The sequence below is a fragment of the Podarcis pityusensis genome, assembly GCF_964106645.2.
Source record: "Podarcis pityusensis genome assembly, chromosome: 8".
Classification (NCBI taxonomy): Eukaryota; Metazoa; Chordata; class Lepidosauria; order Squamata; family Lacertidae; genus Podarcis; species Podarcis pityusensis.
In genome coordinates this window covers 87,386,948-87,492,018 of record NC_138033.1, presented here as the reverse complement: position 1 = coordinate 87,492,018, position 105,071 = coordinate 87,386,948, and the positions used below count along the sequence as shown (strand labels likewise).

The 105,071-nt window shown below is 44.1% G+C and overlaps 4 long non-coding RNA genes across 4 annotated transcripts; 3 read left to right on the top strand and 1 right to left on the bottom strand.

The window, feature by feature from the left end:
- The first annotated feature begins 13,599 nt into the window (after positions 1-13,599).
- LOC308483575 lies at positions 13,600-63,617 on the top strand. The gene is made up of 3 exons (XR_013989691.1): positions 13,600-13,617; positions 14,533-14,626; positions 63,535-63,617. It is a non-coding gene; the product is annotated as an uncharacterized lncRNA (long non-coding RNA).
- A 7,647-nt stretch (positions 63,618-71,264) lies between these two features.
- On the top strand, positions 71,265-77,814 carry LOC308483572. The gene is made up of 5 exons (XR_013989683.1): positions 71,265-71,407; positions 71,630-71,795; positions 73,013-73,106; positions 75,461-75,590; positions 77,080-77,814. It is a non-coding gene; the product is annotated as an uncharacterized lncRNA (long non-coding RNA).
- Positions 77,815-90,295: 12,481 nt separating this feature from the next.
- On the top strand, positions 90,296-103,716 carry LOC308483003. The gene is made up of 4 exons (XR_013989539.1): positions 90,296-90,433; positions 93,309-93,405; positions 95,647-95,779; positions 103,698-103,716. It is a non-coding gene; the product is annotated as an uncharacterized lncRNA (long non-coding RNA).
- LOC308483004 lies at positions 96,351-103,439 on the bottom strand. Its single transcript, XR_013989540.1, has 2 exons — positions 103,390-103,439; positions 96,351-96,553 (listed from the first exon to the last, which is right to left on the bottom strand). It is a non-coding gene; the product is annotated as an uncharacterized lncRNA (long non-coding RNA).
- Positions 103,717-105,071: the final 1,355 nt, after the last annotated feature.

Below are 105,071 nucleotides of genomic sequence, written 5' to 3'. Positions count from 1 at the left end.
TGACCTGACAAAGTTGGCCTATGCTCTAGGGGGTGGAAAGAAAATAAACGAAAAATGTTCCCTGTTCCTGCTGTAACTCCTCTCCCTGCGCACTGCATGGGATCATCATTCTTGGCTCATTCCTAGAGGTGGTTGTTGATTCCCCTGGGTCAGAGAAGGAACCACCTGATCCCTGTCAAAAAACACTCTTCAGGGGAGTGAATCCAGGAGATGCAAAATCTGGACACTTCACTTGGTAAGGGGTCTGCATTTTGGAATGCTGTGAAATTCCAGGAGAAATTGCCAATCTGTGTGTCCTGTTTTGAAGGGCTGACCTATCCAAGTTGTGTTTAAATATAAAAACCACAAAAATCAATAAAATTATCAATAAAATTAAAATTGAAGACAAATGGATTCAAGAACCGAAGGAAATTAGTAAAAACTTTGCTAGTTTTTTCGGAAAACTATATAAAGAAGGCCCAGAGACTCTAGAAAAAATAATTGATTATTTGGGCAAAAATAAACTACCAATAATACCTAAGGAAAAAACTGAAATCTTGAACTCACCAATAACAGCTATGGAGGTGCAACAAGCTATACAGAGATCAAAATTAGGAAAGACACCGGGCCCAGATGGTCTTCCAGCTAATTACTATAAAAAGTTAGAACAAGCATTATTTCTTCCCATGAAAGACCTAATGAATAATATTCTTGCAAATGGAATGCTTCCGAAAACCTGGAAGGACAGCTTTATTACTCTTATCCATAAACAGGGAACAGATGCCTCAAACATGGCCAATTACAGACCCATTGCACTGCTAAATAACGATTACAAGATATTCGCAGACATTCTTGCAAATAGATTAAAAATGGTGCTGAAAGAGATAATTCATAAAGATCAAACAGGATTTCTTCCCGGACGATTTATGCAATCCAATATTAGATGTGTGATTAATGTATTAGAATATTTGGATATTAAAATTGATAAACCAGCAGCTATTATGTTGGTAGACGCTGAAAAAGCTTTTGATAACGTGTCCTGGAAGTTTATGAAAAAATTAATGGAAGAAATCGGACTGGGAGAAAATATTTGTAAAGGAATAAATGCCATCTATTCGGAACAATATGCAAAATTGATCATCAACGGAAGAATTACTGAGGAGTGCAAAATAAACAAGGGAACAAGACAGGGCTGCCCACTGTCACCACTGATATTTATCTTGGTGATGGAAGTCTTGAACAATCAGATAAGAAAGGATGAGCTTGTTAAAGGCATCACTCTGGGAAACAAAACATATAAAATCAAAGCTTTTGCGGACGATTTATTTGTTATGACTGAAAACCCTAAAGAAAGTCTGAAAAGAGTGCTGGAATTGATTAAAGAATTTGGAGATGTGGCAGGCTTTAAACTGAATATAACAAAAACAAAAATGCTTGTTAAAAATGTAACCACAGAAGAAAAGGACGACTTAGAAAAAATATTGGGCCTGAAAATCTCTTCAAAAGCGAAATACTTGGGTATTTGGATCACCCCCAAGAACATAAACTTATTTCAGGATAATTACACCAAAACTTGGTTAGAGATTAGAAAAAACTTGGTAATCTGGAGTAAACTAAAATTAACATTTCTGGGTAGGATTTCCATTATAAAGTTGAATGTGCTTCCAAAATTAATTTTTTTATTTCAAATGATTCCGATACTGGGTGAAGCAGGTTGTCTCAAGATATGGCAAAGAGAAATTTCCAAATTCTTGTGGGAAGGGAAGAAACCTAGGATTAAACACCTGATCTTAATAGACATAAAAGAGAGAGGAGGCTTTTCCCTACCCGATCTAAAACTTTACTACGAGGCTGCCTGTTTCACCTGGCTAAAAGATTGGTGCACGTTGCAGGATCCGGACCTCCTGGACCTGGAAGGTTTTGACAACCGTTGGGGATGGCACGCCTACCTAATATATGGAAAAGCGAAAATTCATAAAAATTTTACCAACCATATAATAAGAAAGTCACTCTTTGCTGTATGGGAAAAATATAAAGACCTGATGGAGCCTAAAGTCCCGTGGTGGACTTCTCCAGTAGAAGCCATAGCAGTAAAACGGAAAAATACTCAGGAAAGCTGGCCAACATATAAAATACTTCTAAAAAATGAGGATAACCAAATAAAATTAAAAAACTTTGAGGAGATAAGAGAACACATTTCAGACGGGTTCCAATACCATCAGTTATTTGAAAAATTTAAATCTGACAAACAAAAGGGGTTCTCAGCAGAAATTTCCCGATTCGAATCTGATCTTGTAAACTCTAAAAGAAAAACTCTTTCCAAAACTTACCGACTCCTACTTGAGTGGACAGTCAAGGAGGAGGAGGTAACAGTGGCAATGGTGAGGTGGTCCCAGGATTTTGGCCATCCAATAACCATGGCCCAATGGGAATATTTATGGAAGATCAATTGGAAATTCACAAACTGTTACACAATTAGAGAGAACTTTCAAAAAATGCAACATCGATGGTATCTAACACCATGGAAACTTTCAAAAATGTATAAAAATGTGTCAAGTAATTGTTGGAGTTCCGGAGACTCAGGAACATTCTACCATATGTGGTGGATATGTAGGAAAATACAGGTATTCTGGGAGAGTATACATACAGAACTGCAAAAAATGCTAAAGATCTCTTTCAATAAAAAACCAGAGGCCTACCTCCTGGGAATAACAGATCTGGATATTCCACAAAAGAGGAAGGGTATCTTTTTATATGCGACAGCGGCAGCAAGAGTTTTGATCGCAGCAAAATGGAAGAGTAATGAAATCCCCTCTATACAAGATTGGATCCAAAAGCTGACAGAATATGCCAAATTAGATGGTTTATCAGAAAAAATAAAGAATAAATCAAAACAGGAATTTGTTTCTAAATGGGAGGTTTTCAAAGAATATCTGAAAAATAAATATAGTAGTTTAAATTCTGTTGCAGCATTCGAGGAACTTCAGTGATAGTTGCAAGGTAGATGTAAGAAATTAGATTTATTGAGAATAAGTTTAATTATGAAAAAAAATGTGTGTATTGGCAATACATAATATGAATTTGAAATATGGAATAGACGGGAAGTTGGGTCTTTAGTGTTAAGACCAATAGATGTTTTATTGTTTGCCAAGAAAATTATGTGTCTATGGTTATTTTTGTAATTTGTGTGTAATTTGGTATTTGTGTTTTTTTGTATGTGTTTTTTTTTCTTGTTGTATGTATGTATGTATGTATGTATGTATAAATAAATAAATAAATATAAAAACCACAAGAAGAGAGATGGGTAGGGAGTGGAAGTTATCCCCCTACAGTTCGCAGCTCACTCAGTCAGTCTTCCCCACCATGGTGAGCCACACTGCGTTCCAAGTTAAATTGTAGCTGCCACAATCTCTAAATCTGCACGTATACATACATGTAAGCATACACATATTTTGCTGCTCTGGGCTCTTTTGAGAGGAAGGATGGGGAATATATTTAATGGGTCAAATATATTGTTTTTAAAATGCAAATCTCCATCCACTTTTGTCCTCTTTTGGGGACAAATGTATCCCTTCGCTTCAGGCAATGTGAAAGTGGCCAACTGAGGACAATCAAATTGCACAAACCATGAATGATCTTGTGTTCAAGCTGTTTTCCAGTTTCTTTTTACCATCCTGAATTACAGGACAGCGCATAAGTACTTGCTGTGCCAAATCACTCCAAAGCCTCATCTGGTCCCATGTTCTGTTCTCAAAAGTAGCCATGAAGTTCCTTCAAGAAAACTCACAGGCAGCGTGTGATGGGGATGACCTGGCCCAGCTGTTGATTGTCCTCAGCGTTCTTAGCAACTGGTACCCAGAGATAGGGTGCCTTTGTGCATGGAAGTTTGATTTACATTTTCATGCCCAATATCCATTGGTTGACCTCTCCCATGAATGTGTCCATTTCCCCCCAAAAGCCCCTAAGCCAGTGGCTATCGTGATATCATGTACTGTGTCCAGTTCTGGGCACCACAGTTCAAGAAGGACACTGACAAACTGGAAAGTGTCCAGAGGTGGGCAACCAAAATGGTCTAAGGCCTGGAAACGATGCCTTATGAGGAACGGCTAAGGGAGCTGGGCATGTTTAGCCTGGAGAAGAGGAGGTTAAGGGGTGATATGATAGCCATGTTCAAATATATAAAAGGAAGCGGACACGGAGCAATGGATCCAAACTACAAGAAAGAAGATTCCACCTAAACATTAGGAAGAACTTCCTGACAGTGAGAGCTGTTCGACAGTGGAATTTGCTGCCAAGGAGTGTGGTGGAGTCTCCTTCTTTGGAGGTCTTTAAGCAGAGGCTTGACAACCATATGTCAGGAGTGCTCTGATGGTGTTTCCTGCTTGGCAGGGGGTTGGACTCGATGGCCCTTGTGGTCTCTTCCAACTCTATGATTCTATGATTCTATGTGGCCTCATATTGTCACAGGTATTAACCAATAGGCACCTTCACACAGGAACTTAACTCTTTCCATAGAAAGCTGCCTTACACTGAGTGAGACAATTGATCTTGTGGGAGTGAATTCTGTAGTTTAATTATGTACTGTTTAAAGCAGCACCTCCTTTTGCCCATCCAGAATCTTTCAATATTCAGCTGCACTAGATGCCCCCTAGTATTATGAAGGAGAAAAACCTCTCTTGCCACAGCATGCAGAATCTCATACACCTCCATCATATGTCCCTTTGCCTGTTTTCTAAACTTAGAAACCCCAAATGTTGTACTTGTCCCTCATAAGATCATTTCTCCAGCCCCTGTACACTGTCCAAAGTATTCCAAGTGTGGTTGCACCACATCTCCTTTTGAGAATCAGGGATGCAAGTCCAGTCTTGGTATCCTCACACCCAGAAGGCCGGCAGACCTGGAGATACACCTGGAGCTGCAGGTGGACCGGACCCCATGCTCTGTCAAGGTAAAAGGAAGGATGGAAACGACCCATTTCCTTGCTCAGAAGTTACTTTTAGTCTTTCCTTTGGCGATCCTGAGAAGAAGAATGAAGCTGCTGGTCTTGTCCAGAGCTTTCTTTGAGAAGTTTGTCTTCTATTTGGGGCGGCTAAAATGCCTTTTAATCCAGCTCAGTGTCCAGGCTGTGGGTGTGAATATGCAGACCAAAGTACAGCATGTTCAGCCTCATCTCTCCCCCCCCCCATTTAGAACCGCAGTTTCACTTCATCTCACCCACCAGTGCATCAGGACATGCAAATGACCGCCTGTGAACCACATCTTTTTCTTTAATCCACTAAAGGGAGGCTTTGGGAGTAAAGAAGTCATATAAACCCATAACAGCTGGAGGAAGATGGTGCAGCTTTCTGATATGGAACAAGCTGTGCCCCACCCCCCCAGCCTTGGGAAAGATAAATGGGAAGAAAAGGTAGGTGGTACTTTATGGCCATCAAAGCCAGGCATTTGACTCCTGCTCCTTAGTGGGGAGGGAGAGAAAACTTCCATTGAAGCTTTACCGTGCTTAGAAGGCAGGCAAACCAAAGGACAAAAGTTGCCCAAGGAAGAAGAGATGAGGAGGGAATAAAAGCAAGCTCAGAGACCAGCTCTTTAAATTACAGTTCTTACAATGGCCAGCTGGGAGGGAAGCCTTTCGCCTGGTGGAATGGCTGCTGCTATCTGACAGCTGAGGGAGGGCCAAAGACCGTAGGTCTCTCAGCAGAGCCGATGGAGAAGCCCTGCTTCCCTTCTCTCGTTGCTGGTCTGCCGCCTGATGGATATGATGGAAGAGATGTGGCTGGTGCAACTGCCAAGTGGAGATGAGGGAGAAAGGAGGAAACACATCCCTAAAAGATGCCATTTCAAGAGAGGAGACAATACAATCTATATACAAAAAAGGGGAGTGAGTGGGTGGTGGGGCTCATCAACCTAGGAAGGAAGCTCATATAGGAGAATCATGGAATTGTAGAGTTGGAAGGGACTTGGGGGTCATCTAGTCCAACCCCCTGTGATGCAGGAATCTCTGATTCTAAACCTCCACTGCCTTGCTGGACTAAACCCTGCACAAATCTGGAGTGGAGGGTTGGATGGCGCTTTGTACACCTCCTTCCAGCACCTCCTGCAGCCAAGCTGGTGCCAAACATCTTGCTCTGTTTTCCTTTGGACCACATCAGAGAGGCTGAGAGAGGGGTTTTCTTGTCTGGGCAGCCCAGGCCCTCCAGACACACGGCCCAGGCTGCTAATACAGCAGTCTGACTTCACCCCCAGAGGCACACTCCATTGTCTCTTGAGACAGATGGATTCCAACTACACTCACACTGTGGCTCTGTCAATTCCAATTGTGAGTCAAGGACCCGCCACCCGCATAGGATTATAATAAGACACAAAGACACATTATTTTTGGTTAATGGGCAAAATTAGGCCACAACTTTATTGGTTACAGCATGTGAGTAGTATTGGCTTAGGCACTGGATAAAACAGCAATACATGACTCCACCCCGCTCAGCAGGGAGTCATTTCAGGGTTAACAACCAGTGGGAGGAGCTTGTTGATGCAGATACAACTGGAAGCTTCCCCATGACGTCACCAGGGGTCGTGCCATGGCCCTTGCCACCAGCAGGGCATCAGACAGGATCCACGACCGCCGGATTCCTTTAACGGAATACCCAAAAGAGAAGGGGTAGATGATGGCGCATACCCAATCCTCCAACACAGCATACATATTCCAATGCCTTACTGCCAATACCAGAAAGTTGTGACGAATAGCTACGAGGTAGGCGGAAAAACCAAGAGGCTGGTGCCAATTTGCCAAATGGATAAAAAAGTCCTACCAGGCCCCTTGGGCAACCAAGGCAACCAACCGAAGTCCATAGCAAGGTCAATACGCAAAAGAAGCTGACCTAAGAGGGAGGGAAGGCGGGAGATCCAAAGAAAGCAGGAACAGACTGGGGACAGAGCGCTGCCGTGGCTGCTTAAATGCAGCTAACCCCGCCCACCAGCCAGCCCTATTGGCTGGCTGAAGGGCTTGGTCGCGGCAGCGGGGCAAATCAGAAACAGGGAGCCGAATACGCCTCCCTGCTGCTGCGGGAAGCTGCTCCCACTCACGACCCATCCCCTCCGGGAAGAGGAGAGGCCTTGTTCCACTGCTGAGACAGAACGGAGGGGCAGAGTGTTGCTGCAACAGCAGAAGCCCCCTGCTGATCTCATTACATTATGTTCCTGGAGGAGTTACTTTTAATTGCCTTAGTTGTTGCTAGTCTATGCCTCAAAATGACTCAGTTTCAACTGAAACAAAAGCCTGCTTGTCTTGAAACCAGAGCTCGAGATGTTCCAGGAAATTGCCCTGATTTTCATCTCCAGGGATTTCATGGATTAGGTTTAAAAAGAGAGAGAGAGAGAGAAGAAAATAATATTTAGCTCCCATTCATTCATGGATGTGACTGCGTGACCTTCCCCAAGGGGTGAGCAACAGAACAGAGCAGAGGTGATTTGCAAGTGTGTTTGGCAGCTTTTTGAAATCCTCAGAACCTCTTTCCTGAGTACATACGTCCACGGAAGCTGAATTCCTTCTAGGACCATTTTTTCAAGTCATATTTTTCATTGTCTATCCCCATATGAATATACATATGTCTTAAAACTGAACAACGGTAGTTAAAACACCACCAGCAATTAATAAAAAGCAAGCTGGTTTCCCCCCCAAAAAACAACAACAACACATTTAGATTGTTTCTCAAATGCTTCCAGTGGTGGGGCCACAGGAACAACTGAGACCGCCATATCCTGAGTCAGACTATGGCCCACTAAAATTCAGTGTTGTCTTCACCAGGCGTAGGGAATCTTTTTGGGGCTGAGAGCTGCATGAGGGCTGTATGTGGTCCTTGGCCTACAGGCTAGCCAGTGCTGGTCTGCACTGACTGGCAGCTGCTCTTCAGGGTTTCAAACACAGAACCTTTCCCAGCCCTAAGTGGACATGTTGGGGAAATTGAACTTGGGGGAGGGCTGGCCCAAGACATTTAGGCACTTGAGGCAAGCTCCAAAATGGCGCCCCCTTCCCACCAGGGAAGAATGTGTGAGGGAAGATCTACATTAGGAAAAAGGGAGGAAGAAAGATTGACATCAGAATTTGCTGGCCCAGTAGATCCTGCTGCTTGAGGCAGTCACCACACCTCGTCTGTTGGGTGAGCCGGCCCTGGCTTGGGGCTTTTTGCATGTGAAGCAAATGCTCTGTCACTGAACCAGTGACTTCCACATATATGGGGCCACTGCTGAAAAAACCCATTCCCTGATATTGGTTTGTTTCATATCTCTCATAGATGGGCCAGAGACCTGAACGGGCAGCAGTACAGCCTGCATAGTTAGTACTGGTGTAAGCTGCAGTGGGGAACTTCTGGCCCACAGGCCAAATTGGTACAGCATGGGTCCCACTTTGGCCCCCGAGGCTGCATTCCCCAAACCATGCCCAGCTGCCCTTTATCTGTGGCAGCAGGTGTCAAGGCAGCTGGATCAGCTGAATCTTAGCTGCACAGCCAGTTCCTGCAGAAAGCAGCTTTACCAGCCTGATGATTGGCGTTTATGAAGGAGCAAGCGCAGGGCTTGCAAAATGCTTTGCGCAGCATTTCTCAAGTGCCTGATGAGGTGGCAAAGCTTGGGAGGCACCATGCAAGGGTTTGGGTAGCCGCATTGACCCACAGATATCTGGCACATGGGGCTACTGGTTCCACAACTCCCAGTGTAGGTGCTCCTTCTGAGATCCTGGTCCCAAACTGCTAAGGCAAGGATGGGGAACCTGTGGCCCTCCAGATGCCATTGGACTCCAATTCCCATCAGTTCCAGCCAGCATGACCAATGGTCATAGATGATGGGGACTGCACTCCAACAACTTCTGCTTCCATGGCTTCCCCACAACTGCATTAATGACCAGACATAAAACTTTAAATCGGGCCTGGGAGTGATCAAGCAGTTAGCATAAGTGGCAGAACTGGTATAATCTGTTCTGAAGATTCTTGATTAGCACCAGCCTTCTTGATGCCATATTTTGCACCCACTGAAGTTTCTGAACAGTCCCAGTGGCACCCTGCCCAGATGTATGCCTCATGGTGGCAAGGTCATTACTCTTTAGATAGGGTCACAGCTGGTGAAACAGTCAAAACCAGTAAGTCACTCCTGGCCACTGATGTGACTTGTGCCTCCACTGAGAGGGCCAATGCAGGAGCAGACTATGCAACTGGCTCTTCCGAAGGAGTCTACCCCATCAACACTTTAACCATAGCTCAACCCAGAAATGATCATATTTCACTGATGGATGAAATAGCATTTCATGTCACTGATGATGAATCTGGGATTCCAGATGGAGCAGCAGAAATGCCAACTCATCAGTCATTGAACTGTCAGTGTTCCTGGTACTGCGGCCCACAGCTGACACATCTGTTTTGGACTCAGCCCTATCCTGCTAGTTTATGAGAATATCCTGCTTGGACTTTGGCCTATCCTTATCAGCAAATGAAGGTAGTATGACTCTGCCAGGGACCACAAGTATCTTTGCACAAAATAAACACCAGATTAGTCAGAAAGAAGTATATAATTAGCATGAACAGGTTTTGTTTGCATTATCCACAACAGTAGAACCAAATGGTTGTTCAGTTTATCTCACCAGCTTCTGAGCTGGGTGGCCAAGACCTGCTGCAGAAGTGTCTCTATGCACTACAGCACAGTACTGTGTGTTGAAAGTACTTTAGAAATAAGTAATCAAAGTAGGCACCTACAACAAAATGTTGCAGTGTATCCCCAGCCTCTGAGAGCATGACTTCTGTTTGGGGGGACAGCCAGCTTGCAACAGCTGGTTGTATCATTGATTGGGCAACAGGAGGTTTTCAGGAGGAGACCCCTGCACCCTGCCACCCTTTCCTACTCATTTACAATTTCCCCTGTGGTATATTCTGCTAAAATGCTGTTTGGGTCTGGCTGTCAGTCTTAGAGCCTGCTTTTTTGTGACAAAGTGAGGAAGAGGGGAAGGAAAAAGATATTGTCATGGGCACTCCCATCTTTGAGTGGTGGCAGGTTTCGAGGATCCCAACTCATACCCAAGGTTAGGGTCCTTAGGGTCACTGGAGACTGATGACATTTGTGCTGGCAAGGGTTTTGGGGGCAGTTTGAGGGGGAGCTCAGGTGTGCCATCTCATGGTGTGCATAGGTCCAAGAGACATGAATGGCGAGGGAGTTGCTGCCGTGACTTGCAACACCTGTGCCATGTTTGCCTTCCTTTCTGGGAATGTGCAAAACTACATCTGTAGCAAATGGTAAAGGTAAAGGACCCCTGGATGGTTAAGTCCAGTCAAAGGTGACTATGGGTTGTAGCGAACATCTTGCTTTTCAGGCTGAGGAGCCGGTGTTTGTCCACAGACAGCTTTCTGACACACAGAGGACCATGACAAGTGCTAGAGCACATGGAAATGCCGTTTACCTTCCTGCCAGAGCAGTACCTGTTTATCTACTCGCATTGGTACGGTTTTGGGCTGCTAGGTTGGCAGAAGCTGGAACACAGCAATGGGAGTTCACCCCATTGTGCAGATTCAAACTGCTGACCTTCCAATCGGCAAGCCCAAGAGGCTCAGAGGGACGCGGGTGGCACTGTGGTCTAAACCACTCAGCCTCTTGGGCTTGCTGATTGGAACGTTGGCGGTTCAAATTTGCACGACAGTGAGCACCTGTTGCTCTGTCTCAGCTCCTGCCAACCTAGCAGTTTGAAAGCATACCAGTGCAAGTAGATAAATAGGTACTGCTGCGGTTGGAAGGAAAACAGCATTTCTATGCATTCAAGCCCTTGTCACAGTCCTCAGTGCGCCGGTAGCAGTTTAGTCATGCTGGCCACATGACCCAGAAAGCTGTCTGTGGACAAATGCCAGCTCCCTTGGCCTGAAAAGCGAGATGAGCACCACACCCCATAGTCGCCTTTGACTGGACTTAACCATCCAGTGGTCCTTTACCTTTTTACCTGCAGCAAATGCAAACTGGTTGTCTTGCTGGAAGCGAATGTACAACAACTTGAGGCCCACTATGCACACTTTGAGTTATCAGGCAAGATGAAGAATTTATTGAGAGGGCAGAGCAGGCTGTCCTGGAACAGTGAAACAAGGAGGTGGGGTACCCCGGGGGGTGGGGGGAGGAAGATTGCCCAATGCAGGAAACATGCCACAGAGAATCAGGACTAGCTGGAACCATGCCGTGTCCCTGGAGTTGCAAAATCGATTCCATGACCTCACCTCAGACACTGCTTCTGGAAGAGAAGCTGCAGATCTCCGAACACACTGAGGTGGCTGTGGAAGGTACGGGGCCCTGAATGAATCCTGCCACTCCTCAGAGGAGGAGGAGACGAGTGGTGGTGATAGGTGACTCCCTACTGAGGGAAACAGAGGCAGCTGTGTGTGGAGGTAACAGGTTGTCCCAGGGGCTGTGCTGTCTTCCAGGTGCCAAGATTCAAGATGCGACAGAGAAATTGCCAAGTCTTAACAAGCCCTCTGACCAAAACCCCTTCCTTCTGATTCCTGTGGGTACAAACGATCCAATCAGACACTGCTTTCAACAGACAGCAAGCGACCATGAAACTCTGGGCAGGAAGCTGCAGGGCCTTGGGGCAGAGGGGTGGGGAGCCATGAGGTTCAGGCGAGAGAGGGAATGAGGAAAGAGAAAGAGGGGGAGTGAGAAGCCATACAATTGCATTCAGTAAAATGGATCCTCTTGAATCAATCTGATTTGAAAAGATTTGACTTGATCCTCCTGAAACTGCGTGTTTTGTTCATTCCTCTCCACCCCATCCCCCACCCCCAGTCAAATCAAACATCACCATCTGTTTCCAATGGCTGAACTGTAAAAATCAAGGATTGGGTAAGTTTCCAGTGTTGCAATGGTAGAAAAACATAGACAAAAGTCATGGATTTCTATGGATCCACATTTTTTTTTACAAGTGATATGTTGGTTATGATTGGCTTAAAGAAGAACCCCCTGGATCCCTAGATCCAGATGCGCGGCAAACATTCTCTGATAAGAGAGCCCCAGCAGTGGTTTAAATCACAAAACATGCAACTTAGTAAAGCATGGAAATAGAGGCTGTTAGACCTTTAGAATATCCCATTTCTAATTCACTTTCAAAGCTTCCCCTTTAGCATAGAAAAGACCACAAAGTTGATTTTATTTCTATTTATTTAGATCTCAGGGCAGTTCACAGCATAGAAATACAAAATAAAAAGACATAATAAAAAGAAGAACAAGAACAAAACAAGCCCATAACTGCCCTCCCACAATTTAATGATAAGTATACAGTACATTTAATCTCAAACTTGTTAAAAGTCAGATTTATGTGCTTTTCCATACAGCAGCAAGAAAAACACTCGTAGAAAAACATAATTACAGAACTTGGAAAAGGGTTTCTAAGCACGTGGTCTGGGCTTTGGAGCAATTAGCCCACTGTCTTCTCTGGTTGGAGTCACATGATGGAAGAAAGTGGACAGCAAGAATTTGTTGACCCTTCGCCACTCAGTGAGAGGGGGTATGACCTAGCTCTGGCAAAACAGTTTACTCTGTGCTTTTAACCCTTTCATGCATTAACTAGAGCTAAGCATGTGGGTTATATGAGGCTAAATTTCCCACAGGATCTCCTCAAAACCACCCTCAAATCATAGGTCACATGTCCACAGATGTTTTGTTAGCACCTTTATTGTTAATCAATCTAAAACTCTGTGAGCAAAGGTGGATTTAGGGCAGTGCGAGTGGTGGGGTTGCACCAGGCGCACAGGCGAGGAGCGTGCCTTCTCAAAGCCCAGTAAGATGGCAAACGCTTGCCCGGCTTCAGCGTGAGGCCTCTGACAGGGTCCTAGAGTCCTCCCACCTCCTTCTCAAAGCTGCAAGGGCTGGTGGGGGGAGGGTGACAAATGGTCCTGCACAAGCTGGCAAAATACCAAGGTTCGCCCCTGCTGTGATCACATGACTCAAAGTCATATTTTTGGTTTGTCACTTTTCAATAAAGTCAATGAGCAATATTCCAATCTGGACACAACCACTTGGCAGTTGCAATCAGCTGAGCGGCACCCTGTCAAGAACATAGAGGGATAATATGCTTCCTGTTCCTCCCATTGCCATTACAATGTGACACATTTGGACACATTCACAACTCAATCCAGAAATTACTGAATTTCACAGATGGGATAAATTATATTCTGAGTCACTCATCAGTGAGGCCAGTCCAATCTCTAAGCCTGCCTCCCTTGTCCCATCTGGCTTTATCATGCCTGACCAGCTCACCACCACCACATTCCCTGGATTATTTACAATCCACACCTTGCCTGGGTATGTTTTTCTCAAGTATTTGTGAAGGAACTCAAAGCCTCCCATTTATGCAGATATTTCTCCATCCAGAAAACAAACTTCAAGTGAGTCAGGTGCCAACATTTTCTTCCAGTCAGTGCTCTTTAAAAAAAGGTGTGTTTGCTTTGGCACATTAGTTTACCCAAACAGCCATGCAAGGGAGGCGTTTCCATGTTTCCCTTCTCCCATGTCTGCATAAATTTGGGGATGTGAGTCCACTCCAGGCATTGGAAGGGAACACAGCTGTAGGTGTCATTTCCCACCAAGAAGAGTTTCCCACCAGCTGAGGACAGAGAAGCCAGGATGGTAAGTCACACTCTATTTTTTTGTCCCACTGTTGCTCTGATGTGGATTGGATGATAAGGTGTGAAAGGATTTACTAGAGAGGCAGATTTATGCAAAGAGCAGTCAGAATTACAAGGATGAGTTTTTGAAAAGTTCCTTGCCTTCTCTGACACCTGATCCATCTAGAATGCACCTCTTTCTCCTTCTTGACCCATTAGCAGTCACTGCAGCTTCCTCTGGAAACCACAAAAAGGGACAGAGCAAAGTAAACTACCATATTTTTCGCCCTATAGGACGCACCGGCCCATAGGACGCACCTAGGTTTTTTTGGGGGGGGAATAAAGAAAAAAAATTTATCCCCCCCCAGCCGCGGCTTCAGCGGGCTCCCCAGGCTTGCTGATAGCTTCCTGAAGCCTGGAGAGCGAGAGGGGTCTGTGCGCACCCACCCCTCTCGCTCTCCAAGCTTCAGCGAAAGCCTGCATTCGCCCTATAGGACGCACACAGATTTCCCCTTCATTTTTGGAGGGGAAAAAGTGCGTCCTATACGGCGAAAAATACGGTATATTCAAAACAAATTAAAACAATTCTTTAAAAAGATAGTTAAAAAGACTCTTCTTAAAAACCTAAAAACGCCCTTAAAAGAATCAAGTCTTCAAAAAAGTTATATGATCTAAGAAAGTCTTTAAAAGAATCCTTCCAAAAGAATTTAAAAATTAAAATGTAGCACCTTAGAGACCAACTGAGTAGTTTTAGGTATAAGCTTTTGTCTGCATGCACACTTCTTCAGGTATCTTAAAGGTAAAGGACACATTAATTTCAGTAGCTCTGCTCTGACTCAGATTTAGTCAGATACAATCCATTTTAAACAGAAAAGGAAGCTCTAAATATAAATATTTGATAACACCCTCTTGAACTATTTGTGTGTCTGTTTTGCAGAAAATCCTCTTGAGCCTGACTGCCTTGTCTTTGACACTTGCCTTGTGTCAGGGATACTGCATGCTTAGCCAGCACAAAGTAGAGATTAAAGATGGTAAGTAAACAGCAACGCAATGTTGATAAGTGGGACGCGGGTGGCGCTGTGGGTAAAACCTCAGTGCCTAGGACTTGCTGATCGTAAGGTCGGCGGTTCGAATCCCCGTGGCGGGGTGAGCTCCCATCGTTCGGTCCCAGCTCCTGCCCACCTAGCAGTTCGAAAGTACTCTTAAGTGCAAGTAGATAAATAGGTACCGCTTTATAGCGGGAAGGTAAATGGTGTTTCCGTGTGCGGCACTGGTGCTGACTCGCCAGCTGCAGCTTCGTCACGCTGGCCATGTGACCCGGAAGTGTTTTCGGATGGCGCCGGCTCCCTGCCGCTTGAGCAAGAGGAGCGAGCAACCCTAGAGTCGGTCACGACTGGCCCGTTGGGGGAAGGGGTACCTTTACCTTTAACTTTACTGTTGATAGGCAATCTATTTATGGCCAAATTATTATTTAATGTTTGGGAAATGTGTTCCTGACTAGAGATTTTTTAGCATACACCTACCAAATCTGCTCTTGCAGAACCAGAACACAGACCAAAATGCAGCTACCTTCAAAATCTACACTTCTCCGGATATTGTGATGCTGCTCAGTCTAAAATGACCTAACGCTGCTCCCGTCTCATCTTCTCATTGATGAGTTCCTGCTTAAGCTCTTACTTTTATTATGTATTTTGTGTTTCTTATATTGTATTTTTAGGTTGTGAACTGCCCTGAGTATGGTATATAAATAGTAATAATAATAACTGGTAGAAATTGAAACGGCCAGATTCCCCATCCCCAGGGCACCCCATTCACTCCCACCCTGTTTTAAGCTTGGAACCACCGTCTGCAGATGCAAGCAGGAGACTGCATGGCCGCAGTATAAGCAAGACAGACGTCCAGGGTCACTACCTTTCTTGTCAGCAACCAGGACATGCAAGAATAAAGGTGGCAAAGCTTCCCACTCCACTCCATGTCAGGAAACACTTTACCTACTACATTTTCACGTATCAGGCTGCTGTCAGAAGCACAGGAGGATCTGGACAAGTGGACAAGTTGCAGCCACTGTGCTTCTCTTGAGCAGTCTCTGCATTGTGCTGAGCAGCAGCTTCTGATTGCATTGATGTTAAATGTATAGGATTTCTCTCCCTAGGTCAGCCGGTGCTGCCCACTGAGTGTACCGATCTCCATGATGGCAGCAAGCATCCATTCGGCTCTAAGTGGAATACAGCGCAGTGCATGGAATGCACATGTAGTGAAAGGGGACTGGGATGCTGTTCCAGGTAGGCCAAATAACCAGAATAGCACTGGGTCTATTAATCTCTTTCAAATTATTTTGCTCCGTTCTCTCTGAAAGACCTTCTGCTCAATAAACATTCATGGACGGAATTAGCTGAAGACGGGTGATCCAATTAATCTATACACCTGAAGATAGGTTGCATAAAATTTTTGCCTACATTTCCTTGAACCAAACAGTGAATTGATTGATTAATTAAGATATTTATAGACTTTATAGAAAGCAGAGTCATGAAATTTGATCTGGTAACAAGCACTGAGCATGTCCAGAGTGCCTTTCCAATCATCTGATGACCAGGCATTCGCTGTGTGGAAGCTTGGACTTTGGGATCTCCCTGAGTCCCAGATCCTCTCATCCAGAGACCACCTAGGAGCTGGTGCTGGGGAGAGGGACCCCGATGCGCCCAATGGAACAGGACCCCTCCTCTTTCCTGCACCTTCCTGTCTCCTTCTGTCTCCCTCCTGGCTGGCCTCTTGGTTTCGCACCAATATTTTGCTTCACCCTTTTTTGTGCATGGGTGCTGCCCTCAACCAACGCAAACATATGGGGGGGGGGGGAAAGAATCATCGTACAGCAACATGCAATGGCATATTGTGCAAGACATTCAGCTTGGATTCCCCAGGAGAATTTGGCCTCAGAGGAAATGTTTTCCAAGGGCTTGGTTTTCCCTGGATGGAGCAAACATCTTGCAAAACTGTTTTTCTGCCAGGCAGTTCCAATCATTCTTGGCATGTCCTAAGTGAGCAGGAGGAAGGAGCGCTCCTCTACAAGATCTCCATAAGCTCAGGGAAACCTTAGTTTACACATTGTTCTTCTTCTTTTTAGGTACGGTGGTATTGTTGGTGTTCCAGGATGTAAAGCAGTGGTAAATCCAAACACATGTGAATATGAGTTCTATAAACTGGATGATCCCTCCAAACCCTGTTTCTGAGCTTTACAAATCCCACCCAAATTCCTTCCATGTAAGAGAATCTGAATAAATCAGTCATATATGCATTTTGGTGTGTATCTGTTGTCTTTACTTGATATCACTACTTGCAGAATTTGGTACATATCATAATGATAGTGATGGACATGCCTATCTCAGCTATCAGCAGCTTTTTAGATTCTAATGGGTGGCGCTGTGGTCTAAAAAACAGAGCCTAGGGCTTGCCGATCAGAAGGTCGGCGGTTTGAATCCCCACGACGGGGTGAGCTCCCATTGGTCAGTCCCTGCTCCTGCCCACCTAGCAGTTTGAAAGCACGTCAAGTGCAAGTAGATAAATAGGTACCACTCCGGCGGGAAGGTAAACGGCGTTTCTGTGCGCTGCTCTGGTTTCGCCAGAAACGGCTTAGTCATGCTGGCCACATGACCCGGAAGCTGTCTGTGGACAAAAGCCGGCTCCCTTGGCCTATAGAGCGAGATGAGCACCGCAACCCCAGAGTCGTCCACAACTGGACATAACGGTCAGGGGTACCTTTACCTTTACTTTTTAACTCCTAGGTAAGTGCAGGTGTGGATTTATAGTTATTTGTGGCCCTCTTCCTTCACATAAACAAATATGATTATGTCGACATGGGGGGGGGTGAGTCGACAACAATAATATTTCTGGGTTTGCACTGTGATTCCCCTCCCCAAACAACTTGGGAACAATTCCTGCTGGAGGAAAAGGTGGTGCTACGTTTCTGAAATACATGCCCTCCCCCCCAAAAAAAATTTGGGGGAAATATGATGACAAAGCTGCTGCTGCTGATCTTGATGATACTTTTGTACTGCCTCCCAAGACAACTTGTGAATCATCTGGAGCAAGTTTATAACAATGCTGATGCCTCCACACTGGGAACCCCCTTCCCCACAAAAGGGGGGGGGGCTTGGAAGATTTAGGGAAAAGATCAATATGATTTAAATTCTGATAATGATTATAATAAGGCATCTGCACTGCCCCCAACAACAATAGCTTGAGAAAAATTAGGTAAAATTAGATCATGGGGCCAGGGCCGGATTTAGAGAGGCCCTATGCTATTCCACTTGTGAGGCCCCTCCCCTACCTCCCCCCTCATGACGAGAATAAAATGGAAGAGTGTTGTAAACAAAACTGAGTGAAGCCATGGATGATGCCGGGTACTTAAAATTCTGCAATTCACAATTTCTCCTTCTAAAGGACATAAGATGTTATTGTTAAATACCATGGTGATTTTAGAAATGCATAATATTAACCCTGAAAAACTTTTGCAATAAGTGAACTTTGTAAACCTTTTGTGGAATAGGCATTATTTTTTTAGGAAAATGAAGTTGCAATGTTATTCCTCAAAAAAACACCTTGAGTTTACAAATTATATTGCCGTGGAAGCATAAATAATATTATATGATTACCTGACAGTGTGGCACTTTTAGAATCCACTTTATGTTGTCATTAGAAAGTCATTTTTAAAATAGATATTAAGAAGTAAACTACAACCATCAAATACAGTAAGGCTAAAATGTTTTTTTCCTAACTTCCTCATAGCAAAATCATCCAAAACTTCATCAAAATTTGTTTGTCTAAGTTTGTCACTTTCAAAGTATGGTCTTCCTGTTATATACCTGCTGAGATTGATAAGGCATCTGGCCCTCATCTGAATCTCATAGCTCTCCTGACAGGTGATTTGGTCTGCAGTCACAGTATGGAAATAAAGGAGGAGATTGCCCACAAGATACCAGGCACTCTACTATTCAAATTAGGCCCCAGTGTTTTTCTTACAATCCCCTTCTCAATGAATTAATCAATTTTAATCTAGCATGTAAAATCTCAAAACTTTCTTATTGTGAATTCGAGCAAGTAAACTACTGCTCTCACTTCATTACAAACAGTATTTCTACCTGCAACACACTTGAGCAAACATGCTCCTCTTCCTTTCACAGATATTTTGTTTCCATTTGTAACTGTAACTGCCTCTGATGAGTTATCATTTAACTCTCGGCGGGGGGGATTAGCATCAGACGTCATGTGCATGGAAGTTGCCAAATCAATTAACCAACTAGAAGGGTTACTGTTAATAGCACCAGTTTTCCTATAATTTGTTATTGCTGGACAGTTCGGATGAACTGCAAAAGCATTTTTAGTTTGCTTTCTGTTGCCACCCTGGAACTTTTCTTTATTAGTGCCACTTTGTTTTGTACGTTTCCTTGCAAATGAAGGAAAACAACTTTTCTGCTTGTATATGTTGATAATATAATTTAGGTTGCTGAGAACAAACAAGGTTGTACAAAAACAAGATTGTGAGCAGGCCTGGCCAGGACATAGGCATCCTGACTGTGACAAAGGTGACCTGTGTGCTTGCTTGCTTGATTAACAGCCGTTGGGAACTTCAAGGTTCCTGCTCTCCCTTCTTATGGTCTTTATACTGGACCTGGAGACTCCAATAGAGAGCATTCCATGTCAAGAAGTAGGGCAAGTGGGCACCCTCTCAAATGGCAGGGCAGGAGCTACACGGAGCCGGGCCTTTTCACTGGTGGTGCCCATTGTATGGCTTGCTCTTCCCAGACCTGCTCTCTTTTGGCCTGTATTTTGGAGCTTTATAATTTAGGAAGACTTTGGAGGAACTGGTTGACAAGTCTTATCAGTCGCTGACGTATGAGTGGATTTTATTTGCTGCTATTCTGGGCTTCTGGTGCACCAGGGTTTACACCAGCGTAATAGAGTTGGCCAGGATGGCAGAAGGGATACAATTTGCGAGCTTTCTCCATTATCTGCACAGCAGGGGGTGTTCAGTCAACAGTGCAAAGGCTGAGCTGAAGTGTTTCCTGCTGGTTACCTGCTTTCAGCAATAGGGGTCGTTGTTTGGTAGTACCTGATTGGTAGCTGTCAGATTCTAGAGCTCCCTATTGGTGGCTCTTAGGTAATTCCAAAAATACAGAGTCCATTAATAAAACACAGTGTTCATTCATAAAGCAGTAACATAAATCTCCATTGCTACATATTGGGTGTGTATTTCAGCGGTTGAACGTACACACTTATGGCCATGCTGTAGTGTAGTGCTTATGTGACTGTGAATAAAAGGTGGCTGAGCTCTGTCAGGAGTTCAGCCTACACTCGAGTAGGACCCTGGCAGAGACACATGCCCGACTGGCATGTTTTCTCCCTCCTAGTCGATCGTTCAGGAGCTTCATAAGCTTTCTTCAGCCCGAACATCACAGCGACCGATGCCAACCGACACGGCACACTTAGGGATCCGCAGAGTTTGCACAGCATTGCGTGACAGACCTCAGCAACTCAGCATGTTGGCTAATCTACTTTATTTACATATAAACACACAGAGAGCACTACAACATGGCTCCCTCTCTCTCTAGCATCAGACAGCAAAGAGAAAAAGAACAAAGGACAATAGTCCCACTTCACGGAACACAGTAACACAAACATCCTGTCTCCATCAGTTCCCACTCTGTGGAGTCAGAACATATACCGTCATGTGGGAGACAACAATCGTATGACTGCAATCATAGATCAGGAATTCTAACAGGCTCATCATCCCAGGTTTTTTTTTGGGGGGGTGACAAAACTGATTTCAAGTAAGTGCCCCCCCTTTATTTCCATAACAAGTCCTTGAGTCTGTACTCTGAATAGTGACACCAGGGACCTAGAAGGTGCAGGGCTTGTCAATCCAACCCATGCACAGTCTCATCGGGGCTGACCTTAAGGCAATTGGAGCAATTTGGCTAAATTGGGCCCCATGGGCTGCTCCTAAGGGTGCTCCTGCACCAGGGCAATCTAGATGGATTTTATTTATATGTATAAGATTTTGCAGACTTTGGCTGTGACCTGTGGCCCTACCAAAACAAAAAAACCTCAAGTTGTGCCCACCCCACTGCTTCTAACTGGGCCCCACTGGCTAGCCCTGAGTCTCATAGTTGCTGGGCCGGAGTTGCCCTGCTCTCGCATGAAGTCTTGGGTTTGCAATTTTGGGAGAGGGGAGACTGCGGCACTAGGGAGATGGCAGGCTGGCGAGGCCCTCTAGATTATGAGGCCCAAGTTGCCCTGCCCTCACATGAAGTCTTGGGTTTGCATTTTGGGAGAGGGGAGGTTGCATGCTGGGGAGCGGGCACACTGGCGAAGCGCCCTAGATTTAGAGGCCCTAGGCTTCAGTCTACTTAGCCTATACATAAATCCCGCACTGCATGGGGCTGATGAGGCCTCTGAACTAGGTGGCCTCCTGCAACCGCTTTGCAACAACCTCTGCTGTGCAGCAGGCAGCAGAAACAAAAAAGCATTCCCATCTCCTCCCCTCTCTCTCATATTGCACTGAGGCACCTCTCAAGTAGCTGCCTGCTTCATATGTCTGCAGGCAAGAAAAGAAACACGGCAGCCATGGGTTGACCCCCCTATTTCTGCCTCCAACCCACCCCGGCATTTTCAAAAATTCCCTCAAGGAGCAACACAAGGAACAGGCAATTCCTGCACTGCTCCGCATCCCAACACACACTTTTTAAATAAAAGAGTAGCTGCCTGCCTACTGCTCCATGTGGCTGGCAGGCAGCAAAGCAAAACTGGCAAGTGGGTGGATTCTGCCATTCTTCCTCCAGCACTACATAGGGTGAGGTGGGGCAGATTGATGCAGAAAAATTCAATATCATATTTTATGTAACAAAAATGAGTCAAATAATTTTTTTGCTTTATGCATAGCATAACTAATCAATATTATAATAGAACTATTATAAAAGAACTATTATAGTTAGAAGAACAAGAATATAATGACTTTAGTAAAAAAAATATGAATTTTGTATCATTCTGCTCCACCTACAGGGCACTTTGTTACATTGGATGGGGCACTTTGATACAAAGTGTAAATTTTATGGGAATGGTAACTATTTGCAAAAAATTAATGAAAAAAATTTTTTTTATTGTGAGAGATCATAATCAGCCATACAATTTATTACTTAAAATCTAAATAACATATCAAAACTAACAGTGTTTCACACATATCATAGACTTTATGGCAGGTTTTCTTAACAAAACATCAAAACTTATATTAATCTTTCATCAAACACCTATCCATTAAAAAAAACTTTGAAAAAACTTGTAAAAGTATAAGAACTCACATTAGATGGTTAAAAAATAGCAATTTAAACAAAATACTTATAAGAAATAAGATAATTACTTAATGTTTAGCTTCTATTGCACATTATGTCCACTGAAGTCAATAGAAAAAGTATAAAGAGATGATCGAGATGTGCCCTTTGAGAAATTTGGTTTTGGCAACTGCAAAACAACATCCTTGAAATCAATACTTGCCTTATCATCTAGAATGGGGAAGACAAACATACAAGATCCTGTTTTTCCCCTGAGACATGACACTTGAAATTCGGTCATATTATATTATTATATACGATGTAAAACAGCATTGGAACACTTTTACATTTCATGTAATTTTTTAGTTGGCCGCGCTAAAAACACACCTACTCTCATCAAATGATAACAGCTAACTGGTGGGCGGCGCGGTCTCAGCTGTTGTACTCACACATGTATACAAACATTTTAGTGATGTCACGACACGAATAATGTTTCTCAAAATTGAAATATTGTTGGTGTATCAATGTGCCCCTTGCATCAATGTGCCCTGCCTCACCCTATACACACTTTGAAACAAAAAACAAAAAACACTCCTCCGTGCCCGGAGCAGCTGCCTGGCAAAGCAAGGAGGAGGGAAGCAGACCCTGACATGTCTGCTCCCTCCTTTTCAAAAGGACCCCCCCCCCCCACAGACAATAAAATGTTTCCCTCCACATTTTCCATAAGCCCTTCCATGGGTGGCAAAGTAAAGGGAAGGCTGGCGGGTGTGACACTTTTGAGCTCTCATGCTTTTTCAAAGGCCCTTTCATGGGCAGCCAAAGCAGAGGTGGTGAACAGCACTTCCCGTACCCCTAACAGCACCCCCAACCCCAAGTCCCTCTCTGGTTTAGTCCCACCACATCTGCCAAGGCAAGGGCTTCCCTCCAGAAAGGAGTGGACGAAGGAACAGCAGAGCCAATTGTAGCTGGAAGTGCAGAACCAGAAGAATCACTAGACTCTCCCCTCTCTCTGCGTTGGGTTATCAGCCCTCAGCTTAGATGGTTGCCTGCACATTATTTGTTAAAATATTTTGTTTCTAGAAGGGCTAGAGACTTCCTTTTGTTAAAAAGAAAGCTCATCATACAGCCCAGGCTAGCATAGGTTCAGGTGCAATTACTCTAACTGCACCATTGGAAATTGGGCCCTGCTAGGAAGTAGGGACTCCTATTGCTTGGTGTCCAAACAACTCACCAATCACAATTCTGACTTGGCTGAAACCTCTGACAGACAGGAGTGGCCAGGCTGGCTCATTTAACCGAAGCTGCTTAGAAAATGCACATTGTGCTTCATAACTTTCTTCCTAGGAGGGTTAGAGACTCACCTTTTAAAAGGCACCTCTCTCTGGGGCAGGGGGGGGCAGTTCAGAGACCTGGAGTGGCAGCAGTGACTGCCCAGAGGACTCCCAAGGAGAGGGGAGAAGAGGAGGCTGAGGAACCCTCCACAAGGGAGGGGTGAGGGGCTGCCGGCTCTGCAGGCAAGAGGTGACACAACTGGGCTCCTGAGCCCCACAGTAGTCTACAGAAAGAATGTAGTTGGTCAAGGGAGCTGTGGACTCAAAAAGGCTGAAAACCTCTGCTCTAGCCAATGATCCCAAACTGTCTTTGATGCTGAAAAAAAGACACAACCACAGTATAGCTCAACTCTTGTTTCTTGGGTAGCTCATTGAGAGTGCCAGAATGAGGGTGGTGTAGGCGGTTCCCCCATCCAGGTATTAATAATAAAACCTATACTTCTACGGGTACCTACTCAAAGTTAAACCCTGAGTTATTGAGTCACCACAACTATGACATAATGCACTTGAGAGCATGCGCTGAATGGAAGGCGGGAGGCAGAAGGGTGCCAAATGAATCTTTGGGGCGCCAAATTTTGTCCTCGCTCAGGGCGCCATATTCCTAAAGTCTGCCCCTGCCATTGAGTGAGATGCCTTTTTGTGCATCTCAGCTGAGCTGAAGTTCCTCCTCCAGATGTCACTGGACTGCAACTCCCATCAGTTTCCCTGATTACAAAAGCAGATAAACAAGCCGGTTTTGTTTCTGACACAGTTCATTAAAATGGCAATCAGCTTAATCTTATGGCTTAATTTAAAAACACAGCTAAATGAGCAAGCAAATGATCTCAAGATCTTGATAGACCCAGAATTGTTATAGTCATCTGCTGATTTTCCTTCTCTTTTGCCTCTTTCAGAAAGTCATCCTACCACTGATTGTTTTGCCCCATGGGTTTTGCTTCCTTGGCCCCTTCAAAGCAGAGATAAAAAATGGCAACATTGTCAAGCAGCCTATTAATATGAGCAAAGGATGATTTGATGCTTTGAACACACACACACACACACACACACACACACACACACACGTAAAGGACCCCTGGACAATTAAGTCCAGCCAAAGGCGACTATCTCACTATATAAATTTGTTTTCCTACATTTTGTTATTTTCCATTTTGTTATTTTCCAATTCAACAAAAGTAGTGACTTCCCGCTCACCCAACATTGATGCTTATCACCCAATTATCCAATTTCATCCTCTTTAGCATGTTTCTTAATATGTTCTGCTATTTTCTTACACTTCAATCCCCACTATGGTCTTCTCGTATGGGAAATAACTTCTTAAATAGACTACAGTCTATTTAAGGCCGTCTTTAGCATATGCGCCACTGGGGTGCAAAGATCCGCCCAGCGCCCCCAAATTTACTTTAGCCCCCAAATTAACTTTTATTATGCCTGTGTCACTTTTATCATTTGATAAATAGCGCTCACACCTGCGCAGCTCCAAAAGGAGGGCTTTTTTGTGTTTTTTGTTTAAAACCAGCTTTTCTAAAGAAGACAAAGAACACTTGTAAAGTGTAAAGACTCCAGGCATGCGCTTACAGTCGTAGGGAGGTGTCTGGAAGATGAGACGGGCGGGCATTGTGCGCATGCGTGGGAGAGCCGTCTCGGGCAGCCTTTCATTGTGGGAGCAACCTTCTTTCTAGAAGAGCTGGGAGGGCCCTTGTGAGCACACATATACAAGTTCTTCTTGGGAAGGTTCCGGAGCCTGCGCACACTCCCGTCGCTGGATAGGCGCGTTCTCTTTCCTGTCACTCCCCCTCCTCCTGGCTTTGGTGAGCGGCAGGCATGCGGCGCAAGATCAGTCGTGTCGAAGGTGCTGCTGACCCCGCTGCCGCAGTGCAGCTCAATACAATATGCTTAGGTGGCTTCATCGGTGGGCGCCTGGTGCCCCCCAGAATTCGGCACCCGGTGCTCTGCACCCTTGCACCCCCGGGTAAAGACGGCCCTGGGTATGGACATTCCCTTTAAGCCAGGCATGGCCAAACTTGGCCCTCCAGATGTCTTGGGACTACAACGCCCACCATCCTTAGCTAACAGGACCAGTCGTCAGGGATGGTGGGAATTGTAGTCCCAAAACATCTGGAGGGCCAAGTGCTGCCATGCCTGCTTTAAGCAGTCCTCCTTAAAAGATTCTCAATTTGTGTCTCTAATCATTGCCTCGGGTTTGCCCTCTCTGCATATTCCAGGATTTCCACCAGCCATTCTTCCTTTGAGGGTATCCTCTTATCCTTCTATTTCTATACGTAGAGAATCCTTGCCACTGTATACATAAATACAGCTGAAGCTTTCTTTGGAATTTTGCTTTCTAACATCCCCAGCAGGAAGAATTCTGGCCTCTTGGGAAAGGTCACTTCATCTCCCCCCCCCCCCCAATTTTGTATCATGTCCCAAAAGGCCTTGGTCTTCCTGCAGATCCACCGCATGTGATAAAATGACCCCTCACAGTTCTTGCATTTGCAACATTTCTTTGATACATTCTTATACATTTGAGCTAGTTCTTTGTAGATAGAAACCATCTGCACAGAGGCCTCTTTAACTGTGTGTGTGTGTGTGTGTGTGTGTGGTGTGTAACTGGTCCTGAAAGCAACTGCCTCTCCCACTCTGGAGGGCACAGCTAAAGAATACCAGGCCATCTAGTCTCGGTTCTAAAACTTCCAAGGAAGGCCAGTCCCACCTTCCCTGGTAATCTGTTTCTGAAGAAATTTGTGTTTGTTCATGCTTCAGTCATAAGGCATCTTTAGCAACCTTATGGCCAGGGACTTCTAGCAAGAAAAGAAGATCTTGCCATGCTTCAGTCATAAGGCATCTTTAGCAACCTTGCGGTCGGGGGCTTTTTAGCAAGAAGGGAGAGGCACCAACGGCCACGCAGGGAGGAAAACATGGCCCCCCAGGACCAGACTACGGCTGCACTGAGGCAGAAAACGCCACTTCCCTGGAGCCCCAGGGAAGTGAATTCCTAAGCAATATTTTGGGAGATGTACGTGGGTAGCGCTGTGGTGTAAGCCAGTGAGCCTTGGGCTTGCCGATCAGAAGGTCAGTGGTTCGAATCCCCGCAACTGGGTGAGCTCCTGTTGCTTGGTGCCAGCTCCTGCCTACCTAGCAGTTCGAAAGCACGTCAACGTGCAAGTAAATAAATAGGTATCATTCCAGCGGGAATCTAAACGGCGTTTCCATGCGCTGCTCTGGTTTCGCCAGAAGTGGCTTAGTTATGCTGGCCATATGACCAGGAAAAACTGTTTGCGGACAAACGTCAGCTCCTTCGGCCAGCAAAGCCAGAGTCGTTCGCGACTGGACTTAACTGTCAGGGGTCCTTTACCTTTTTACAAGTAGTGTGAATTCCTCTCAGCGAGAGTAGTTTAACAATCAATCCCTCTTCCCAGGCAAGTTTATTAAAACTTCAGCTGTAGGGAGACCTTGGCTTAGGCATTGGGTGTTTATCCCTCCCAGTCCCTGGCCAGGGATCTGGGGAACATCAGGGTTATCCAGAATATGTGGGGATTAGTTTTGACTTCCGGGTTGGCGCCATCGCCGAATGGCGGACTCCCTCCGAGCTCCGGAGGGAGTCTGCTCGGCAGGGGCTGGGTCCTACCGCGCCGGCGACGCGGGGACCCTTAAAAACCACGGGCACAGAGCCCGTGGACATGGGGACTCGGCTGGCACCGCTAGCGCCCTCCCGACTCGTGAAGGAGCCTTTTTAAAGGCTTCGGATCGGGTGCCGGGGAGTGGCGTGGTGCTTTGAGTCCACTGCTTCCCCTGCCGAGCGCAGCCGCATGCCATTCGACGGAGAGCGCTGACTTCTTCCATTGGAAATTCGGACTATCAACAACAACCCGTGAGTAATTGGGAAACCGGGTACAAAAGGAGAAAAAAAGAATTTTTTTTCGGATTCGGCACGAGCGGGGGTGATCTAAAAAGGAAGTCAGTCCCCCCCCCAATTGTAAACATTCTAAAACAAGGACTGGGTAACCAAGATCGAAAGAGAAGTTTATTGCTGATAAAAATCATTAATTCCCCGATGGGAAATTACAAGAACTGTGCTGGAGGAGAAGAGTGGAGGGTGAGAGGGAAAATGCAACCCCCCCTGGGAACCGGGGCGATTCGTAGAGCCTGGCGAAGAGAGACGGAGACTTTGACAGCTGTCAAAGTAGCTGTCAAAGCTGGAGAATATAAAGAGGACTTTGTTACAAGGACTTTGCTGGCTAATTCTGTTACAATTTGACACAATATGGATATAAACTGTCGGAAAATAAGGAACAACAATTTGACTTTTGGAGTAGAGGATATAAAGTTACTACAATCCCCCTAGAGGGGTTTCGGGACATTACAAGTGGTCGTATGTGGAAAATTACTCTGAGATTCGCACAGGACTTATCTTCTGGGAAAGCAGCAAAACTGAAATAGTATTTTGTCTACAGAGGTGTTTACATTAAAAGGAGACAATAGAATTTTCTATTGAAGAAAGGAAGGGACTGGACGTAAGTTTTTGTTCCTGAACAACAAACCTCTGTAGAGATACCAGATTTCGGAATAAGAACGTTTTAGCAGGTGAACAAGACAAGAAACCTGAGAAAGTAAGGAATAAAAAGAATAAAGGACTAACTACGACACGGAAAGAACAATGGGAGGAGCAGCAAAGACCAAGGAAATTAAAGGCCTCTATTAGACTGGATTTTTGAAGTTAAACATCATTAAATAAATAAATTAAAAGAAAACCGGCAAGGTGGAATGGGAAAAAATCTGGCCATGGACTTGAGACCTCCAGGCTGACAACATATAGACTGATGGACATGGGGAATTCAAACCGGGGAAGGGAGGGGGGAGTTTTGGAATCCAAAGGCTATGTAACCATCTTTTTGAATCTTCTTATATTTTTTACCTTCTATTTTTTTATATAATTTTTGTATATCATGGTATTTTGATTTGACATGTTTAAAAAAAGGGAATTCGTGGAAGGAAATTGGGGTAGATCTTGGGGAAAAATCTTTTTTCTTTTTCTGTTAATGATGAGGGATGATGGTAAGATTGTATAATTTAAATTGGTTGATGGGTTAAACATATTAAGCTTTAAATTGGGAGTGAGAGCTTGTGGAATCAAATTAATGAAAGGGGAATATAGTCGGGAGGGGGAGGAGGGAGTCCTAGAAAGAAGATAACGAAAGTAAGGCTCTAAATATATTCTATCTTTTCTTTTCTGTTATATTTCTATATTATTGGAAACTAATAAATATGATTTAAAAAAAACAAAAAACAGAATATGTGGGGATTGGGCTGGCTCTGGAGAACGTCTGTTCTGCCCCCCATTTCGACACCGTCGCAGGAGGAGAGCAATGACAACCTAACAGCCTATGGCCAATGCCTCCCCTCAAAACAACCCCTTTAATGGGGAACCCTGGGATCGGCGCCGTGGGGGAGGGGTCACTGCTCCCCCCCCCCCATTTAGGGAAGACAGACTAAAGGATTCCGCCCAAGGCCTGAAACCGCCAAAGTTGTGACGTTTTGCTACGGGGAAGGCAAAATCTGCCAATGCAGAAAAATTCCTTTCCAGCCCTTCAACAGCGACCATAATGTAGCAGCGCCTGCGTACCTGTGGAGAAGAGGTTAACCTGCAAAAGAAGTCTTAACTGAGGGAGGGCAGGGTGGGAGAAGCTCTGGAGCCGACTGAGAACTCCCAGGCAAGTTCTGCCCACTGTTGTGTGGGCTGGTCAGTCCCTCCCCTTACCTGGCCAACTCTCTCCTGGTAACGCAGGAGATGTCCACAAGTTCTACTCTTCATAGAATAGAATCATAGAATCATAGAATCATAGAGTTGGAAGAGACCACAAGGGCCATCGAGTCCAACCCCCTGCCAAGCAGGAAACACCATCAGAGCACTCCTGACATATGGTTGTCAAGCCTCTGCTTAAAGACCTCCAAAGAAGGAGACTCCACCACACTCCTTGGCAGCAAATTCCACTGTTGAACAGCTCTTACTGTCAGGAAGTTCTTCCTAATGTTTAGGTGGAATCTTCTTTCTTGTAGTTTGGATCCATTGCTCCGTGTCCACTTCTCTGGAGCAGCAGAAAACAACCTTTCTCCCTCCTCTATGTGACATCCTTTTATATATTTGAACATGGCTATCATATCACCCCTTAACCTCCTCTTCTCCAGGCTAAACATGCCCAGCTCCCTTAGCCGTTCCTCATAAGGCATCGTTTCCAGGCCTTTGACCATTTTGGTTGCCCTCCTCTGGACACGTTCCAGTTGGTCAGTGTCCTTCTTGAACTGTGGTGCCCAGAACTGGACACAGTACTCCAGGTGAGGTCTGACCAGAGCAGAATACAGTGGCACTATTACTTCCCTTGATCTAGATGCTGTACTCCTATTGATGCAGCCCAGAATTCCATTGGCTTTTTTAGCTGCCGCGTCACACTGTTGGCTCATGTCAAGTTTGTGGTCAACCAAGACTCCTAGATCCTTTTCACATGTACTGCTCTCAAGCCAGGTGTCACCCATCTTGTATTTGTGCCTCTCATTTTTTTTGCCCAAGTGCAATACTTTACATTTCTCCCTGTTAAAATTCATCTTGTTTGTTTTGGCCCAGTTCTCTAATCTGTCAAGGTCGTTTTGAAGTGTGATCCTGTCCTCTGGGGTGTTGGCCACCCCTCCCAATTTGGTGTCATCTGCAAATTTGATCAGGACGCCCTTGAGTCCATCATCCAAGTCGTTGATAAAGATGTTGAATAAGACCGGGCCCAAGACAGAACCCTGTGGCACCCCACTAGTCACTCTTCTCCAGGATGAAGAGGAACCATTGATGAGCACCCTTTGGGTTCGGTCAGTCAGCCAGTTACAAATCCACTGAGTAGTAGCATAGTCAAGACCACATTTTACCAGCTTCTTTACAAGAATATCATGGGTCACCTTGTCAAATGCCTTGCTGAAATCAAGGTAGGCTACATCCACTGCGTTCCCTTCATCTACCAGGCTTGTAATTCTGTCAAAAAACGAGATCAGGTTAGTCTGACATGACTTATTTTTCAGAAATCCATGCTGACTATTGGTGATCACAGCATTCCTTTCTAGGTGCTCACAGACTGTTTGCTTAATGATCTGCTCCAGAATCTTCTCTGGTATTGATGTCAGACTGACTGGGCGATAATTATTTGGTCCTCTCTTTTCCCCTTTTTGAAAATAGGGACAACATTTGCCCTCCTCCAGTCTGCCGGGACTTCGCCTGTTCTCCAGGAATTCTCAAAGATGACTGCCAGTGGTTCTGAGATGACATCTGCCAGTTCTTTTAATACTCTTGGATGCAGTTCATCTGGCCCTGGAGACTTGAATACATCTAAACTAGCCAAGTATTCTTGTACTATCTCCTTAGTTATTCTGGGCTGTGTTTCCTTTGCTGAATCATTTGCTCCAAATTCTTCAGGTCGGGCATTGTTTTCTTTATCGGAGAAGACTGAGGCAAAGAAGGCATTGAGGAGTTCAGCCCTTTCTGTGTCCCCTGTTTGCATTTCACCATCTTCTCCTCTGAGTGACCCCACTGTTTCTTTGTTCTTCCTTTTGCTACGAACATACCCATAAAAACCTTTTTTGTTGCTTTTAACCTCTCTAGCAAGCCTGAGTTCATTCTGTGCTTTAGCTTTTCTGACTTTGTGTCTACACGTGCTGGCTATTTGTTTGAATTCCTCTTTGGTGGTTTCCCCCCTTTTCCATTTTTTGTACACATCCTTTTTTAATCTTAACTCAGTTAAAAGTTCTTTAGATAGCCACCCTGGCTTCTTTAGGCACCTTCCATGTTTCCGTACTCTTATGAGAGATAAAAACTTTACTTTCTCCACTTTGCTCCACCCCCTTGTTCATTTTGCTGGCCTTTTTTGACAGTATCCTTCTTGAGGTGAGGCTGTAAAGACAAATATCTAGAGCCATATCTCTTGCAGAACTCAACACTGTTGTTGTTGTTGTTTAGTCGTTTAGTCGTGTCCGACTGTTCGTGACCCCCTGGACCAGAGCACGCCAGGCACTTCTGTCTTTCACTGCCTCCCGCAGTTTAGTCAAACTGATGCTGGTAGCTTCGAGAACACTATCCAACCATCTCATCCTCAGTCGTCCCCTTCTCCTTGTGTCCTCCATCTTTCCCAACATCAGGGTCTTTTCCAGGGAGTCTTCTCTTCTCATGAGGTGGCCAAAGTATTGGAGTCTCAGCTTCAGGATCTGTCCTTCCAGTGAGCATTCAGGGCTGATTTCCTTCAGAATGCAGAGGTTGGATCTTCTTGCAGTCCATGGGACTCTCAAGAGTCTCCTCCAGCACCATAATTCAAAAGCATAAATTCTTCGGCGATCAGCCTTCTTTATGGTCCAGCTTTCACTTCCATACATCACTACTGGGAAAACCATAGCTTTTACTATACGGACCTTTGTTGGCAAGGTGATGTCTCTGCTTTTTAAGACGCTGTCTAGGTTTGCCATCGCCTTCCTCCCAAGAAGCAGGCGTCTTTTAATTTCGTGGCTGCTGCCACCATCTGCAGTGATCATGGAGCCCAAGAAAGTAAAATCTCTCACTGCCTCCATTTCTTCCCCTTCTATTTGCCATCTTTCTGCCATCAAGGTTGTGTCATCTGCATATCTGAGGTTGTTGATATTTCTTCCGGCAATCTTAATTCCGGCTAGGGATTCATCCAGCCCAGCCTTTCGCATGATGAATTCTGCATATAAGTTAAATAAGCAGGGAGACAATATACAGCCTTGTCGTACTCCTTTCCCTATGTTGAACCAATCAGTTGTTCCATATCCAGTTCTAACTGTAGCTTCTTGTCCCACATAGAGATTTCTCAGGAGACAGATGAGGTGATCAGGCACTCCCATTTCTTTAAGAACTTGCCATAGTTTGCTGTGGTCGACACAGTCAAAGGCTTTTGCATAGTCAATGAAGCAGAAGTAGATGTCTTTGTGGAACTCTCTAGCTTTCTCCATAATCCAGCGCATGTTTGCAATTTGGTCTCTGGTTCCTCTGCCCTTTCGAAATCAAGCTTGCACTTCTGGGAGTTCTCAATCCACATACTGCTTAAGCCTGTCTTGTAGAATTTTAAGCATAGCCTTGCTAGCGTGTGAAATGAGTGCAATTGTGGGGTAGTTGGAGCATTCTTTGGCACTGCCCTTCTTTGGGATTGGGATGTAGACTGATCTTCTCCAATCCTCTGGCCACTGCTGAGTTTTCCAAATTTGCTGGCATATTGAGTGTAGCACCTTAACAGCATCATCTTTTAACATTTTAAATAGTTCAGCTGGAGTATCATCACTTCCACTGGCCTTGTTATTTGCAGTGCTTTCTATGGCCCGTTTCACTTCACTCTCCAGAATGTCTGGCTCAAGGTCAGCAACCACACTACCTGGGGTGTACGAGCCATCCATATCTTTCTGGTATAATTCCTCTGTGTATTCTTGCCACCTCTTCTTGATGTCTTCTGCTTCTGTTCGGTCCTTACCACTTCTGTCCTTTATTATGGTAATCTTTGTACGAAATGTTCCTTTCATATCTCCAATTTTCTTGAACAGATCTCTGGTTCTTCCCATTCTGTTGTTTTCCTCTATTTCTTTGCATTGCTCGTTTAAGAAGGCCTTCTTGTCTCTCCTTGCTATTTTTTGGAAATCTGCATTCAATTTCCTGTATCTTTCACTATCTCCCTCACATTTTGCTTGCCTTCTCTCTCCCGCTATTTGTAAGGCCTCATTGGACAGCCACTTTGCTTTCTTGCATTTCTTTTTCATTGGGATGGTTTTCGTTGCTGCCTCCTGTATAATGTTGCGAGCCTCCATCCATAGTTCTTCAGGCACTCTGTCCACCAAATCTAAATCCTTAAACCTGTTTCTCACTTCCACTGCGTATTCATAAGGGATTTGGTTTAGATTGTATCTGTTAGATAATATTGATTTATCGCTCAGATAAGCCTGAGGTCCGGCACACTTCCCATCGCAGCTCTGCATTCCACTGTTGCTGAGCAGAATCCCGGACTGATTCCCTGACGGATACGCAAACCTCCACCCCTTGGTCCCTGGCTCATACCCACAAAAAATCATCTTTTGGGACCTGGGTTCACCTTTCTTGCGTTTGGCCTTTGGTATGGGGACCCAAGCCTCACAGCCAAAAACGCGGAAGTAGTGCACCTTCGGTTTCTTGCCATGAAGCAAGAAGTACGGTGTGTCACCTACCACTGAAATGAACGACCTGTTCAGAATAAAGTTGGCCGTTCGCCAAGCCTCCCCCCAAAAGCGCTGTGGGAGCCCGGCATCAAACAAAAGAGCTGCGGACATCTCCCCTAGAGTCCTATTCCTGCGTTCTGCGATCCCATTCTGTTGGGGACTGTGTGGAGAAGTCAACCTGTGTTGAATCCCCTTTTTGCGGAAGAAACTTTGCAGTGCAGACCCGGTGAACTCCCCACCGCGATCGCTCTGAAAGTTTTGCACCCGTGTGGAAAACTGCAGTTCCACAGCCGCATTCCAGTCTTTGATTAGCGGCGCAGCTTCATCTTTGCGTTGAAGCAAGAACGTCCAAGAATTCTGCGTATGGTCATCAATCAGAACCAGCGCAAATTTGGCTCCGCCCAAACTGCTCACAGAAAACGGTCCTGACAAATCTGCATGAATTAATTGAAAAGCCCTAGTGGTCACCCTCTCAGACCTAGGGTATGTGCACGTTTTCACCTTTGCGGACTTGCACGCTCTGCAATCTAGGAACTTAGCACATGATTTCATTTTGCACCCTTGCGTATACTCTGGGATCCTTTTCACTGACCCCCACGACACGTGTGCCATGCGTCTGTGCCAGAGATGTGCACACGCATCATGAACTGGAACATTGGCACACTGCGCTTGAGCCTCCTCCGTGTCATCCGTGTCATCTGGACCTGCAAAAGAAGCATTTATCACAAACAACCTGTCTTTACATTCAACACTGACTAGGTGCTGTCCATTCTTGGAAATAGAACACTTATTGTTCTCAAAACACACTCTGTAGTTCTCAGCAAGAAGTGCACTGACAGACAGCAACGTGCAGGACAGTCCTGGAACAACAAAAGCCTGGATTGAATCCTGCAAGAAAGAACAAAACAGTGAGCCAGTCTGCGTGAGTGGGTGTCGAGTCCCATCTGCTAAACAGACAGTCTTCCCAGTTCTCCAGGAATTCACTCGATGGCACGAGATTATGAGACGCTCCTGAGTCGATAACAAAAGCCAGCACAGCATCCTGTTGACAACTCTTGACTACAGCCATAGAGGCAGCCAAATGTTTACGTTCAGTGTCTCTGCCAGCTGCCTTCGGCTTGCCTTTCCCACGCTTTGAAGAAGAGCTCTTTATCTGGTTGCTACGGTAGACGGCCTTCGGCTGTTCCTGTGCCTCCACTGGACATTCTCTCACCAGATGGGAGGGGGAGCCACAGCGATAACAGTGGCGACGCGTAGCAACAGCTCTCACAGCTCCCTCTTCAGCCATTCCTTTGTTCCCTGCACCCCCACCTTTGGGTGCACAGCCTGGGCCTGCACGCTCCCCAGCACTCTGGTTGTAGGCCTCAACATCACACGGCCCCTCGGAGACAAAGCAGCTACTCCCAGCTGTAACTTCAGGAACATGGCCAGCAGCCCCCTCTGGGCTCTCAGCTTCCTCCCTGCTCTCGGCTTTCTCGCGGCCCTGGGCTCCTGCTGAGTTCTCACACAGACTCCTCAGCACCTGCCAGGCGGCCTGAGCTAACTCAACGCCCTCCAGGTGGGGCAACAGGATAGCGTCCACGCTTGCTCTCAACATGCAGAGCTCCCTTTGCATTCTCAGCTCTCTATCTTCCAGGAGTGCAGCCTCCAGTTCTGCTCCTCCTTCTTCAGCAGCAACTGGCATGGGTGGGGCCGGCTCCTTCTGGGCTATACTCCAGAACCCTGTGGCCAAAAACCACCCCCTGACTCTTCTAACCCAGATATCCCAGGACTGGGTTGTGAGCTTCTCAAACGGGACATCATAAAAGTCCTGGAGCTCAGCCATCTCCTCCCCCAGTGCTCCCATTGGGGCTTTGAAGTACTCACGCGTACCAGCCAGCTTCAAAGGAGAGGCCTCCAGTGGCTCTTTGCAGCACACAGCATTGCAGCCAGCTTTGCAGCACACAGCTTGCAGCCAGCTTCCCTGCTTTTCTCCCAGGCGAAGCCTCAAAACAGGACTTTTGCCTCCGGCAGCAAAAACAGCAGCTTCTCAGTTTTCAGCCTTTTAAGCACACAGCACATCAAAGCAGGCTTCCTCTAATTGCAATTACTGCCCCCATAACCTGTCAGATAATATTGATTTATTGCTCAGATAAGCCTGAGGTCCGGCACACTTCCCATCGCAGCTCTGCATTCCAATGTCCACATCTGAGCATAGCAGCGTTCGTCAGCGGCAAGAGGAAACTGCAAAAAAACTCCAGTGCATTCTTCAGTGTGCTTAAATAACGTCCACACAGGATCTTAGCAGCTAAATGCAGTTTTATTTACAGCAGACTATCCATTATCTATCACAGCGAACAGCATCGCGAAAACACGTCCTCTCTCCTCAAAAGCGAAAGTAGAGAGAGAAAGAACAAAGGCTTGAGTCTCTCGGAAATGACGTAGCATTTCCCCCCTCCTCTCAACAGTACGCAGAGCGTACACTCTGAGCTGTTTAACCCTGTAAGCTCAGGTTCTCCTCACAGTATCTTACCGGTCCAGTGGTTTTTCCTACTTTCTTCAGTTTGAGCTTGAATTTTGCTATAAGAAGCTGACGATCTGAGCCACAGTCAGCTCCAGGTCTTGTTTTTGCTGACTGTATAGAGCTTCTCCATCTTTGGCTGCAGAGAATATAATCAATCTGGAATGCTGGTGATGTCCATGTGTAGAGTCGTCTCCTGTGTTATTGGAAGAGTGTTTGTGATGACCAGCTTGTTCTCTTGGCAGAACTCTATTAGCCTTTGCCCTGCTTCATTTTGATCACCAAGGCCAAACTTGCCAGTTGTTCCTTTTATCTCTTGATTCCCTACTTTAGCATTCCAGTCCCCTATAATGAGAAGAACATCCTTCTTTGGTGTCACTTCTATAAGGTCTTGTAAGTCTTCATAAAATTGGTCAATTTCAGTTTCTTCAGCACCAGTAGTTGGTGCATAAACTTGGATTACTGTGATGTTAAAAGGTCTGCCTTGGATTTGTATCAAGATCATTCTATCATTTTTGAGATTGCATCCCAGTACAGCTTTCGCCACTCTTTTGTTGACTATGAGGGCCACTCCATTTCTTTTACGGGTTTCTTGCCCACAGTAGTAGATATGATAGTCATCTGAACTGAATTCGCCCATTCCTGTCCATTTTAGTTCACTGATGCCCAGGATGTCAGTATTTATTCTTGCCATCTCATTTTTGACCACATCCAACTTACCCAGGTTCATGGTTCTTACATTCCAGGTTCCTATGCAATATTTTTCTTTACATTTTTGGACTTTCCTTTCGCTTCCAGGCATATCCGCAACTGAGCGTCCTTTCGGCATTGGCCCAGCCGCTTCATCAGCTCTGGATCTACTTGTACTTGTCCTCCGCTCTTCCCCAGTAGCATGTTGGATGCCTTCCGACCTGAGGGGCTCATCTTCCAGCGTCATAACTTTTATATGCCTCTTGTCTTTGTCCATGGAGTTTTATTGGCAGGGATACTGGAGTGGCTTGCCAGTTCCTCCTCCAGGTGGATCACGTTTGGTCAAAACTCTCCACTATGACCTGTTCATCTTGGGTGCCCTGCTTGGCATAGTTCATAGGTTCTCTGAGTTATTCAAGCCCCTTCGCCACGGCAAGGCAGTGATCCATGAAGGAAGGAACTCAACAGTATCCTGGTCTAATAACATTTAACATGATTTTCCTGTTCCCAGTTCTGGTTCTGAACTGCACTTATCAATGAATATCTCCGGAAGACGTAGAACTCTCTCAGCTGTTCTTTTAAACATTTATGTCATCAGAAGCAAATGTTTCCTTCCTGGCAAGCATTTCCTTCCCCCGTTAGGACCTCCATCCCTCTCATTTTGCCCTTCCTCCTTCCCATTTGTATAAAAGGGGGCATGGGATACTCCACAGACTTACAGGAGGGACACCAGAGCTCTTTCCTGCACGCCCCAATAACAGTTTGCCAGCAACTCTTTGAAAAACCAAGATGGTAAGTGGAATGCTTTGGGGACGGTTGGTACACAATTTTTTCTTTATTCTAGATTAGGTTTAAATGGTGGAAAGGGGGATTTGAGGTGTGGAGAGGGGTGTGCAAAGGCATGCAGAATTATGAGGATTAAGTACCTCACCTGCTGAGGCTTTCTCAGACTCCAGGCTTATCTGGAGGCTTATCCACCCTTACTTTTCCTCTGCTTTTTCCAGGCACAGTCTGTGCTTTTTAGCAGGGGTAGGCAACCTAAGACTGGATGCGGCCCAATCACCTTCTCAATCCGACCCGCGGACGATCTGGGAATCAGTGTGTATTTACATGAGTAGAATGTTTCCTTTTATTTAAAATGCAACTCTGGGTTATTTGAGGGGCATAGGAATTCGTTCATATTTCCCCCCAAAATATAGTCCAGCCCACCACATGCTCTGAGGGACGGTGGGCTGACCCATGGCTGAAAAAGATTGCTGACCCTGCTTTATAGCTTTAGAGCTCACATTTGGGGATCAAATCCAAAGCCGGGATTGCTTTTGTAATTCTGGAACTGTCCCTGGAAAATCAGAGCATTTGGAGGTTATGCCCCCATTCAGACCAGTGCTCACAACATTATTTAGTTATCTTTAGCTGGGGTAGTGAAACTTTTTTTATATAAATTCCAGTGCAACCCCGCTGCTCAGGTTAATTACTTAGGACTCATTACAATGACCTACAGTTGGAACTCTCACAGCAACAACTCCAGGGTACAAACCACATAGCCTGAGCTTCCCTCTGACTGTTTTCTTTCCTGCATTTGTCAGGAAATTGGCCGGGGGAATTGGCCAAAGGCATTTTCTTGGCCAACCTGAGCATCACCCTGTGCTTTAATGTAAATAGTCATTTATCTCTGAACGCTCCTCTCTTTGCTGTGGCTCAGAATCCAAAACTGATGGACTTTGAGAACAGATATATACAGTGGTGCCTCGCAAGACGAAATTAATTCGTTCCGCGATTTTTTTCGTCTTGCGATTTTTTTCGTCTTGCGAAGCATGGTGTTGGGAAAAGCTTCAAAAATCACCAAAGTCTTCAAAAACCTCAAAAAAGGCTACCACACCACGTGCTATGAGTTGCTCCTCGAAGTCAAGTCGCAACTGTATTAAGGGTTTTAAGAAAAAGGAAACAAACTTGCAAGACATTTCCGTCTTGCGAAGCAAGCCCATAGGGAAAATCGTCTTGCGAAGCAACTCAAAAAACCAAAAACCCTTTCGTCTTGCGAGTTTTCTGTCTTGCGAGGCATTCGTCTTGCGAGGTACCACTGTAAACAAAATCGATGTTTCTGAGGTATTGAATGCTATGGGATTTGTGGGGGAGGGCAGTTTACTTTATAAAAAATCCCACTAAGTATAAAATGACCCAACTCAGCTACTGAAGTGTATAAGCTTAATGTAGAGGGAATTTTTCAAAGGCCTTGGGTTGAATCCAGTGCGAATCATACCCAGAGTAGATCCATTGAAATTGATGGACAAGACTAACTAAAAGGGTAAAGGGACCCCTGACCATTAGGTCCAGACATGACCGACTCTGGGGTTGCGGTGCTCATCTCGCTTTATTGGCCGAGGGAGCCGGCGTACAGCTTCCGGGCCAGCATGACTAAGCCACTTCAGGTGAACCAGAGCAGCGCACGGAAACGCCGTATACCTTCCCACCATTGCGGTACCTATTTATCTACTTGCACTTTGACATGCTTTCGAACTGCTAGGTTGGCAGGAGCAGGGACCAAGCAACAGGAGCTCACCCCGTCGCGGGGATTCGAACCACCAACCTTTTGATTGGCAAGCCCTAGGCTCTGTGCTTTAGACTAACTTAGGCACATTAATTCATTGGCTATGCTCTGACTAAAATTTAGTCACATACAATGCATTTTTTAACAGCAAGAGAGGCTATAAATATGATAACACCATCTTGAATGATTTGTGCATGTGTGTGCCTCTTTTGCAGAAAATCCTCTTGAGCCTGGCTGCCTTGTCTTTGACACTTGCCTTGTGTCAGGGATCCTGCATTTTTCGCGAGCCCAAAGCAGAGATTAAAGATGGTAAGTTAATAACAGCAGCAGCAACAACAACAGCAGCAACAACAACAAATGATGTTGTCAAGCAGCCTATTCATTTAGCCAAATCAGTATTTAATGTTTGGGAAATGTGTTCCTGACTAGAGATTTTTTAGCATAAACCTACCAAATCTGCTCTTGCAGAACCAGAACACAGACCAAAATGCAGCTACCTTTAAAATCTACACTTCTCTGGATGTTGTGATGCTGCTCAGAGTCTAAAATGACCTGACGCTGCTCCCGTCTCATCTTCTCATTGATGAGTCCCTGCTTAAGCTCTTACTTTAATTATGTATTTTGTGTTTCTTATATTGTATTTTTAGGTTGTGAACTGCCCTGAGGATGGCATATAAATAGTAATAATAATAACTGATAGAAATTGAAACGGCCAGATTCCCCATCCCCAGGGCACCCCATTCACTCCCACCCTGTTTTAAGCTTGGAACCACCGTCTGCAGACGCAAGCAGGAGACTGCATGGCCGCAGTATAAGCAAGACAGACGTCCAGGGTCACTACCTTTCTTGTCAGCAACCAGGACATGCAAGAATAAAGGTGGCAAAGCTTCCCACTCCACTCCATGTCAGGAAATGCTTTACCTACTACATTTTCACGTATCAGGCTGCTGTCAGAAGCACAGGAGGAGCTGGACAAGTGGACAAGTTGCAGCCACTGTGCTTCTCTTGCGCAGTCTCTGCATTGTGCTGAGCAGCAGCTTCTGATTTCACGAGCTGTTTGGGGGCTGATGTTAAATGTATAGGATTTCTCTCCCTAGGTCAGCCGGTGCTGCCCACTGAGTGTACTGATCCCATTAAAGGGAGCAAGCATCCATTCGGCTCCAAGTGGAATACACCGAATTGCATGGAATGCGTATGTAGTGAAAGGGGAATGCTGTGCTGTTCCAGGTAGGCCAAATACCCAGAATAGCACTGGGTCTATAAATCTCTTTCAAATTATTTTGCCCCGTTCTCTCTGAAAGACCTTCTGCTCAATAAACATTAATGGACGGAATGAGCTGAAGACGGGTGTCCCAATTAATCCTTACATCTGATAGGTTGCATGTCAAGAGTGCCTTTCCAATCATCTGATGACCAGGCATTCGCTGTGTGGAAGCTTGGACTTTGGGATCTCCCTGAGTCCCAGATCCTCTCATCCGGAGACCACCTAGGAGCTGGTGCTGGGGAGAGGGACCCCAATGCGCCCAATGGAACAGGACCCCTCCTCTTTCCTGCACCTTCCTGTCTCCTGCTGTCTCCCTCCTGGCTGGCCTCTTGGTTTCGCACCAACATTTTGCTACACCCTTTTTTGTGCATGGGTGCTGCCCTCAACCACCGCAAACATAGTGGAGGGGGGGAGGAGGTCATCGTACAGCAACATGCAATGGCATATTGTGCAAGACATGTCCTTTGTGCATTCAGCTTGGGTTCCCCAGGTGAATTTGGCCTCAGGCCAAATGTTTTCCAAGGGCTTGGTTTTCCCTGGATGGATCAAACATCTTGCAAAACTGCTTTTCTGCCAGGCAGTTCCAATCATTCTTGGCATGTCCTAAGTGAGCAGGAGAAAGGAGCGCTCCTCTACAAGATCTCCATAAGCTCAGGGAAACCTTAGTTTACACATTGTTCTTCTTCTTCTTCTTTTTAGGTACTTTGGTCATGTCGAACGTCAGGGATGTAAAGCACTGTTCAATCCAAACAAATGTGAATATGAGTTCTATAAACTGGATGATCTCTCCAAACCCTGTCCCTGAGCTTTACAAATCCCACCCAAATTCCTTTCATGTAAAAGAATCTGAATAAATCAGTCATATATGCATTTCAGTGTGTATCTGTTGTCTTTGCTTGATATCACTACTTGCAGAATTTGGTACATATCATAATGAAAGTGATGGACATGCCTATCTCAGCTATCAGCAGCTTTTTAGATTCTAATGGATTATTAAATATTGCTCAATTTGATATACACTGTTTATTTTAAAATTATTGTGACTTTTTTTTTTTGTATTGGATCCAATACAAGTCACTCACCAATCACAATTCTGACTTGGCTGAACCCCCTGACAGACAGGAGTGGCCAGGCTGGCTCATTTAACAGAGGTTGCTTAGAACATGCACATTGTGCTTCATAACCTTCTGCCTAGAAGGGTTAGAGACTCACCTTTTAACATTTATTTTTATTATATTTGAATACTGCCCTCCACCCAAAGATCTCAGGGTGGTTGGCAGCATAAAAATACGAAATAAAAACACAAAATACATACTAAAAACAGGAAGAGAAAAAGAAAAGAAAAAGGAAAACTACCTCTCAAGAAAGGAGGAGGAGTGGCGTTATATGTCAGGGATGTGTATACCTGTGAAGAGATCCAAGATTTAGAACCTCAAAGCCAAAGTGAGAGCATTTGGGTCAAAATTAAGGGCGAGAAGAATAACAGAGACCTCATTGTGGGAGTTTACTATAGATCCCCAAGCTAAACGGAGGACATAGATGATGCCTTCCTGAAACAGATGGCCAAGCATGCAAAAGGAAGGGAGATAGTAGTAATGGGGGACTTCAATTACCTGGATATTTGTTGGATGCCAAACTCAGCCAAGAGCATAAGGTCAAACAGATTCCTCACTGGCCTTGCAGACAACTTCATTGTCCAGAAAGTGGGAGAAGCAACAAGAGGAACAGCCATTTTAGATCTGGTCCTAACCAATGTTGATGACCTGGTTAGTGGGGTAGAAGTGGAAGGATCATTAGGCGCGAGTGATCATGCTCTTCTGAAGTTTACTATACAGCGGAAAGGAGCAGCCAAGCATACTAGGACTCAATTTCTTGACTTTAAGAAAGCTGACTTCATAAAACTTAGGGAAGTGCTGGGTGAGATCCCATGGGCAGTAATACTAAAAGGAAAGGGAGTTCATGATGGCTGGGAGTTTGTTAAGAGGGAGATACTAAAAGCACAACGTCAGGCAATACCAATGAGACGGAAACATGGAAGGTGCCTAAAGAAGCCAGGGTGGCTATCTAAAGAACTTTTAACTGAGTTAAGATTAAAAAAGGATGTGTACAAAAAATGGAAAAGGGAGGAAACCACCAAAGAGGAATTCAAACAAATAGCCAGCACGTGTAGACACAAAGTCAGAAAAGCTAAAGCACAGAATGAACTCAGGCTTGCTAGAGAGGTTAAAAGCAACAAAAAAGGCTTTTATGGGTATGTCCGTAGCAAAAGGAAGAACAAAGAGACAGTGGGGTCGCTCAGAGGAGAAGATGGTGAAATGCAAACAGGGGACACAGAAAGGGCTGAACTCCTCAATGCCTTCTTTGCCTCAGTCTTCTCCAATAAAGAAAACAATGCCCAACCTGAAGAATTTCGAGCAAATGATTCAGCAAAGGAAACACAGCCCAGAATAACTAAGGAGATAGTACAAGAATACTTGGCTAGTTTAGATGTATTCAAGTCTCCAGGGCCAGATGAACTGCATCCAAGAGTATTAAAAGAACTGGCAGATGTCATCTCAGAACCACTGGCAGTCGTCTTTGAGAATTCCTGGAGAACAGGCGAAATCCCGGCAGACTGGAGGAGGGCAAATGTTGTCCCTATTTACAAAAAGGGGAAAAGAGAGGACCCAAATAATTATCGCCCAGTCAGTCTGACATCAATACCAGGGAAGATTCTGGAGCAGATCATTAAGCAAACAGTCTGTGAGCACCTAGAAAGGAATGCTGTGATCACCAATAGTCAGCATGGATTTCTGAAAAATAAGTCATGTCAGACTAACCTGATCTCGTTTTTTGACAGAATTACAAGCCTGGTAGATGAAGGGAACGCAGTGGATGTAGCCTACCTTGATTTCAGCAAGGCATTTGACAAGGTGCCCCATGATATTCTTGTAAAGAAGCTGGTAAAATGTGGTCTTGACTATGCTACCACTCAGTGGATTTGTAACTGGCTGACTGACCGAACCCAAAGGGTGCTCATCAATGGTTCCTCTTCATCCTGGAGAAGAGTGACTAGTGGGGTGCCACAGGGTTCTGTCTTGGGCCTGGTCTTATTCAACATCTTTATCAACGACTTGGATGATGGACTCAAGGGCATCCTGATCAAATTTGCAGATGACACCAAACTGGGAGGGGTGGCTAACACCCCAGAGGACAGGATCACACTTCAAAACGACCTTGACAGATTAGAGCACTGGGCCAAAACAAACAAGATGAACTTTAACAGGGAGAAATGTAAAGTATTGCACTTGGGCAAAAAAAATGAGAGGCACAAATACAAGATGGGTGACACCTGGCTTGAGAGCAGTACATGTGAAAAGGATCTAGGAGTCTTGGTTGACCACAAACTTGACATGAGCCAACAGTGTGACGCGGCAGCTAAAAAAGCCAATGCAATTCTGGGCTGCATCAATAGGAGTATAGCATCTAGCTTAAGGGAAGTAATAGTGCCACTGTATTCTGCTCTGGTCAGACCTCACCTGGAGCACTGTGTCCAGTTCTGGGCACCACAGTTCAAGAAGGACACTGACAAACTGGAACGTGTCCAGAGGAGGGCAACCAGACTTCCGGTCAGCGCCATTAGCAAACGGAGAAAATTCCCTTCAGTTGGAGGGGATCGGCTCCTCGAAAATCGGGTCCTGTGCGCTGCGGCGAAGCGGGGACCCCTAGAAATCGCAGGCGCTGAAGCCTGCGAACGTGGAGACTCGGCAGGCACCATTGACCAACTCGCGAGGAAGCCTTTTTTTGAGGCTTCGGAACGGAGCGGGGGAGAAGCGCGGTGCTGTGAGTGGATCGCTGCTTTCGCGGAGCGAAGCCATGTTGCCGTTGCTGGAGAGCGCTGATTTATTCCTGGAACATTCGGACTAAAAATCGATCGTGAGTAGGAGAAATTGGATTTAAAGTTTTGGAACTGGACTAACATCTGAAAGGCTTTATTAACAAAACAACGATTAAAATTGGCTACCGCGGTGGGAAGTGTAAACAGGAAGTCCGCTTCCCTGCCTTGTAAATAGTGTAAAGCATAGAGACTTTGAGCTAAACGTGGGAAATTGATTTGAAAAGAGCTGTTTCCTGACCTGAGAACTTTTGGTGAATCTACCCTTCTGAGGGAGAAAAAAAAGGAAAAGGGTTTGCTTCTTCCGGACTGCATAAAGGCTTAAAGAGCGATCTGTCAGTGAGACGCCTCAGCTGTCAAAATCTGTTAAAGGTAACTGCTGACAGTAAGGTGGATATATTGTGGCCAGCCTCGTTGGAAAAATAACTGAAAAGTTACATTTTGGAACTGTATCCTGTTTTTTTTGCTTACACTTAGTTTCTCTTTCCTTTCTTGTTACTCAATAAGGAAAGTGACTAGTTTGGATGGTGGTAACAGTGTCCACCTAGTGGGACTCCCTGAAATTACAGCAAAGGAATTTTCCACTTGTAAACAGGAACAGCATATTTGGAAAAGGCTTTGACCTTCACATTGTTATGGCAGATGGCCGAGAGAAATTAGACCCGTCAGTTTTGAGATCTGGGAAACCTTGGGGGCATCGAAGGCAATCATCTGCCGGCTTGCCTACGACAACAACACAAGTTAAGTCTAGTGGAATGTCTGAGGAAATTCTAGCCAGTGCCCTGGCCAAGATTAATGAAACTTTACAACAACTTAGCACAAAGGTTGAGGAGACGAATAAAAAGGTTGAAGAGACGAACCAGAAAGTGGACATTGCAAATAAAAAAATTGACTTAAATACAGAAACATTAGACAATTTGGGGGAAAATGTAAATAGTAACACAGAATCTATTCAGAGACTATTGCAAGACTCAAAGTCCATACAGGAAAAAACTGCTGCTGTGGAATTTAAACTGGGGCAACTGGAAACTGAGAAGGTACCAGACCTACAGAAAGAGATTGCAGAACACAAGCTGACGTTGTCTATGATTGACCTTAGAGACAAACAATCTAATCTAAGAATTAGAGCTGTTCCTGAGCTGGAGAAGGGCACCTTGATAGACTTTCTGACACAAGAATTTGCGGAATTTTGGAAATCGGATTTGAAACAAGAGGATTTTAAGATTGTGAGGGCCTTCAGACTGGGGAAAGGAGGAAAAAAGATTAAAATAAGGGACTGTTTGATTACCCTCTGATCCAAAGAAGAGAGGGACAAAATTCTGGGCCTGCATTATGAGAAACCTTTGACAATTCTGCAATCAAAAGTGGAAATTTTCAAAGACATACCGAAACACCTTTTGGATTTAAGACAAGACTTTGGAGACTTGGTGGCCCTGCTGAAAAAAAACAAGATCCTTTTCAGGTGGGAATTTCCTCAAGGCCTATCCTTTAGCTTTAAAGGAAGAAAGACTAAGATAAGATCAGTGGAGGAAAAGAACAAGTTCTTGAGTGCATACGAAGAAGATCTACAGAAAGGACTGGGAAAAGACCCTGCTGTACCGGATAAGAGTCTGCAAAAAAAAGTGAAACCAACGCCATCGACAGATATAGACAAACTTCTGGGGGCTGTTGGGGGAGAAGGAGAGTAAGTACAAAATGACACTGCAAGTATTAAGTTGGAACATTAATGGCCTAAATTCTTCGGGAAAAAGGGGGAGAGTATTTCATACATTAAAAAAAGAACATTTGGACTTGATTTGCCTACAAGAGACTCATGTGACAAGGCTACACCGGAAAATTTTGATTAATAAAAGATTGGGAGAAGAATTTATCTCATCGGACAATGTGAAAAAAAGAGGAGTAGTACTCTACGCAAAGAAAAGCCTGTCACCAAAATTTTTGTTCAAAGATGATCAAGGAAGATATATAGCAATTGAAATCCAGCTTCACGGTCAGAAGTTTTTGATATTAGGAGTCTACGCGCCAAATGAGGGAAAATCAGAATTCTTTAAAAAACTGCATGAAACCCTATTGGATTATTTGGATTTCAATATAATTTTGATGGGAGACATGAACGGAGTAGTGTCTACAAATATGGATAAAGCCCAAAGACAAACGGTGACGAAAGATGGTAGACTACCAAAGACATTTTTTGAAATGACTGACAATATGGACCTTGTGGACATTTGGAGAATAAAGAACCCTTTGGAAAGAGAAGGAACCTTCTTCTCCGAAGCAAAAATGACATGGACAAGAATAGACCAAATTTGGATAACCAGGGGACTGGCCCCTAAGATAAAAAAAGCGGTAATTTGCCCGAAAATTTGCTCTGATCATAATCCAGTAAAGATGGAAATGATACTAACGCCAGTTGGAGCTTTCAGATGGAGGATGAATGACTCCTTGCTTAGGAACGAGGAAATAATTAAAAAGGCCCAGAAAAATCTGAGAGACTACTTTGAGATAAATATGAACACTACGACTGAGAAAAGAGTGATCTGGGATGCTAGCAAAGCGGTGATGAGAGGATTTTTGATACAACAAAACGCAATTAGGAAAAGACACCAAAATGAGAAGAGAGAAAAAATTTTGGAGAAAATTAAAGATGGAGAAAAAAGACTGAGGGTGAAACCGAACTCACAGGAGATTTTAAAAGAGATAAAGTTATACCAAGTACAATATATGAAACTGATGAATCAGGAAATAGAATGGAAGATCAAACAGATGAAACAAAAGACATTTGAATCGGCAAATAAGTGTGGGAAATTATTGGCCTGGCAAATGAAAAAAAGACAAAAGCTTAATACTATTACAAACTTGGTAGTAGAAGGGAAGAATATACAGAATCCTGGAGAGATTCGAAAGTGTTTCCAGAACTACTTTAAACAGTTATATACGCAGGAGACCCAGAAAGAATTAGACATTGATCGGTTTTTGAAAATTAATGGTTTACAAAAAGTATCTCAAGAGAGCAAATCAATACTAAACTCTATAATATCTGACCAAGAGGTGGAAGGAGCTATTCAGGATATGAAATTGGGCAAATCTCCAGGGCCAGATGGTCTAACTGCAAAGTATTATAAATCTTTGAAAGAATGGTTAATGCAACCTTTGAAAGAAGTTTGCAATGAAATACTAAGGGGAGGAAAAGCACCCGAGTCGTGGAAAGAAGCATACATTACACTCATACCGAAAACAGAAGTGGAAAAGACACAGTTGAAGAACTACCGTCCCATATCCCTACTTAATGTGGATTACAAAATTTTTGCGGAAATTATGGCTAAAAGATTAAAAAAGGTATTGGTGAAAGAAATTCATAAAGATCAAGCGGGCTTTCTCCCGGGGAGACATCTGTCAGATAATACGAGGAATATTATTAATATTTTAGAAAAATTGCAGGTCAATATTAATACCAAAGCGGTTTTAATATTTGTGGATGTGGAGAAAGCCTTTGACAATATTTCTTGGAATTTTATGAAGAAAAATCTGCAGGGGATGAGGGTAGGCCAAAGTTTTGAAAACGGTATAGGTGCAATTTATTCAGAACAAAAAGCTAAGCTGATTGTAAATAACGTAGTTACAGAAGAATTTAAGATAGAGAAAGGAACAAGACAGGGTTGCCCAATCTCCCCATTGCTTTTTATATCGGTCCTGGAGGTTTTGCTCAATATGATTAGGAAAGACCAATTGGTTAAAGGGATACAACTCGGAGCTAAACAGTACAAATTGAAAGCTTTTGCTGATGATTTAGTTTTGACACTACAGGAACCAGAATCCAGTACAAAAAGAGTATTGCAATTAATTCAAGAATTTGGTCAAGTAGCAGGTTTTAAATTGAACAAGATGAAAACTAAGGTATTAGAGAAAAACCTTACAGAGATTGAGAAAGAGAGGTTTCAGAAGGAGACAGGATTAACATTAGTTAATAAAGTGAAATATTTAGGGGTTCATATGACTGCTAAAAATGTGAATTTGTTTAAAGATAACTATGAAAAATGTTGGTTAGAAGTAAAGAAAGATTTGGAAATATGGTCAAAATTGAAGTTATCACTGTTGGGCCGAATTGCTGCAATAAAGATGAATGTATTGCCTAGAATGTTGTTTTTGTTTCAAACATTGCAAATTGTGGACAAAATGGACTGTTTCAAGAGGTGGCAAAGAGATATTTCTAAATTTGTCTGGCAGGGCAAGAAGCCTAGAATAAAACTTAAAATATTAACAGATGCAAAGGAAAGAGGTGGATTTGCCCTGCCAGACTTTAAACTTTATTATGAATCAGCCGCATTTTGCTGGCTGAAAGATTGGCTACTTCTTGAAAACACGGACATTTTGGACTTAGAAGGTTTTGATAATGTGTTTGGATGGCATGCATATTTATGGTATGACAAGGTTAAAGAGCGTAAGGCCTTCAAGAACCATATTGTCAGAAAAGCACTGTTTAATGTTTGGGTGAGATATAAGGATTTGTTGGAAAGCAAAACACCAAGGTGGCTGTCACCAATGGAGGCTAAGGCTTTGAAAAAAACTAATATGGAGACAAACTGGCCAAAATACTGTGAAATTTTAGAACAAGTTGGAGAGAAACTAAAGCTGCAGAGTTTCGACAAACTAAAAACTAAAGTTCGAGACTGGCTTCATTATTATCAAATAAGGGAGGCTTTTAACTTAGACAAAAAGATTGGTTTCCAGGAGGAAAAATCTAAATTGGAAACTGAATTGTTAGAGCCTAAAACTAAGAATCTGTCAAGAATGTATAATTTGCTGCTGAAATGGAATACACAGGATGAAACGGTTAAATCTGCTATGATTAAATGGGCACAAGATTTTGGACATAACATTATGTTTGCTGACTGGGAACGGTTATGGACTACAGGTATGAAATTTACGGCTTGTAATGCCTTAAGAGAAAATATAATGAAAATGATTTATAGGTGGTACTTAACCCCAGTCAAGCTAGCAAAAATTTACCATTTGCCCGATAATAAATGTTGGAAATGTAAAGAAAATGAAGGTACTTTCTTTCACCTTTGGTGGACGTGCCCAAAGATCAAGGCCTTCTGGGAAATGATATATAATGAATTAAAAAAGGTATTGAAATATACTTTTCTAAAGAAACCAGAGGCCTTCCTCTTGGGCATGGTTGGTCAATTGGTGCGAAGGGAAGATAGAACTTTTTTCATGTATGCGACAGCAGCAGCAAGAATACTCATTGGGAAATACTGGAAGACACAAGAATTGCCTACCCGAGAAGAATGGCAGATGAAAGTCATGGACTATATGGAATTGGCTGAGATGACCGGCAGAATTCGAGACCAGGGAGAAGGGTCGATGGAAGAAGACTGGAAAAAATTTAAAACATATCTTCAAAAATATTGCAACATAAAAGAATGTTAGAAAGAGGTTGGAAAAAGAATATTAGGTCGTTTTGGCAGATATGATATAATGGATTAAGTAAAAATGAAGTATAGAAATTGATGGGAAAGAGGAGGATTAATTATATTATTGAATGTTAAAATAAGTAAATGAAAAGAAGGTTAGAAGGATCTGCTGGAAATACGATTTAAACTAGAATACAAAGCTGGGAGGTGAGAGGAGGTCATGGAAATAAGTAAAAGGGAAAAGGGTTAGGTAAAGGTTTAATTTGTTTTTTGCTTTATTTTAATGTAATGTATTTTCATATTTTTTGTTAAGTTTTTTTTTTTACTATCTGTTTTTTGTTATATGTTTATTTTATTTTGTATGGCTTTTCTATTCTTTTTTGTAATTTTAAATTTGGAATAAATATCATTAAAAAAAAAAAAAAAAAAAAGAGGAGGGCAACCAAAATGGTCAAAGGTCTGGAAACGATGCCTTATGAGGAACGGCTAAGGGAGCTGGGCATGTTTAGCCTGGAGAAGAGGAGGTTAAGGGGTGCTATGGTAGCCATGTTCAAATATATAAAAGGATGTCATATAGAGGAGGGAGAAAGGTTGTTTTCTGCTGCTCCAGAGAAGCGGACACGGAGCAATGGATCCAAACTACAAGAAAGAAGATTCCACCTAAACATTAGGAAGAACTTCCTGACAGTAAGAGCTGTTCGACAGTGGAATTTGCTGCCAAGGAGTGTGGTGGAGTCTCCTTCTTTGGAGGTCTTTAAGCAGAGGCTTGACAGCCATATGTCAGGAGTGCTCTGATGGTGTTTCCTGCTTGGCAGGGGGTTGGACTCGATGGCCCTTGTGGTCTATTCCAACTCTATGATTCTATGATTCTATGACTCTCCCACCCACTGGACCTCTTGGGAAGGAGGCACATGAAGAAGGGCCTCAGAAGATGATTGTAGGGTCCGGGTAGTGTCAGGCTTTGGAGGATCAGATCCCTCCCACGGTGGCAGCCAAGAGGCAGAGAAAGGATTAAAGTTCTTACCAAGCAGTTTATTCAATAATTCACAAAGCGTGACAAAGGAATGCAGTCTTCCCTAAATAATGGCATTGCTCCAAGTAAAGTCCCCTCCCCTCCAGGTCTCCCCTATTCTACGTCACTCCTGCATCGGCTTATCTGAGCTGTCTGCCTCTGAGCTCTCTGTTCTGCTACCCTCGATGCCCACCTGGCCCTGGAAGGGGGGCTGGTCAGGAATCCTTACCTTTATTATGAATCAGCCGCATTTTGTTGGCTGAAAGGTTGGCTGCTTCTTGAAAACACAGACATTTTGGATTTAGAAGGTTTTAACAACGTCTTTGGATGGCATGCATACTTGTGGTACGACAAGGTCAAAGCACATAAAGCCTTTAAGAACCATATTGTTAGGAAAGCATTGTTTAATGTCTGGGTGAGATATAAGGACTTGCTGGAAAGTAAAACACCAAGGTGGCTGTCACCAATGGAGGCCAAGGCTCTGAAAAAAATTAATATGGAGACAAATTGGCCAAAATATTGTGAAATTTTAGAACAAGATGGAGATAGATTAAAGCTGCAGAGCTTTGACAATTTAAAAACTAAAGTACGAGACTGGCTTCATTATTATCAAATAAGGGAGGCTTATAACTTAGATAAGAAAATTGGTTTTCAGGTGGAAAAATCAAAATTGGAAACAGAATTGTTAGACCCTAAAACTAAGAATTTATCAAGAATGTATAACTTGCTGTTGAAATGGAATACACAAGATGAAATGGTTAAATCTGTTATGATTAAATGGGCACAAGACTTTGGATATAACATTATGATGGCCGACTGGGAAAAGTTATGGACCACAGGTATCAAGTTTATGGCTTGTAATGCCTTAAGAGAAAATATAATGAAAATGATCTACAAGTGGTACTTAACCCCAGTCAAGCTGGCAAAAATTTATCATTTGCCCGATAATAAATGTTGGAAATGTAAAGAGATTGAGGGTACATTTTTTCACCTTTGGTGGACATGCCCAAGGATCAAGGCCTTCTGGGAGATGATCTATAATGAAATGAAAAAGGTATTTAAATATACCTTCCAGAAGAAACCAGAGGCCTTCCTTCTGGGCATGGTCGGCCAATTGGTGCGAAGGGAGGATAGAACCTTCTTTATGTATGCTACAACAGCAGCAAGAATACTCATCGGAAAGTACTGGAAGACACAAGAATTACCCACCCGAGAAGAATGGCAGACGAAAGTGATGGACTATATGGAATTGGCTGAGATGACTGGCAGAATCCGAGACCAGGGAGAAGGGTCGGTGGAAGAAGACTGGAAAAAATTTAAAATATATCTTCAAAAATATTGTAATATTAAAGACTGTTAGAAAGATGTTGGAAAAAGAAAATTAGGCAGTTTTGGTAGATATGATATAAAGGATTAAGCAAAAATGAGTTGATGAAATTGATGAAACAGAGGATGTTTAATTATAATATTTTAAATTAAAATACGTAAATGAAAATAAGGTTGGAAGGATTTGCTGAAAAAAATGATCTGAACTGGAATACAAAATTGGGAGGTGAGAGGAGGTCAAGGAATTAAATATTTTTTTTTTTTTAAATAATATTTATTAAGATTTTCAAAAAAAAAAAAAAGAAAATACAGAAAGCAATAATTAAAATACGTTCATAGCCTTATTTTCATAAAACCACTTTCTGGGACTCCCCCCTTCCCCCACCCCTACCATATTCCTTTTTCATATTGTTGGCTCCACAAGCTCTCAGTTCTGAATAAAAACTTAATTTGTTTAAACCATTATTCGAATTTAAAATTTCTACACTCCACATCAATACCCTTAATAAAACACAAAAAATTACTTTCCCAGGGCCCACCCCATTTTCATTCCACAATTTCCCTTTTTTTTAGTAATAGAAACACCCCACATAATAAAAATATCAGAAATAAGAAGTAAAGAATATAAAAGATGAGACAAAGCCAGTTCAAAAAAAAGAAGTTGACAAGCCTTTGGATTTTAGTTCTCCCCCCCTGTCCCCGGTTTAATTTCCCCCTGACCACCAAACCATATTATCCGCCTGGAATTCTTACAATCCATGAATCACCTATTTCCCCCAACTCCTTGCTGGTTTTTTTTCCTTTTCTTTCCCTTTCATAATTATTTTTAGAACACTTAACTTCAGATCTTTGATAAAGCCCCCCCCATTGTTCTTTCCAAGTTATAGTCCAGTTTCCTCTTGTTCCGCTGCTGAAACGTTCTAATTCAGAAGCTTAGTAAGTCTGCAGGGATTATTGTTATTCAGGAACAAAAACTTGCGTTCAGTCCCTTCCTTTCTTCAATAGAAAATTCTATTGTCTCCTTTAGCTGAACACCCTGTAGACAAAATATTATTTCCGTTTTGCAGCTTTCCCAGAAGATAACCCGTCCTGTAAAATTCCAATGGTGTTTTTTTCACTTACGACCATCTTTGTAATGTCCCGAAACTCCTCTAGGGGGATTGTTATAACTTTGTCTTCTCTAGTCCAAAAGTCCGATTGTTATCCATATTTTCGCCATTTTGTATCCAAGTTTTAACGAGTTGTAGCAAATTGTAACAAATTTAGCCAGCAAAGTCCTCATAATAAAATCCTCTCTGCTTTCCGACTTTGACAGCTACTTTGACAGCTGTCAAAATCTCCGACTCTTTTCACCAGGCTCTCTCTTCAATCACCCCGGTTCCCAGGGGGGGGGTTACGTTTCTTCTCCCTCAATTCATCCTCCAGCACAGTTCTTATGATTCCCCATCGTGGAATTCTTAGTGATTATCAGCAATACAAATCTTTTTGGACCTTGGTTTCCCCGTCCTTGTCTTGAAAAGTTTACAATAGGGGGGGGACTGACTTCCTTTTTAGATCCCCCCCCGCTCGTATCCAATTCAAAAAGAAATTCTTTTTTTCCTCCTTTTAAACCCAGTTTCCAAATTACTCACGGGTTGTTGTCTAAAAGTCCGAATTTTCAATAGAAGAAGTCAGCGCTCTCCGCCGGATGGCATGCGGCTGCGCTCGGCAGGGATAGCAGAGGACTCAAAGCACCACGCTTCTCCCCGGCACCCGATCCTTAGCCTTTAAAAAGGCTCCTTCACGAGTCGGGAGGGCGCTAGCGGTGCCAGCCGAGTCTCCATGTCCACGACCCTCGTAGCCGTGGTTTTTAAGGGTCCCCGCATCGCCGGTGCGGTAGGACCCAGCCCCTGCCGAGCAGACTCCCTCCGGAGCTCGGAGGGAGTCCGCCATTCGGCGATGGCGCCAACCCGGAAGTCCGAGGTCAAGGAATTAAATAAAGGGAAAAAGTTATGTAAAGGTTTAATTTGTTTTTGTTTTATTTTAATTCAATGCATTTTTATATCTTTGTCTTGCTTATTCTTTATATATTTTATTTTATTGCTCTCTTTTTTCTTTTTACTTTGCTCTGTTATGGTTAAATTTTTCCTTGTATTTTGTACTTTTTTTTCTTTTTTTGTAATTTTAAACTTGGAATAAATATCATTTATAAATAAAAACAGAAGATGATTGTAGGGTCCGGGTAGTGTCAGGCTTTGGAGGATCAGACCCCTCCCACGGTGGCAGCCAAGAGGCAGAGAAAGGATGAAAGTTCTTACCAAGCAATTTATTCAGTAATTCACAAAGCGTGACAAAGGAATGCAGTCTTCCCTAAATAATGGCATTGCTCCAAGTAAAGTCCCCTCCCCTCCAGGTCTCCCCTATTCTACGTCACTCCTGCATCGGCTTATCTGAGCTGTCTGCCTCTGAGCTCTCTGTTCTGCTACCCTCGATGCCCACCTGGCCCTGGAAGGGGGGCTGATCAGGAATCCTTACCAAGGACACGGAGTCTGTCAGCTGTCTCTCCCCTGGTGCTGCTGCTTCTTCTGCTCTTCCTCTCCCAATATTTCCCAGCTTCTCCCCTCTGTAGCCTCTCGGTTATGCCCTTCTGCAAACCACTGTTCTAAATCTATACTGCCCTCCTGTTCTCAGGTTGGTTCAGGAGAAGGGGGGGGTCCCCACCATTCCTCCTTAGTCCAGCCCCTGACCGGTAGGAGAGAGTCAGTCCTTGGTATTGTGATCCTGAGCCCTTTAAGGCTGGCACACAGCAACACAAGCAACAGGCAATTCCTGCACTTTTCTCCATCCAAACAAACACTTTTTTTAAAAAAAGGAAAGTAGCCGCCTGTCACTCCCGCATGTGGCTGGCAGGCAGCAAAACTGAACAATTAGAGCAGCGAGCATGACATATACACCCCTTTCCAAAAACTCCTGTATGGCTAGAGCAGCTGCCTGGCCAGGGTGTGGCAAACCAGCCCTGGCACCCCTCCCTGCTTTTCAAAAGCCCCTGCCTACAAGAGAATGTCTCCTGCCCCTTTTGTTAAGCAGCAAAGCAAAGAGAAGGCAAATGGGAATGATACCTTTCAGGTCTCCCACTTTTTCAAAAGGCAGCCCAAGCAGGGGAAGTGAAATGGCCTCAACACTTCTCCCACCCTTTGGGATGACGCAGAAGGATGCCCAGGCTTCCAAGAGAGTTGCCACTGCTGCAAACCGTAGGAAGGAAAAACAAAGAAGCTGTGATCCTACTTCTGCTAATGGTAAGACATGCCGGACATTTTCTCCTCTCCCTGGAGAAATTCAATGAAATCCCACTTTCTCTGCCCATAAATAAGCTGGAGGAGTTTTAAAGACTGTTGCTCAAAGCTCTGTTTCAAATATTCCTGAAGATGCTTCTGTTGCCATTCTTCAAAATGAACACAAACTAAAGTCTGAAGCAAATATTTTCTTCTCGTTAACTTTTTTTTTTTTTGACACATTAGTACACCAGAACTGCAACATGAAGAGGGCATCTCCTCAGCTTAATCTCTGGCCCCATATCTGCATACATTTGGGAGGCAGATTCCCTGCAGTCACTTGCAAGGAACAGCCCTTGGAGAAGCAGCTGTGTCTTAGCCGGAAGGATTTGTGCATCGAAAAGCCAGGATGGTAAGCAGAATTGTAATAATAATAATAATAATAATAATAATAATAATAATAATATGCCACCCATCTGGATTGTCCCAGCCACTCTGAGTGCCTTTCAACAAATTATGGTTTTATGTGTTAGTGTATCCAACAGTTTCTTACAACTGGATCTTGTAAAATGCTGGAAAAGTTGCAGTGGAAAGGCAGATTTACACGGATCAGCAGCGAAAGGATAAGGTGCTTGAACGTTTCTCTGTCCTCTTTGACCTTTGGACCATCTACTGTCTGCCCTGCATTCATCCTGTGCCTGCAGACCTTTCATGGTTTCCTGATGGTTTCTTTGGAACTTTGCAGAGAATTGGTTTGGTTTTTTTTAATAAAAACTAGATTTTAGAAGTAGGCTTCTGAAAACCTTTACAAATCAAGTTAACTAGCATAACATTCTTGAGTGCAGAATTCATTTTTTCTTGGGAGGGGAGTCACAAACACATCCAACACAGATTCTGGGTATTTTGGAGTGGTAATTCTGTGCCATTTTAAAAAAATGCTCAGTCTCTCAGTATTAGCCTCAACACAAGTTTGCAGAGGCCCAGTTTTGGGGCCGGAGTGGGGACAGTTCAGAGACCTGGAGTGGCAGCAGTGACTGCCCAGAGGACTCCCAAGGAGAGGGGAGAAGAGGAGGCTGAGGAACCCTCCACAAGGGAGGGGTGAGGGGCTGCCGGCTCTGCAGGCAAGAGGTGACACAACTGGGCTCCTGAGCCCCACAGTAGTCTACAGAAAGAATGTAGTTGGTCAAGGGAGCCATGGACTCAAAAAGGTTGAAAACCTCTGCTCTAGCCAATGATCCCAAACTGTCTTTGACGCTGAAAAAAAGACACAACCACAGTATAGCTCAACTCTTGTTTCTTGGGTAGCTCATTGACAGTGCCAGAATGAGGGTGGTGTAGGCAGTTCCCCCATCCAGGTATTAATAATAAAACCTATACTTCTACGGGTACCTACTCAAAGTTAAACCCTGGGTTATTGAGTCACCACAACTATGACATAATGCACTTGAGAGCATGCGCTGAATGGAAGGTGGGAGGAGGAAGGGTGCCAAATGAATCTTTGGGGCGCCAAATTTTGTCCTCGCTCAGGGCGCCATATTCCTAAAGTCTGCCCCTGCCATTGAGTGAGATGCCTTTTTGTGCATCTCAGCTGAGCTGAAGTTCCTCCTCCAGATGTCACTGGACTGCAACTCCCATCAGTTTCCCTGATTACAAAAGCAGATAAAGAAGCCGGTTTTGTTTCTGACACAGTTCATTAAAATGGCAATCAGCTTAATCTTATGGCTTAATTTAAAAACACAGCTAAATGAGCAAACAAATGATCTCAAGATCTTGATAGACCCAGAATTGTTATAGTCATCTGCTGATTTTCCTTCTCTTTTGCCTCTTTCAGAAAGTCATCCTACCACTGATTGTTTTGCCCCATGGGTTTTGCTTCCTTGGCCCCTTCAAAGCAGAGATAAAAAATGGCAACATTGTCAAGCAGCCTATTAATATGAGCAAAGGATGATTTGATGCTTTGAACACACACACACACACACACACACACACACACGTAAAGGACCCCTGGACAATTAAGTCCAGTCAAAGGCGACTATCTCACTATATAAATTTGTTTTCCTACATTTTGTTAACAGTTATTTTCCAATTCAACAAAACTAGTGATTCCTGCTCACCCAACATTGATGCTTATTCACCCAATTATCCAATTTCATCCTCTTTAGCATGTTTCTTAATATGTTCTGCTCTTTTCTTACACTTCAACCCCTGCTATGGTCTTCTCGTATGGGAAAGAACCTCTTAAATTGACTACAGACTGAGCTATAAGGCCGTCTTTAGCATAAGCTCCACGGGGGTGCAAAGATCCGCCCAGCGCCCCCAAATTTAGTTTAGCTCCCAAATTAACTTTTATTATGCTTGTGTCACTATTATCATTTGATAAATAGTGCTCACACCTGCGCAGCTCCAAAAGGAGGGCTTTTTTGTGTTTTTTGTTTAAAACCAGCTTTTCTAAAGAAGACAAAGAACACGTGTAAAGTGTAAAGACTCCAGGCATGCGCTTACAGTCGTAGGGAGGTGTCTGGAAGATGAGACGGGCGGGCATTGTGCGCATGCGTGGGAGAGCCGTCTCGGGCAGCCTTTCATTGTGGGAGCAACCTTCTTTCTAGAAGAGCTGGGAGGGCCCTTGTGAGCACACATATACGAGTTCTTCTTGGGAAGGTTCTGGAGCCTGCGCACACTCCCGTCGCTAGATAGGCGCGTTCTCTTTCTGTCTCTCCCTCTTTCCTGTCACTCCCCCTCCTCCCAGCTTTGGTGAGCGGCAGGCATGCGGCGCAAGATCAGTCATGTGAAAGGTCATCCCTAGCTAACAGGACCAGTCGTCAGGGATGGTGGGAATTGTAGTCCCAAAACATCTGGAGGGCCAAGTGTGGCCATGTCTGCCTTAAACAGTCCTCCTTAAAAGATTCTCAATTTGTGTCTCTAATCATTGCCTCAGTTTTGCCCTCTCTGCATATTCCAGGATTTCCACCAGCCATTCTTCCTTTGAGGGTATCCTCTTATCCTTCCATTTCTATACGTAGAGAATCCTTGCCACTGTAGTTACATACATAAATACAGCTGAAGCTTTCTTTGGAATTTTGCTTTCTAACATCCCCAGCAGGAAGAATTCTGGCCTCTTGGGAAAGGTCACTTCATCCCCCCCCCCCCTTATGTATCATGTCCCAAAAGGCCTTGGTCTTCCTGCAGATCCACCGCATTTGATAAAATGATCCCTCACAGTTCTTGCATTTGCAACACTTGTTTGATACATTCTTATACATTTGAGCTAGTTCTTTGTAGATAGAAACCATCTGCACATCTTAGTTGCTCACTAAGTTTCAAATTTTGTTGAACTTTTTAAGCTTACATGCATTTTCCTGAAAGCTGAATAGATCTCTGTATAGAACCCATTTAGGCTGCATGTTTATTCTTTTATGCACAGAGGCCTCTTTAACTGTGTGTCTTTGTGTGTGTGTGTGTGTGTGTGTGTGTGGTGTGTGTAACTGGTCCTGAAAGCAACTGCCTCTCCCACTCTGGAGGACACAGCTAATGAATACCAGGCCATCTAGTCTCGGTTCTAAAACTTCCAAGGAAGGCCAGTCCCACCTTCCCAGGTAATCTGTTTCTGAAGAAATTTGTCTTTGTTCATGCTTCAGTCATAAGGCATCTTTAGCAACCTTGCGGTCAGGGGCTTTTTAGCAAGAAGGGAGAGGCACCAACGGCCACGCAGGGAGGAAAACATGACCCCCCAGGACCAGACTACGGCTGTGCCGAGGCAGAAATCACCACTTCCCTGGAGCCCCAGGGAAGTGAATTCCTCAGCAATATTTTGGGAGATGTACGTGGGTAGCGCTGTGGTGTAAGCCAGTGAGCCTTGGGCTTGCCAATCGGAAGGTCAGAGGTTCAAATCCCCGCAACGGGGTGAGCTCCTGTTGCTTGGTGCCAGCTCCTGCCCACCTAGCAGTTCGAAAGCACGTCAATGTGCAAGGAGATAAATAGGTATCATTCCAGCGGGAAGGTAAACGGCACTTCCATGCACTGCTCTGGTTTCGCCGGAAGTGGCTTAGTCATGCTGGCCACATGACCCGGAAAAACTGTTTGTGGACAAAGGTCAGCTCCTTCGGCCAGCAAAGCCAGAGTCGTTCGCGACTGGACTTAACTGTCAGGGGTCCTTTTACCTTTTTACAAGTAGCGAGCTACACTTCCAGAGTAGTTTAACAATCAATCCCTCTTCCCAGGCAAGTTTATTAAAACTTCAGCTGTAGGGAGACCTTGGCTTAGGAATTGGGTGTTTATCCCTCCCAGTCCCCGGCCAGGGATCTGGGGAACATCAGGGTTATCCAGAATATGTGGGGATTGGGCTGGCTCTGGAGAACGTCTGTTCTGCCCCCCATTTCGACACCGTCGCAGGAGGAGAGCAACGACAACCTAACAGCGTATGGCCAATGCCTCCCCTCAAAACAACCCCTTTAATGGGGAATCCTGGGATCGGCGCCGTGGGGGAGGGGTCACTGCTCCCCCCCCCCCCCCATTTAGGGAAGACAGACTAAAGGATTCCGCCCAAGGCCTGAAACCGCCAAAGTTGTGACGTTTTGCTACGGGGAAGGCAAAATCTGCCAATGCAGAAAAATTCCTTTCCAGCCCTTCAACAGCGACCATAACATAGCAGCGCCTGCGTACCTGTGGAGAAGAGGTTAACCTGCAAAAGAAGGCTTAACTGAGGGAGGGCAGGGTGGGAGAAGCTCTGGAGCCGACTGAGAACTCCCAGGCAAGTTCTGCCCACTGTTGTGTGGGCTGGTCAGTCCCTCCCCTTACCTGGCCAACTCTCTCCTGGCAACGCAGGAGATGTCCACAAGTTCTACTCTTATGAGAGATAAAAACTTTACTTTCTCCACTTTGCTCCACCCCCTTGTTCATTTTGCTGGCCTTTTTTGACAGTATCCTTCTTGAGGTGAGGCTGTAAAGACAAATATCTAGAGCCATATCTCTTGCAGAACTCAACCCTATCCTGGTCTAATAACATTTAACATGATTTTCCTGTTCCCGGTTCTGGTTCTGAACTGCACTTATCAATGAATATCTCCGGAAGACATAGAACTCTCTCAGCTGTTCTTTTAAACATTTATGTCATCAGAAGCAAATGTTTCCTTCCTGGCAAGCATTTCCTTCCCCCGTTAGGACCTCCATCCCTCTCATTTTGCCCTTCCTCCTTCCCATTTGTATAAAAGGGGGCATGGGATACTCCACAGACTTACAGGAGGGACACCAGAGCTCTTTCCTGCACGCCCCAATAACAGTTTGCCAGCAACTCTTTGAAAAACCAAGATGGTAAGTGGAATGCTTTGGGGACGGTTGGTACACAATTTTTTTCTTTATTCTAGATTAGGTTTAAATGGTGGAAAGGGGGATTTGAGGTGTGGAGAGGGGTGTGCAAAGGCATGCAGAATTATGAGGATTAAGTACCTCACTTGCTGAGGCTTTCTCAGACTCCAGGCTTATCTGGAGGCTTATCCACCCTTACTTTTCCTCTGCATTTTCCAGGCACAGTCTGTGCTTTTTAGCAGGGGTAGGCAACCTAAGACTGGATGCGGCCCAATCACCTTCTCAATCCGACCCGCGGACGATCTGGGAATCAGTGTGTATTTACATGAGTAGAATGTTTCCTTTTATTTAAAATGCAACTCTGGGTTATTTGAGGGGCATAGGAATTCGTTCATATTTCCCCCCAAAATATAGTCCAGCCCACCACATGCTCTGAGGGACGGTGGGCTGACCCATGGCTGAAAAAGATTGCTGACCCTGCTTTATAGCTTTAGAGCTCACATTTGGGGATCAAATCCAAAGCCGGGATTGCTTTTGTAATTCTGGAACTGTCCCTGGAAAATCAGAGCATTTGGAGGTTATGCCTTCTCTCTATCCAGACCCCCATTCAGACCAGTGCTCACAACATTATTTAGTTATCTTTAGCTGGGGTAGTGAAACTTTTTTTATATAAATTCCAGTGCAACCCCGCTGCTCAGGTTAATTACTTAGGACTCATTACAATGACCTACAGTTGGAACTCTCACAGCAACAACTCCAGGGTACAAACCACATAGCCTGAGCTTCCCTCTGACTGTTTTCTTTCCTGCATTTGTCAGGAAATTGGCCGGGGGAATTGGCCAAAGGCATTTTCTTGGCCAACCTGAGCATCACCCTGTGCTTTAATGTAAATAGTCATTTATCTCTGAACGCTCCTCTCTTTGCTGTGGCTCAGAATCCAAAACTGATGGACTTTGAGAACAGATATATACAGTGGTGCCTCGCAAGACGAAATTAATTCGTTCCGCGATTTTTTTCGTCTTGCGATTTTTTTCGTCTTGCGAAGCATGGTGTTGGGAAAAGCTTCAAAAATCACCAAAGTCTTCAAAAACCTCAAAAAAGGCTACCACACCACGTGCTATGAGTTGCTCCTCGAAGTCAAGTCGCAACTGTATTAAGGGTTTTAAGAAAAAGGAAACAAACTTGCAAGACATTTCCGTCTTGCGAAGCAAGCCCATAGGGAAAATCGTCTTGCGAAGCAACTCAAAAAACCAAAAACCCTTTCGTCTTGCGAGTTTTCTGTCTTGCGAGGCATTCGTCTTGCGAGGTACCACTGTAAACAAAATCGATGTTTCTGAGGTATTGAATGCTATGGGATTTGTGGGGGAGGGCAGTTTACTTTATAAAAAATCCCACTAAGTATAAAATGACCCAACTCAGCTACTGAAGTGTATAAGCTTAATGTAGAGGGAATTTTTCAAAGGCCTTGGGTTGAATCCAGTGCGAATCATACCCAGAGTAGATCCATTGAAATTGATGGACAAGACTAACTAAAAGGGTAAAGGGACCCCTGACCATTAGGTCCAGTCGTGACCGACTCTGGGGTTGCGGTGCTCATCTCGCTTTATTGGCTGAGGGAGCTGGCGTACAGCTTCCGGGTCATGTGGCCAGCATGACTAAGCCGCTTCTGGCGAACCAGAGCAGCGCACAGAAATGCCGTTTACCTTCCCACCAGAGCGGTACCTATTTATCTACTTGCACTTTGACGTGCTTTCGAACTGCTAGGTTGGCAGGAGCAGGGACCAAGCAACGGGAGCTCACCCCGTCGCCGGGATTCGAACCGCCAACCTTTTCATCGGCAAGCCCTAGGCTCTGTGCTTTAGACTAACTTAGGCACATTAATTTCATTGGCTCTGCTCTGACTAAAATTTAGTCACATACAATGCATTTTTTAACAGCAAGAGAGGCTATAAATATGATAACACCATCTTGAATGATTTGTGCATGTGTGTGCCTCTTTTGCAGAAAATCCTCTTGAGCCTGGCTGCCTTGTCTTTGACACTTGCCTTGTGTCAGGGATCCTGCATTTTTCGCGAGCCCAAAGCAGAGATTAAAGATGGTAAGTTAATAACAGCAGCAGCAACAACAACAGCAGCAACAACAACAAATGATGTTGTCAAGCAGCCTATTCATTTAGCCAAATCAGTATTTAATGTTTGGGAAATGTGTTCCTGACTATAGATTTTTTAGCATACACCTACCAAATCTGCTCTTGCAGAACCAGAACACAGACCAAAATGCAGCTACCTTCAAAATCTACAGTTCTCTGGATGTTGTGATGCTGCTCAGAGTCTAAAATGACCTGTCACTGCTCCCGTCTCATCTTCTCATTGATGAGTCCCTGCTTAAGCTCTTACTTTTATTATGTATTTTGTGTTCTTTATATTGTATTTTTAGGTTGTGAACTGCCCTGAGGATGGTATATAAATAGTAATAATAATAACTGATAGAAATTGAAACGGCCAGATTCCCCATCCCCAGGGCACCCCATTCACTCCCACCCTGTTTTAAGCTTGGAACCACCGTCTGCAGACGCAAGCAGGAGACTGCATGGCCGCAGTATAAGCAAGACAGACGTCCAGGGTCACTACCTTTCTTGTCAGCAACCAGGACATGCAAGAATAAAGGTGGCAAAGCTTCCCACTCCACTCCATGTCAGGAAACACTTTACCTACTACATTTTCACTTATCAGGCTGCGGTCAGAAGCACAGGAGGAGCTGGACAAGTGGACAAGTTGCAGCCACTGTGCTTCTCTTGAGCAGTCTCTGCATTGTGCTGAGCAGCAGCTTCTGATTTCACGAGCTGTTTGGGGGCTGATGTTAAATGTATAGGATTTCTCTCCCTAGGTCAGCCGGTGCTGCCCACTGAGTGTACTGATCCCATTGATGGGAGCAAGCATCCATTCGGCTCCAAGTGGAATACACCGAATTGCATGGAATGCATATGTAATGAAATGGGAATGGCGTGCTGTTCCAGGTAGGCCAAATACCCAGAATGGCACTGGGTCTATTATTTTGCCCCGTTCTCTCTGGAAGACCTTCTGCTCAATAAACATTACATCTGATAGGTTGCATGTCCAGAGTGCCTTTCCAATCATCTGATGACCAGGCATTCGCTGCGTGGAAGCTTGGACTTTGGAATCTCCCTGAGTCCCAGATCCTCTCATCCGGAGACCACCTAGGAGCTGGTGCTGGGGAGAGGGACCCCGATGCACCCAATGGAACAGGACCCCTCCTCTTTCCTGCACCTTCCTGTCTCCTTCTGTCTCCCTCCTGGCTGGCCTCTTGGTTTCGCACCAACATTTTGCTACACCCTTTTTTGTGCATGGGTGCTGCCCTCAACAACCGCAAACATATGGGGGGGGGGGAATCATCGTACAGCAACATGCAATGGCATATTGTGCAAGACATGTCCTTTGTGCATTCAGCTTGGGTTCCCCAGGTGAATTTGGCCTCAGGCCAAATGTTTTCCAAGGGCTTGGTTTTCCCTGGATGGAGCAAACATCTTGCAAAACTGCTTTTCTGCCAGGCAGTTCCAATCATTCTTGGCATGTCCTAAGTGAGCAGGAGAAAGGAGCGCTCCTCTACAAGATCTCCATAAGCTCAGGGAAACCTTAGTTTACACATTGTTCTTCTTCTTCTTCTTTTTAGGTACTTTGGTCATGTCGAACGTCAGGGATGTAAAACACTGTTCAATCCAAACAAATGTGAATATGAGTTCTATAAACTGGATGATCCCTCCAAGCCCTGTCCCTGAGCTTTACAAATCCCACCCAAATTCCTTTCATGTAAAAGAATCTGAATAAATCAGTCATATATGCATTTCAGTGTGTATCTGTTGTCTTTGCTTGATATCACTACTTGCAGAATTTGGTACATATCATAATGAAAGTGATGGACATGCCTATCTCAGCTATCAGCATCTTTTTAGAATCATAGAATCATAGAGTTGGAAGAGACCACAAGGGCCATCGAGTCCAACCCCCTGCCAAGCAGGAAACACCATCAGAGCACTCCTGACATATGGCTGTCAAGCCTCTGCTTAAAGACCTCCAAAGAAGGAGACTCCACCACACTCCTTGGCAGCAAATTCCACTGTCGAACAGCTCTTACTGTCAGGAAGTTCTTCCTAATGTTTAGGTGGAATCTTCTTTCTTGTAGTTTGGATCCATTGTTCCGTGTCCGCTTCTCTGGAGCAGCAGAAAACAACTTTTCTCCCTCCTCTATGTGACATCCTTTTATATATTTGAACATGGCTATCATATCACCCCTTAACCTCCTCTTCTCCAGGCTAAACATGCCCAGCTACCTTAGCCGTTCCTCATAAGGCATCGTTTCCAAGCCTTTGACCATTTTGGTTGCCCTCCAAAGGATTCTAATGGATTATTAAATCCATTATTTTAGATTCTAATGGATTATTAAATATTGCTCAATTTGATATACACTGTTTATTTTAAAATTATTGTGACTTTTTTTTTTGTATTGGATCCGATACAAGTCACTCACCAATCACAATTCTGACTTGGCTGAACCCCCTGACAGACAGGAGTGGCCAGGCTGGCTCATTTAACAGAGGTTGCTTAGAACATGCACATTGTGCTTCATAACCTTCTGCCTAGAAGGATTAGAGACTCACCTTTTAACATTTATTTTTATTATATTTGTATACTGCCCTCCACCCAAAGATCTCAGGGTGGTTGGCAGCATAAAAATACGAAATAAAAACACAAAATACATACTAAAAACAGCAAGAGTAAAAGAAAAGAAAAAAGAAAACTACCTCTCAAGAAAGGAGGAGGAGTGGCGTTATATGTCACGGATGTGTATACCTGTGAAGAGATCCAAGATTTAGAACCTCAAAGCCAAAGTGAGAGCATTTGGGTCAAAATTAAGGGCGAGAAGAATAACAGAGACCTCATTGTGGGAGTTTACTATAGATCCCCAAGCCAAATGGAGGACATAGATGATGCCTTCCTGGAACAGATGGCCAAGCATGCAAAAGGAAGGGAGATAGTAGTAATGGGGGACTTCAATTACCTGGATATTTGTTGGATGCCAAACTCAGCCAAGAGCATAAGGTCAAACAGATTCCTCACTGGCCTTGCAGACAACTTCATTGTCCAGAAAGTGGGAGAAGCAACAAGAGGAACAGCCATTTTAGATCTGGTCCTAACCAATGTTGATGACCTGGTTAGTGGGGTAGAAGTGGAAGGATCATTAGGCGCGAGTGATCATGCTCTTCTGAAGTTTACTATACAGCGGAAAGGAGCAGCCAAGCATACTAGGACTCAATTTCTTGACTTTAAGAAAGCCGACTTCATAAAACTTAGGGAAGTGCTGGGTGAGATCCCATGGACAGTAATACTAAAAGGAAAGGGAGTTCATGATGGCTGGGAGTTTGTTAAGAGGGAGATAGTAAAAGCACAACTTCAGGTAATACCAATGAGACGGAAACATGGAAGGTGCCTAAAGAAGCCAGGGTGGCTATCTAAAGAACTTTTAACTGAGTTAAGATTAAAAAAGGATGTGTACAAAAAATGGAAAAGGGAGGAAACCACCAAAGAGGAATTCAAACAAATAACCAGCACGTGTAGACACAAAGTCAGAAAAGCTAAAGCACAGAATGAACTCAGGCTTGCTAGAGAGGTTAAAAGCAACAAAAAAGGCTTTTATGGGTATGACCGTAGCAAAAGGAAGAACAAAGAAACAGTGGGGTCGCTCAGAGGAGAAGATGGTGAAATGCAAACAGGGGACACAGAAAGGGCTGAACTCCTCAATGCCTTCTTTGCCTCAGTCTTCTCCGATAAAGAAAACAATGCCCGACCTGAAGAATTTGGAGCAAATGATTCAGCAGAGGAAACACAGCCCAGAATAACTAAGGAGATAGTACAAGAATACTTGGCTAGTTTAGATGTATTCAAGTCTCCAGGGCCAGATGAACTGCATCCAAGAGTATTAAAAGAACTGGCAGATGTGATCTCAGAACCACTGGCAGTCATCTTTGAGAATTCCTGGAGAACAGGCGAAGTCCCGGCAGGCTGGAGGAGGGCAAATGTTGTCCCTATTTTCAAAAAGGGGAAAAGAGAGGACCCAAATAATTACCACCCAGTCAGTCTGACATCAATACCAGGGAAGATTCTGGAGCAGATCATTAAGCAAACAGTCTGTGAGCACCTAGAAAGGAATGCTGTGATCACCAATAGTCAGCATGGATTTCTGAAAAATAAGTCATGTCAGACTAACCTGATCTCGTTTTTTGACAGAATTACAAGCCTGGTAGATGAAGGGAACGCAGTGGATGTAGCCTACCTTGATTTCAGCAAGGCATTTGACAAGGTGCCCCATGATATTCTTGTAAAGAAGCTGGTAAAATGCGGTCTTGACTATGCTACCACCCAGTGGATTTGTAACTGGCTGACTGACCGAACCCAAAGGGTGCTCATCAATGGTTCCTCTTCATCCTGGAGAAGAGTGACTAGTGGGGTGCCACAGGGTTCTGTCTTGGGCCTGGTCTTATTCAACATCTTTATCAACGACTTGGATGATGGACTCAAGGGCGTCCTGATCAAATTTGCAGATGACACCAAACTGGGAGGGGTGGCTAACACCCCAGAGGACAGGATCACACTCCAAAACAACCTTGACAGATTAGAGCACTGGGCCAAAACAAACAAGATGAACTTTAACAGGGAGAAATGTAAAGCATTGCACTTGGGGGGGGGGGAATGAGAGGCACAATTACAAGATGGGTGACACCTGGCTTGAGAGCAGTACATGTGAAAAGGATCTAGGAGTCTTGGTTGACCACAAACCTGACATGAGCCAACAGTGTGACGCGGCAGCTAAAAAAGCCAATGCAATTCTGGGCTGCATCAATAGGAGTATAGCATCTAGCTTAAGGGAAGTAATAGTGCCACTGTATTCTGCTCTGGTCAGACCTCACCTGGAGTACTGTGTCCAGTTCTGGGCACCACAGTTCAAGAAGGACACTGACAAACTGGAACGTGTCCAGAGGAGGGCAACCAAAATGGTCAAAGGTGTGGGAGGACTTCCGGGGTGGCGCCATCGGCAATGGCGGACTCCCTCTGATCTGGAGGGACTAGCTCCACACGAAACGGGTCTTTTCCGCTACGGCGAAGCGGGGACCCATTCAAAAATCACAGGCGGATGAAGCCTGTGACCATGGGACTTGGCGGGCACCCTTAGCGCCCCCCCAAGACGCAAAGGAACCCACTAACGGGCTCCGAAGTGAAGAGGGGGAAGTGGCGTGTTGCTGAGAGTCAACTGCTTCTTCCGTGGAGCGAAGCCGCATAGCCGTTGCCGGAGAGCGCTGCCTTTTTCCTGGGACAATTTGGCTTCTAAAATAATCACCCGTGAGTACTTAAATTTCGGACAATTGGATTTTAAATAAGGACTTGCGAGCAGAAAGGAATTGGACTTAAAAATTTACTTCAATTTGGCACTGAAACGGGAAGGTCTAAACAGGAAGTCAGCCTTCCGTTTCTTTGTAGACAGATTAAAGCAAAGACAAGGTAAACTAAGCTCAGAAAATCGCTTCTAAAAGATTAACTTTCATCATTTAAAATTGTTGAGCCCCCCTTCGGAAGCAGGAGAAGAAGGGGGATTTTTTTCGGACTGTTTAAACCTGCAGAAGTGAGTTTAAAGTACAGTAACTTTCCACCGTCTTGATCCTGGAGCGGGGTGTCAGGACTGACTTTTTTTTTGAAGCTCATTGACCAGAGGCAAACGTTTTTGACAGTTACTTAAAAGAAGTGAAATATAGTGATTCCATTGTTCCCCTTTGCATTTTAAAGGAACAAATATCGACAAAATATTTGAAAAAAGGAAACTTTGTTGCTAGATTTGTCCTTAAAAGAAAGAACTAATAGAATTTCCCCCCCTAGAGGGAGACTGTGAAACTATAACCAATTCCAGGGAGCTTGCAGCTGTTACAGATTACAATCGCGGGAATAGACTTTTGACCTTGAAGGACAATGTATTCAGAAGCTCTGTTGTGTGCTCTCTGTAAAACAAATGCCCTACTGGAACAATTAAATGAGAAGACGGATTTGATGACTGATGCGATCAGAATTTTTGAACAGGCAGTGGGAAACTATATGGAGCCCACCCAGGAATTAAATCAGGAGTGTGCCCTGACAGAACAGATGAGAGAAGAGGATGTTGCTGAATCTTGGGCACCAGAGATAGAGGGAGCTGTGGCCCTGCAGGAACATGAGCTTTTGGATTTGACAAATGAACTTGGAAAAAGCCAGATTTGGAAAGGTAAAGTTTGGACTGGTTTGGAAATGGGGGGTTGGATAGACCCCCCTATGCAGGGATGTTTGGACTTTTCAAGTCTGGCAATGGGCCGTGAGGTGCTTGGGGCTGTGGGGGCTCTTAATTTTGGAGGGATTCTGAAACATGTTTTTAAATACCACATGGAGTTTAGTCTGGACTATGGAAAAGGGGCTGATTTGTTGAAAAGGGTCAAAAACATTGCCAAGCTGGAGTTCCCACGAGTGAAAGGAGAATATGAAGAAGAGCCGCGGAAGGGACATGGAAGGGACTTAAGGGCCTCGGATATAAGGTTACCAGGTTAATGCGCTAGATTAATGGGATAAAAAGGACTGACAAAACCCGTGACCAGGAGGAAGGGACGCTGGATGAAGATTGGATTGTTTTTATATCTTTTTTTTTATTACTAGGATTGTTTTATAAAATTGATGAATGTTAGAAAAATGTTGGAACGAAATTACTTGGCTTTAGCAAAAATGTTTAAAGAATTAGGTAAGAATATTATGGTTATGAGAAGTTGGTAAAAATAAGATTTAAGTTTTAAGTTTTAAGGTTCTTTATAAGATAAAAGGAAAATAGATTAAGGTAATGTAATGACAGAATATTATGAAATATGGAAAGGATTTGCTGCAACAATTAACAACTAGGATCCAAAAAAAGGGAGGAGGAGGAGGTCAAAGAAAGAAGGTAATGAAAGTTGAGGATTCGAGAATGATGGATTTGTTTTTGTGTGTTTGTTGTGTATTTTTGTTTTTTGAATTTGTATTGTTTGATGTGGTTTGTTTTTTCTTTGTTTTTCTTTTTCTTTTCCTGCTTTATACTCTTTTGTAATTCTAAAAAATTTTCAATAAATATCATTTAAAAAAACAAAAACAAAATGGTCAAAGGTCTGGAAACGATGCCTTATGAGGAACGGCTAAGGGAGCTGGGCATGTTTAGCCTGGAGAAGAGGAGGTTAAGGGGTGATATGATAGCCATGTTCAAATATATAAAAGGATGTCATATAGAGGAGGGAGAAAGGTTGTTTTCTGCTGCTCCAGAGAAGCGGACACGGAGCAATGGATCCAAACTACAAGAAAGAAGATTCTACCTAAACATTAGGAAGAACTTCCTGACACTAAGAGCTGTTCGACAGTGGAATTTGCTGCCAAGGAGTGTGGTGGAGTCTCTTTCTTTGGAGGTCTTTAAGCAGAGGCTTGACAGCCATATGTCAGGAGTGCTCTGATGGTGTTTCCTGCTTGGCAGGGGGTTGGACTCGATGGCCCTTGTGGTCGATTCCAACTCTATGATTCTATGACTCTCCCACCCACTGGACCTCTTGGGAAGGAGGCACATGAAGAAGGGCCTCAGAAGATGATTGTAGGGTCCGGGTAGTGTCAGGCTTTGGAGGATCAGACCCCTCCCACGGTGGCAGCCAAGAGGCAGAGAAAGGATGAAAGTTCTTACCAAGCAATTTATTCAATAATTCACAAAGCGTGACAAAGGCACGCAGTCTTCCCTAAATAATGGCATTGCTCCGAGTAAAGTCCCCTCCCCTCTAGGTCTCCCCTATTCTACGTCACTCCTGCATCGGCTTATCTGAGCTGTCTGCCTCTGAGCTCTCTGTTCTGCTACCCTCGATGCCCACCTGGCCCTGGAAGGGGGGCTGATCAGGAATCCTTACCAAGGACACGGAGTCTGTCAGCTTTCTCTCCCCTGGTGCTGCTGCTTCTTCTGCTCTTCCTCTCCCAATATTTCCCAGCTTCTCCCCTCTGCAGCCTCTCGGTTATGCCCTTCTGCAAACCACTGTTCTAAATCTATACTGCCCTCCTGTTCTCAGGTTGGTTCAGGAGAAGGGGGGGGGGTCCCCACCATTCCTCCTTAGTCCAGCCCCTGACCGGTAGGAGAGAGTCAGTCCTTGGTATTGTGATCCTGAGCCCTTTAAGGCTGGCACACAGCAACACAAGCAACAGGCAATTCCTGCACTTTTCTCCATCCAAACAAACACTTTTTTTAAAAAAGGAAAGTAGCCGCCTGTCACTCCCGCATGTGGCTGGCAGGCAGCAAAACTGAACAATTAGAGCAGCGAGCATGACATATACACCCCTTTCCAAAAACTCCTGTATGGCTAGGGCAGCTGCCTGGCCAGGATGTGGCATACCAGCCCTGGCACCCCTCCCTGCTTTTCAAAAGCCCCTGCCTACAAGAGAATGTCTCCTGCCCCTTTTGTTAAGCAGCAAAGCAAAGAGAAGGCAAATGGGAATGATACCTTTCAGGTCTCCCACTTTTTCAAAAGGCAGCCCAAGCAGGGGAAGTGAAATGGCCTCAACACTTCTCCCACCCTTTGGGATGACGCAGAAGGATGCCCAGGCTTCCAAGAGAGTTGCCACTGCTGCAAACCGTAGGAAGGAAAAACAAAGAAGCTGTGATCCTACTTCTGCTAATGGTAAGACATGCCGGACATTTTCTCCTCTCCCTGGGGAAATTCAATGAAATCCCACTTTCTCTGCCCATAAATAAGCTGGAGGAGTTTTAAAGACTGTTGCTCAAAGCTCTGTTTCAAATATTCCTGAAGACGCTTCTGTTGCCATTCCTCAAAATGAACACAAACTAAAGTCTGAAGCAAATATTTTCTTCTCGTTAACTTTTTTTTTTTTTGACACATTAGTACACCAGAACTGCAACATGAAGAGGGCATCTCCTCAGCTTAATCTCTGGCCCCATATCTGCATACATTTGGGAGGCAGATTCCCTGCAGTCACTTGCAAGGAACAGCCCTTGGAGAAGCAGCTGTGTCTTAGCCGGAAGGATTTGTGCATCGAAAAGCCAGGATGGTAAGCAGAATTGTAATAATAATAATAATAATAATAATAATAATAATAATAATAATATGCCACCCATCTGGATTGTCCCAGCCACTCTGAGTGCCTTTCAACAAATTATGGTTTTATGTGTTAGTGTATCCAACAGTTTCTTACAACTGGATCTTGTAAAATGCTGGAAAAGTTGCAGTGGAAAGGCAGATTTACACGGATCAGCAGCGAAAGGATAAGGTGCTTGAACGTTTCTCTGTCCTCTTTGACCTTTGGACCATCTACTGTCTGCCCTGCATTCATCCTGTGTCTGCAGACCTTTCATGGTTTCCTGATGGTTTCTTTGGAACTTTGCAGAGAATTGGTTTGGTTTTTTTTAATAAAAACTAGATTTTAGAAGTAGGCTTCTGAAAACCTTTACAAATCAAGTTAACTAGCATAACATTTCTGAGTGCAGAATTCATTTTTTCTTGGGAGGGGAGTCACAAACACATCCAACACAGATTCTGGGTATTTTGGAGTGGTAATTCTGTGCCATTTTAAAAAAATGCTCAGTCTCTCAGTATTAGCCTCAACACAAGTTTGCAGAGGCCCAGTTTTGGGGCCGGAGTGGGGACAGTTCAGAGACCTGGAGTGGCAGCAGTGACTGCCCAGAGGACTCCCAAGGAGAGGGGAGAAGAGGAGGCTGAGGAACCCTCCACAAGGGAGGGGTGAGGGGCTGCCGGCTCTGCAGGCAAGAGGTGACACAACTGGGCTCCTGAGCCCCACAGTAGTCTACAGAAAGAATGTAGTTGGTCAAGGGAGCCATGGACTCAAAAAGGTTGAAAACCTCTGCTCTAGCCAATGATCCCAAACTGTCTTTGACGCTGAAAAAAAGACACAACCACAGTATAGCTCAACTCTTGTTTCTTGGGTAGCTCATTGAGAGTGCCAGAATGAGGGTGGTGTAGGCGGTTCCCCCATCCAGGTATTAATCATAAAACCTATACTTCTACGGGTACCTACTCAAAGTTAAACCCTGGGTTATTGAGTCACCACAACTATGACATAATGCACTTGAGAGCATGCGCTGAATGGAAGGCGGGAGGCAGAAGGGTGCCAAATGAATCTTTGGGGCGCCAAATTTTGTCCTCGCTCAGGGCGCCATATTCCTAAAGTCTGCCCCTGCCACTGAGTGCAATGCCTTTTTGTGCATCTCAATGGAGCTGAAGTTCCTCCTCCTTCTGCTTGTTTTTCAGAAAGATCTCCTCAGCCTGACTGTCCTCTGTTTCAGCCTGGCTTCCTGCTGTGGATTCTGCTTCCAAGAAGTGCATAAAATAAGGGTTAGAAATGGTAAGGCTACAGTGGGTGACTACCCGTTCCGTTTGTTAGGGAGATTGCTGGCCAGTGGTCCTTAAGGGCCCATGTGGGGTGGTCAGTTTACTAAAGACAGTCCTCTATCTGGAGGGGGTCAGGGGCAGTTCTCTAGATGAAGAAGCCCTCTTTTGGAAGGAATGGCTGGTCCAAGATCAGTTCAAAGAAAAATTAGAGCAGGGGCCCTGAAGTTGCTCACCAACAATGAGCACCTAGGAAGCCAACCGGTTAGCCATACATATACATTGCACCTATACATATACAATAGCAGGTGCAAAGTTTGTGCAAATCTGTGCCCTCTGTTAGTAATGTCTTTCCTCTTTTTTGTGATCCATTAGTGGCCACTCATTGATATCTCTTTAGAGGAGCAAACTGTTAGATCAGGGGTCAGCAAACTTTTTCAGCCGTGGGCCGGTCCACCATACCTCAGACCATGTGGTGGGCCGGACTGTATTTTGAAAAAAAATATGAACGAATTCCTATGCCCCACAAATAACCCAGAGATTCATTTCAAATAAAAGGACACATTCTACTCATGTAAAAAGACGCTGGTTCCTGGACCATCCACGGGCCGGAGTGAGAAGGCAATTGGGCCGCATCCAGTCCCCGGACCTTAGGTTGCCTACCCCTGTGTTAGATGGTTTCCTGTTGATAAAGAGATGCCCTTGAATGTGCCAAGGTCAGAGGCAGTGTCCCTCTGAACAGCACTCCACGCCACCCAGTGCAGGCATGGGGGGGAGCGAGGGGTGAAGGACAAATGAAGCCCACCCAGCCCCCACCAGAGTGACACCAGCCCCAAGTGGCATGGCTGTTGCACCCCCCTCCCCAGCTCCGAACCTTGTGAGGCTCACACAAGGCTGGGATTGAAGGGCGCATGGTTGCCGCGTCCCCGCACCCCCTCCCTGAGCAGCCTTGCAAAGCTCGGATCGAGGGAGGGCGGCACAAGAAGGGCGCAACAGCCATGGCATGCTGGGGGGCCTGCATTGGGGCACCTGCTTCACACCCCTTCAGAAACCTGTGCCCAGGGCCATTGCCCCTCTGGCTCTTCAATCTGCAGAGTTCATTTTATTTATTTATTTAGAGAGAGAGCGCGTGCAAGTTTTTAGCATTTGTAGAAACTGAGATCAAAATGTTCGCAGATGTATTAATCATTTTATTGCTTGCTGGGGTCCTTTTGGAGAAAGGATGAGATAGAAACAAAATAAAAAATAAAATAAAATGATATGCAGGTGCTATTCTCATCATTTTTAAAAAAGTGAAAAGCTTACCTACTCCCACCTTTCAATTATTTATTTTATTTGGAGTATTTGCTTTGCTCTCATCTTTCTCTTGAAAAAAATCCTATGGACATCAGTAGGAGTTCCTATCTCCAAGTCTCTCTTTTCCCCCATAGATCACTTTATTTTGGTCGTTCCATTGCCTGCTGGTAGGTGGAGAGGCTTGGTGGAACCTTGACCAGTTAGGCAAGAGTGGGAGATGGATGAGGTCCCCCCTGCACAATTCTTTAAGGTGCCAGATATTATCCCCATGTCTCTTTGTGACTATGGCCTGGTTTAGATGCTCAGTGGCCCTGGCAGGATTGCCTGTGTCTGAGGCCACTGCCATTTGCACATGCGCACATCATCTTGGAAACACGGCTCTGTGAATGCACCTGCGTGTCTCAGCCCCACGGAGGCCTGAGGATTCTCCTCATGAGGCTCCATGCTCCCTCACATGGGGCAAACAAAGGAGCATGTGAGATATTTGTGCAACAGGCATCATTTTGAATACAGTTATCTTGTGTCTGGTTTCCCTGTTTGATGCTAACATGATAAAAAAGCAACAACAGCTCCATAAAGGAAGCAGCGGAAAGTTTCTTTCTTGTTTCCTTTTCAAACAAAGAAGCTTGTCTTATTTCTCTAGCAAGTGTCCTTCATGCATTCCATGACAGTATCTGTTTCACAGGTTAAGCCTGGGAATGTGGGAGCTATTATGTAGATTCCTGGTGACATAAGCCTTTTTTCATGAAACCCATTTCCCTTGCCTTAAAATTCCCTGGTGTCCAGGGGATTCCCGACACTGAGAGCATGTTATATATAAAAAATAGCTAGTAAGTGATTGCATCACATAGCAAGGAAGTGTATACGCTGTGTTTAGAACCCCACAACCTGATTCCCTTTTGCCTATCAGGTGTTTAGTGGGGTGCATCTGAAAGGGGGAAAAGGTTTGACCTTGTGCAAAGTGTGCAATTACCGTACATTTCCTGGGTAATTACATTTCCTGGGTTTCATTGATACTTGGAGGTTGATGCTATTGCCAAGGAGATTGGTGGGATTTCTTCTCCCCCACCCCAGGTGAACTCCTGCGTCCAAGTGAGTGTACGGATATATATGATGGGAGCCAGCATCCATTGGGAACTGCCTGGAATACAGCTGAGTGCATGCGATGTGAATGCAAGGAAGGAGGAATGGAATGCTGTGCCAGGTAGGCAAAAACCCTGAGTGGGATTGGATTTATTCACCCTTTTGAAAGTAGGGTATTAGGAGTAGAAGCAGCAGCCCCTCTCTCCCGCTGCACATAGGGTAGGGCCTTTAGAAGTGGGAGATCAACAGTAGGTGGCTCCAGAACCAGCTAGTTTTAGCTTTGCCTCCATGTTGCTTCCTGCTGAGTTTTGCTGAGACTAAGGAGGAGGAAGCTGCCAAGGCAGTGCCACCCCTGGACTGATTTGCAAGTAGGCAGGCAGGTTTGGTCAGACTGAGGTGGGTGGGTCAGGGCATTTGCCCTAATGGACCAGCCTCCACCAGGCAGGGCAAAGAGCAGTTGGAAGGAGAGCTTGTAGCCTCTGTAGGTGGGTGGAGATTTCTACCATCATTTGAGAGGGTAGCACATGCCCAGCTCTGACGATAATTCTGCGTATGGATCCAAATAGTTCCTTCCTTAGTATTCCTCAAAAAAGAAACAAGCCCTGATACCCTCAGCATCATAGTAAGCTGCCTTATACAGAGTCAGACCATTGGTCCATTTACAGTGCTCAGCACTGTCTGCCGTGACTGGCACTGGCTTTGCAGGGTTTCAGGCGGGGGCCCAGGTAGGCTGGCCCTCCCTGGAGAACCTCACAACCTCTTTTAGTGCTCAGCTCTGCTCCAGAAAGTACAAAGAGGGGTCTGAGCACAGTGCAGAGTCACTTTGCCTCACCATTGCAGGATAGTCCCTGGCCCTAAGCTAGTTGGGACTGTGTTGTTGACCACCAACACTATGAATTGGAACCAGAAACAAACCGGAAGCCAATGCAACTGATGTAAGACCAGTATAACATGGTCTTAAAAACATACACCAGAAAGCAAAGCAACTGTTGCCTTTTGTCCAAAGCTGCAGTTTCTGAACATTCTCCCAGGGCAGCTCCAGGGAAAGCATGTTGTAGTCATTGAGCCAGGAGATGATGAGGTGATACAGGAATGGATGCAGGTGGTACATCAGCTGCAGGTGGGCAAAATGCTCCTGGGCACACCAGCCACCCAGGCATGCAAAAGCATTGCCAAGTCCAGGAGCACTCCCCAAACTCTCTTGATAGACAGGGATGGGGAACTTTAAGACTGGGGGTCAGATGTGACCCTGCAGTTCTCTCTTTCTGGCCCTCAGGACCCTGGCAAGGCCATGGCTCATCCTGGTCATGTCCTGTGCTCCTTTCAAGTGATGTTGCCTCTCTGAAATGGGACTTTGTTGTCTGGAAAGAGAAAAGTTCTGGCTTCTGCCTGGCTGGAACATAGCCTGTGATACAAAAGAAAGAGCCCCATCCTTTGCTCTGCGCACTTTAGCCACCACTAACTTGTGCCCCTCCCCAAGTTGCCCATTGGGGAATGCAGCCCTCAACTTGAAAAGGATTCTTCACCCTGTTGTAAATCCTTATTAAGTATCTTTATGAAAAGGTGGTCCATAAATGATTTAAAAATAGAATTTTTCTTTTTCTTTTCAGATATGGTGGCATTCTAGATGTTGTAGGATGCAAAGCAGTGATTGATCCAGAAACGTGCCAGTATAAGTTATATAAGCTTGATGACCCCACAACGCTGTGTGCCTATTAATTTCCAGAGGGTCCTGGCAGTGTCCTCCCTGGGAGTTCACTCTCTTTTGAGGTGGCCTCTGGACAGACCCACTTTGGGGACTGTTTTAACCCTCACCTTCCATGTGTCTCACCTGCCGAACAGCGAAACAAGGGACCGGCTTGAATTTCATATTAACTTAATGCTTGCTAAATGCTAAAACAACAGCAGCAGATTCTCACTCCCAGTAGAGAACATAAGTGATCTTCAGTTGTGGGGATGGCTTTCAACCCAAGAGTCACATCCCCTCCCCACAGGGCCAGTGGGGGGGGGGGCAGAGGGACAAAGTTGGTGCAGCAATAGATGTGAACCTGACCTTTGTACCACAGGCTACATTCCAGTCCCACAAATCTAGGGTGTCTCCCCCATCTTCTCCACATATCTCTCCATCCAAACAATACAGTTCAGAATCACATTCTTGCAGATCAAAGCATTTGAGGAGGGGGCAGAGCAGGGCCAGAGAGGGTGTGGCCTGAGAAGGAGACAGGATTCGGGGAGATCCTGACATGGGATGGATAGCGAGGCCTCCAGGGTTGCCTGGATCCCCCAGGCCTGCAGACCCACCACTGCCACCTAAGGAACACTGACACCATTGGTTACCATATATATATATATATATATATATATATATATATATATATAATGATATTTATTAAAGTTTCAAAGAAAAGATTACATAGATAAAAAGAAAGGAAAAAGAAAAAAAAGAAAAAAGAAAAAATACAAATTACAGAAAAAAGATAAAAAAACACTTAAAAAACACATCGATCTTTCCATACCTTACATTTCATTTCCTTACTTCTCTGACTTCCTCACACCTCCCCTTTTTGTATTCCCGTTTACAAAATCCTTTCAGCAAATCCTTACCCTCTTTCATTTATCTTTACTCTGTATCTTAACCTATTATAACTATATATTTTCATCCATATAACTATCAATATTTACATATTCTTATTAACCTTATTACCAAAACCACTTATTTTCAGTCCAACATCATTTTAACAGTCATTAATTTTACAGTATTTCTGCACATAGTCTTTAAACTTCTTCCAATCTTCTTCCACCAACTCTTCTCCCTGGTCTCGGATTCTGCCAGTCATTTCCGCCATTTCCATATAGTCCATCACCTTCATCTGCCATTCTTCCAAAGTGGGTAAATCTTGTGTCTTCCAATACTTTGCAATAAGTATTCTTGCTGCTGTTGTAGCATACATAAAAAAGTTCTATCCTTCTTTGGCACCAATTGGCCGACTATACCCAAGAGGAAGGCCTCTGGTTTCTTCAGGAAGGTAAATTTAAATACCTTTTTCATTTCATTATAGATCATCTCCCAGAACGCCTTGATCTTTGGGCACGTCCACCAAAGGTGAAAGAATGTACCTTCAGATTCTTTACATTTCCAACATTTATTATCGGGCAAATGATAGATTTTTGCAAGCTTGACTGGTGTCATGTACCACCTATAAATCATTTTCATAATATTCTCTTTTAGGGCATTACATGCCGTAAATTTTATACCTGTGGTCCACAACTGTTCCTAGTCAGCAAACATAATGTTATGTCCAACGTCCTGTGCCCATTTAATCATGGCAGATTTAACCGTCTCGTCCTGAGTATTCCATTTTAACAGCAAGTTATACATTCTTGAAAGTATCTTTGTTTTAGGATCTAACAGTTCTGTTTCCAACTTTGATTTTTCCACCTGGAAGCCAATTTTTTTGTCTAAATTATAAGCCTCTCTTATTTGATAATAGTGAAGCCAATCTCGCACTTTATCTTTTAGTTTCTCAAAACTCTGCAGTTTCAATTTGTCTCCTTCCTGCTTCAAAATTTCCCAATATTTCGGCCATTTGGCCTCCATATTGAGCTTTTTCAGGGCCTTTGCCTCCATCGGTGACAACCACCTTGAGGTTTTGTTTTCAAGTAAGTCTTTATATCTTGTCCAGACATTAAACAATGCTTTCCTGACAATATGGTTTTTAAATGCTTTATGTGCTTTGACCTTGTCGTACCACAAGTATGCATGCCATCCAAAAACATTATTAAATCCTTCTAAATCCAAAATGTCTGTGTTCTCAAGAAGCAGCCAATCTTTCAACCAGCAGAAAGCTGCTGATTCATAATAAAGTTTAAAATCTGGCAGGGCAAATCCCCCTCTTTCTTTTGCATCAGTTAATATTTTAAATTTTATTCTGGGCTTCTTGCCCTGCCAGACAAATCTAGAAATATCTCTCTGCCACTTCTTGAAAAAATCCATTTTGTCTAGAATTTGTAATGATTGAAACAAAAACAGCATTCTCGGCAATACATTCATCTTTATAGCAGCAATTCGACCCAACAAGGAAAGCTTCAGATTTGACCATATTTCTAAATCCTTTTTCACATCCGACCAACATTTTTCATAATTGTCTTTGAATAAGTTCCCATTTTTAGCTGTCATATTAATCCCCAAGTATTTCACCTTCTTAACCACTGTTAAACCTGTCTCATTCTGAAACCTCTCTTTCTCAGTCATTGTTAAGTTTTTCTCAAGGACTTTAGTTTTTAATTTATTCAACTTAAATCCTGCCACATGACCAAATTCTTGGATCAGTTCTAATACTCTTTTAGTACTAGATTCTGGCTCCTGTAAAGTCAATACTAAGTCATCTGCAAAGGCTTTCAATTTATATTGTTTAGCTCCGACCTTTATACCCTTAATCAGATGGTCCCTTCTAATCATATTTAACAGAACCTCCAGGACCGAAATAAAAAGTAATGGGGAAATTGGGCAGCCTTGTCATGTCCCTTTCTCTATCTTGAATTCCTCTGTCACCACATTGTTAACTATTAGTTTAGCCTTTTGTTCTGAATAAATTGCACTTATACCATTTTCAAAACCTTGACCGACCCCCAACCCCTGAAGATTTTTCTTCATAAAGCTCCAAGAAATATTGTCAAAGGCTTTCTCGGCATCCACAAAGATTAAAACTGCTTTGGTATTAATGTCCTCTTGCAACTTCTCCAAAATGTTAATTATATTCCTCGTATTGTCAGACAAGTGTCTGCCTGGGAGAAAGCCAGCTTGGTCCTTATGTATCTCTTCCCCTAATACTTTTTTTAGCCTTTTAGCCAAAATGTCAGCAAATATTTTGTAATCCACATTGAACAGGGATATGGGTCGGTAGTTTTTAAGTTGTGTCTTTTCAGACTCAGTTTTCAGTACAAGTGTAATATATGCTTCTTTCCACGACTCTGGCGCTTTTTTCCCTCCAAAATTTCATTGCAAACCTCCTTTAGTGGTTGAATTATCCAGTCCTTCAAAGTTCTATAGTATTTTGAGGTTAAACCATCCGGCCCTGGAGATTTTCCCAACTGCATATTCTGAATGGCACCTTCTACCTCCTGTTCCGTAATTTTGTAATTCAACATTGTCTTATTTTCTTGAGAGATTTTTTTGCAATCCATTAGTTTTCAGAAACTGGTCTATATCAAACTCTTTCTGAGGCCCTTGTGTATATAACTGTTTAAAGTACCTCTGGAAACATTTTCTAATTTCCACTGGATTCTGAATGTTCTTTCCATCCACCTCCAAATTAGCAATAGTGTTTAGCTTTTGTCTTTTTTTCATCTGCCAAGCTAACAGTTTCCCACATTTATTAGCCAATTCAAAAGTCTTTTGTCTCATTTGTTTAATTTTCCATTCAATTTCCTGATTCATCATCTTCATATATTGCACTTGATGTAACTTTATTTCTCTCAGAATCTCTTGTGAATTTGGTTTCACTCTCAGTTTCTTCTTGCCCTCTTTTATTTTTTCCAATTTTTTTTTTCTTTTTTCTCATTTTGGGCTCTCTTCTTTAATGAATTCTGTTGAATCAGGAACCCCCTCATAACTGCTTTGCTTGCGTCCCAGATTACTCTTTTTTCAACGGTAGTGTTCAAGTTTATCTCAAAATAGTCTCTCAGGGTTTTTTGGGCCTTCTTGGTAACCTCTTCATCTCTAAACAAGGTGTCATTCATCCTCCATCTGAAGGAACTGGTTGGTGTTAGTTTCATCTCCATTTTCACGGCATTATGGTCGGAGCACGTCTTAGGGCAGATCTCTACTTTTCGAGTCTTAGGTGCCAGTCCTCTAGTTATCCAGATTTGGTCAATTCTTGTCCACGTCTTTTGGGCTTCAGAAAAGAAGGTTCCCTCTCTACCCAAGGGGTTCCTAATTCTCCAAATGTCAATCAAATGCATATTGTCAGTCAATTCAAAAAAAGTTTTTGGTAGTCTACCATCTTTAGTAACTACCTGTCTCTGCGACTTATCCATGTTTGTGGGTACCACACCATTCATATCTCCCATCAAAATAATGTTGCTGTCCATATAGTCCAGCAAGGTCTCATGCAACTTCTTATAGAATTCAGATTTCCCCTCATTCGGTGCATATACTCCTACTATCAAAAAATTTTCTCCACACACATTGGTTACCAGATATAAAAGATAAAAAGACTTTATCACAGAAGAACATCTTGGAAACATTTTCAACTACAGTAGTCTGACTAGGAAAAACTGGCAGGTACATGTTAGGACACCTACAGCAAGTTCCTTTGCATGTTTACTTTGAAGTAAGTCCCCTCTGTTCCTTGTGGTGGAAGTGAAGAGAGTTGGACTTGGTTTCACAGCTCTCTGTGCAGAAGAGCACATTCCTCTGTGGCCTACCCTCACGCCCGATGCCCTCCTGTTTCTTTGCTACCGGAACAAAACAACTTGATTTGTAATTCAAGGCAGCCTTCGCAACCTCCAATCTGTGTTGTAGTTAGCAATAAATATGGAGGAGGGGAAGTCAGATAAAAGCCAAACTTGCTCTGTTGTTTCAGCTGTAGCAGGAGAATGAAAGCAAATCCCCACCCTATAGTTAAAGCACATTCAATGCACACAGCTGCCCCCCCCCCGAATCCTGGGAACTGTAGTTCCCCCCCTCGCGGAGCTATACAGTAGGACATTGGAAAAGAAGCAAAGAAAATAAAGGGACTGTCTGGATGCTGTTATGTTTCTCATTTCTATAGTGAACGAATAAAAGCTAATCTTCACACTGCTCTCCATGGATATCTTTTCTTTAAAATGTTACTGTCATTTGATAGTTTCATCACTGCAGCTATTTTCCATGCTGTTTATTCCATGAGTAATCAAGAGTCACACCAAACATATTTTAATTCATTACATTTATCCATTAATCCATATCCTTGTCTTTCAAAATATCCAGATTGCATGCTTCAGGATGAAGAAGCAGTTAGAAATAGTGGCATATGAAGGGCAGAGCAATCCTCCCCTCCCCATCCTAATACCCAACCCAATGCTTTCAGGGGTTAGGATTCAGTGCAGCTGCTCCTCCCCTTCACTGGGATCCCCTGGGCTGTGCCAGCAGGGGAGGGGGCACCTTCAAAGAGGTGCCAATCTGCCAAAAGTGTGGAAGAGTGCATGCAACCCCTGGCAACAGCTGCTGCAAAATGGGGCAGGTCAGGTGATGGATCAACTGCATACAAGTTGTGTCCATTTCCTGGGCAGGAGACCAATCCAGACTGGATTAACCAAGGAACTGGTGCAGTGAAAAGGGAATAATATATATACACCTCCTTCTCTCTCTCTTTCTCTTTCTTTCTTTCTCTCTCTCCCTCTCTCCTTCTGCTGTAGATGTAGTTTAGCAGGGGGCAGCAAGGTTTATCTTGCCTGGGCCGGATTGGTCCCACAGAGATCCCTCCATGGGCTGGATTGTGTGTGTGAGCACGTGTGCCCGCGATTTTCAGCACTGTGGAAGTGAGTCCCTGCATCGCGCTGTGCCAGTTTAGCGCAGCGTGCAAGCAGGCGACTCAGTTCGGGGACGGCTCGGGGGCTGGTCAAACGACCTCTGTGGGCCGCTTCTGGTCCACAGGCCTTAGGTTGCTGACCCCTGTAGTGGAGAATCCTCCACTGCTTGCCTTCCTGGTTAGACAGGAAATGCATTGTTAATGCAAACGCATCTGCAGATGTTGTAGAGTTGTAGTGAACAAAACTGAGAGGCAGTGTTTAAAACTGGGATTAGGATCATGAAATACGATAATCTGTGTTGTTTTTGGTAGCCTTCCAAACGCTGCCCTGGGACAACTGGAATTCTACCCTGAGGAAAGTGTTGCCAAACAAAGTGAATTTGCACAACCCCCTTTCTAAAATCTGGCTTTTCAAGGAGGGGTGTTGGTGGCAGATCCTTGACTAGAACAGATGGACTGGGAGTCAGAGAGGACAGGGAATGTTTCTGAAGCCCATTTTGGCAAGACCAAATATAGTTGCATCATCACAACAATCTTTACAGCATTTCCATAGAGAACAGATTAAAGATTTGGATATCTGGCCTTACTGAAACACAAAAGCATTAGTTGACTTTCTAGTTTTGCTGTGCAGATGGAAAGTCTTCATGGTGAGAAACGGCTCTTAAAGAAAAGGAGTGTCATATGGTAATGGCAGCAAGGAATCTTCATTTATAAAAGGAGGAGAAGCCGAATGAAGGAAAATGCCTTTTTAAGCAGAGGTTGGATGGCCATCTGTCTTGGGTGCTTTAGTTCAGATTCCTGCGATATCATTCTTTTTAGTGGATGCAGAGGCCAATAAAGAAGATGCCTACAGAGGCCTCTGCTGCCAACTGATGGTGCCCTTCTCTCAACCCCTTCACTTACCTGAAAGAGAGAGAGAGAGAGAGAGAGAGAGAGAGAGAGAGAGAGAGAGAAGCCATTCCTGCATGCATAGAATAGTCTCAGCAGGGGTGATGGCCAGTTTCCTGAGAATGGAAATCAGTTTCTTATTATGGCTTCACCATTGTCACTTAAGCTTCTAAAGGCTTCAAATACAGTGGTACCTCTGGATGCGAACGGGATCCGTTCCAGAGCCCCGTTCACATCCAGAGCAGAATGCAACCCGCGTCTGCGCATGCGCGGGTCGTGATTCGCCGCTTCCGCGCATGTGCATGACGTCATTTTGAGCATCTGTGCATGCGCGAGTGGCACAACCCAGAAGTAACCTATTCTGTTACTTCCGGGTCACCGTGGAGCGCAACCCGAAAATGCTCAACCCAAAGCTACTTCAACCCAAGGTATGACTGTAATAAGAATTTGCAAGATCATAACAGGTGATTTCTCATCCTCTCAGAAAAGCAGAAGTTTCAGAAATAAGAAGCGGCTGAGATATGGTGCAATGACATGTACAAGACACACACTGTCTGAGGTTGCTCACGCATGCCATGCAGGTACATGGGAGGGGTCCTGGTGGGGTCCATCGCTCACTGATAGAGCACCTCCTTTGGGGGGAAGGTCTGCAGCTCAGCACCAGAGGGCACATCTGTCCATTTCATTTCCCCTCAGGTTCTCATTTTCCTAAGCCTCAATTTCGTCTTCCACATGTTAGGGAGATTGCTGGTTACTTAATGGCCTAGGTAGGCTGGTCAGTTTACTGAGGACAGTCCTCTATCCTGCCCACAAGGCTCTATGCTATGGTTACCAGACGTCCCCATTTCCCGGGGACAGTCCCCGGGTATACAAATCTGTCCCCGGACAAAATCCATCCCCAGAATGTCCCCGGATTTCATTTAATCTCCCTGGATTTATATTTTAAGTGTTGTAGATTTATTAGTAGGGAATGAATGTTGTGTGATTAATTCAACGGCACAAGACACATCATATGGGGACTTCCAGCGAGGCAAAATGGCGGGTGCCATGGCAGCGAGCAGCTCCTGAAGCCAGCCAGAGCCAACTGCACTACCAGGCTGGCAGACTGCTGTTGCGGCCGCCACCGCCAAGGGGGAACTGGGGATGCCCGGCACGTCAAGTGGGGGGACCACTGACACCCCCCTGTGACCCAAATCAAGCCAGGCACAAGAGTGTGTGGCCAACTGCCCAGTGGAGCTCTGGTGCCAGGAAAACCCTGGAGCTGACGCAGGGAGAAGGAGGAGCGGAGAAGGAGAAGGAAGAGAGAGAAAGAGGAAGGAGAAAAAAGAGGGGAGCCCCGACCTTGCCGTGCCAGTGCCGGCACCACTGCTGAGGAGGAGAGGTAGGAGAGCACCAAGAGGGCAAGGACACGTGGCCAAGCCCAGGCCTGACCCAAGCCTACTCCATGGCAGCTAGCGCTCCAAGAGAGCAGGCCGGGGTCCAGAGTAAGGTCGCAGGACAGAGGAGACCACAGAAGAGAAGATATCTTAATTTTTTAAATAACTTTTTAAAAATATATTTTCTCTCTTTTTTTAAAAAAAGTGTCCCTTGATTCTTTGAAAAAATCTGGTAACCTTACTCTATCCACCCTTGCAAGGGGCAGATTTAGGAGCATGTGAGGTTTTTTTACAAGCACCAACCATCTTGAATACTGTAATAGATCTGTGGTGCTAAATGTTTAGGTACAGTAGTACCTTGGTTTTCGAATGTAATCCATTCCAGAAGACCTTCGAGTTCTGAAACATTTGAAAACCAAAAAAGCAATAGCAATAGCCGACAGCTACGCCTCGGGATCTTGCACTCGGCGGAAGTCACGTGGCATGTTTGACTTCCGAGGCGTGTTCGAAAACTGAAGCATTTATTTCTGGGTTTACGGCATTCAAAAACCAAAATGTTTGTTAACAGAGAAGTTTGAAAACTGAGGTACCACTGTATAGTAAATATCAGGATTTAATTAGAACTTCTTTGTTATAACTGGAATATGTTATAAGACAGCTTCAATGTGTCTTAGAAAGGAGGCTATGCAAGGGTTTAATTAGTGTTTATGTGTAAAGACTGTGTGTCAGACTTTGAGATCCATGGATATTGGAATGTGTGTACCTACCTCTGTGTATCAGCAATTAGCATGTGAAGAGTTAATTAATCTATGTAAATGTCCTAAGTGTGTACCAGTCTGTAATCCTACTCCATCAACAAGTGTTGATGAACTCAGGGGAACTCCTTTGTTACGTGACACCTGCGGGGATTACTCATTAGTACTGAAATCTTGGCCCTGTTGCCATATGTAAGGTGAGCATTCCACTTCTCATTATATGTGGTACATTTATGGCACCAAAATTGTGTCCCTGGGTCTTCAGTTTCTCTGCTTGCTAATGACACTGTAATCTCTGCATTGTGCAGAGGTCTACCAAATATTCTGGAAGAAAAAGAACCAGGGATTTTCCTTGTTCTTGTTTAACTCATGTTTAGCCAATGTTTAACTCATACTGCCCAGAAAATTTCCTGGAGAGTGTGTTGCTCCAGGTGGCTGATGTCTAGTCAAAGTCATAATTCCTCCTTCAAAAAAAAGAGTAAGCCATTTACAGTGGTGCCTCGCAAGACGAAATTAATTCGTTCCGCAAGTCTCTTCGTCTTGCGAGTTTTTCGTCTTGCGATGCACGGTTTCCCATAGGAATGCATTGAAAATCAATCAATGCGTTCCTAGGGAAACCGCCTTCAGACCAGGTCCGGGGACAGTCTGTCCCCGGACCTCTTCTGAAGGCTGGGGGGGGGGGACAAGGGCTTTTCTTCCCACCCCCAGCATTTTAAAAAACCCCAGGACAGCGGAGGACTTCTCCGCTGTCCGGGCGATCTTAAAATGCTGGCGGGCGGCATTTTAAAATCGCCCCGGACAGCGGAGGACTTCTCCGCTGTCCGGGGCGATTTAAAAGCCCCTGGGAAGGCAGGCAGGGGGGACAAAGACTTTCGCCCCCTGCCCACCTTCAGAAGGTGTTCCCGCCCCCCCCCCCCCGCCCCGCTTCGGAACAGCGTTTTAAAATGCTGGGGGTCGGAAGCGAAGCGTTCGCTGCCGACCCCCAGCATTTAAAAATCTCCCCGGGACAGCAGAGAAGTCTCTGCTGTCCCGGGGAGATTTTAAAATGCTGGGGGTCGGCAGTGAACGCTTCGCTCCCGACCCCCAGCATTTTAAAATCTCCCCGGGACAGCAGAGACTTCTCTGCTGTCCCGGGGAGATTTTAAAATGCTGGGGGTCGGCAGCGAACGCTTCGCTCCCGCCCGCCAGCATTTTAAGATCGCCCGGGGCAGGCGGGGGGGAAGGCAGGCGGGGGGGAGCAAAGACTTTTGCCCCCCGCCGGCCTTCAGAAGAGGTCCTCTTCTGAAGGCCGGCTGTGGGCGAAAGTCTTTGCTCCCGACCGCCAGCATTTCCCTATGGGCTTTCGTCTTGCGATGCAAGCCCATAGGGAAATTCGTCTTGCGAAGCGCCTCCAAAACAGAAAACCCTTTCGTCTTGCGGGTTTTCCGTCTTGCGAGGCATTCGTCTTGCGGGGCACCACTGTACAAGGGGTATTCATTCTCTTTGGAAGAATCCCAAACTGAAGTGAGCCAGTTGGGAGAGTCAGAAGCTGCCAAAAGTGAAGGGGGTTCCCCTCTGAATCGGTCTGCGCTGGATTCCAGAAGGTTTACGTTCCCCAAAATTTAAGACCTATTTGCAGTTTTCTCAAATGAAAACAACATCCTCCTATGTTCTCCAACAAAATGCCAGGGAGTGAGGATGAAAAGAATGGGGTGAAGTTTTATGACAGACAAGCTAACAGAAGCTAATTATAGTGGTACCTCGGGTTACAGATGCTTCAGGTTACAGACTCCGCTAACCCAGAAATAGTACCTCGGGTTAAGAACTTTGCTTCAGGATGAGAACAGAGATTGTGCTCTGGTGGCGCGGCGGCAGCAGGAGGCCCCATTAGCTAAAGTGGTAGCTCAGGTTAAGGACAGTTTCAGGGTAAGAATGGACCTCCAGAACAAATTAAGTTCTTAACCCAAGGTACAGGGAATGGTTTTACCAAGGCTCTCCAATTACAGTGCTTTGGGGAATGATATGGAAGCAACATATCAGAAAAGAGCACAAAACTATGGTGTGTGTATGAAGTGAATCCTTTTTTATCCTCCCACAATTCAACTTTAAAGGCACTTGGCACAACCACCCTGCCCCATCCTGCCCAGCACAGCTGTCTGAAATCTGGCAGATTTCATACCCTTAGAATTCCATCCATTTGCAAATTCCATCCATTTCTGCTAAAACATTTTAAAAAGTCATAGGCTGTTTTCCTTTTTAAATAAATTTTAACTTTAATTAATTTATATAGTTTTAAAAATAGTTATATACTGCAGTTTCATTTTTAAAAACTTAAATTAGTTTACAACACGCACACACATACACACATTCCCATCAGTTTTGCCTTGTACAATATAGTTTTGTATGTTATCTTTGGTAACAATTTTGTATTTTTTTTTTGTAGATGTGGCACATAGAAGTGCGTCATCTAAATTTGTGTTTCTACAACACAAAGTTAGATGACTCACTCCTTTTCGCCACATTGCATTTGAAAAGGTTAATAAGTTAAGTTCACATTAAAATGTAAAACGACTCAAATTTCTTCCCCATCCACATAAGAGGAGAGTGTTCCACCTGTGCTCCAGTAATTCACATAGCACCTTGAATTAGCCTCTCGGACTTTTTCTGGTTATATAAATGTGGTGGATAGTTAACTGGCATTATCACACAGAACTGCTTTAAGAGCAGTATTTCTTACTTAGTTTCACTAAGGTCTCCTTTGATGTGGTTTGCATAGAATTTTTGTAAAGGTTTTGATGGTAGTGCAAATTTATTTGGTCTGGCTACAGTGGGCTTCAGAATTGCTCGAACATTGCCAGATACTTCCAGTAAAAGAACGTTAGGCATGTTTTGTTCCAATTAATGAGGCATTAAGATTGATGGGAGAGGTAATTAAGGTACAAGTCTATAGGTTCTTGAATGCTGCTTAAGCAATTAGCATCCCCAAGGAACACAATCTGAAGAGGAAATCTCCTTCCATGTAGAAGGCAAAAGTCCTCAACCTTCCTGGGCTGTGAAGGCCCATAGATAAAGATCAAAGAGAGGAGGGTCTTACTCATGTTTGCTAGAACACTCTCAGATCTTCCACATGATTCCCCGCCTTTGTGGATGCTCAATTGTGCAGAGAGACCTAATGAAATCTTTTGAATTTCATTTTTTAAAGTTAACCTTTATTTTATTTTATATATACAAATACTTATATACTCCAGTTTTGTAAAATAAAAAATTAAAGCAGTTTTCAACAGTTCAACAGTTATATATATTCAATAAAAGCCACACAGCAAATTTAATTCAGAAATCACCAACTAACTATTATAGAAGTTATGTTATTTGTCTGCATGAGTGTTCAGCAAAAGTTTAAAAGTTACAGCAGAGAACACCTGCTGAATCTCAAGTGGAAGACTGCGCTGAAGGTGGAATTGTGTTGACAACAGATGGGGATGGATGGTGTCAATTTCAGTTTCTCATTTATCAAAGCCTATGTTTGGTTTGCCACGTCTCCAAATCAGCCTTCTTAGTGCCCCAATGAAAATCTGCCACCTTTTTAGGGTTCACTCAAGCTAATGTACAAGTTGGTTTGCAATTTTGCATAATACACGTTTTCCAGGCAATTTAGCCTAACACTGTGTTCTTGTCTTTTATTTCCAGTAACATATGTAAGATTATGTACACTTCCCCTAAAATGTGAATTTTTGTACACATCATTCAGACTGAAAAAATAAAATAAGCCCAAATTTAAAAGAATCAATTCTGCTTGCTACATTTCCACTTCAGATTGCAAATGTAAATTAAAGGTAAAGATAAAGGGACCCCTGACCATTAGGGTCCAGTCGTGGCTGACTCTGGGGTTGCGGCACTCATCTCGCATTACTGGCCAAGGGAGCCAGCGTACAGCTTCCGGATCATGTGGCCAGCATGACTAAGCCGCTTCTGGCGAACCAGAGCAGCGCATGGAAACGCCGTTTACCTTCCCGCCGGAGCGGTACCTATTCATCTACTTGCACTTGGATGTGCTTTCGCACTGCTAGGTGGGCAGGAGCTGGGATCGGGAGCTCACCCCGTCGCGGGGATTCGAACTGCCGACCTTCTGATCAGCAAGTCCTAGGCTCAGTGGTTTAACCCACAGCGCCACCCACGTCCCACCAAATGTAAATTAGTTAGGTCCATATTAAAACATGACATTTCTTCCCCTTTCTGTACAGGAAGAAGAGGGGTTTTTTGTTTTTTGTGTGTGTGTTTTTGGCAGGGGTGGTCACATTAATTCAAATAGAAGGAGGCGTTCTCTTTCATTTTGCCTCTTGGGCATATATAAATGTGATAGATTCCTTGCTCCCATTACCACAGAACACTCCTTTATTCTAGCAGCCATTTCTTAGCAAGAAGTCCTTTCTGTCTACACAGCAAAAAGTCAAGATGGTAAGTGGATTAATGCTTTTGTGCCTCACTAAGGTCAGTGATCCAAACCTTTCACCTGTTGCAAAGGCTTATGTGGCAATGCAAATTTATTTGCTCTGACTAAAATGGGCTTCAGAATTAGGGTGCTTCAAAGGCTCCCTGTCCCCTCTGACTCCTGCCAGTCAATATCAGAATCCTAGTCATTAGTCACACAGTTCAGCTTTTTCCAACTAGATGCCTGCCAGATGTTTTGGATGACACCTCCCACAAGCCCAGACCTGCACAACTGTATGCCCATCAGCATCATACAACTATGGGGGTTTTGGCTCATGGGAGTTGTAGTCCAAAGCACCTGGAGGGCACTAGGCTGGAGAAGGCTGTCTTAGCAAACCTGCACCTCATGTGCTTTCATGACGCAACTCACGTGTGTCTCTCAGTCTATACGTTTAAAAAAGCACATTCACTAGAAAATTATATGCAATATATACACCTTCAAAGAGAATATAAAAAATTACTTTGGGCGGGGGGAGGAAAAGCATATCCACCATACTTGGATGGAGTTAGGCCACGCTTCCATAGAAAGGGATTCAACTAGATTCTGGGCCCTGGTGGCAAAAGGGACAAGAGAGGCAAACGGCCCCATTGATAAGCAAATTACCTCTGTGCAATGGCATGCACACTCTTCTTCTCTCTTCAATCTGTCTAGCCTAGGAACCTCCTTGAATTCCCATTATAACATAGATACTCCTGTGCTATCTTCCTGCCCTGAATGGGACCCAGTAACTGATGATGAAATAAATGTCTTGATTAACTCCCTCCCTACCAAAAAAGCTCCTGGAGTATACGGTATATGTTCCCTGGGTAATTATTAAAACAAATCGTGGCTGGTGGTCCCCAGTCCTTGCTTCATTGTTTACCCATATCATGGGAAAATTCCCCAAAGGTGGGGAGTAAGTATAATTGTTCCCATTCACAAAAAAAGGTTCCAAGGCTGACCCAAAGAATTTCAGACCAATTAATCTACTGAGTACCGTGTCAAAATTATACTCAAAATATCTATTGGGTAAGTTGGGAGTCAGGGGCTGCTGAAATACAGTTATTGCTGAAGAACAATCAAGGTTTATGAAGGGTAAATCCACAATAGACCAATGTTTTGTCCTTCACCTACCACAAAATGGTAGGAAAGAGTTGTATGCAGCTTTTGTGGGTCTTATTTTTGCCTTCGACCTGATAGAGAGGGGACGTCTTTGGCAAAAGTTAGCCTCCACTAATACTGACAGAAGGCTGCTCTCTTTAGTTCAACGGCTGCAGACCCACACTCCGCTTAGGGTTAGACTTGGAGCAAATGGGTTGCTAGGGGATGCCTCTTAGCACACTTTCTTTTCAGTTTTTATATAAATGATATTGTTCAAGAACTAAGAGGGCTAGAATATTTTCCTGTTTCTATTCAGGATGTCAAACTCTCAGTTCTTCTGTATGCCGATGATTTTGGTTTCTGCAACCTTAATTGGGATGCGGAGATGAGGAAGTTGAATGTATTTTGCACAAAAGAGCAGTTAACAGTCAACCATTCTAAAACTAAAGTGGTGATTTTGGGGAAGAAGAGAAAACCTCACAGATGGAGTTTGGACAATAAACCTATTGAACAACAGTGCTATTATAAGTACCTGGGCTTGGGTTTTAATTCAAAATTGTCCTGGAAGCCACACCTACTTGCAGTTAATTGAAACCCTCTCACTCTATTCACTCTTTATTACAGTTTTCCAGAGTTCAGGGGGGAGTTTAGTTGCCCGCACAGTTGAGGTATTTCAAAAGAAGATTATGCCAGTACAGTGCAGAGATTTGGGGATATATTAATGTCCTCCCCTTAGAAGTGGTGCAGAACTCTTTCCTGAAATCACTGTTGATTGTCCCCAAAGGTACACCTGCCCCCTTTTAAGAGTTGAAACAGGGCTAATCTGCTTACAAACCAGTGTGCATGTATTGCTAGCCCTATACTGGCTGAAGCTGGCTAGCATGAGTAATACCAGGCTCCCTAAAAATGCTTCCGAGAGCAATTGCATTTTATACCCTGAAGCTCTTGGGCAAACTCAGTCAGTAAGATTCTCCATTATTATGGGATTAATGTGGACTCCCTACCAAATCTTGCCTCTAACAGAGTCAAACAACTCATCAAAGAGAAAAACCATTTGGACTCTAAATGGCGGGACCTTCATTTACTTTCCCAGATGGCATACTCATCCTGGTATCCAATATAGAAAACATATTTTGGGCTGGAGCCGTACTTCATTAATCTCACGCTGGCACCGCTTAGAAAAGCATTTACAGCTTTGCGTCTTCAGTGTATGCCCTCTGCATATCTAGTGGGGAGATTCAATAACACCCCTGTGCACCAAAGACTCTGCATCTGTGAGTCGGGAGACACGGAGGACATTCCATCCCATTTGTTACTGTGCCCTTTATAGACAAAAATTCCTTCATTGCATCCTTTCCTCTCTTTCCCCTTGAGCAAATCTCTATTTTGCTGGCTGGCAATAACATATTTATTACTGCACAGGTTGCAAAATTTGCCTTGGCTGCAAGTAAGTTGAGCACTAGGCACCAAGACACGTATCATAAGGGGGAGTGTGAGATGTGGAGTGCTTAACTTATGCAGGTGTGATTTTTGAATTTTTGCTTTGCTGTTGTTGTTGTTTAGTTTCAAATCAATTATTTGTATTCTATGCATTGTGACCAATTGTGACAGCTTATAGCTTTTAGCAATAAATATTTCATTCATTTTTTAAAATGTAAATAACCACAAAGTTCTAGTGCAGTCAAAGCTTAGTGTAAACTCTCAAAGCAACTGAAAGCCTGTTTTGCTGAATTCTTCCCCCTTCCCATTCCTCTTTTTCAGAAAGTTGCTCTCATCCTGATCATGTTATGCATCACCTGGCTGGGCAAGTGCCAAGGCTCCTGTGTCCGAACCATAAATAAAGCAGAAGTTAAAGATGGTAAAGTTATTGAACAGCCTACTGATTTGTGCAATTGATTATTTCATGCTTGGCTTTTAAAAAAAAAAAAAATTGATCCTGACTCAGGATTAGGGATGTGAGAGAAATTCCATTCAGTTTGCATTTGAAGGTGAATCTATCAAATCATCAAGACGTTATAGATTATACAAGACATGAGAAACAAAACAAAGTCTTCCTTTGCAATCTGCAGTTATATGAATTTTGCAAGGCAGTTCTCCAAGCAAATAGTGTTTACAGAAATGCATATGCTAGGTATGTAAAATATGTAGAAAAGTATGTAAAATATGTGTGTAAAAATGAACATATTAGCAAAAATATAAAAATAAATGCAATATATTGGGAGAAATCACTTGCAAAAATGGGGACATTAGTCAAAACTGCATACAAAATGTGCTTATTATGAAATATTTGCACTAGCAATGTTGAACAATTTTCATGAAGAAAGAGCAGGGCCTGCACACTCAAGCAAGCATTTCCATAGACTTCAACCTACCCCTACTTGCTGGGACAAGGCACCAGATGGCCAAATTAATGGAGATCCAGGCTTGGGCTGAGTCAGGTTGAGACAGCCTTAAATTGCCCTTGGTTGAATCAGGCCTCCAGAGCAATGAAAAGCTGTCAGGAGACAGCATGTCCAGAAGGAAGACTGCAGAGGTCAGCTTCACCACCTTGTTAAAAGCAACAGCTAAACATTAACTCTCCACCCAAATTGATTCAGGACTGGTTCGTGGGTGGGAGGGTTGATTCCTAGATTGTCCTGGATCAGGTGAAGGGTGTTTTGGAAATTCAAGCATTCTTTTGGATTCAGTGGCAACAGCAACAGTAGTGGAGAGGAGTTCACTGCCTTTATAGTGTCAGGCTCGAACACAGCATAAAAAACAGTGGCACATACTTTTAGCAGAATAACATAGCATAAGCTAGATAAAATACTTTCCCCTTCAGTTATCAGGAGCACCAGAGAATAATAACAGAGAGATTTTAGCTGGCCAGTACAGAGCAGGAACAGATCAGCGCCTACGTCAAAGCTCAAAGGTCAGACCCTATCAGGAAGATTGACATCCCTGAGAGGCTGCATGCTGGCTGGACTGATATCCAAAGGTCCTCCCACACCCTGCCAGCACTTATCCCTGAAGCACATTAGCAAATCAGGGCAATAAAGCAACCCCTGAGAGTCCTAAAGGGTGTAACCTTTTAGGATGGGCCAATAATGAAGCAGGAAGACTTGTATAAACCAAGAAACCTATCTCCTCAGTATACAAAATTCTTCCACAATAGGTTTTCCCTATAGAGGGGAGTGTGTGCACAGCCTTACGATGTACCAGGAAATATTCTTATTTCCTGATCCATGCACTTGATCAGTTACCATCCATATTTTGGTCCTTTGGTTTGCCTTCTGGGCATACCTTCTCAAACTGTGTTTTGCAGGATTGCCAGAGTTGCCCTGCTTCAGTATCCAGTCCCCTCTTCAGGTTCCCTAAAAATTAAAGATTTGAGTGGGCAATGGTGTGTATCTTCTCTTTCCCACAGGAGTGGGGAATCTGTGGACCATCACTCTCACGATCCCCAGCCATTAATCACGCTGGTGGGTAGAGTCTAAAATGCAAATTGGAGTCTAAAAACACCTGGAAGGTCGCACCTTGTCCATCCCTGGCCTAATATACAACTTGTTGAATGCACACACATGCACCCAAAAGCACCAGCCAGACCACAACCTGTCGTTTCATCAACCATTTCATCAACCACTGCAGCTGCAGAGGTGTATTTTGAAACCATCGGTTGTGGTCATGCGGGGGTGGGGGGAACCACTGCCCTCTCTCCCAGATGCCTCGTAATTTCCAGATCCCCAGTTTTATTTTTTAAAAGTGGGAGGAGAGTGCATTTCTAGCATTTGTATAATTTGAACTTTCAGGCAAGATGTACAGGTGCTATTCTTCTCAATCTTGGGAGATAAACTAGTCTGTTCCCCCAGGGGGAAGCCCACAAGCGGAGAACAGGAGCAACTGGGACTCAGAAACAGGCTGTCTCCCATAGTGGGAAGAGCCAGACTGGAGAAATAAGCTGTGGGTGCTGTTACAGGCTGGGCAACCATGAGAGTGTGGTGCCAAGTGGTGATAATTTCCCCAGGTTATCTTCTGATTTGAACAGCTGCTTTTTGTTGCATTTTGGAAGTGCGGGCACTGATGTTGATGAAACTGACCGTGTTCTCCCTGCCATCTCTAGGATCAGTCATTCCTCCAGATGGATGCACTTCTCCTTTGGATGGGACAAAACACGGAATGGGGTCTGAGTGGAATGGAGCTAACGGCATGAAATGCACATGCAGCAGAAGCGGAGCAGAATGCTGCGACAATAGGTAGGAAAAAGTAAAAGATTGGCACTGGGCCTATTCATGCATTGCCCACACTGGCAGGGGGAGAATCTCCCTCTGTCAGTGAATAGAGGCTTGGTCAGTTATGCATCAACCACCACCCCCCTCCAAAAAAAAGAGGACACAGATTTACATGTGCTACTTTATATTTATAGGTGCAAATTTAGAAACAGTTAGAAATACAAGGCATTATAATCATCATCATCATCCTGCCCTTCCTCCCCCAGAAGCCCTTGGCAGCATACAGAAGTGGAATTTAATAGAGAAACAATGCAAATATTTTAAAACAGATTAAAACATTCTAAAAAGATCTAAAATCAATTGCAGCTTTAAGAAAACATTGTAAAAAACAATTTAAAACATTCTTTCATCCAAAGCTCTTAGGGCTGCCTGGAGTAGTATTTTAAAGCTACCAAATCGCTCTCCCTTCTGACAATTCTTAATCTTTAAACTGTTACGGAAAAATCTGGGTGCGGGGTTACTCTGCCACCCAGCTCATCGGACTAAGTCCGTGGGTCCCTGCGGAAGAAAATGAGCTCAGCCGGACGCAGGAGCAAACTGCAGAAGATCCAAGTTTATTGCGCAACAGGTTCAAGGCGAGATTGAACAGAGAGAAAGGGGTGACATGAACTTTTGAAATTTCCCTCCATGTCCCAGAATACAGTGCAAAATACATCCCAGTTACATCACGAATACATTAAGGAAAGGTTGGGTTACACAGATTACATCATGAATACATTAAGGAGAGGTTGGGTTACACTGGATTAACATATGGAGGAGGGAGGGGGGAATATGCAGAGCTGGAGATATGCGCAGATAAGCACATCCTGAGAAGACAATGGTCCATGTACGCATAGTCTGTCACCTGGCATTGCCCGAGGAAAGGTTTGGCAGAGTGATTTTGACAGGATTACTTGAGAGATTATGGAGGACAGGGGAGGGGTGATGGAGTCCTAGAGAAATTGAGCAAATATATTGTAGTGAAGAAGACATGCCCCCCCCCCCTTCCGTAACAGTCCCCCATTCGGAGATAGATTTGCATTAAAGTTCTGTAAGAACTTGCAAATCTTTTCTCCGCACCCTAAATCTCGGTGAATGTAGGCGTTCCCTGTGAGTGGGAATACGCTCTAATGGAAAGGAGGTGGGTTGAGCAGGGCAGCAAAAGAGGGAGCAACACGGACGAATACAATGTACACGCGTGTTATATATATGCGCTAAATAATAACTTGGTATCTACCGTACCAGATGTGTGGGTTTATGCAAACCTGAAAGGGACTTGCAAGCCATGCCTCTTACGGTCATTTGCAAGTATAGCAGTGCAGATAGCTGGATATAGGGTATTATATAAAAGAACATCTGTTGTATTTTGTTACTAAATTACTTGTGGCACCCTAGCTCTTGGGAGAAACATTTTCAATAGTGGTGTATGCTTTACATTTAGCAGGAAGGTCTACTACTGACTGAAAAAAATGCAGTTTGCTTTTTTTTAGCCCCACCGTTTTTGTGTTTTCAGGTGCCAAGCTAGCTCTTCTGTGGTCTCACACCGGCATAGTGGTACAGTAACACATCCTGTTGAATCCCCTCAGGGCTTTCAATTTACCATGTCGCCTGGCATTCACCATAGCTGGCACAGGTGCGGACCTCTCGTGAGGGAGAGGTCTTCGCCTTGGCCTTTAGCTATGGGATTTTTCATTATTGCAGGCTCTGGTCTCGCACTCATGGAAAGTTGTCCACTTGCTCTTAAAGGACCAAAAGCTAGTTGCAGCCTGGATACACGTGCCCAATTCCAGTAGAGTCCAATTTGAATTTATCTTGCCCCATGGTTCTCAACTTTTCAAAACCAATATGTTAAAACCAAAGCCATTCTTTAAGGGGGCATTTGTCCAAATGAGTCAATTTAACTCTATAAGGGACCATTCTTGCTACATCAAGGCATATACACGTTTCTTGTTATCAATAATAATATAACATATGGTAGTCGTGTCCTCAAATAAATAAATAAAATTTGGGACATGATCTACACCCAATTTCATCTGGCATCCTAATCAAACATCTCAAATAATAAGGAGCGTTGCTTCAAATCTACCTGATAAAATATGGTTCCGATAATAATACTTGGTTGTGGTTAGATTAATTTCACAGCTATACGGGAAAACCAAGATTAATAAGTAAATAAATACAGAACAATTGCTACTTGAAGACAGTACTGAATCTGCAAGAGATGCAGAGAAGTCATAGAAAAGATTTGAAATAGTTTTCTGGAACAGAAAGAAAGAAATAGTAAAAATCTGGGGACTTCATGTATAGGAAAACATTAAATACATAAATAAATAGGTAGGGAAGGTTGGACTCTGCAGAGTGCCAGGTGGGACAAGGAAATATGATCATCAGTTGACTTAATCTAAATATAGTGTGCTCTATTGGAAAGCATTGTAATATATGGGAATCCTCCATGAAAAACTTGGGTGTAAGCCATATCCTTCTGCTGTTCATAGTTATGTATCCTACATTATACAGAAACAATTACACACAGAAATTTTCTTTGTGGAGATAACACATTATCAGACACACTTCAGCATTCCTACATAATAACACATAATACACAAAACGTACAAAGTATTAATTCTACACTATATCTTGAGGCAATAATGTGATCTTGAGGCAATTCTTGCTGCTTTTACATGTATTTCCAAACTTGGCACAAGGGTATTTCCTTCAAAATCCAATTAGTCAGTTTCTCAAGTCTTTTATGGGAAGAAATTGTTGTGGCCACTGTGATGCATTGGCAGGTTGCTTAGCTGGTGAGGAGATGGTCTTAGTATTTTGGTCTCCCGCAAAGCATCCTTTGGAAATAGGCCTGTAGGATCTGAAGACATAATTAGTTGTTGTTTTTTTCTTTCTTTTCTTTTAAGGAGGAAGATAATAGTCAAGAAAGGAGAGAATATCCTAAAATTTTCTTCTTGGGAGGCTGTAAATACAAATTCATAGTTAAGCATTTTATCCATTTGAATATTATAATCATTTACATTTAATTTCCTTCACTTAGTTTGGCTGTGGAAGAAACGAAGGGACAAAACCTTTGTTAATTTGAACACAATTGGAAGTTGTTAAACATTTTGCTTATGTGGGTCCGAATTCTCTTCACTATCCTGTTTGAAAGGGAAATTTTTATTTCCTGTGAAAATCTCTGTCAGATTACCAGTCAGATGAAAACAAGCTTGACACAAAGGCATCAGATTTAGAAAAGAATTATTATTAAATATATTATCAAAACCATGCAGATTACTACTGGACTAAAAGAAATGGGAAAACAATGGGGAAAACTTAAAATTCACCATGTGCTATCCAATAAAAGAACTTCATGAAACTGACTTTCAACATGTGATGAACATGTCCCCAAAGTAAAACACACACACACAAAATGACCTATAAGGAACCAAAAATAAATAAATGGTAAGGCACACAATTAATAAGAAACTTGAAGTAACCTGAAGTAATCTGTTTTGGCATTCTAACATCCCAAATTATGTGACAACATCAGCTGTAATGTTAATAGTGGAATACTGGGAAATGAGTTAATACCAAGAAAAATGAATGGCAATTTAAAGTTGTGCAAGTACCTTGCACTAGCCAAAATGACAGAATTAAGAAATGCTCAGGCACAAAGGTAAACAAATACCATTCCACAAACAATGTTTGGTTGTGCTTCGATTAATTTCATATATATAATGGAAGAACTGATAAAACGAACTTAATAAAGGAAAACAGATTATTTGTAACCTAAAAAAATGTCAAAGCCACAAAGAGATAGAAGGAAATCAACTAATATAGCAGGGATTCAGACTTGTTTTGCTGAACAGAAAGAAAGTGACTGTTTGGCTTTAAGGGAAGAAAGACAAAAGGAAAACAAATGCAATTACTTTTATAGAGTATTTAAATCACTGTTTGCATCCCCTCATTATCATTTGTGCTGTGGGAGAAAAGAAAGGACACTCTGTTGAAAGGGAAAATTATTTCATGTGAGAGGTTTGTCAGGAAATGCTGTTCCTAAAATGCATAGGCATATACACATACACACACACACAAAAAAAACTGTTATAAAATTTAAATCCCATTGGGGGGGGAGAGACTACTCAGAAGAGGAACTCACAGTGGGAGTGCTTTGATATTTACCTGTGAAAAGAATTTGGCATGTCCAGTACTTAACTCTATTGTCTTAAGTAGCCCCTGGAGCAAAACACATTAAGGATGATTTCCCTCAATGGTTCCAAGTTTTACATAAGGAAATTTGTATAGGTTTCACGCTCTCCAAACCTTCTCTCTCCCCCCTCCTTTCTCTCGCTCTCTCTCTTTTTTTTTTAAAGCTGATCTAGCCTCTGTGCATGTGCAGAGTTCATGTCTCAGCAAACCTTTTATACCATTGAAAATGTTGCATCTTTTGGCTCAATTAGAATAAGGAAGGGAAAGGTAAGGAGTAGATTTTAAAAATAGGGTTAGATTTTAAAACAACAAAAAAGAGAAACTCAGCAATTTAAGTATTCACCAAAGCTAGCAATTTCAGCCTAAGCAACAGGAGTGCTTCCTTTATGTACAGGAAAGGGCTATCATTATTGGTCATTTTATCTGGTCATTCGCGGAACAATCAACCGCTCTCTTATTTATGAGTAAAAATGGCCAGAGAGTTAGAATTCATAGGATTTTTTTAACATTCTCAGCCTTACCATTTGCAGACAAATTTTACTGCCCTTTATTTACAGGATGGATGGTCAAGGCTAATTCTACTTGATTATATGAATTTTTATGTGCTTAAACTTTTAATAGACTTATAAGTTTGATTTTTTTTTTAAAATAATAGACAAAATGATAAACACTGTAATCACTTAAATGCTTGATATTACCAGTTGGGCTTCACCTCTCACCTTTTAAAACTAAAGAGCAAAGCTAGGTTGAATTTCAACTCCATCACGTCACCAGAATTTAAGAAGTACCCTCCAATGCTTGCAGACACATGTCCTTCCACACAGCCACAAATCGGGAGAGTTGAAAGGGGACCCTGGGGTCATCTAGTCCAACCCTCCAAAATATAGGGTTCACAGCAAGATTTCGCAGCAAGATTTGTACTACCAAAGAGGCATACACATTTAAGTACAGATTTACAGCTGGGAAAGGAAACATCTATGCTCCTATCATGTACTAAGGAAGAGGAAAATAAAAGTACATAACTTTACACAGAACCCTTTTTGCAGATCTTGAGATAGTTTGAGTGAGTTTGAAATGATATTTAAGGAAGATTGAAGTGAACAGTTTTCGTAAGATAGGGAGAGGATCTCTTATAAAGCACAGTTAAAGCAGCCCTAGATTTGATTTTTTTTAAGGGAATACACAAGTGTTGCCCCCCTCCCCTCTTTGCAGTTTCCTTTAAAGGAAGCTTACTCGGGAGTAAATTTACCTGGCACAGAAGTAAGAAGGGAGAAAACAACTGAAAGAGGCAGAGTGAAACAAGGGGGAGGGGGGGCATTTTCTAACAAAAGAGGCCATGAAGTCTTATAGAGACTGATATCAGGAGCCTTACAATAACTCTTCTGTCCAACCAAATCAAAGTTAAAACTGGACTCAAATATTTTTTCTTAGAATGAACACCATACTTTTATAGGCATATGCTTAATGAAGTACATACACTGCATTTTAGCTTGAGAGAGCAGTTGGCTCAACTAGGCTTTTGCAGCAGAAACATTAGGTTATCAGCACCTTCCAAAATAAGACTGTAGACTCACAATCTCAAAAGTTGGGGCAAAGCAAGAGGTGGGGTAAACATTTGCACACTTCATTCTCAATTTTCGTCTTATTTAGGACTGCTAAGATCCAGCATGGCTTCCTTAGATTTAAATTTTGAAGCAAGCTTGCAGTTTAAACTATGCACACTTAAGAAAGGCAGTCTGCCAGAGACAGAAGGAACAGACAACACACATAACAGACAACATGTAAACATACATATTCTCATATATGTATTAACAGACAACACACATAACAGACGACATGTAAACATATATATTCTCATCCTTTAGTTGGTTATTGCAAGGAGTTGGGCCACTACCTTTGGCTTCATTAAGTGAAATTAGTAGGAAGGTCCCACATGGTTTTATGAGCCTCCTTGCCTCTTCAAACACACCACCAGTTAATCAAACTGGTAGGGCTCATAACGCTTGGTCGACTGGGTACCCCTTTATAGATGCATGCGTTGCTGTTGTTGCTTTTTTGCTTTTTCCTTCTTTTTTGGGGGGGTGTGTGTCTGGGATAGAGAAGGGGGAAAGAGAGGGGTTGATTAGGATTGGTATGTCTAGGGGTTTGGTATGCTTAGTACAGGGACGTATAGTAAAGAGGAGAAGGGGCTTCTAGTTGCCTGGCAACTTCCTTAGTGGGTTTTAGAGAGCTCTAGCTATCCGGTTCCTTGCGTTCCCTTTCCTATTTCCTTATTTCCTATTTCCTTATTTCCTTATTTCCTTATTTCCTATAACCTGGGGTCTCTTTCCACTCTGCCGGTCCTGCCCAATTCCTCATGGGCTATCCCTCCTGGCAACCTCCTACCTATCGTCACATCTCAGGAAAAGGGGCCCTACTGGACGCCCACGCCATGCGGTGCCAGCTCGGGTGATCCCTTGATAGAATTTCGAACTGAAAATCCCCCTTGCTTTTGGAAGCGGGCTCACGCACGATACACGTGTTACGTGGCACCGACCAGTGCGGCTGGGATTGGGATAGAAAGCCAGACCCCTTCCTGCCCCCTCCGTAAGGGCGCTCGGGAAGTTCGGAAGAAGAACTCCAGCCCCTTGCTTTCAACTGAGATGCCCGTTGCGGAGAGTCGGCTGTCTTTCCAAGCCGGGTCTCTCCGTCTTACTTTCGGGCTCCCAATTGGTGCGGCTGGCTGGAGATTTTAAGGAAAAGAGATAGAGCTCAGAACCCCCCTTTTGGGTTGAGCAGCGGTCCACGGTCTCTCTCACTAACCGGACCAAGAGAAAGGCAAGAAGGAGCGATAGAGAGGAGGGCAGAGAATTCAGTTGCCAGGAGATTCCACCCCCTTTCCCACCAGTGCACTGGATTTCTTTTCCTATACTCACGCGTCTTCAACGTTGATCCCGGGATCGATGAATAAGCCGGCTGGATCCCTCTTTTGCTCCCCGGCTGAACTCCTAGGGCTTTCGATTACCGCCCGGAAGATGGCTGGGGGTCCAAAAGGATCTTCCCAGGCAAAATGGCCCGGAGCCGGCTGAAGATTTCGGGGCCCCCAGTCAGCAGCTCGGGAGAACCGCAAGCCCCACGTTGCGGCGCCAACTGTTACGGAAAAATCTGGGTGCGGGGTTACTCTGCCACCCAGCTCATCGGACTAAGTCCGTGGGTCCCTGCGGAAGAAAATGAGCTCAGCCGGACGCAGGAGCAAACTGCAGAAGATCCAAGTTTATTGCGCAACAGGTTCAAGGCGAGATTGAACAGAGAGAAAGGGGTGACATGAACTTTTGAAATTTCCCTCCATGTCCCAGAATACAGTGCAAAATACATCCCAGTTACATCACGAATACATTAAGGAAAGGTTGGGTTACACAGATTACATCATGAATACATTAAGGAGAGGTTGGGTTACACTGGATTAACATATGGAGGAGGGAGGGGGGAATATGCAGAGCTGGAGATATGCGCAGATAAGCACATCCTGAGAAGACAATGGTCCATGTACGCATAGTCTGTCACCTGGCATTGCCCGAGGAAAGGTTTGGCAGAGTGATTTTGACAGGATTACTTGAGAGATTATGGAGGACAGGGGAGGGGTGATGGAGTCCTAGAGAAATTGAGCAAATATATTGTAGTGAAGAAGACATGCCCCCCCCCTTCCGTAACAAAACCAATGCAGCTTTTTCAACAGAGGGCACCTTCAAAGAGAAGACTGTCCTCTGTATAGCGGGACCCGTGGAGGCTGGTGCCCATGGAGACTGGCAGGGCAGGCGTCAGGGAGGCCAACAGGAGGAGGCACCAAAGCAAATGGCTGGCAGAACTGGAGCTGATGGTAGAGCCAACTCATTGCCGTTTTATTCCTCTACTCTTCCCTGCTGAGTTATACAAAGGCAGCACTGAGGGCTTATCCACATGTACCTTTTGCCCTGCTCTTTCCTGGCATGGTCCATGGCTGAAAGCACCATTTTTTTGCCTTGGAGCTTCCCCTGCAAAAACCCACACTTTAAAGCTCAAGCACAGCAAATGGTGATTTGGGTTTTTGTGGGGGAAGCTCCAGAGCAAAAGAAAGGGGCACTCGGAGACAGAGCTTTAAAGCAGGGGTCGGCAAGGTTTACCTTGCCTGGGCTGGTTCACTCCAGCCGAGATCCCTCCGTGGGCTGGATCACGTGTGTGCATGAGCGCACCCACGATTTCCGGCGTCCGCGTCTGTGCAGACATGATTTCTGGTGCCGCAGAAGCGAGTCCCCACGCACCGATTTAGTGCAGTGCGCAGGGACTTGCCAAGAGGGTGGTTCGTGGGCCGGTTAAACGACCCCCGTGGGCTGCTTGTGGCCCATGGGCCTTAGGTTGCCAACCCCTGCTTTAAAGCATGGGCTGTGCCTAGGAAGTGCAGGGGAAAGTAAGTGTGGATAAGCCCTGAGACAAAGAAGACTGACAGGCAGTGCCATTCCCTGGAGTGGCTGTCAGCAAGGAGGTAGGCGCTGGCTGAGGGCCTCCTGAGCTTCCCTTAATGGACTGCCCACCACTGAGCCGGACACCGTGAGTAGCCCCTCTTGTTGGTGTTGTGGCACCACATTAAGATTGCAATCCTGTATAGCGATGCGCTTATCGAATTGACTCCCATGATCTATCAAGCTGAACCAGGGGCAAAGGACATGCAGTTAGAAGGAAAGGACAGGGTGAGCAGAGGGATTTCTTTTCAGGACCAGAACAGAGCAGAGCTCACACATCCCTTCCACACAGAAGTCCACTTCTGGTTAGCCTTCTCCATTTCAGCCACATGTTTAGGACCTTGGCTTTTTTGTTGCTGTTGGTAAGCAACTGGGAGGCAGAAGTAGCTGTATTTGAAGAACTGCTGCAAATCACTAGGGGAATCAGTCTGCCAGTAGACCTTGATCTACCTTCTGCCCACACACCAGGGGAAGGCAAGCTGCTGAACTCCACGTTCAACTCCTACTTTCACCAGTCCTGACCAGCATAGCTAATAGTCAGGGGTGATGGTAGCCTTGTTGGCTACTCCCAGTGTATACACTTAGTGCCAATCCACATTTGC